At 43.6% G+C, this 128,009-nt stretch overlaps 1 protein-coding gene and 1 long non-coding RNA gene across 3 annotated transcripts; one reads left to right on the forward strand and one right to left on the reverse strand.

Annotated features, from left to right (window-relative positions):
* Positions 1-6,955: 6,955 nt before the first annotated feature.
* Positions 6,956-97,999, reverse strand: LOC143838215 (spermatogenesis-associated protein 7 homolog). Of its 2 annotated transcripts, XM_077339231.1 has the most exons (11): positions 97,895-97,999; positions 88,198-88,272; positions 73,710-73,802; positions 66,432-66,479; positions 43,476-43,597; positions 35,650-36,125; positions 35,455-35,515; positions 31,682-31,728; positions 28,710-28,787; positions 26,852-26,909; positions 6,956-7,909 (listed from the first exon to the last, which is right to left on the reverse strand). In XM_077339231.1, exons 2-11 carry the CDS (start codon positions 88,256-88,258, stop codon positions 7,781-7,783), a joined length of 1,173 nt encoding a protein of 390 aa, XP_077195346.1. In that variant the 5' UTR covers positions 88,259-88,272; positions 97,895-97,999; the 3' UTR covers positions 6,956-7,780. The 2 variants fall into 2 exon arrangements, with proteins under 2 accessions (XP_077195346.1, XP_077195355.1); XM_077339240.1 differs by lacking the exon at positions 73,710-73,802.
* On the forward strand, positions 85,344-91,584 carry LOC143838226 (uncharacterized). The gene is made up of 3 exons (XR_013231305.1): positions 85,344-85,444; positions 90,497-90,585; positions 91,460-91,584. It is a non-coding gene; the product is annotated as an uncharacterized LOC143838226 (long non-coding RNA).
* Positions 98,000-128,009: the final 30,010 nt, after the last annotated feature.

Consider the following 128,009-nt stretch of genomic DNA (forward strand, 5'->3'; position numbering starts at 1 on the left):
AAAATAAAATGTTCCTTATGTTCATTGTTGTGGCGTGTCTGTATCTTATTTTGAAGGGATGTTTAAACATTACCATAGTGATCAGAGAGCGTTGGGGCAGTGGTTGAGAGTAGAGGAGTAAACTATCCCCCCCCACCGGGCCTCAGTAAAAGGTGTTGAGTGGTCCCCGTTGATAAAAATGTTGGGGACCACTGATCTAGTCCAACCCCCTGCACAATACAGAACACTCACAACCTTATCGCTCATCCACTGTAACCTGCCACCCCCTTGAACCTTCACGGAATCAACCTCTCTGTCAGATGGCTATCCAGCCTCTGTTTAAAAATTCCCAAAGATGGAGAACCCACCACCTCCCAAGGAAGCCTGTTCCACTGAGAAACTGCTCTGACTGTCAAGAACGTCTTCCGGATGTTTAGATGGAATTTCTTTTGCATTAATTTAATCCCATTGGTTCTGGTCTGTCCTGTTACACACCACCACAACAGCTTTGGTCATTTGATCAAAGCCTTTGAACATGCCACCCTGCAAATCAATATGCTTGAGAGCTGCCAGTACCCATTAAATATTGACTGTAGCCTCCACCTTGTGGAGTGGTCTGTCTAAGGAAGTCAAGAAGTCTTCCGTGCTTATTTCACTATGTACTACTGTGTCTGCCTTCTGTTATACTTTTGTAGTCCTAGTCTTATTGCATTGTTCAGTAGATGTTTTATGAGAGCCAGTTTAGAGTAGAGGTTAACAGCAATGGTCTCTAATCTGGAGAAGTGGGTTTGATTCCCCGCTCTTCTTTTCCATGCAGCCAGCTGGGTGACCTTGGGCTAGTCACAGTCCCTCTCAGAACCTCCTCAGACCCACCTACCTCACAGAGTGTCTGTTGTGGGGAGAGGATGGGCAGGTGATTGTATGCTTTGAGACTCCTTCTGGTAGTGAAAGGGGGGGGGCGACAAAAAAACCCTCTTCTTCTGATGCTGTCTAATTGCATTATTTAAATTATGTGATCCACCTTAACCCTCAGAATGAAAGATGGTAATTAAATAAATATAATTTCTGGTCAGAGTCCAGAATTGTTTCTCCAAATATTGAATAATCTTTCCTATTCTCTTTCGAAAGTTTTGGGCGGAATTTGTATGATTGTCTTTTTTTTAATGTGCCTTTCCCAACTCCCTGTAATTGCTGCCTCGTGGAAGTATCATGTTATTGCCTACTTTTCTTGCCTAGAAATTTACAGGCAAATTAGAGGAAGAGGTTATGGATGAGGGAGGATATTTATTATCTTGTTAAATTCAATATAACATCAGTGTGTACGCATAAGCTCTGAGGTTAAGTGTTTGGTTTGTGTAAATGGAAACGAGAAGACGCCCAGGGAATAGATGCCCAAGTGGTGCTGTTTAAAAGGATGATAAGAACTTAGTCCCAAGAGGTAGGCTCTTGTAAGACAAATGTTGGTCTCCTTTGAGTTGTTAGGAATCAAGGAACTAAGTTGTACAAGGGCAAGACTAGTCAGTGCTTTAGAACAGTTTCATTTCATTTAATGGAACCATGCTGAGTTATCATTTCAATTAGGCAACAGTACTCTGAGATTTAAATAAATTTATAGCCCTTTTAAAAATAGATTTGAAATTAGCTTATTCCTCTTCTGCTTTCCCTGAATAGGCTGTGAATAGTAGAATATGCAAGATCTATTGTGCATATAAACAAAGAAGCGACTGGAAAATCCCGCAGGGGCATTAAAGGGGACAGCTAGCTAGAGTAGCAAGGTTAGAGATCTCACCTTATTTCAAATAGCTCTCCTTATTGTCTCTGATAGGCGCATTCAGTTTTTTCCCCTGTTCTGAGAACAGTTAGTTGTTCTCTTCCTCTCTCCAGCTAGAGCAGACAGACAGGCTTCTATTTCTCCTCTTTCGTATATAGTTTGTTATTCAATAAATCTGTTTTCTTAATCTGCCTATGATCAGCTTCTATGTATATTTAGACTCTGTCAACAGGGCCCTGTGAGAGCAAAAATAGACCAGCAAAAAAGATAGTTGATGCCGGCAGGAGAGATTTGGTTTCTGGGACAATGGGATAGGCTTTCTTGAAGAAGAAGGCCTACTAGCACCTGATGGACTGCACTTGTCGAAGCTGGGGAAGAATGTGTTTGGCAGGAACCTGGGGAGATTCATCAGGACTGAAGCCACAAGGGGAAGGAGACGATCAATATAGGGAGTGTAAGAAAGGAGACCGATCGAGGGCAGCTCAACCGGCAAGGCCAGCTCATCGACCATTTACGCACTGGAGGTTTCATGCCGGGCTGCAGACTGGAGATTTAGTCATGGCTGGTTGCTCCACCTCTTCCTGCACCCACACGGGGGACCACTTGGCCGGGTGCACCTCAGCTGCCTCCAATTTGTGTTCCTGCACGGGAGCTGGGGCACTGAAGTTCCCAGTGCATAAACCGTCATAGGGAACCAAAAGTAAAAGGATTCAGATGCCTTTATACTAACGCCCGAAGCATGGGCAATAAGAAGGAAGAGCTGGAACTTCTCATGCTGATGGAAAGGTATGATCGAGTAGGCATCACAGAAACTTGGTGGAATGATTCTCATGACTGGAATGTAATAGTGGATGGATATGAACTGTTCAGAAAAAAACAGAATAGATCGAAGAGGTGGAGGAGTGGCACTGTATGTGAGGAAAGGGCTTACCTGTCAAGAAATTCTAGTGAAGGAGAGCATATCTACAGTGGAAAGCATCTGGGTGAAAATAAGCGAGGGGAAAACAAACAGTGTGGTGGTTGGTGTCTGCTACCGACCGCCTGACCAACGAGAGGATGTGAATGCTGCATTTTGTGAGCAGCTTGAGAAAATATCCAAGCGGTAGTGCCTTGTCATCATGGGTGACTTCAATTTCCCAGATGTGTGCTGGGAAACAAACTCTGCGAAGCATCCTCAGTCATGCACCTTTCTTACCTGCCTGGCTGACAATTTCATTTATCAAATGGTAGATGAATCCACAAGAGGTTCAGTCATACTGGACTTAATACTGACCAACAGGCAAGAGTTGGTGGATGAGGTGAAGGAGGTGGGGACCCTAGGGGGAAGTGACCATGTCCTCATAGAATTCCTTTTGAGATGGGGAGGCAAGAAAGCTTGTAGCCAGATATAGATGTTGGATTTTCGTAGGGCAAACTTTAATAAACTCAGAGACATGATGAGTGTCATACCATGGACAAGAATGCTGGAAGAGAAGGGAGCATGTGAAGGGTGGGGGCTACTCAAACAAGAGCTATTGCATGCTCAATCGATGACTATCCCAGAAAGACGAAAACACTGCAGGAGCTCTAAGAAGCCTGTTTGGATGAACAGAGAACTTCAAGAGGAACTAAGAAAGAAAAGGAAAAAGTTCAGGAAATGGAGGGAAGGACAGAGCTCTAAAGAAGAGTACCTACAGGTTACTAGGCACTGTAGATCAATCATCAGAAGATGCAGAGAAATGGAACTCTAATGGAAGATGCAGAGAAAGCAGAAAGGCTTAGCACCTATTTTACATTGTTTTTTTCCCACAGGTCAAAGGGTTTAGGCAAATCTACAGATGGCAGTAGCCAAAGGATAGTGTCTGCGTGACAGGTTGACATGGATAGAGAGGTTGTCGAGAGGCATTTAGCTGCACTGGATAAGTTCAAATCCCCTTGGCCAGATGAAATGCACCCGAGAGTGCTCAAATAACTTTCCGGAGAACTTACAGAACCCTTGTCCATCATCTTTGGGACCTCTTTAAGGACTGGAGATGTCCCGGAGGACTGGAAGAGAGCAAATGTTATTCCAGTCTTCAAAAAAGGGAGGAAGGATGACCCGGAAAACTACAGACCAGTGAGTCTGACCTCTGTTGTGGGGAAGATAATGGAGCAGATATTAAAGGGAGCGACCTGCAAACATCTGGAGGACAATTTGGTGATCCAAGGAAGATAGCATGGTTTTGTCTCCAACAGGTCCTGTCAGATCAACCTGGTTTCCTTTTTTGACCAAGTAACAGGTTTGCTGGATTGTGGAAATGCAGTTGATGTTGTTTACTTGGATTTTATTATAGCTTTTGATAAGGTTCCCCATGATGTTCTGATGGACAAATTGAAGGACTGCAATCTGGATTTTCAGACAGTTAGGTGGATAGGGTATTGGTTAGAGACGGCACTCAAAGAGTTGTTGTCAATGGTGTTTCATCAGACTGGAGGGAGGTGAGTAGCGGCGTACCTCAGGGCTCGGTGCTCGGTCCGGTACTTTTTAACATATTTATATTTTAACATATTTATTAATGATCTAGATCAGTGGTCCCCAACCTGTGGTCGGCGGCCCAGTGCCGGGCCGCGAAGGCCAGGGCGCCGGGCCACGGTTTCCTCTCCCCGCCCCCCCGCAGTAAAAAACTTCCCAGGCCGCAAGCTTGCGGCCCGGGAAGCTTCTTACTGCGGGAGGGGGGGGAGAGGGAATAAGGGCCGCGCATGTGCACCCAAAATCGCGCGATGCGCAGGCATGGCCATCACCCTGCCGGTCCCCAGCCAAAAAAAGGTTGGGGACTACTCATCAAGTTTGCAGATGACAGCAAATTGGGAGGACTGGCAAATACTCCGGAAGATAGAGACAGAGTTCAACGAGATCTGAAAACAATGGAAAAATGGGCAAATGAGAACAAGATGCAATTTAATAAAGATAAGTTTAAAGTTCTGCATCTGGGTCAGAAAAATGAAAAGCATGCCTACTGGATGGGGGATACGCTTCTAGGTAACACTGTGTGTGAACGAGACCTTGGGGTACTTGTGGATTGTAAACTAAACATGAGCAGGCAGTGTGACGCAGCGGTAAAAAAGGCGAATGCCATTTTGGGCTGTATCAACAGGGGCATCACATCAAAATCACAAGATGTCATAGTCCCATTGTATACAGCACTGGTCAGACCACACCCGGAGTACTGTGTGCAGTTCTGGAGGCCTCACTTCAAGAAGGACGTAGATAAAATTGAAAGGGTACAGAGGAGAGCAACGAAGATGATCTGGGGCCAAGGGACCAAGCCCTATGAAGATAGGCTGAGGGACTTGGGAATGTTCAGCCTGGAGAAAAGGAGGTTGAGAGGGGACATGATAGCCCTCTTTAAGTATTTGAAAGGTTGTCACTTGGAGGAGGGCAGGATGCTATTTCCGTTGGCTGCAGAGGAGAGGACACGCAGTAGTGGGATTATTATTATCATTATTATTATTATTATTATTATTAGATTTATTTCCTGCCTCTCCCGACAGGCTCAAGGCGGGTCACAACAACTAACTCCATTAAAATTCCCATTAAAACATCAATCTACTAACATGACGGCTAAAAATCCCAACCCTCCCCCAATTATTCCTAGCTTGGGGCACGATGGTAAGTTGCACCCCTGCTAGGGTGGGTAGATGCGCTGCCTGTTCCTGCCCCCTTTCCCCCAGCCACAGGACCTCCATCTTGTAGGGGTTGAGTTTCAGGCAACTCTGCTCGAACCATTCAGACACTGCTTCCAAACATCTGACAAATGGTTACGGGGGGGAGTTCGGGTGGCTGTCCATTAGGAGATAGAGCTGGGTGTCATCAGCGTACTGATGGCAACCCAGCCCAAAGCTCCGTACCAGCTGGGCCAGAGGGCGCATAAAGATGTTAAACAATGTGGAGGAGAGGACAGCACCGTGAGGGACCCCGCAAGGGAGTTTATAGGGCCGCGAGAACTCTTCCCCCACAGCAAGCCTCTGGGACCGGTTCTGGAGGAAGGAGCATATCGAGCCCAAGGCTGTGCCCCGTATCCCCGTACTGGCCAGGCGATGGATCAACAGTTCGTGGTCCACAATGTCAAAAGCCGCTGATAGGTCTAAAAGGCCCAACACGGCTGACCCGCCTCTATCCAGCTGGCGATGGAGGTCATCCAGCAGGGCGACCAAAACCGTCTCCATCCCGTGGCCAGGGCGGAAGCCAGACTGACATGGATCGAGTCCTGAAATTTCCTCCAAGAATGCCAGGAGCTAGTCCGCAGCAGCCCTCTCTACCACTTTGCCCAGGAACGCTAAATGAGACACTGGGTGGTAGTTAGCAGGGTCCAGTGGGCCCAGCGATGATTTCTTCAGGACAGGGCGGACCACCGCCTCCTTGAGCCACTCAGGAAACTCTCCCGTACTCAGGGAGGAGTTGATGATGTCTCGGAGCTGGCCTCCTATCTTCTGGCTACCTCCCTTGAGGAGCCAAGAGGGGCAGGTGGTTGGCCTGACCGAACCTAGCAACTTGTCCACTTCAGAAGAAGAGAGCCGCCTGAAGCCATCAAACCTCACTACCAATGGCGGCCAACAGGTCTCCAGTTCATTCACTGTATTAATTGTGGCGGGAAGGTTGCGGCGGAGTGACAAGACTGTGTGGAAGAAACTGCTGAAGAATGCCTCCAATCGGCTAAAGCACAGCTGCTGCCTCGTGGTGGGGCCAAAAATATGGCAGTGGCACTGGCTGCCAGCAAACCCAGCAGAGGATTGTCTGGACTCCCCTCCCCCCATGTGCAAACTCTGAGCCCTGCAGGCTGATCCGAGAGGTGAGAGGCCTTGCCTTGGAACCTTGAGCTGGTATGAATGCTGCTACGGTGACTCCCAGCTTTAGGCTGCCACTGAAGTGAAGATTGTTCTACCATGTTGAAGCCAGAACCAAAATGGCTCCACCTACTCCTCCCACCCACCTCTAATAGGCTCCTGTTCCCTCCCTTACATCAGTTGCCTGTGGGAGGAAGGAGCATTCTGGATAGGTCTGTTCTGCCCCCCCCCTTATGTCCGACACCCGTTTAGACTGTTCAAAAGCTATTTCTTTGTTTCTCTACAAAAAAAGGATGGTTTGAAATGAATATAATAATAGAAGAAAGAACCTACCCTAGGCTATAATTAACAGTTGAACAATTTAACAATGAATCAAAATAAAAATACAGTTTATCTTATCTCTTCTTTAATGATAAACAAACAACAGAAATGGCCTCCAGATTTGTACCGTTTTCAATGCGGCATTTTCATCAGTGGTTGTTTCCTCCTATAACTATTTAATGAGCATAAAGTCATCAAATTATATTGTTCCTTTAGATATCTAACTGGTGTGTGCTGAGGATCTAGTCCTTCACTAATTCTATGATCTATTGTTCTTCACTTAAATTTTAACAAAATATATATTGGCCTTTAGCTCAAAGGTATGGAGAAACTTAGTCAAGGTCTGAAATCTTTCGCAGTTCATTTTGTTCACAAACTAAACATGTGGCTGTTATACAAGTTCCCACTGTGTTTTGGAAGGCATTACTTCTCTTGCATGGGTGGCACATTTCTCTGTTGCTTAAACAACGTTGTTGCTTAGTCGAGTGCATGATTCTTTATCACCTCTCCCCCAGCGACCTCTTCTATCACAATATTGTGATATTGTGAGTACTATTCCAATCAATTGTCTCAATGGTATGTGATATCCCTATGTCGGATGACATACCCATCCTCGTATGTTCTTTTAAATTTTTTTAAAAATCGGGCATGATCTTGTTACAAACAAAATGTACCACAGTGTCAGGTTCTACAGTGGAAAGGGGGAATCAGATAAAATGGTATACATCTTCTTCAGCTCATTGCTTGCACAAGCTTTTCCCAATGCAAATGTAAATATCAGGCATTATAAATAAGGTCTATTCTGCATTGAGGTGTCCCCTACCTGTATAGAAAATTTCATTCTGTACCTGTAAATTCTGACTGCTTCAGTCAGATGCTAAGATCTCCACAGAGGCTGGAGAATGGCTACATAGCTGGTGCAATAAGGTGACCACTCCTGCATTCCAAGCCAAGGTAACTGATAGAAGGATCTGGCAGATTAATGTGGTTGTTCAAATCTTTCTCCAGGGCACGAAAAATTCTTTGCATTTTTACCTGATTAAAAATGGGAGATAGGGTGGGGAAGAGAGAATGAGTAGTTTGTGACTATATATGTATTTTTGGAATTACACTGAGTGACAGAAGTTTTTAGGTAAAGTACACTAGGCATATCTCCTGCAGGAGTCTTATTGAATTGTATAGTTTTGATATTTCAAATGATACCTCAGGATGCCTGGGAATCTTATGTTCATCTTGACACATCACTTTCTGCCTCTTTGGAACTGAAGATGTCCAGTTTTGCTTTCTGCCTCTTTCTGCCTTTCTAGAGGCAGTCTGGAACATCTGATGGGCCATGGGTAAAAGCATCAAGCATGTGATTTATACATAGAGTATATCTGCACCTGTTAAATGTAGTTATATTTTGGCCCCTCCATATGAAGTCGCCAACACCCAGCATCTGGGCAGTAACTGGCTAGCTACATCCTCCATTTTAAAACGCTAGTTGGGGAATCGTATAAAGTGGATTCACCAACTTATTTAGTGCTAGCTACCGGAGAGCAACCAGCAGAGGGAAGGTATGGAGGCTCAAATGTGCTAAAGGCCCTGCCTCGTCCCACCCTCACACCCACCTCCCTCTCCCTTGTTCCCAGGGACGGAAATGGCTTTTTAAAAATGGCTAACATCCTAGAGCAATGAATAGATGGACAATACCAAAAATAATTTTTTTCCCAAAGTTGTAACACAAAGCATGCCTCTTGAAAGTTTCCAAGAACTGCCCCAACTGGCCCTGCTGCACCCCACTGCCAAGCAAGCCATCGAGGGAAGCCCATGCACCCCCTCTGTACTGGGGAGAATAGCCTGGAGCAACAAATAGGTGGACAAGTGTGCAGGCTATGCCAGAAATAAAAGATTTTTTTGAAGTTATAATACAAAGCATGCCTTTCTAAAGCCCCCCCCCCCCGCCCATCAAAAGACTCGTGATTCCATAAGGGGTGGTGTTCAAAAAGCGCTATGTGTCTATGATTAAATGCATAGGTGCTTAAACTGAGAAGTATGAATAAAAAAAAATAGCGGGCATTGCGGGAACTTTAAAGCATGGAGAAGGGGGATTGGTTGCCTAGATTGATTGACTAGGGACCAAGCCCTATGAAGACAGGTTGAGGGACTTGGGAATGTTCAGCTTGGAGAAAAGGAGGTTGAGTGGGGACATGAGAGCCCTCTTTAAGTATTTGAAAGGTTGTCATTTGGAGGAGGGCAGGATGCTGTTCCCATTGGCTGCAGAGGAAAGGACATGCAGTAATGGGTTTAAACTATAACGATATAGGCTAGATAGGAAAAAGTTTTTCACAGTCAGAGTAGTTCAGCAATGGAATAGGCTGCCTAAGGAGATGGTGAGCTCCCCCTCACTGGCAGTCTTCAAGCAAAGGTTGGATACACAATTTTCTTGGATGCTTTAGGATGCTTAGGGCTGATCCTGCGCTGAGCAGGGGGTTGGACTAGATGGCCTGTATGGCCCCTTCCAACTCTATGATTCTATGATTCTATGATTCTATGACTAGAAAGGGAGATTGCAGAAATGTAAGTTATTACAACTCTCAAAACAATGGCATACCCTGGACTCAACAAGGACATAGGTTTTTTATCTCGTTATGCATGCTAACCTCATTCAACTCATATATCCACATTCTTCACAATCCTCTCTTCTTTTTAATTTATTTTATTTGGGACAGTATGCCTGTAATGTAATGCTAGTAATATGTAATGTAATTTTGAATTTAGCTCTATGGTCTCAGGACAAGATAGTTGCCAACAGCTTCTCACTTGCAGGAATGTTTTCACACTTGGGTGGAGATGGTTGGGGCCAGCAACAAATGGTAAAGTGACAGCCATTAATCACTAACATAGTTTATTTCTGCATTGTTTTTGTGAACTATGACTGAATTCAAGGGGACTGACTGGCTGTTTCAGCAAAGAATTATCATATGGCTGAATTTGGATGACGTGACACAGTTTGCTAATCTTTAACTGCTCCTGGCGGAGCGGATAATATAATCCGTTAAGGGCACCTAAGGTGGGCCCTGTCCGTGATGGGGAAGGGTGCCCATAGGCCCCTTCCCCCGGAGTGACAATCGGAGGGCCCAATCAGCAGGTGTGAAGCACCTGCCGATTGGCCCCTACGATTGTCACTCCGCCGCCAAGGCCCCAATTGCGAGCCGTGCATAGCACAGCTTGCAATTGGCCCCTTCACGCAGGATTGCCTAATCAGAGGCGCAAAGCCCCTTCCTCCTCGCCCGCACCCGCATGCCCACTGCCATCACTCGCCTCCGGACCCAGCCGCCACCGCCTCGCCTCCTCGCCGCGCCACCGACCCAGCTTGCCAGCTCGCCGCGGGGGCCCACCGAGCCGCCATGCGCCCAGCCGCGGCCAAACACACTCACCGCTCCCTGACTCGGCCGCTCCCCAACTCCATGCAGCCCGCCCGACCCGCGCCGCGGCCCCATCGCCCTCGCAGACTCCTGCGCCCCAGGAGAGCCGCCCCACCCCATGCCTGCGCCGCCCCCCGCCTCCGAGGACCCGCTAGCGCCCGCTGCATTAAGACTGCAGCGGGCTTATTCACTAGGTTAACATAATTAGCTTTTGCCTTAAATTTCCACTGTTATGACGGTAGTTCATTAGTCTGAGGAAGAGTGCCTGCACTTGAAAGCTCACACCTTGAATGAGTCTTTGTTGGTCTTAAAAGTGCCCCTGGACTCCGATTTTGTTGTTCTTTCGGGAAATTTAGGAAATGTTGTCTTCCAGGGAAAGGCGAGTTCTAAAGGCTTGTTTTGCCTAAGCCCAATATAAAAATCGGTTTTAAAAAGTCATTTGACATAAACTGCACAAAACTATCCATAAAACAGAAGCAGAGCTGATAAAACAGATCAAATGAAGCTGAGAAGATAAAATCCCTAATGAAAACCCTGGGTAAAAGATGTATTTTGGCCAGGGGCTGGAAAGTAGGTGAGCTCCAAGGAGGAAGGGAGGTGCTACCATAGGAAATGCCCTGTCTCTAGTTGCTACCCCACTCACCCACATACCTCTGCAGGCAGGAAGGGCACAGAATGAAAGGCTTGAGAGGCAGACCTTAACAGGTGGGCTAGATAGTATGGGAGGATACGGTCCATTGCCGTTCAATGCAGCCAAACCTCATTTGCAGTCCTAAAAATACTTCAGTGGAATTAACTGTGGTATTTATTTCACTGCAAACAGGGATAGGCTTGGACTGCCGAAGCCTGTGGAATTAAGTGGACTTGGCTGAATCACAACCAAAGTGTTAAAGACCAGGCATGATAGAAGCAGTGCCATCCACTGTGCCAGGAACCTTAATTCTTTGATAAATCCTTCACCTTACTGGGCTAAACAACAAAACACTTCAGTTGGAAGTCTGTGGAGGTTTGCCAGCAGTCACTATTTATCACTATCCAAATACAATTGCTAGGTTCTCCAAGCTTTAGCCACCTTCTCATTGCTTAAGCTAGGCCAGGATGCTTCTACCTCACACATTTCCCGTTCCCTTACTTCTTATGTATTACTTTTTGTTGTTTAATAGCCTGCTCATTGTGCTTTTGAAGAATTAGAATGCAAATCGGTGTCCTTCCTTGCCCTTTGTATTCAGGCTTGGCACTTTAATCTCAACTGTGCCTCACAGGGCAATCTAAATTTTAGTCAAAGGCATTTTTAGAAAGAAAAGTTTATGTGGAAGAAATAAAAAGAAATACAATGCAAGAAATCCATCATGTGTCACAATTGGGGCTATTTCCTCATAGGCAGGGGTTTTCATTATTAACTTGTGGAGGCCTGAAATGTATTAGTGCCATAGCAACAACTGTTTAAAATTGAATGTTTTAGCGGCTTTCTTCACCACAAGGTGACACTGAATTTCCTGCACGGAATACATTTGTGATGACTGCCCGACAACACGGAATGACGTGAAGAGTCTGAGCTATTCCATACATTGTAGTGACTTTCATGAAAGAAGCCAGCTGCACAAGGAGTAGTCCAGAAACAAATTTTCATGCTAAATATTTATTATTATTTTTGTGGTCGTGGTGGTTAGCAGTCAGAAACTTCTTTGTAGGTTACAAAGCAGGAGATACCCCTTTATTTATCACCCCAATATTTTAAGTATGGAGGGTACTGCTTCAGCCACAGTGGACCAAAATGGGTGCCAGCCAGATAGAGGTCTGGGAATGAGTCAGGGCATGAGTCAGAGTGGCTGCCTGGCTACTACCCCCTCCTTGTCCTGGAGAGATGTATAACTCAGAACAATGGGTCACCTATACACTCAGGAATAATCCCTTCAGCATCCAAGCTTTACTTCCCCTTCACTCATTACCCTTGATTAAAAAGGTATCCCCTGTGCAAGCACCGGGTCACTATACACACCTTCTAATTCAGTGCCTCAGTGGGACTATCCCAGGGGGAGCCTGATGTTCTTGCTACTCAGTGAACGGCCCCCAATCTTCCTTGCCCTGGTCTCAACCAAAAACCTGGCAGAAGAGCTCCATTTTGTAGGCCCATTGCAACAGGGCCCACAGCTCTCCTTGGAGCTCATTCCATCAGGTAGAGACAAGGACCAAAAAGGCCCTGGCCCTGGTCGAGGCCAGGTGAACTTCCTTTGGGCCTGGAACCTCCAACAGATTCATACTCATAGAGCATAATGTCTTGCAAGGGACATAACTAGAAAGGTGGTCCTGCAGATATGAGGGGTCCAGACCACAGATGGCCTTGAAGGTTAACACCAAAACATTGAACCTGATCCGGGTGGCAACCGGTAACCAATGCAGCTGCCTCATCACTGGCTGGATATGGTTCTTCCAAGATGTTCCTGTGGGGAACCTAGCAACCACATTTTGTACCAGCTGCAATTTCCAGGTCAGGAACAAGAGAGGGCCCGCATAGAGTGAGTTACAGAAATCTAATCTGGAGGTGAACGTTGCATGGATAACTGTGGCCAAGCAGTCTGAGGATAGGTAGGGCACTAGTAGCTTTGCCTGGCACAGGTGAAAAAATGCTGTGCATGCTATTCCCATGACCTGGGCCTCCATAGAACGGGAGGAATCCAGGACCACTCCCAATTCCTGGCCAAGGCCTGCACCCTAGCCAAGATGGGAAAGTGTGTGATCGGTCACCTCCCTGCCCAGCCTCAGGACCTCTGTCTTAAAGAGATTGAGTTTCAGGCAACTCTGTTCCATCAACCATTTATAGCTTCCAAGCATCTTGTGAATGTATCGGGGGGGGGGGGAGGTGTCTGAGCAGCCATCAGGAGATAGAGCTGGGTGTCATTTGCATATTTGTGACAATCCAGCACATAATTCTGTACCAGCTGGGCCTGACGGCACATAAAGATGTTGAACTATGTAGGGGAGAGAATGTATGGGATGCGACAACTCTTCCTCCACTGCCACCTTCTATGTCTGGTTTCAGAGAAAGGAGTGCAGTCACTGTAAGGCTCTTCCCTGGGTCCCGGCCCCCGTGAGATGGCAGGCCAACAACTCATAGTCAACCACATCAAATGTGGCCAACAGATCTAACATCATGAGAATGGGTGAAATGCCCATATCCAGCTGGCGTCAGAGGTCATCCGTCAAAGTGACCAGCACTGTCTCCACCCCATGGCCAGGATGGAAGGCTGACTAATATGGGTCAAGTGTTAAAGTTTCCTCCAAGAAGGCCAGGAGTGGTCTGTGGTAGCACTTTCAACCACCTTACCCAGAAATGCAAGATACGAGATTGGGCAGTAGTCGGCCAGGTCCTGCAGATCCATTGATAGTTTCTTCATCAAAGGATGAACCACTGCCCTCTTCAGCACCTCTGGGAACTCCCCAATAGCCAGGGAGAGGTTGACAATCTCTCCCAGAGGGCCTCCTATCCACTGATCACTTGTCTTGAGCAGCCAAGACAGTCAGGCATCAAGAGGGCAAGTGGTCACTTTCCCTGAGGAACTTGTGTAGATCTTTACATTACCTAAATCAGGTAATCCAAGGTGGCCTGTATTCTGGACAAGGTTTTCTGAGATGCACAAACATGGACATCCTGGCTTAATAGTAGCTTGTACCCTATCAATACCCACACACACTCCCAGTTACAGAAACGATTAGTCAGAGTAAAGATAATGATACTAGGATTTGTCAAGGCAAACGAGGACTGAAGTCGATAGTTTTAAAAATGACATGGTTTTATGTTATAAATGTTATATATAAGGGAACTGAACATATAACTCAGGCAGAGACTCAGTTTAGACATAATGCTAAACCATGGTTAACTATGGCTAATTACTATGTTAACTATGGCAAATTTGTGAAACCAGGGCCCACTCCACACACGTTGGATAATGCACTTTCAATGTGCTTTTGTAGGTGGATTTTCTTGTGCAAAATGGGAATGTTGATTTCTAAAGTACATTGAAATAATATTATCCATTGTGCCTGGAATGGGCCCAGGATTCTATTCACAGATAACCAGTTAAACCCTTGTTTGCCTTTACAAGTGCCAGTTTCTCTGCAGCCTGAGAAAGTGTTGCCATAGAATAAGCCAGAATTAACATGCAAAACCATCATTAAGACTTTACAGCCTGGCTCCCAATCCTCGTTTGATTGACCTGATCTAAACATAGAGTGGAATGGCTTGCTATCGGGACCACTGCACTAACCAGAGTTAGTTTCATTAATCCATGGCTTCAACTAATGCCTAAACCAAGCTGTAGCATTTGAAACAAGTATTCAATCTTCACATTGCATATCTCTCACGTTTAGTATGTTTGGGGAGTGCTGAGATCAAAACCATTACTCTTGTGATTACTGGCCATGGAATGGAGCTATTTAAGACAGAGATGTCAGTAGGCATCCAGATAGCCTTGTACTAGGGAACAGCACTGGTGTTATTTTCAGAACAGAAATGCATTACATTTCTGACTCTCAATACTATGCATAATAATTCTGTGCTATTCATTGGCCTAGTTTTACACTTCACTAAGTTCTACTTCATCGTTTCCTGTCCAGACAAAGGATGTTATGTTATGCCTGGGTGTGCTGTCAAATATTTACAATGTTTTACAGATAATCGTTACGTAAATCTGACAGCCTCAGCTGCAACTATCATTGTTGACTCAGAAGTTACACTGTCTTCAGCTGAGCTAACCTTTTATTAAGCAGTAATAATAATTATTATATGACGAGAAAATGCATGGTGACAAAGTAGAGCTTGCTTATCACTATGGAAATATTATTCTTTTTTTAACACAAATGTTGGCTACTTTTATAAGCCCAAATTGTCTAATGGGAAAACAATGGGTTCACTTTGAGATTTAAATGGGCTCTTTGATCGAGTTGCTATGGAAAACTCTGTTTGGGGGCATCAATAGGTTCTTACACCTGGCTGCACTGAGTTCTCCTTCACATAATTCATAATTTATCTGCAGATGTTTGGAATGTTGTGAGGGTCACTGATATAGGGAGAGTATAAAATAGGATCAGCTAAAATACATGTGAAATAACTCTATAGGTGACTATAAAGGCCTAATACCCCACCCACATATTTTTTGTATTAACACAGCAGATCATTAGTTGATGTAGATGGCTTTTCCTATGTGGCATCATGTTGGCAGAACTCGAGTAAAAATCCAATCCACACTTTTTGAGTTTGCTTTCAGTGACTTTCATTGCAGCAGGATTTTACAAAAAGGCACTCTCTAACTGCAGACCATTAATACAATAGCAACATACAGCAGAGAGAAAACAAGAAGTAGGCTGAGGCGCTAGAACAGGCTTTCTCAGCCAGGCTTTCATGAGACCTGGGGTTCTTTGACGGCCCTGGAAGGATTTCCTCAATGGGTGGGAGTTAATTATAAAGATATTTTAATGTGTTAAACATTTATTGGGCGATATGACCATATATGGTCATGTTGACCCATTTTTCACCCTCCCAAAATGACCAATGATGGGCCTGGAGGGGGTGGGAATGGGAGGGGCATGTACACATCTATGCTTCCCAACCATATTCTGTATGCCATGCCACTTCTGGGGTTTTTCAAAACCTGAAGAATGTTTCAGGGGTTTCAGAAAGCCTGTGATAGACAAAGCATTCAATAAATTCTAAACACTAGAACGCACCACAATTCCCACTTGAATTCAAGTGGTCTAAGTGGATCTTTCAGCTAGGGATAGGCATGAACCACAAAAATGTGGTTCAGTTCATGGGCAAACAACAGACTAAACCATGAACCCAATCGATTTAAATATGAACCAAACTGGGTTCACGAGGTTTGTGCCTGAAACATGGGGGCAACCTGCTCCTGCGGCTCAGTTGTGTCAGGCTCTAAACAGCTGAGCCATGAAAGCAGGTTGCTCTTGTGACTCAGCGGTTTCCGAACTTAAACAACTGAGCCTGAGCTGTTTAGACCAGAAACAGCTGGGCCCTGGAGGCAGCCTGCTTTCATGGTTTGGCTACTTAAAGGGGCTCCATTTGGGGCTTTTTTGAGCCCCAAACAGCTGAGATGTGGGAGTAGACTATCCCCCATGGCTTAGCTGCTTCCAATCTTTTGGCATCTTCTTTCTCAGCAATGTTTTGATGGCTTTTGTGTGAAGGAGAAAGCAGTAACTGGAGCTATAGACAGAAAGGCACAGAAAGGCTGAAAGGCACAGAAAGGCTATAGACTTATTATTCAGTTCATTTCCATTTATTATTTCATACCATAATGAGATGTTTTTGCATTCTTTATTCTATTATTTGTTTCAGTCAGAAACACCATTGTCCTATCTAATTTTCATAAAACTCTCAGGGATTGTCCCTCTCCCCCAACCCCATATACAAGGAAGCCTCCTGACCACCTAATTTCCAGACAAAAAGTAAATATGTCCCCTTGCTTGCAGAACATGGACCAGAAGGTATGACATGTGAATTTTCCCTCCTTTCCTAATATTTTCAAATAGGGGGAGGTGGGCCTATTATTTTAAGAAAAATATATTATACATGTGAATAAGGGGATTTTCATTCCACTACACTCATTTAATTGTAGTGCTTTTCTCCCAGGCTGGCTATCTTCTGGAAGAAAAATGCTAAATCAATTACATCAGCAGTTCTCAACCCGAGGGGCCCGACCCCCAGCGGGGTCAATCCACCGTTTCAGGGGAGTCACCAAGGCTGCTGCTGCTGCCTTGGCAACCCAAAGGGGAAGGGATTGAGAACTGCTGGTGGCAGTGGTGATGACTCAAAGGGGGTCATAGGGTTGCATGCGTGCAGGTGGTCATGGAAGGCCGAAGTGGCCAGGGAGGGAAGGATGCTGGCACTGTGCGGGCACTGGCGCTGGCCACCTCTGCCTTCCATGATTGCCAGTATGCGCACAACCCTACAACCCTCTTTGGGTTGCTACTGCGGCCGCCACGACCCCTGCTGCTGTCACCACTGCAGGGGTCCCAGTTGCAGGAGGGTTGAGAACCACTGAATTAAATGATCACAATGAAGTAAAGCATGAGAAGGGGAAAAGTTTTGTTCCACTCAACCGATCATACAACCATTTTAATTTAACCCCCCCCCTTTTTACATATTTATGGGAAAATTTGTGCAAAAAAGGAGAAAAGAATTGTCCCATTTTGCTCTGAATTAAGAAAGGTTGCATCCCTCCTCCTCCAGTATTGTGTCTTGATGCAAATAGTGTATGCTCATAGCTTGTTTTAAATAAAACTGAAAATGTAGAGAAATTTCACTATGATTTTGGATCCCTGATCTCTCACACAGAGAGACCCAAGATCCTTCCTCAGATCTTTTGAATCTCATCTACTATGATACTAAGTCTCAATCAGTGCTATATGAAGATGGAATTTATGTTTGTTGCACTGATGTTTCTCTGCCTGCCTTCCAAAGAATACAAGCAAAATATATGCCTCTCTCATCCACATGGTGGATATGGGAATATAGTCCCTTCATGTCACTCCCCTGCCTGCTGTACTGCCTGCAGTCCAGAGGATACAAGCAAAATGTTTCCTTCAGTTCCCTGTAGGTACACATTCTATCACAAATAGGGAAGGGACGTCGCCTATGTTTCTCCTCTTTGAAAGCTGAAATGCTATGCATAGAAACGAGTATTGGAATGATTGTCTTAGGCGAGGAGATCTATTAATTTGTATGACTGGAAGATGACCTTGTGGATTACATTAGCTGCTGAATCACAGTCTCTGCTCATTGCTCTACCTTCATTTCCTTCACCTCATATACCTATGAAAACCAGATATGCAATGGTCACTTCCAAAGTTTTCCAGAGAACATGGATTACTAGAAATAATGGCAACTAGCACCACTGTATTAACTATATTTTAAAAAGAGGGATTCATTAGAATTTTCATTAGGATGAACAGCTGCCAATCTGTCACCATTTTATTCAGATACTAGCAAGAAAGCCCATTGCAACCAGGAATGCAATGGGCGCTAGGACCCAGGGGACACCAGGAGGTGTTTTTTTTTCTGCTGCGTGGAGCTGTGAAAGGCTCCGACAGGGTTTTTTTGTTTTCTGCTGCTTGGAGCTGGGAAAGGCTCCTACAGGGTTTTGTTTTCTGCTGCTTGGATCTGTGAAAGGCTCCTTCCGGGGTTTTTTTTCTGCTGCTTGGATCTGTGAAAGGCTCCTGCAGGGTTTTTTTTTTCTGCTAGCTCTCGTGGGCGTGCCGGCTTGGAGCTCCTACAGGGGTTTTTTTCCTGCTGCTTGGAGCTGGGAAAGGCTCCTTCAGGGTTTTGTTTTCTGCTGCTTGGATCTGCGAAAGGCTCCTACAGGGTTTTTTTTTTCTGCTGCTTGGATCTGTGAAAGGCTCCTGCAGGGTTTTTTTTTTCTGCTAGCTCTCGTGGGCGTGCCGGCTTGGAGCTCCTACAGGGAGCTGCTGCTTGGAGCTGGGAAAGGCTCCTTCAGGGTTTTGTTTTCTGCTGCTTGGATCTGTGAAAGGCTCCTGCAGGGTTTTTTTTTTCTGCTAGCTCTCGTGGGCGTGCCGGCTTGGAGCTCCTACAGGGGTTTTTTTTCCTGCTGCTTGGAGCTGGGAAAGGCTCCTTCAGGGTTTTGTTTTCTGCTGCTTGGATCTGTGAAAGGCTCCTACAGGGTTTTTTTTTCTGCTGCTTGGAGCTGTGAAAGGCTCCTTCCGGGGTTTTTTTTCTGCTGCTTGGAGCTGTGAAAGGCTCCTTCCGGGGTTTTTTTTCTGCTGCTTGGAGCTGTGAAAGGCTCCTGCAGGGTTTTTTTTTTCTGCTAGCTCTCGTCGGCGCGGCGGCTTGGAGCTCCTACAGGGGTTTTTTTTTCTGCTGCCTCTCGTCGGCGCGGCGGCTTGGAGCTCCTACAGGGGTTTTTTTTTCTGCTTTCTCTCGTCGGCGCGGCGGCTTGGAGCTCCTACAGGGGTTTTTTTTTCTGCTTTCTCTCGTCGGCGCGGCGGCTTGGAGCTCCTACAGGGGTTTTTTTTTCTGCTGCCTCTCGTCGCGCTAGCGGCGAAAGGCTCCTCCGGGGGTGTTTTTTTTTTTTCTGCAGCTTCTCGGCGGCTGGAGTCTTGTGTTGTGTTTGCGGCGGGGGCTTCCTTGGGGCCGGCCTGACGCGGTGAGAGACGCTTCGCGCCTCTCACCACGTCAGGCCGGGAGCAACTGCGAGCCGCGCTGAGCGCGGCTCGCAGTTGCTGGGGCTGGGAATCGGAGGGACCAATCGGCAGGCGCTTTGCGCCTGCCGTTTGGTCCCTCCGGTTGTCTGTCATGAGGAAGGGTCCAATCCGGACCCTTCCTCATCCCGGACACATCCCGCCCCAGAACCCCTTACTGTTTTATTTAGTCCGTGGCGCCCGCGGCGCCACGGGCGGTGTACAGATATCACATTTGCATCTGTTTTCCCACAGCAGGCCTGTATATAGGCTAAGAGACCATGTCCAAGGTCACATAGTGGTTGGATATGGATTTGAACCTGAGTCACACCACTATACATTAGGGATACTTGAATGCTTCTCATTTTGGCTTACAACCTGTTCACCAGTGGCAGTCAGGCAGCTGATCAATCAATGAGCAGTTCAGCTATTCACAATCTGTTAATATCCGGATTCCTGCAGCCATCTGAAACTAACTCCCAGTTGATGAGAGATCTCTTATTTGATCTTGGCTTCTGACCTCCTACTAGGAAAATTTTGCTCTGTGCTAAGCAAAATGCTTTTTTCTCCCCCCCCCCCTCCTTTTTTGGGTCATGGTGGAGAATCAGAAGCTGACTTTCAACTAATGTTCTTCTGACTTCCTAACTTGGAAACACTGTTGTAGCTCAGATTTTATAAAGTGTAGCACATGGAGGAAGAGGATCAGTAACCAGCGTAGTGTAGTGGCAGCCTCTAATCTGGAGAACTGCATTTAATTTCCCACTCTTCCACATGCAACCTGCTGGGTGACCTTGGCTGAGTCATAGTTCTCTCAGAGCTCTCTCAGCCACTTACTTCACAGGGTGTCTGTTGTGGGGAAAAGAAGGAAAGGCGAGTATCAGCCACTTTAAGATCCAGGAGACCTGCTGGGTGACCTTGTCCCAGCCATAGTTCAGTCAGAGCTCTCTCAGCCTCACTTACTTCACAGGGTGTCTGTTGTGAGGAGAGAAAGGGAAGGCAACTATCAGCCACTTTGACTTCTTTGGGTATTAAAACTTGGGGTACAAAAAAGCTTTTTTTTTCTCATTCTCTTCTCCACACTCAAATCTCTGAGCTTGAAAAAGGAAGAATTTGCCCCTAGTTTTTATGGTTAAGCTCTCCATTTGGAATGAGATGGAGTATAAACAGTCACTTCTTTTCTCTACATCCTAAGCAATTGACTTGGAAAAGAAAGAAAAGGAGTGGATTGCTTGGATTACAGAGAAAAGAGAAGAACTGATCTCTTCCTCCTCTTCCTTTTGCAATGGGAAATTCAGAAAGATTGCTTCTATCTCAGCTTTGAGGGGAGGGAAGAGAAACGGCTTCTCTCTTTTTTCCTTTTGTGGCAGGGAAATGTCTGATCTCCAACTATACTATGTAGTAGTGTGTGTTTTTTCTGGTGGAGAATCAGAAACCCATTCCCAGCCAATCTCCCATTAGTTGTGAGAGCTTATACTCCTCTAAGCTTTCCTGTGTCCAGCTCAACAAGGTTAGAATACAGTGAAATGCTGGGAGATCAGTCCCTTCAGCAGATTCCCTGATTGGCTGTGAGTCAGCTTCTGACCAATAGGCAGCTGCACATGTTTGGCAAGAGCATTCTAAAGGATTTTGTGCCTTTTGTGGCACATGCACCGAGTTAATTATAGTTGTCCCTCAGTATGTAGCCCCAAGAAGTTGCTAGAAAAACAGGTGCTTCTGACAGTAATCATATGTGGAGTACAACATGTGAAGCAGATTAGCTACCCAACTGGCTAAACAAAACCCTGTAATGTAAATCATCCACAGGGTTACTATGAACTGGGCCTGCTGGGGAGGGAAGTGCTTGCCATGCTTTTCTTCTACTCCCATCACAGCCTTACATGTACCTTTTCATGTGCTACATCAAGGGTGTCGGCAGGGTTTGGGTATGCAAGAGAGGAGCAATGCACCGGGCCACTTAAAGAAAAATAAACAACTTTTTATAGAAAGAGAGGAGAGAGAGATTGCTGTCTAACAGTTCTATTGTCTTTATTCAGACTGTTCATTCTGGGGGCAAGCAGGGGTACTCAAAAGAGTTGGAAGTTTGCAATGAAAACTTCCAGGAAGTTCTTAATCTAATTCTACTAAATACACATCTCCTCCCATGTCCCCTGTAGAACAAACAAGCGTGTCCAGAGGAGGGCAACAAAGATGGTGAGGGGTTTGGAAACTAAGACGTATGAGGAAAGGTTGGAGGAGCTTGGTCTGTTTAGCCTGGAGAGGAGACGACTGAGAGAGGATCTGATAGCCATCTTCAAGTATTTAAAAGCCTGCCAGATGGAGCAGAATTGTTCTCTCTTGCTCCAGAGGGACGGACCAGAACCAATGGGATCAAATTAATGCAAAAGAAATTCCATCTAAACATTCAGAAGTTCATGACAGAGCGGTTTCCTAGTGGAACAGGCTTCCTTGGGAGGTGGTTTAAAAAATCTTTGGAGATATTTAAACAGAGGCTGGATGCTATCTGGCAGAGAGGCTGATTGTGTGAAGGTTCAAGAGTGTGGCAGGTTACAGGGATGAGCGACAGGGTTGTGAGTGTCCTGCATAATACAGGGGGTTTGACTAGATGACCCTGGAGGTCCCTTCCAACTCTATGATTCTATGAATCGATGGAGATCCCTTCCAACTCTATGATTCTATGATTTGCTCTACATATGCTGTTTAGACATGCACACTACGGATCTTGCTTATTTCAGCAAAAGAAAAGGCATGCCTGTTGGCACAACTGAGTGAATGGTCTGTCGCAGACAAGGTTTTGTCTGCTGCTATGCAGCACCAGACCCTGGGCTGTCTCAACCACAGGAGTCTCCTTGTCCCAATCCCCCCCCTCCCAGGGGAGAATAAATGATGAGCTCTGGGATCAGGCTGTAAGAACTGTTGAGTAGCTAACATGTCCCCCACCCCCCAGTTGTATAAGACATAATTTCTGTAAACTACGGGGTAAGAAAGCATTTGTAAGATGCCGTATAGTTAAAGCTATTACACAAATGGCAGCAATACAATGCCACCCTCTTATTTAACTCCATAGCTTTCTCAGAAGAAAATTTATTTAGAAAGACTCTGTAGAAAACAAACCAGTTATTGGATTGCAGCTGCTATGCTTGCCATCCATTACCGAAAATAGGATATACTTGGAAATGCATCTTAGTGGTTAGTTCAGAAAAATACATTTTCTGCTCACCTAGTTTCTTGGCATTGATAGCCAAATGGGTTTGGCTATCAACATCACTCATTAAGGTAGGCTTGTTAAAGAATAGGTGTTTGGGGACACATTTGTCCAGGACAATAAAGTTTATACATTTGAAGCTAAAAACAACAATCTACAATTGGGCTCTGACTGTTCTTATCTATACTAGTCTGAACACGAAAGTTACCCAAACTATCTGTTATATCACAGTCGTGTCGCTTAGAATGACACAAAACCATTCTGTGAAGTTATTACTTCATAATTATCCAGATTACCTCTTAATCTTCCTTTATTGTGAACATGGCTAACTCCCACATAACCTCTTGCTTCAGAGAATGCTGTCAAACAACCCTATATTCGAATCTAAGAAGATGAAGCAGTCCTGTGGCTTCAGCATATGTGATCTTTTATTCCTGCATCAAACAGGTGATACCTGCTCCTATTATCATATTTAAGCCACCCAATTATGATAAATATAGTTAATTCATATGAGGTAAGCCTTATAGTCTAGCAAATATCTCACTTGTGTAATTAAAAAGCCTATTTACTGTTACCATGTTTTCCGTGTCTTGCCTATTTGTTCTATAGCAAGGTCATTGTCAAAGCATATATATAATGTAGCTAATCAATAAAGATATGGAACATCAGAAGTGTATGTTACTATTTTTGTTTGTTTGCTTTTTTCAATTAATTTTTTATTTAGAAAAGAGCGAAATACTACATATATTACATATAATGGGCTATTCTTGAGTTCTAGTATTTTGGAAGAGGGAGAGAAATTTCTTTGTCAACTCTTTCCACCCCATGCATAATTATATAGACGTTGATCATGTCCCCTTTTAGTCATCTCTTTTCTAAACTGAAAAGTCCCATACTCTTCAACTTTGCCTCAAAGGAAAGGTGCTCCAACACCCGTAATCATCTTGCTTGCAAGATCACTGTTAAAGCACATATATAATGCAGCTAAACAATAAAGATCTGGAATTCCAGCAGTGCAGAGCCAGTTTGGTGTAGTGGTTAGGAGCGCAGACTTCTAATATGCAAGCTGGGTTTGATTCTCCATTCCTCCACCAGCTGGGTGACCTTGGGCTCACCACAGCACTGATAAAGCTGTTCTGACTGAGCAGTGATATCAGGGCTCTCTCAGCCTCACCCACCTCACAGGGTGTCTGTTGTGGGAAGAGGAATGGGAAGGTGACTGTAAGCTGCTTTGAGACTCCTTCGGGTAGACAAAAAAGAAAATCAGCATATAAGAACCAACTCTTCTTCTGCTTCTATTAATAAGCACATTAACCCCTCAAAGACAGCAACAACAACTGACTCACTCCTCAAAGACAGCAATAACCATCCAAAATACTCCTGAAATGTTGACTTCTTCTGTCTATCTTGATAATTTCCAAGATGTCTGTGTGATAAGAAGTTTGAATGATGAGGTATGTTTTTGTCAGTAAGATACTGAATGAATCAACCAAAGAAAATGTGCCACATACTCATATAATTAGGCCATTCTTGTCCTCAAGGAAGAACAGCATTTTTCAATACTGCTTTCTTTCTATATTCAGAGCCAACTTAAATATTACAAGTTAACTAGGACTAACACTTTTTCTAAAGATGTGTTCTAAACATATGAAGACTGTCCTATGGGTAGAAGTGTATTTAGCATAGTTAGCTTAGGAACTTCCTGATGTTTTTCAAACAGTCTCCGCCTACATTGTGATAGGCTCTTTTGGAGACTTCCTGCTCCTTTGAGCACACTTCGTCTCTGCTTGCCTCCAGAACAGACACAATGAACAGAACAGGGCAGTTAGGCAGTTAGGGATCTCCCGCTCCTGTCTTTCTCTTCATAATAAAACTATTTTATTTTTTTAAACAGCCTGGTGCTAGTATATTTGTTGTCAATGGTGTTTCATCAGACTGGAGAGAGGCGAGTAGCGGGGTACCTCAGAGTTCAACGAGATCTGAACACAATGGAAAAATGGGCAAATGAGAAAAAGATGCAATTTAATAAAGATAAGTGTAAAGTTCTGCATCTGGGTCAGAAAAATGAAAAGCATGCCTACTGGCTGGGGGATACGCTTCTAGGCAACACTGTGGTCCATTCTGCATGACTTCAATGTTGCAAAAGGCTTGCAAATTGTACACGCTACTAATTTGCACGGGGGGGGGGGGGTTCCACTCGGGGGAGCGTGGTAACTATGAGTCGCCAGCTCACATGCCAGCTAGATGGGTCTCTACGTTAGGAGGAATCAAGGCATATTCGTTGCAACGTGTATTTTTCTTTTTTTCTTTTTAACTGTTCTTAAGGGGAAAGGGGCTTTATGGGATCATGATAATAGCTGCCCATTGGCTGTTCATTTGATTGATGGCTGGAAACCTGTGGGAAATGATTGAAATGCTACTGGATTCCACTACAAAGGCAGGTATGCATAACTCCGAGATTGCACCATTAAAAATAGCGTTTCCGCTTTCAGGAACCAATAGGCAACATTGGTCCTTGTGCGGAATGGGCCTGTGTGTGAATGAGACCTTGGGGTACTAAACATGAGCAGGCAGTGTGATGCAGCAGTAAAAAAGGTGAATGCCATTTTGGGCTGTATCAACAGGGGCATCACATCAAAATCACAAGATGTCATAGTCCCATTGTATACGGCACTGGTCAGACCACACCTGGAGTACTGTGTGCAGTTCTGGAGGCCTCACTTCAAGAAGGACGTAGATAAAATTGAAAGGGTACAGAGGAGAGCGATGAAGATGATCTGGGGCCAAGGGACCAAGCCCTATGAAGATAGGTTGAGGGACTTGGGAATGTTCAGCCTGGAGAAAAGGAGGTTGAGAGGGGACATGATAGCCCTCTTTAAGTATTTGAAAGGTTGTCACTTGGAGGAGGGCAGGATGCTGTTTCTGCTGGCTGCAGAGGAGAGGACACGCAGTAATGGGTTTAAACTTCAAGTACAACGATATAGGCTAGATATCAGGAAAAAGTTTTCACAGTCAGAGTAGTTCAGCAGTGGAATAGGCTTCCTAAGGGGTGGTGAGCCCCCCCCTCACTGTCAGTGTTCAAGCGAAGGTTGGATACACACTTTTCTTGGATGCTTTAGGATGCTTAGGGCTGATCCTGCGTTGAGCAGGGGGTTGGACTAGATGGCCTGTATGGCCCCTTCCAACTCTATGATTCTATGATTCTATATTCAGACTCCGCCAACATTATGGACATGTTTGTTGTTTCTGTGTATTCCCACATCTGACTCTGGAAGAACATGTGGGGTGAGATGAAAACATGATTAACTGCCTTACCTTGGGTTCAAAGGTCAGTACACAGAAGCATAAGACAGAAGGGGCTACTAGAAGCATCTGGCTGGCCACAGTTAGAATGAGAGTACTGGACACTGTTACTGTCTTTCGAACAAACCGACATAGGATTGGGCTGTAAATGGAGCTTAACACAGTCCACAATTTTGGAACTGGCTTTTAGCAGTCATAGTAAGTAGTTAACTTTTGAACTAGGTTTTCCTCTATAATGAACATCTCTATGTAGATTAAAATATCCTTATGGGTCATCAAATGCCCACCCAACACCCCCAATGTCTGTATTTTTATTAGCATCAAAGGCCACACATCAAGCTGATCAGCATTTTCCTGGCTCTGATCCACATGCACTTTACACCATCAAAACAGATTCCAAGCAAGGGTTTTTGAAGCCTGGAGGACTTCACAGTTGGTGGTCAGGGCTTTGTAGTTTATCACACCTATCCATTGACCCATTTCTAAAAGCAGAGAACTACAAATCCTACTTGGCATTACTTGCTGCTCCAAATGGCAAAAGCAGCAGAAAGGCAGAGTAGCAAACATTTTTCACAACAAGGGTCTTCTTTCACCTAAATCTGAATGCAGGTTGCTATGTACTTCATCAAAAGCTATTTTTATTTTTTAACTTAAGCATTGCTATGAGTGTATGGGGGAAAACATCTTTTTTGCCTGTTCCAAATATAACCCACCCTGTGGCTTTCATATCATGCAGGTACCTGTTTTTATTCCCCTTTTAATTAAAAAATGTAGCAGCCCAAGCTGTTGTCCTAGACAGATGTAGGACTATTCCACTGCTTGTGACAGCACGTTTAATAAAAGGTATTTTTTGCTCACCTCATCAAGGTCACACCTTCTGCTTCTAACGTGTCTCTGAAATACATCACCAAGTGCCCTAAGAAAGAAGAGGGAAAACATATATCAGCAGAGACTCAAAAAGAAAACCAAAAATACAGCAATAAAAATAGCAACAAGGAAATCAATACGATTTTTCAAAAGAGTAAAGATAGATTTTCAATACTCACCCTTGGATTTCCTTCACTTGTTTGGAGGAATTATTGCCTCCATAGGAAACAGGGCTATCTATCTTTATCCCACCATTCCTCTAAGGAGCTGGGGGAAGTGTACATGAGTATACATTACTTTAGTGCCATAGCAACTCATCCTGTGACTTCAGAGCAGAAAAATCTGAATCTAGGGTGCATTATGCATCACAGAAAAATCACAAAAAGCTGTCTTATTTCTTAATCCTTAACATGGCACCATTTTCGCAGCCTGAAACCCATTGTGTTACTTTAGTTTTTCATTGCAGACGTTGGCCGCAGTTCCAGCAGCGTTTTATCAGCAAAGCTTCTGAAACTAATTTTATGGTGACTTTTCTTGTGTTACAACACTGAGAACAGTCTTTTTTCATGCATAAATGTCAGCAAGTTTTTGGTCTTCCTACCTTTTCTGCTCACAGTCCCTCGTCTACCAATGGGAGCTCAAGCACCTGCTGCTGATACTCTGCCTTTGTTAGCGATCATGTGAACATGACAACCCAGCCAACTTTATTGCTATGTAAATTAGTAGAAATTACCCCGTGGTATGCATTTCCTCCACAGCATTCTGCTGTTCCTGAGACTACAAAACTCTACCTCTGATCAGTGACGGGGGGGGGGGGGGGGAGGCTCAAGGCACCTGCTACTGATTTCTGCTTCCTCAGTATCAGCAATCAGGTGAACATGCAATTTGATTCAGTCTCCCATTGCCCATAATAGCTTGAGGACACTCTGTGTGTTCCATGTGGCTTTTTCTTAGGAAGGAAGGGGCTTTGCCTTAACTCAGGGTGGCTCTCTAGTAGCCAGTTTAGAGCAATTTTCCCCAGAAATCTGTCCTTTGTAGATTTATTTCCTCAGACCAAGTCTCTCTGTCTTAAAGATACTGGCTGCAGTTGAAATGCTAATTGCAGACAACATTAATTGGAATGAGAATGACATTGCCTAGCAATGGAATTCCCTCTTCAAACTCTCAACCCCCTCCCAGAGTTGCCATAGGAACCTTTTGAGGTGCATAATTGCTGGGGGGGGGGGAACAATGCAGTATAACAGCTAGTACATTAATGGGAATGTTTTAAAAATGTTTTTTAAAAGGATGATTTAAAAGTGTTAGAGAACTGACTGCATTGAAAACTGATACATGCATAATAGGCCCAGGTCTCCCATGTACTAATCCAGTGCTTTAGCCCCTATACCAACAGTGGGTCTCCATTCTATCCACCTGGAAGGCCTGTTATGTTTCAGAGTGTATATATAAGAATGAATATAAACACTTGTTATGTTTCAGAGTGTATATCTAAGAATGAATATGAATACAACATATTCAAATATGGATATTATACCCAGCTACACTTAGTGGAAAGTAAGGACTGTTTGCAGTTCCTTGCCAAGTGCCTGGTCAGTAGGAAACTCAGGTCTGTGTTGGTGTGTGAAATGGTTCTAAAATGAACATGACCTTCATTTAAAATATAAGTTGGAATGCTGGTTGAAGTTAATGTTTCAGAATTCCATGCATGTTCCCTCCTTTGAGGTACTCTAGTAAATTGCAGTATGTGAAAAGACCCTAAGATGAATTCAGGAGTACACAGGTATATTCTGCATTGTATAGTTATTTCTTTTAATATAAGAATTAAATGGGAAGAAAATTGAGCACTCACTTGTTCTGGTAACAGCTTCTGATCAAAATGTCATTTGTAATTTCCTTAAGAAACTGAAGGTACTGCAACTCTTCTTCTCTTTGCCAACATAAAACAGGTCATTAGGAAAAACACGTTAAGAAATTATTGTTCCTTGGGCTTCTGTCCCCCTATCCCAAATACTGACATTCATGCCCCTCTCAGTTGCTTAGGTTAAAGGCAGCATATTTCTATGACTTTGTCCCGTGGGAATGATTCAGATGATTCGCTTTGAAGTGCCACTGATTTCAGTGGGAGAATTAAAAATGCCTGTTTAATTGGTATGTATGAAGCTGCCCTTTACTGATAAAGACTATTGGTCCCTTCAGACCTGTGGTTCTCTGTCATGGTGCATGTACCACCGATGGGATGCGGAACTAGTTTAGGCAGAATGCAGGGCTTTTATAGCAATTAATTAAGAATGCACTCTCCTTCAGTCTCTCCAGGCCTGACCTGGGTAAGCCAGGCTAGCTCTACTTTGTCAGATCTTGGAAGCTAAGAAGCGTTGGCCCTGGATGGGAAACCTCTGAGGAATACCAAGGTCATGATGCCATACCGCCTCTGAATGTCTCTTGCCCATAGGATCACCACAATTCAGTAGCAGAAAGAGATTCAGAGCATGATTTTGAATAAATAATTCAATTTCCTGTTTACTTCCAAGCTCTATGATAAACCATATTTGCCTTATTTATTGAACAGAGAGTCAACATCTAAAGGATTTACAGTAATGACAATATCGGTTATTTACCAGCAACAGTGCCCCACCCAACAGAGGCAGCACAGGAACCAGACATTGCAACAAGCCCAGCTCTGTCCCTGTTCAACTGAGGATCTGATAATATTAGCTATTGTGTTCCAGCAGGGGCTCATTTGCTTGCTCAACATTCTATGAGCTATATCCCAAATTCACCAAGCAGCCACCTCAGGAATTTGTTTCTTTAAAGTACCAGTTTGATGGCTCTACCACCACAACAGCTGTTCCTCAATTGCTTGGGTGGAGATGAGATTCCCTATCTTTCATTTGCTGAGGAATCCTTGTGAGAGTTCAAGGAAAACCACAGGGCATGCACTATCTGACAGGTCACCTTTAAAAACAGATTATGATGAGAAGTCCCCAGCTACGCACCTCAGGCTAGAAAAGGAAGCAGCAAGAACAGGAGGAACACAGTGGTAGAGACTGCTTATTCTCTTAATTCTGAGGCCAATGGGTAATGACCACAGGTGTATTTGGGAAATAGGTCACTGGAGTGGAGGGGCCTAGACACATCTCATTACTTGCCAACAATGCCCTGCTGTTTCTATATGGCGAAAATCTCCAAAATATATCTCCTGAGGGACAAGAATAAAATTAAAGGAGGAGCTGAAGGTATGCCAAAAGGAAAATGGAAATGGAAATTTCCCATGGGCTCCAACTCATAGAATCATAGAGTTGGAAGGGGCCATACAGGCCATCTAGTCCAACCCCCTGCTCAACGCAGGACTAGCCCTAAGCATCCTAAAGCATCCAAGAAAAGTGTGTATCCAACCTTTGCTTGAAGACTTCCAGTGAGGGGGAGCTCACCACCTCCTTAGGCAGCCTATTCCACTGCTGAACTACTCTGACTGTGAAAAACTTTTTCCTGATATCTAGCCTATATCGTTGTACTTGAAGTTTAAACCCATTACTGCGTGTCCTCTCCTCTGCAGCCAGCAGAAACAGCATCCTGCCCTCCTCCAAGTGACAACCTTTCAAATACTTAAAGAGGGCTATCATGTCCCCTCTCAACCTCCTTTTCTCCAGGCTGAACATTCCCAAGTCCCTCAACCTATCTTCATAGGGCTTGGTCCCTTGGCCCCAGATCATCTTCATCGCTCTCCTCTGTACCCTTTCAATTTTATCTATGTCCTTCTTGAAGTGAGGCCTCCAGAACTGCACACAGTACTCCAGGTGTGGTCTGACCAGTGCCGTATACAATGGGACTATGACATCTTGTGATTTTGATGTGATGCCCCTGTTGATACAGCCCAAAATGGCATTTGCCTTTTTTACCGCTGCATCACACTGCCTGCTCATGTTTAGTTTACAGTCCACAAGTACCCCAAGGTCTCGTTCACACACAGTGCTACCTAGAAGCGTATCCCCCATCCAGTAGGCATGCTTTTCATTTTTCTGACCCAGATGCAGAACTTTACACTTATCTTTATTAAATTGCATCTTGTTCTCATTTGCCCATTTTTCCATTGTGTTCAGATCTCGTTGAACTCTGTCTCTATCTTCCGGAGTATTTGCCAGTCCTCCCAATTTGGTGTCATCTGCAAACTTGATGAGTAGTCCCTCCACCCCCTCATCTAGATCATTAATAAATATGTTAAAAAGTACCGGGCCGAGCACCGAGCCCTGAGGTACCCCGCTACTCACCTCTCTCCAGTCTGATGAAACACCATTGCCAACCACTCTTTGAGTGCGGTTCTCTAACCAATTCCCTATCCACCTAACTATCTGAAAATCCAGAAAAACTCAGTGACAAATTGCACCAAAGAACTTTTCAGTCTTCCAGAACACCCTCTTGCTAAACTCAAACTCAAAAGTCTTCAACAAAGGAACTTACAAGGGAGACTTCAATGGGAAGGGGCTATCTTACTTCATCAATGGGTTTTATAGCATTAGTGAAGCGCAAAACAGATCTGATAATACAGGTGTTAGATTTCTTAACAAAAATCTAACCAATTATCACCAATTACAGCTGTTGTGAATAATCATTGTACTTCTCAATTGAAATATCACAAACTAGGCCATTTTACTCTTTGTTGTTTTTTCTTTCTTGCTGTTTGTCTGAGAATTCACTTTGTACATCTGAACTATTTGCTGAAGCCCACACAAGCTTATGCTATGATGAACATGCTAGTTTTTAAGGTACCCAACATTCTTCTTTGATATTCACTGTAACAGACTAACACGAGTCCTGTACACTTACTTTGCCTGAAGCAGTGCTTGCAGAGAAACCGAAGTCTCCTGGTGTTTCTATGTTTAAAAGCAGAGAAAAGAAACTAAGCAATTGCTTTATAGACTTGGAATGGCATAAATTATTTGTGTTATAATAGCTAGTTACCCAATGGACTCATTATGAAAGTAACCAATGCATCTTATGGCGCACAGTGAAGATATTCACATCACTATTCTAAACTGGATTCGTTGTTGGCCCAATTTCGAGTAAAGTGACACAGGGAAGAGGGCTTCATACAGTGAATTTCCTTCTTTTATCAGCTGGTTATCTCAAACAATACAGCTTTCCCCCTACCTGTTTTCATGGTGCAATCTTCCTTGGAGGGTTTTTTTTTAAACGTTCTAAGTTGAACGCTATAGCGCTACATCAACAATGGAGTCAAGATATCTCAATGGAGCTGCTATAGCACTGAAGTAATATATTGCTTTAGCACTATAGCATTCAACATAGAATTATAAAAAAAAAACTCCAAGCAAGACTGCACCGTGAAAAAAAAAACTGCACACCATAAGATTCAGAAGTTCAATGAAGGGGTAGAAACTGGAAGAAAGCAGTTCCCTCTCAAAAGTAGCCCAACCACACTTTGCTAACCCAATAGAAGTGGGTTTGTAACAACAGGTAAATAAATTCTGCTAGCAGCCAATTACTAAAGTGAGTCTGTTTGAAATGACAGGAAATAATCCATGAGCAACCAGTTACTAAAATGAAATTAAAAAGCAGTTTGAAAATGTCAACCTATATAAGGATATAATTGGTATTTCGTTATCAGTATGAAAATAATATCGTTTGAGAATTGCCTGTGACCCATCTCTTGCACAGGCTTGATTTTAGGAGCTGTTTTATAAGTTCTCTACATATTTTTGTCTGAATACCTGAGTACATAGACATGTACTCTGTATTATATATTATTTATACCCCAAAATGCTTGTGTAGTTTAAAGTAAAGGAGACCAAAAATACATGTATATGCCCTTCACGTTTTACAATCAATATGATCTTGAGTAGTCATACCCATGAGCAAACAAAAAACAAGCCAAAAGTATTTGTTCATGTTTATTATGGCTAAAGATTTACATTGACTTGGTCTATCTTCCGCTGTACATTCAGCTGCATGGACAGAAACAGATTTCCAGAGGAATCACTGGAGCCCTGGATCTCCCTGTCTCCTGCCTTCAGCCAGTTGGTGTTGCCTTTCTTCCCACTGGAGATCCAAAGCAGCTTCCAGGAGGAGGTAAAGGCTTCACAGGAGTGCTTTGCTATATTTATTGATGAAGGGTACCTGACGGCCATCCTAATAACAGAAGGAGGCTGATGGGCTATCTTGCCCAGTAGCAGTGCAAACACCCTGACCTGCGCAGTTGTCCCACCAATGTCTAGTTAGGGGTTGCAGGGAGGTTCGCAGGGAGGTTGCAGGGAGGTTGAACAAGGCTGGAGCCTTTTCAGGCCTGGCCCTGACCTTGTGAAATGAGCTCCCTGGAAAGCTGAGGACCCTGATGGAAATCTCTCAGTTCTGCAGGGCCCGTAAAATGGAACACCTCTGCCAGGTCTTTGGTTGAGGCTAGTCATTGGGCTACTCTTGTGGCTGTCCCCTGAGGTATATTTTTGGGAAACCTGTTGAGCTGGGGGAGGGATTTTATCTATCAATGCCAAAGGTGGGCTTTAACTGTTTTATTTGTTTTATGCAGGATTTTATTGTGGGGTATTGATGTTACTCGCCACAAGCCACTGTGTGGGAGTGGTGGGCTACAAATTGAATGAATGAATGAATGCTATTAAGGGATGGTGAGTGGTACCAGAGGAACAGTGGTAAGGTATGACCTAATATATTAATTTAGACCTTTGAAGCTGCTGCAACATCTTTTCACAGTAGTAGTAGATAGCAGACACTAGCATTGGCTGATAAGTTTAAAGAAATACAAAATTCAGTATACCACCCCATTCATTTTATTCCTTCAATGGCCCCTTCAGATTAATACATCATATTCTATACTGATAGTAGGAAAAGTGAACAATGCTCTTCTTGCAATAGCAACTCTTGAAGGCACAGGAGCCTTGATAGGGTCTAAACCTGCCAGCTTTATGTACCATTTGGCTCCTTAGCCTATAGGTCACTAGATGTTTTCTCAGAGTCACTCTCCACCACCTCTTTCTCATTATTAAATTATTCAACTGTTTTCTCTGTCTCTTTCATTCAGCTGCCATCCCTTTGGGGGTTCTATGTTCTTTAGATTCTTTACCTTCTGGGTCCAGTTTCCAATTATCCTCTCCAGTCTTAACTTGTGCACACAGCTCCTCCTTGCATATAGCCTGTGTGAGAGCTCATATTCAGCTAAACAGCCATCTACCCCTTCTCACTGGAATGTGAACATGTTATAGCTGGTGACTACGTTGCCTGCGCAGTTGGAATGTCCCAAGATGTATCAGTTTATCCCACTGGTCTCAGAGACTCCACTGCCACAAGCCCCATGCAACATACATTTTCCAAGGTACATTAAGATCAAATATCCATATTCCATTTGAATAGAGAAATAGCATCACAAAATAGTTTTACCTCATTATTTTCACATGAGGAAATGTTTCTTATAGATATTCCCTGTGAAGATAAATCTGCAAATAATCAGCCTTCAGGCTCCCTCTCATGGTAAATACCAATTAAATACTATTAAAATAATGTAATGATGACTCAAAATAGGCCCAGAAATAATTAGTGGAATAAAAGAAAGAGAGTATTCCATACTGACAGCCTAAGAAGACAAGACATTGAGAAATCGATGGTTTTAAAATCTGCAATTGTGTAAGCCCCTTCTTGGACTGGGCCTGCTGGGAAGTAAGAGGGTTAAATTTCACACAATTTTACTGGTTGAAACTGACCCTTCTAAACTGTTGTTAGACTCAAATGGTGAGGAAAATGATGGGCATTCATTCTTTGCCTTTCTTTTTCCCTACCAAGATTAATAGCAGCACATAGAAGAGATTGATTTATAGTTGTAAAACTGTGTGGATGGAAGAGTTAAACAAGCTGGTTCATGCCTTGCTCTTGCTATTGAAAAATGCTGGGAAAGTCAGATCACAGAGCTCCAACTACCTCCTAAGTTTTGTTTCTTCAGTCACAGGAACACATATTTGATTGTCCATAGCATACTGGTGCATTTCTGCTCCCTGTTATGAGACCCTTTTCAGTTTCTGTATACAATGACACGAAAAAAGCCAAGTAAAAGGGGAAAGTTTTGTTCAGAGACAGTGCTTATTGGTGACTGTGAAAGAAAAGCAGTCAAAGTTTATAGAGAAAAGTAGTTGATTTTGTATCTCTCCCACATGATAGCTGTCTACATTAGCTTAGTTAAACACTCACCTGCTGCTTTTAGAGTCTCTTCTTGGAAAGAGAACCCTCCAATAGTTCAGTTATTACTTTGGTACATTTTAAAACGTTGTTTGTGTTTTCAAGAGAGCTCTGTTATTTTAGATGTTTCTATTGGAATCACCCATTGTCATTACCTACCTTGAAACACTACAATTCCCTAAATCTGCTATTTTGAATTGCTTGAATAACCAGTTTGAGTTAATCATCACCAACAACAGTCATTGTAGGTATTTAACATTCTTTCAGCAATGTCTGATGCAATTCTGGTCATGGAATAAATAGGTTTTGTCTAAAGTTGTCTTATGCACAGTTCAGGAATTGCTTGTATTTATGAATATTACTGCCCGTATAATTTCACTCAATACCAAACAGGGTTCAACAACCTTGACTGGATGCTGCATGAAGTAATCTGCATAAGATCCTAGACATTCATTTTCCAGAGCCCTGAAAGTTGAAAAAGGAAATTTTCAGCAACATTTACAGCAGTTTAAAATTATTTGCCTGAAGCTGAGGACACCCGCACGTTTCTTTTTTTAATTTAGCTATTCATATGCAAACTGAGTTGTTGAGCGTTTTACCTAGGAAACTTTCCTGGGTTTTCGTGTAACTGTTTATCAGACAAGAAGGTCTTCTTTCTCTGTGGAGAATTGTAACACCTGTATTTTGAAAGGAATGATTTATTTGGTGTTTTTAAAACTTTTGGTGTAAAGGGCTTTTTTGTTTCGGTAAACCATTGTCTATGAACATCCAGTAGGTCTGCATTCAATGTCTTCTTATGACAGCGTTGAAATGCCATCTTTTTGCTTTGACTCAGAGGAGGGCTCAGTCTGCGAGATGGGCCAAGTGGCAGAGAATGCTGGTGAACTGTCTTTTTGCCATTGTAGCAAGCCTGAGATAAAGACCAGTAGACAATATCTTGGATGGTCTCCTCTGCCCTTAAAACCTGTGACCGAATTCTTGAATGTGGCTTCTTGAGATATTTGTGGAAGTACTTGTCTTTCTGTGTCAAGGATGGCATTCTTCTCCTTGTAGCCATATCCAGGCTGCTCTGTAACTAAATGTAAATAGGCAGATTGGAAAGGGCAGCACATTTTTCAATGAAGGGAATTTCATTTTCTTCATTACTTAGACAAGGTTTATATGGGAAAATACAACACAGCATTATTATCCATAGGGAATAACAGGAAAAGGAAGTGTTACTTCTGTAGTTTTGAAATTCAAATATACATTCCTGACTTATCTCCGATGAAGACTATGATAAGTGAATTCATCTTATTCTAGATTTCTTTTTTGTTCTGTTCTATAATGGTAAGCAGATTTCTATGAACAAGGTCTACTTGAATATTGACATCAACAAATAACATGGACAGCATTATTACATATTTTATATGTGCCCTCCCATCAAATTTGCATCAAATCTAGGTATGCACACAGAGAGAAAAATTCTATTTTTAAAAAAATCAGATTTTTGAATTGGTTTCCATACTGACACTCCAGGTTATTTGGGTCCCCAACACCATTTTGGGACTTGAATTTTAAAAAAAATTCTGAACATTTTCTGACCCATTATCTTTTATCAGATGACTCATTTCAGGGGGTTAGAGTGGCTATTTTTCTTCAAACAAATGTTACCATCATTTCTGGTAATTCAATCCACTAAAGACTTCCTCAAATTTCAAGCAAACTGGATAAAGGGGACTAATTTTATAGAATTACAGATGGCCCCCAGCCACTGTTTCCTATGGCGAAAAATAATGCCATGTTTTCTCCAGGAAAAGAAATCAAACACAGAAGAGAGAGTAAAGCAACCAATGCCCAAATGCCTCCCAATGCAAACAGAACCAGGATAGTCAACATAATTCAAATCAAACCTGAGAATCTCAGCAAAACTTCTCCACGTGGCAAGCCCAGCAGAACCAATGTCAAACCAGATAATAAATGCCAAACTAATCTAGCAAGCCAGTATCAAGGCAACCAACTAGACCTGGCAAGACACTGACACAGACACATGCTACTGTCACTTCCCCAAGAAAGACCTCAGGAAGCAAGAGGGAGGAGTTGCCTGGGATGATAAGTAAAGGGATTAAAAATAAGATAGCTAATACTATAATGACCTTTTCAGTTTAGGAAAGAGATGAGTAAGGGGCAGGACAAGTATTGGTGGTGCTTCCGTGGAAGATCTTCAGACAATGATGGTTATCAAGTATTGCAGTCTTTGCATGAAGCCTTTGCCATAGTGCAAATTCCCCACAGGGAAACAGCCCAAGAATAAGCAATTAAGAAGGAATGAGGCTATCTTAACCTGTGTGACCACATGACTATGTAAGTATATACACAAACATTTGGTATTCTGTTTCATGCTTCTTTTTAAACATAGTCCTTCATTTTGGGCTCAGCAAATGATGGGGTACAGAAATTCAAACAACCAATAAAGCCTGCACCACATAGCCCTCCTTTTGTAACGGCCTTTGGCTACATACAATAAATGTTATCGTACATAGCCCTCCAAGCACAGCAAAGCCCTACAAACAACTTCCTGTTTGTGCTGTTCATTTGAAATTATAAACACTAGATGACTGTTAAGTATATGACTGATCACAAGAGATAACTGGGAGGCTGGATTTAGCTAATCCTTAATTACATTAAATAACCTCACTAGCAAATACTGTCTTCCAATCACCATTTGGTCACAGTGCATCCTTCCCAATTCATTGTTGCTTCTATTTAACATTCCTCTGCTGCCCCCAGCTTCTGAACACACGAGGGATGCCTGACTTCCCACTATAGCAGGAGACCTCCCAAAGACAGCTATCAAACTCTGCCACCGCTTAGGAGGACAGTGAAGGGGGGATATTAGTTGACATAATGGTGTCATTTCTGCACTCACTTGGAAGTGATGTCACACCGTTGGAGTGATGGTGCCTCCCCATGTCCCGGCTCACCCTGTCATCAATTAGCTGCCAGCTGTGGGCTGGCAACTCTAAAACATGCACTAGAGCAGGGGTAGTCAACCTGTGGTCCTCCAGATATTCATGGACTACAATTCCCATGAGCCCCTGCCAGCGTTTGCTGACAGTGGCTCATGGGAATTGTAGTCCATGAACATCTGGAGGACCACAGGTTGACTACCCCTGCACTAGAGCACAGGTGGCGGCCAAACTGGCTGGTAATTGCAGTCCATAGGCTTCTAGAGATCTAAAGTTTGGCCACCCCTGCAGTAGAGAGACTCAGTTTTTGATTAGGAGCACAGCGTCACACAGCTCACTGGGTCAGTCAGTCACTCTTTCAGTCTAACCCACTTCATGGCATTAGTTGCTAACCACATAAGCTGCTCTTAGCTCCTTGGGGAAGCATAAGGTAAAAATGTTATCTATGATTGCATTGTAAATATTTGGTTATTTTCCTCTCAGCACGGCTGATCAGGTTCTTCAACTTCCCTGAGTTAAAAAAGTAAGTTGAAGATATATATGTTTAAAGACAGTTTCCCATGTGTGCAAATTAGGGCTCAGCAATGGCTATTAATAAATCCCTTTTAAACTTCTTCTAATTTCAGGTAACATTTTAAATGTCTTGTCATATAGAAATGCTTGCACATGTCAAGGTAACCTTTAGGTACAAAGCTACCCAGCACTTTTCTCCCTGATGTGCATATCCATGTTGGGCTTTTTACTTAAATTGAGGACTGTATTTAAAAATGTATTTTTGATATGCATACTAAGATGCAGTCCTTTCTAGTATTTTGCCATATACCCTGTCCAACTTCAAGTTGAACTTATTTAAGAAGGACAGGTATAAAACTCTACAAGAGCAGGATTAAGAATCTGCAAATAAATTGTCTCTTCAGAGGGGTGGCATATTTGTCACAATGGGTCCAAAATTCAGTGTACCGGTTAGGCAAGGATAACAGGATGAGGTGAGTGGGCGTGATGCAGAAAGTGAGCAGAAGGTAACACTGAGCTCAATAAAGTCATCATACCAATATTGATGTAAAAAAGCTCCGACTCAAGGGAGCATTTGAGATGATCACGTGGGATCCGTGCAGATTAATTTCAGTTGCCATATGATAAATAATCAGTTGCAGAGTGGGCGAAGCAAATGGTGTTGAGGAAAACAATTTAAATTAAATCCTGGTCATGTAATCTATGGCTTTATGCTCATCTAATAGTAATAAGAATTTTGATTAAAACAAAAACAAGACCAGTTGAGGAGGGGGGAGAACAATAGTGGGTGTGAGAGGAATGATTACTCTTTTTGAACAGGCATCTCCCCAGGGAGGACAGCTTGTTCCTCACAGAGGTCTACCTTGGAAAACAGAATGAGCCTGGGAGCCACATTTCATTTCCATATTCATTCCATTCATGAGAAGAAAATTGTTGCATAGAATAATTTACTCATTCTAAATGTATACCATGAAAATACTGAACATTGTTTCATGATTTTTGTGTAAATAATTTGACAGGAAGGTATTATACATAATCTATCCCTCCACACACCCAACTTCTAATATTTATGGAAAACAAAAAATAGGAAAAACAAATTTCCCCTTGTGAGTCCAACATTTCTGGAATTTTACATCTCTAATTAACCCCCCCCTAGAAACTGCATCTGTACCTCTAAAAAATATGCGCCATTATTGGGATTGGTAGTTAACTCCAATCAATATTACCAGCTTTCAAAACTTCTGTCAATAAAAGGCAGGAAGGAGGGTGAATATTTGGGTTAGGTATATTATTTAAAGCTAAACTTTGGAGACTTGTGTGATGGACAGGTTAGGTTCTGCCACTCCCTAAATGAGATGAATGAGAGCTAAAAGAATATGTGTGTGTGGACACTGGATGGTGGTATTAACCTTTAAATCCCTAAACAGTCTGGGACCAACATATCTGCAGGACCACCTCTTTCACCATGACTCCCCCCAACAGTGTTGTGGTCATCTGACCAAAACTTGTTAAGGATCCTAGCCGAAAAGAAGTAAGACTGGCCTCAACAAGGGCCAGGACATTTTTTTCTATGGTTCAGGGCTATGGTTCAGACCAGATAGAGCATCAAGAAGAACTGGACTAACTGCCAAAAACAGATGGAAGACTTGCTTCCCCAAGAAACAGCTGGAAGCCCCTCCCTAACTTTTACTGAAATAGACCTGGTGAGCTGGAGCTCGGAGGAAGACCCTGGAACACTTATTGGTCCCTAACATGGTGCAGCCCTGCCACAGCCTCACCAGGCCTTGGTGGAGCCTACCTGGGTCAGGGAGGAGTGAGAGAATGTCCCATCAGCACTTCCCCCTGCCCTGAGCCACCCCACTGCAGCCTTGCCAGGCCTTCACGGAGCCTGCCCAGGTCGGGGGTGGGGGTGGGGATAGAGACCATTGTATTATTTTTGCAATAGGCTTTTTTTGCTTGTACAATATAATAAAAGAAAACAGAAAAAGAAATGATACGAAAAGCTATTAATTGAATCAATAAAAACCTATTCATAATGGTATGAAAGAACAATGCTAGAAAACAAGTTTAAAAATTCAAGAAAAAATGAGAAAGAATGAATTAGGAAGTTTCACCAAGGGTCTGAAATGTATTGTAACCTCCTCTTTTAAAAATCCTGTGCATGGACCTAGTAACCCTGAGCCTGAGAGAGAGGTGTAGAGGGTAGTAGGCGCTATGTGTGAGTGGAGATGGGGTGTCACAATTTGTTACTTTGGAGGAAGATAAGGGGGTTCCCTTATTCCTCTAATGAATGGTACTCAAATTTCAAGAAAATCTTTGGAACTGAATAAATCTTTTTAAATGTAAAAAACATCACCCCCTGGAGTCACACAATGGATGTCCTGTAAACACCTCGTCTCTTGAGTCCTGTCCAAATGGATTTATCTAAAAGATGAAATAACCAGGAAGTGCTCTTACTGCTAACACTGGAATGCTAGTGCGATGGAAAAGTCAAGTTCCACTCCTCCCAAAGAGCAACCAGTGGGAAATTGCAAGATATTCGTGAGGGTGACCGTTGAAAATGGCTGATTGAAACTCTGGAAAAGAGTAGCTTAAAGGATCCCAAATGTTGGAACAAGGAAACAGTTTAAAAGATCACTTGAAAATTGAAGAAACTTTATAACTTCCATCTGAACTACTTCAATGTTATGTTCAAATCATAAATTACACTTAACTCTTTGTTTAAGCCTGTGGGCTGGGTGTCTCAGGGAAAGAAACACACAAACACACAACCACACACACAAACACGAGCGCGCACGCTTAGATCTCAGTCTATATACATTTTAGAATAAGAATAAATGGTAGTGACATGTGAATGAAACAGTATTTGAGTTTCCAGCCCCATAGATCTGTCTGAGTGAATGGCAATTGCTAAAGGGGCTGTGTTACTCTATCTGTTGGTGTCACTGTGAGTAAGAGAAAGGACCTGGTATGTGACGGTCATGGCTCTCCCTTTATCTTAAAAGAGGCAAGACAGGTAGTGATGTATGACTGCCTGACCTAACTGTAACTCTCAAGCTGTGTGAGCGGGTTTGTGGAAGGTGGTAGGCACTCTGTATGAGTTAGTGTAACCAGTACAACCATACCCCTGAATTGTTACCTGTGGTACCAGGCCTTGGATTGTAACCAGTGAAAAGCAGACCCTTTGGACTGTTTTCCATGGTGCCAGAAACCCTGGATTAACATCTATGACAACAGACATTGTGGGACAAGAATAGCACTCATGTGCTTCTTCAATCAAGGCTATTTCAATTAAGAGTCTGGACTTTGGACATTTGCTCTGGCCTAGACAAAAAGCAAAAGCCAGGCCAACCTTTCTCTGCAGAGCACCATTAAAGCTTGGCATGGGTGACTGACCTCTCATGAACTCAGCATCCCTGTTATCTGTGGAAAATAGACACACAGCGCTGGCAATTTCAAAGAGCATCCTGATTCCCCCCCAAACAGCATACATATCTTTGAAGTGTTTTCTTACCTCTGAAATCCCCTTCCTATCTATCCAACATAACACCAGCTTGCCAAAAGCTTTATTGCTCTATGTCAGGGGTAGTCAAAGTGCGGCCCTCCAGATGTCCATGGACCACAATTCCCATGAGCCCCTGCCAGCAAATGCTGGCAGAGGCTCTTGGGAATTATAGTCCATGGACATCTGGAGGGCCGCAGTTTGACTATCCCTGCTCTATGTAGTCACCTAGATCAAACCAGATCATTCTATTTGATCACTTTGATCCTAGACATCCTGAACCAAGCAACCTTTTGGGTCACCACATTAAAAGGAGGCATCTGCAACCTTTGTCCAAAGCCCACTTTTGCCTGTGTGAATTTTTACCACATATTTGGCTAAGGAAATGGTATAAAAGCTGTTCCTTGGAGCTACCTGTGTGCTTGATCCCCTCTGGTGACACCCAACTCAAGATTCTTCATTCATGCTGCTGACCCATCCAACTTCTCCATCTGTGCAAGACAGGCATGAACCTTGCTGTCCTCTTCCCCAAACTTAGCCATTTCCTATTTTATTTCTTTTTGCTGTGTGTGCTAGTGTAATTGCTTGGTGTTTGTGTCTTATTCTGTAAATAAAGCCACAGCAGTATTTGTTGTTTGCCTGGGATTCATGAAGGGTTTAATCTCCTTGTAAACTGTGCAAAACAAATCCTAGCTAATTAAAAACCTTTTACTTAGCCTTTCCCCAATTTTCTCAGAGCATTTTGTTTAACATTAGAATCATTGTCACAGCTAGATTTGAGTCCTGTAGCACCTGAGAGACCAATAAGATTCTATGGGATAAGCACTTAAGGGTATTTTTGGATATCTGATGAAGGGAGTTTGATTCTTGAAAGTTTATACTTTAACATTTTGCTTGTCCCTAAGGTGCTACTGGACTTGAACCCAGCTCTTCTACTGCGGACTAACATGGCCATCCTCTTATTCTAGAATTCTAAGCAATGAAATGACCTCACCAGCTAGGGCTTATTCACATAAACATTTAATGAATGTATAATGGTAAGCTTGCATGAGATGTCCCTCTACTTGCGGCAAAACAGTTATGGACATGACCTGCACATTCTAAACTAGGGTTGCCATGCACTGCTCCCCCCACCATGATCTTTACTGTACCAGATTTTTATGAGAATCTGACTTGAGAGACTCATGAAATATTAAAATAATAGATACCATAGTTCTTTTTCTAAGTCTTTCCCATAGGCAGCTGGTGTTTTCAAGGATTTCTGCACAGCCTTGGAAGTTCTTTATTTCTTTAAAAACAGAAACCCTGATAGCAGACATTTCTGCATTCTTAATAAGTCTTGGCCAAAGGCTGAACCAGCTTGCAATGTGGTCAGTTAAAAAATAACAAGTCAAAGATTAAGTCTTGTGCACTGCTCGACAAAGTAGATTGTTTATAGGTCATCAAGTAAATAGCTACTTACTTTATCACGATCACTGGAAATGCTCCTGGAATGAACTAGAGGGGCTGAAAGAATCTGTGCCATTTCTTTCTTGTATTTCTCAACTGCTTTGATAAGGGCCTCTCTTTTCTGTTGGTCTCTGTCTGTATTCAGGAAAATATGGAAGGGTTAATGACAAGAGCAACCAGAAATCTAATGACTCTTCAGCATTTTTTATAGTGCAGAGGAGAAACATTAAAAAGGTCGGGGTGGAAAAGCTGAAGGAAGAAACCCCCTAACATCATCATCGTCATCTATATTACTGGTGCAATCCTATGTGGAGTTTCACCCTTTTATGCAAATTGTTAGGGCTGCCAAGAGAGGACAGCCTAGTAGCTACTGATTACATCCACACAGGGGCAATAAAGAAACAAGTTGGAATTAGAAAGTGTGTGTGTGGTGGGGGGGGGGAGTGCATAGGCTAGGCTAGAGTGAAGGATTCTAAAGGCATGCTGTTTACTTTGGGCATCATATTGCTGTTGCGTTAAATATTAATAGTCTTTTTGGATTCTTGCCTCTTCCTCATCTTATCAAGTTACACATTTGTAAATACATACAATATACAATAGCCCTGTCATGTTTTAATAGCTTCCTGTGGAACTTTCTCCCACTTGGCAAAGTGGGGAGTTTGAAACAATTTCTTGGTTTCAGTGACAGACCTGTGACAGTGATTTCTGTACCTATTGGGTTAACTCTCTGCTCTCCTAATGCAACAATTTGTCATTGTTAAAACATGACTTATTTTTAACCAGACTGCAGGCTTTTGGGGAAAGCAGATACAATAAGGAAAGTCATCTTTTTCCTCCAGAGAGCTCAAGGGAACATACAAGATGATCCAGTTGGTGTAGTGGTTAGGAGTGCGGACTTCTAATCTGGCATGCCAGGTTCGATTCTGCGTTCCCCCACATGCAGCCAGCTGGGTGACCTTGGGCTCGCCACAACACTGATAAAGCTGTTCTGACCGGGCAGTGATATCAGGGCTCTCTCAGCCTCACCACCTCACAGGGTGTCTGTCGTTGGGAGAGGAATGGGAAGGCGACTGTAAGCCGCTTTGAGCCTCCTTCGGGTAGGGAAAAGCGGCATATAAGAACCAACTCCTCCTCCTCCTCCTTCTCCGGAGACCGGTACTGGGCCGTAGATCCTCCTCCTCCTCCCCGGCTGCCGCTTCGGGGGCTGCCCTGCCTCTCTGCCACTGGCTCACCTTTGGTGCTCTCCGGCGACAGCCATGGCTGGGGCTCCCCCTCGGCATGGCACTATGCAGCTGCTGCTAGCAATGCCCCCCAGGGGGCGGCGGGAAGTCAGGGGCGCCGGCGGGAAAGCAAGTGGAGCAGCAGCTCAAACGGCAGCGACGTCCCTCGACAAAAGACTACCTCCTGGGCCTCAGTGAAACTGGCAATCATTGACCGGTCCCCGGTGATAAAAAAAATTGGGGACCACTGACTTTGGGAGTTTGATGGCTGAGTGGGGATTTGAGCCCAGGTCTCATCCACCCTAGTTCTACACTATGGCCATTAGACAATGTAGACTCTCTGCATTGACTTACAGGTAAAATGTTTCTTCAGTGGGAGCCGGTTTGGTGTAACAATTAGGATCACCAACTTCTATACTGGTGAACTGGGTTTGATTCACCGCTCCTCCTCCACATGCAGCCAGCTGGATGACCTTAAGGTTGCCACAGCACTGATATTGCTGTTCTGGCTGAGCAGTAATATCAGGGCTCTCTCAGACTCACCTCCCTCACAGGGTGTGTGTTGCAGGGAGAGGAAAGGGAAAATTGCATGCTGCTTTGAGACTCCTTCGGATAGAGAATAGTGGCATATAAGAACCAACTCTTCTTCTTCTTCTAGTAGTATCTTGCAGACTCATCTAATGTAGCTGATTGTTTTGGTGGGAACTCTAGTAGTGAAAAATATTGGGATAATGTTGAACATGAGGAACCATAGAATCATAGAGTTGGAAGGAGCCATATAGTCCAACCCCCCTGCTCATTGCAGAATCAGCCCAAAGTATCTAGGATAAGTATCTTTACAGCTGCTGCTTAAAGATCCTAGTGAGGAGGAGCTCACCACCTCCTTAGGTAGCCGATTTCAGAGCTGAATGTCTCTGACTGAGTTTTTCCCCTCATATCTATCCAGTGCTGTTCAACACTTAAACTAATTACAGTGAGCCCTATCCTCTGCTGCCAGCAGGAATCATTCCCTTTCCACCTCCAAGTGACAACATTTCAAATATTTAAAGAGAGCAATCATGTCCCCTTTCAACCTCTTCTTCTCCAGGCTGAACATCCCCTTAGCCTTTCCTCATGGGAATTGGTCCCCAGAACCTAGACCATCTTTGTTACTCTCCTCTGGATCCTTTCAATTTTGTCCGTATCCTTTTTGAAGTGTGGCCTCCAGAGCTGTACACAATACTAAAGGTGCAGCCTGACCAATGAATTATACAGCATTCAGTATGTCCAACTTGTCTATCTGCCATGTGGATTACAGAGCCACATCAGCACGGCACTGTTGTCATCTCTACGGACCATATCTCTATGGACCATATTTTTTGACACGTCACGAGTCCATGGAGAGTGGTGGGATATAAATTGACTGACTGACTGACTGACTGAAAACTGGAGGGGAGTTTAAAATACAAATTTCATTTTATTGCTTTACTAGATTTAAAGCCCGTTGTACGTTTAAATACAACGGGCGCTAGAAAGTGTAGATGTGGGTTGGGAGGAGGCTGACACCCCGTTTCAGGGGGAGTGTAGTAGCTGGAAGAGTCCTGGAATCAGGAGTGTTGGGAGACTGGACAGTAGCTGGAGAGGATGGCAGGCATGTAGGGAGCTGTGGGATGGAGACAGAAGGGGGTAGAGGTGGGGTCTGGGCATAGGAAGCGGAGGTAGAGCATAAAAGAGGTAATGCATAGTGAGGACAGGGACTGGCAGGTAGCAGCACTCACCAACTGGTGGGTTGGGAGGATGCAGAGCCCCTGTTTCAGGGGGAGTGTAGTAGCTGGAAGAGTCCTGGGATCAGGAGTGTTGGGAGACTGGACAGTAGCAGGAGTGGCTGGCAGGCACCCAGGGAGCTGTGGGATGGAGACAGAAGGGGGATGCATGAGGTGGCGTGGGGGAGGAGAAGGAGGTAGAGGAGGAGGAGGAGGAGGAGGAGGAGAAGGAGGAGAAGAAGAAGAGTTGGTTCTTATATGCTGCTTTTCCCTACCCGAGGGAGGCTCAAAGCGGCTTACAGTCGCCTTCCCTTTCCTCTCCCCACAACAGACACTCTGTGGGGTGCGTGAGGTTGAGAGAGCCCTGATATCACTGCTCGGTCAGAACAGCTTTATCAGAGCCATGGCGAGCCCAAGGTCACCCAGCTGGCTGCATGTGGGGGAATGCAGAATCGAACCTGGAATGCCAGATTAGAAGTCCGCACTCCTAACTACTACACCAAACTGTGGGTGGCTGAGTATAGAGGAGGGAAGGCATAAGTGTGGAGGGTAGGTGGGTGAGGGGGTTACTGTAGGAATAGGGGAGGCAAGGATTGTAGGATTGGGATAGGGAGGGATTGAAACTCACCAAGGAGTGTGTCTGGAGGAGCTGCACAACACAATGCAGAGGGTTGAGGCAGCAGTTCACCAAAGAAGCCTCGGCCAGCCACCCCGCATGCTAAAAGCTTCAGCGGCGTGTTCTGAGTAGGCAGGCCTGCTCCAGGTGCAGCTGAAGGCTCGTTTGCCTCCCCCCCGCCCCCCTCACAAGAGAAACGCTCACGCCGCTGCCCCAGAAACCCGAGGCTGCGGCCACCACTAAAACCCCCACTGACAAACCCTTTCCCTCTCTCCACAGAAGGCTCTACCGACCGCCCCCCTTCCGTTCGAGGCCGTGGCTTCAACATACTGTATGGCAGATGTCCGGTGCTGGAGTTAGAGCAGCGGCAGCCGGTCTTGTCGCAGGGTCTCACAGCGACAACAGTCGGCAGTTAGGAGGGAGGTGGAAACTCTTCGAGTTTGGTCCCTTCGAGTTTTTATCCTGGACTCGCCCCGCCCTAACTCCTCCCACATTGCCCTTACTGCTTTATTCTTTACTGCTCCCGCAGAGCAGTTTACAGATTTTACTTCTCTTATATTCTGCTTTTATCCCCAATAGGTATCCAAAGTGGTTTACAACATTCTCTCTTCTCCATTTTGTTCCTTTCCTTTTATTAGACAAGAAGATTACAAGACGCCAGTCTGATGCAGTAGTTAATTATTAAGTTAAGAGCAGCAGACTCTAATCTGGAGAAGTGGTTTTGATTCCTCACTCCTCCACACACAGCCAGCTGGGTGACTTTAAGCTAGTCACAGCTCTCTTAGCGCTGTTCTCACAAAGCAGCCTGTTCTCTCGCTCCCCCCCCCCAACCTCACAGGGTGTCTGTTGTGGGGAGAGGAAGGGAAAGGTGTTTGTAAGCCACTTTGGGCCTCCTTTGGGTAGTGAAAAGCGGAGTATAAAAAACCCAGCTCTTCTTCTTTTCTTTTGTTGCAGTCATAAAACTCTCACTTTAGCATTATTGTCATCAGCATTTTGTTCTGGGCATGGTCATCAGTGGTGTACATTAGGATTTGGCATCTGAACATTTCAGGAGAAGTCGTGTCTGGCAACACTGTTTAAATGCATATGATTGCCCATCATCATCACTCTGTTTTCCCTTTTCCTACTGGCATGGGCATAAGTGACAGCTGTCTTCTCCGTTACCATTACGCTTCTGGGAATGTATCCGGAGCAGTCTGCAACCATTTTGTCCAACTGAGCACAAACAATATGATAAAACAATTTAGCCTCTGCACTAAAACTACAGAGACAGAAATTAACACCCAGACCCCTAGAGACATGCTAGCTCACTTTTATGGTTCAGCATTAATTCTGGCTTGCTATGTGGGAGCTAAAGGGCAGCATTTATTTCACAAGAGGGGTAAAGATGCCTCTCTTTGCCTTGCTTGCCTGACTACTTCGGAAGACAGTACAGTTCCCTTTGGGCCATTCATCAACCCAACACGGCTATCTTAAGCAGAGTTACATTCTTCTATGCCTGTTGGCTTCAGTGGATTTTGAGGGATGTAAGTCTGCTCAGGAAATGAACAGTACTGCATTCAAATGGCACAGTTCCCAAGTAGTTAGACAAACAGGTGGTTACTTACATTCAGTGAGGGTTCTGTGACATTACAGTGTGATCAAGAAGCAAATTCCAAATATATACCTAGGAAGCAACTTGATTCTCAATGGCTAGAGTCACTGCAGGTCACCAGAGGTAGGAAGCAGGTTGGTTGGTTTGTTTACAAAGTGGCTTGAAGAGGCTCACAGGCACTTTGTTACTCCACAGTTGACATTAGCTGTCTCTCGTGTTCCAGAGGCAAGAGCTGCCATTTTCTCCATTTGGAGTACGTGGTGTTCACAGAGTTTAAACATGCAACAGGGGAACAAAGCACCAGAATGCTCAAAAGAATAAAATGGTTTTATTAAGAAATAGAGGCAAAGCCCATTATATCCAGGAATAAAATGGGCGCTAGAGCTTGGCGGTGTGAAGAGGAAGGGGAGGAGTTGTGCAGTCTGTAAGGGCATGGGGTTGTCATGTGTGTTGTGTGGGAGGTTGTGGTGGCATGGTGACAAATGAGGGCATGGGTGTGGAGAGATGGGTGTCAAGAACCTGTGGTGTGGAATGTTCGTTGAGTATGGGAAAGGACTGACCTTTGGGAACAGTGGCATATTAATTACAGATAAGCTTTCCAGAGCCATGTCTTCAGATATGTGAAGGGAAAATCAGACTGGAGACTCTTCTTAGGGGAAGATTACATGGCAACCAATTCCCCTCAGTTCTGCGTCATTTCCTTTCTTGTGGGAATTAGGCCACAGACACTGAAATGTTCCCCTGCCCTAATACACATGGGGTAGTCACAGTACGCAGGTGTCCACCCTGTTCCTTCTGTCTCCATTTTTCTGTCTTCCTGCACTTTCCAGACTGACAGGACTGATGCTGGTCTGATGCTCCCCAGAATACAAACAGTTGCTTGTAAGGGCTGGCCATAGCCCATAGCCCAGGAGGGATATACCTGCACCAGTCCCTCCCAACTGCAGCCTGCAAGCCTCTTACTCTGCAAGTATCTAGATTGCTGCTCATCTCTAGATTATAATGATCAGCTCTGCAGGCAAAAATGGCTCCTTTGAAGGCTGGACTCTGACACATTGTATGATTTTGAAGTCCCACCTCCAAATCTCCAGGAATATTTGCAACCCAGGGGTAGCCAACCTCCAGGTGGGGCCTGGAGAGCTCCTGGAATTACAGCTCAAAAGGAAAGCACAAGTATGCCCACAGACTCCTCTGCATTGCTCTCGGAAACGCCTCCCTCCCCTCAGTCAGGGCCTGTCAGAGGCTCCTTCGCAGCAGGCCTGAAGGGAGGGGGGAGAGAGCACACTCACCAGCCACCTGCCAGCTCTGTCAGGGTTCTGAGGCAAAATGAGGGAAGTTACAGTTGGACATGACAGTTAGGACAGCCTTGGGGTGAAAAGGGCTGGTGCAGCCTGGCAGCCCTTCTGACCTCCTCTCCCTGGAATGGTCAGGGGCAGACTGGCAGCGATGTCTCCAGATTGCCCCAGGCAGCGCTGGGCTGGGCTGGGTGGGCAGGCTCTGTCAGAACTTTGGCCCAATGATTGAGCCAAAGTCCTGAGTGGGCGTGACCTGTCAGAGGCAGATTGGGCCCTGCCTCTGACAGGCTACGCCCTCTCTCCACCCACTTAGCCCTTAGCAAAATATTATATAACAGCTCCCACTGTTACAGATATGAAAACAAGCTTAATAATTGAAAATTGAGAGAGAAGAAACCTAACAGTCTGCCTAACCATTTGGTTCTGTTCATGAGGCAAGCAGGGAGGAAGTATGCTTAAAGAAGCAAGAAGTCTCTAATGAGCCAATCAGGTCACTAGAAGAGAGTATTTGAAAAATGGCAGGAAGTTTCACACACATCTCCAATGTCTTCTGCAGGATACTCTTTTTAATCATGTACACTGCAGGTCTTGCATATCCCAACACATTGTGTATCTGTGTATCTGCTAAGAAGTCATTGAAATCCCACCTGCTTTGCACTGGCCAATGCAATAATGCTGCCATAGGTGTGGGGCTTACTGCTTGAAATGGAATGGATATGTGCTCTTGATAGTTCTAGCCTCCCCAAGCCATAGTCCAGAGGCAATAATATTAGTCACAGAAAATTATGTTGTAAATGGATCAAGGTAAAGCAGAAAGTGCTTGCAAAACATGACAGAGCCTGTCCTGTGCCTGGAGGAGCAACCAGGTTTTCTAAGCTCGTTATTTCATTTGACTGATGCTATAGCAGGCTATGGTCTATAGATATTTACAACCATAAGAGCTATTTCCCCACTCTTCAACAAGGGACAAGTGGTGCTTGAGGAAATTAAATGTAGAGAATTTTGCAGTACATTTTGCAGTTTAAGAAGGACAGGGCTAAGTTTTGCCAGAAGCTGTTTCAACACATAAGGTTATTAAACTGTCGAAGTTTGCTATTGGGAAAACTTAAGGATTGCATCTCCCAATTGGCTATATAATATTTTCAGTATCCGAATAATGTTTAGTCACTGATACTACATGCTGCTGCTGTTGGGTGCACATCATCACCACCACCTCACTTGTACAAGCTTGTATTTCAGATCACTTAACCTAGAGAACAAATTTATTTCGGCTCATCTTGACAGTTGGAACTTTCCCCCTAATCTAGCTAGATCTGTGTGTGTATAAGGTGCTGTCAATGTTTAGCTGATTTACAATAATCCCATAGAGTTTTCAAGACAAGAGACATTCAGAGGCAGTTTGACATTGCCTTCCTCTGCATAGCCACCCTGGAATTCCTTGGTGGTCTCCCATCCAAATATCAACCATGGCTAACCCTGCTGCCCTTCCAAAACCTGACAAGATGAGTCTAACCTGGGCCATCCGGGTCAGGGAAGCCAAATTCTGAGCACCATGTTTTAAAATGCCCTACCAAGCAAGAGATGTCCCAATAGAATACTGAAGATTATGGAATCCAAATCTCTCCCAAATAGCTTTATATGGTTTTATTCATTTAGTTAAAATATTTATATGCCGCCTCTTCAGGATCTACTTCCTGCATTAATCATATGGAAGATTTTAATCCATCAAGAAGCACTCAAACACTTTCTCAGCATTTTTACAGTGATCATGAATCAAATCGCTGGACGCTCCACCACAGCCAACAACACGTCGCACGCCGGACCAGGCAGCCAGTGCTGGCTGCTGGAGGAAGCTTCAGGGCCCCCCGGCGCCGCCGCTGCCGCACTCCAACACGGGGCGCCAGCCACCCAGCTCCAGCGGCGCCGCACGCAGCCGCTCCCGCCTGCCGACCCACCGCCGGATGCTCCGCCGCCACGGCATGTTGCCAGACCGCCCAGCCAGCCAGCCAGCCACCGCCGGCCGAAACTCGCGGAGCCACTGTGAGCCGCCACAGCCCCTCGACTGCCTCCTGCCCTCCCGCTTGCCAATGCACCAGGTAGGCCGCGAGGCGCCAGGCCCACAGGATGACCCCGCCCTTGCCAAGCCAGGCCGCAGAGCCCCGCCTCCCTCATGGCGCGCCCCACTAGCGCCCGCTGCATTTTGAGTGCAGCGGGCTTATTTACTAGTATTCAAATAAAACTTGACAAGTTCTTTTGTGCCATCTTGTCTCCCTTCAAAGTTCAAGTGTCAATTCCTGAACCTGTTTTACATTGTAAGGTGATATCCCCTACACATTGTCAGAATTGCAGGTGTGCATGCTCAGGACACTGTTCTATAACTGGAGTTTGAACAGCTGCTTGACTCAAAATAAATTGTAATCCCCATTTAATAATGTGTTTCTGTATGTGACAGCATAACGGTTATTATGACAGCAGCGAGGAGAAGTATTGTTAAATCTAGCTATTGCATCCTTGGAGTCTTCTGGAGATCAAGGTGGTTATTTGATAAATTGAATTGCAGGTGAAGTCAAGTTAGGGCTGAATCTGTGCCAAAGTAACAAATGGTGGGGTAATCTGCTACAACATGCAGGATTATTGAGTTGTAGATACTCGTAATTACTAATAGGACTCATTTTATTAAAATTTGAAGATCTAAATGAAATCGAAATACCAAATTATACCATGGTCAATTTCCAACCATATAATTTCCCAAAGAAGGATTACTTCTAGGATTCTGGGAGAAAGGGGAGGAGGTAAGGATTCACTAAAAGGATTTGAAGGACCTCACTGCTACATTGAACGGTCACGTTAATACTCGAGACACTGCTTCTGCTGTTATTCACTGGAACATCGAGTGGTGATTGTCAAATAATACAGGTACTCTTTGTGAGTACCTTAGCTGCAAGGACAAAGACATTAAAATGAGGTTAAATAAGAATCAGAATCTCCCCTGTCAGAACACACAGGTTTTCTTATCCAAGGGGTTAGGTATTTCACCCAGAGGCATAAAGAAAACAACACATGCTCTGGATGACATAGAAGGCATTTAAAAGTTGTTTGGCTATAGGAGATGTGGAGAAAGGAGCAGTTGTTGAGATCAAAAATTCAGCCCCCTCTAAGACTCATCAGCAAAGAACTATAGCATGAAATGCAATAAGCATAGCTTTTGCTCAGTGCATGACCAAAGACAACCTGCAACAGCCTAGATTTCTATTCTCATACATGTTAAAAAGTATCCAATATTATTGAAGATCATCAACTTCTTCCTGTGCAGAATGTTTGTTCTACTAGAATCATAGAATCATAGAGTTGGAAGGGGCCATACAGGCCATCTAGTCCAACCCCCTGCTCAACGCAGGATCAGCCCTAAGCATCCTAAAGCATCCAAGAAAAGTGTGTATCCAACCTTTGCTTGAAGACTGCCAGTGAGGGGGAGCTCACCACCTCCTTAGGCAGCCTATTCCACTGCTGAACTACTCTGACTGTGAAATTTTTTTTCCTGATATCTAGCCTATATTGTTGTACTAGTAGTTTAAACTCATTACTGCGTGTCCTCTCCTCTGCAGCCAACAGAAACAGCATCCTGCCCTCCTCCAAGTGACAGCCTTTCAAATACTTAAAGAGGGCTATCATGTCTCCTCTCAACCTCCTTTTCTCCAGACTGAACACTCCCAAGTCCCTCAACCTATCTTCATAGGGCTTGGTCCCTTGGCCCCAGATCATCTTCGTTGCTCTCCTCTGTACCCTTTCAATTTTATCTACGTCCTTGAAGTGAGGCCTCCAGCACACAGTACTCCAGGTGTGGTCTGACCAGTAAGGTGTGGTCTGACCGTATATACAATGGGACTAGATGAATTATTTCTTAGTGTCTGGGATTGTCAAAATACAGCAACCATGGCAATTCATGTCTGGGATATTTGGGATGTCTGGAATATAGGCAAACAGTAGTATCTCCTTATTTATAGAAACTGGCCCAAGTAGATGTAGACATGATGTAGGATAACATTTAGTTCCATGTAATGGAGTTCGGCAGAGCAATCCTGGGCCTTGGCAAAACTATGGCGCCAGTCACCCCCACTAAGGGGATAGTTACCCAGTGCTGTAATGGGGAAAAGGTGCCTCAACAGTGTTGCCAGATGCCACCACAACGACATCCATGGCGATTCAGCTTCAGTGTCCCAGCATCACTGCGAGGCCATGATGGCATGATAGACAAGGCAGACAGGAGCAAGGGGAGCCATGAGATGAGAGGAAGCTAGGGGATTGAGAGGGGAAGCCTTGAGGACTGATACTTCTCTGCTTATGGACACCCCTCTTAAAGAGACCTGCTCCCATCTCAAATATCTGCCACCTGTCAGTTAGGAGGGGCATAATACCTGTCAGGCCTGCTGGCACCCCACAGTGGTGCTCTGTAGATAGAATACACAGAACAACAGAGGCTGATAACAGACAATAATATGCATGTCTTGGTGCCTCCCCTGCTCACCACTATTTGCTGCATCCAGATGTCTGCCTATGCCCATTGAGCAGGCATCCCTGTGGTCCTTCGCATACCATTTTCCACTGGAGGCCAAGCAGGAAGAAAGGCAGGAATGTCGAGGGGCCTCAGAGAGAGAAGTCGCTTAGAAGACTCAATGTGCTCCTGTCTCTTATCAGTGTCCCTCATAATGGCAAGAAGTCCCTCCAGGTGCCCAGCATCCCCTGGCCAGAAATAGGCAGATTCCAGGCACCTGCCCTCACAGCCTTGAGCCTCTGAGGTCTCCCCCCTGTCAGCCAATCTATTTTTTACAATGGTTTGATCCTCTCAACAGGGGGAGGGACAACAGTGACTGCAGAACTAGGAATTTCCATCAGGTGAGACTGCCATGCCATGCACAAGTTGCACCCCAGGTCAGAGGCTCAAGTGTAATTTTTGCAAACACCACGGAGGATGGAGGAGGTTCATATCTGTGAGGATGACCAATCTCTCCACGGTGCATGGATGCTCCTAGCACTGTGAGCACGGGACCCTCAGGTAGCTGGGGTCAGGGTTGTCAGACTTTCTGGTGGCACTGACTCTCACAATAGCCTTCAAGCAGCATAGGCCGACACAGACATCAGTTGCGATGCACTTTGTTTTGCCCTCAGCAGCTGAGGTTGCCTGATAGGTGCCATTGTGTGCCTTCTCAGCCTCTTAGTTACATATGCAAATACCCCAGGACAGCTGAGATCCATAGAGGAATGGCCTCTTAAATTGACTATCTCCACTCAGCTGTGCACAATGCTACTGGCCAAGCCTCCATGTGTTGACAGCCCTTACAGTCAGCAGCACTGTTAGAGCAGTGGTTCCTATACTGGCCATCAACCCACATTGGCCCTGTAGGCCCAGGGACTTCTGCCAGGACTGATCCATTAGCATGTGCCCATACCATTTAAGTCTGTGCTTGCTGATAGCCCAGTCTGTCTCTCCCAGGGATGCTCCTTCATTTTCTGGGTGTTTGGTCTGTAATTTTGTCAGAGGGAATGCTGACCTCTTGCACAGCCTTCCCTTTCCACCCATCTGTGTATGCTACTGTGGCAACATCATTGTCAGGCTGGGCCCCTCACTGAAGTTCAGTATGCAAGGATTATCTGGCTTGCACTGCATCCTCCATGCACTCCCACCTCCCATGGTCCATAGCACCTGGGACCTAAACAATGGATAAGCTTTACTGAAGGGAACACAAAATGACAGTGTGATAAGACTAGGATCATGGCGTAGACATCCAGACTCCCACTCAGGCCTGGTTCTAGGTACCACCCAATGAGTGTCAGTAGAGAAGGGCCAGGAGGCTGGATGTTTCCATGGGCTCCCAAGGCCCAGCTTCTGTTCTCGGGAGAGCATATGGTGGATTTCTGCTCCACTGATAGGGTGATGGTGCTTCTTGTGGAATCAGTACCTCTACAGGCATAAATCTACCTTACACCAGTATATCTATGAGTCATGCTGGTATATGGGTCAGTCAGCTCTGTATTCCAGTTCATCCCCTTCCCTTAAATCATCTTTAAGTTTTCCACTATGTCAATAACTACGTATTTTTGTTAGCAGAGTTTCTTTGCTGCTTACCACATCTAATTTCCCACCCAAATCAACTAGGTTTGATCAGAGTCAACGTTCTCTGCAGAACAAGGCAAGCAAGATTTAGTCCCCAACTGATAAATATGAAGTTTAAAAAATTCTGCACATTTTTTTTGTCTGAAAAGCTGTATGCTTGCCATATTGGTATATATCCCAGGAGTCATGCTAGGGGCACATGCTAAGGGACTGACCTATTGTAGTTAACAGAGAGTGATGAATTTATTTTTCATGGCTAGAAGGTCTGGTTCCTATAGCGATGAAGCATGGGGGCTTCTATGCTACTTTAATATTAAGTGGCTTTTTTCTGTGGGAAGTTTGCACTAAAAATAGTAAGAATTCTCAGTGAGGATATTCTTGTGTCATATAATAGCACATGCTATAGAACACATTTTCAAAATTGACAAGTTAGAGGAAGCTGGATGTTTACAGCTCTCCCAGACAGTCTCCAGACAAGGGGATGATTGCCATTTCAATGAAGGAGGAAGAAAGAAAGGTTCTCAAAATCAGACAAGGGCCTATTTAAAATGTATTTGAGATTAAAGCAAACACTAGAAGACTCTTTAGCGGTGATTGCTCTTTTACACTATTTAGTAACTAGCTATATACCTGTCTCCAAAATTGTATGGTATGAGTGGAAAGAGGCAAATGCCAGCACATGACCTAAATAGGACTCTTGACTCCTGATAGAATTCATCTTCCAGTTCTTCTAATGCAGTAGTTCTCAACCTGGGGGTCAGGACCTCTTTGGGGGTTAAATGATCCTTTCACAGGGTGGCAAGCCAAACTGCTTGGCCGGGGGGGGGGGCACCATCCACCCAACAGCTTTGTGGGGTAGATTGACACAGAACGTTCCTCTGTCTGGAGCAGCGGAAAGGGGCGAGATCAGCATGGTGGGACAAGAGGCAGAACTGAGAAAACCCAGGGAAAAAAAGAATTTATATACAATCATGAACAATGGATCTTCATGTAATTGGTCAGTTTTGGTTTAATGTCTGTGAAAGAACACTTGCATAATTTGCTGGTCGGGGGTCACCACAATATGAGGAACTGTATTGCTCTAATGCAATAAGTAGCAGCAAATTTGTGTTGGGGATGGAAGCCTTTTGCTTGGCTGTTCCAATACACCTACATGAATAACAATTCAGAGAGTTACCCATCTCCAGGGTTGCCTAGAGAGCTCTTGGAAGAAATGGATGCCTTAGAGTAGGGGTTCCCAAAGTGGGTGGTATGCCCCCCTAGGGGTGGTGGAAGAATTCAGAGGGGCAGTGAGGAATTTGGGGGCAGTAGGAGGGCAGCAGTCTGAATCTTCCTGCTGCAGTTGCATTTTCCTAGTGAGAAATGTTCCAAGGTGGCTTGCCTTTGCCTGCCTCTGAGTACTAGCAACTTTGTTGTATTTTGAAGAAGAGTTGGCCTTTATACCCCACTTTTTACTACCCAAAGGAATCTCAAAGTAGGTTACAATCACCTTTTCTTCCTCTCATGACAACACACACCCTGTGAGGTAGGTTGCAACGAATATGCCTTGATTCCTTGATTCCTCGCTTCCTCCTAATGTAGAGACCCATCTAGCTGACAGCTGGCGTGTGAGCTGCCGATTCATCGTTGCCACGCTCCCCCAAGTGAAAAAAAAATCCCCCCCCCCGTGCACAGGCGCGATTTTCGGCTGAAAATAAAGGGAACTTGCAAACGGGGCTGTGTTGTGCTTGGTGACTTGAGGGGAGCTTTAAAGCAGCTCTGTGGAGGGACTGTAGCCGGAGAAGCCTTGCTGGGTGAATGAAGGCTCGCTGGCTCGTTGCTCTCCGCTCGCTCCGAGAAAAAAAAAATGGCGATCGCTTTGCCGGAAGTTCAGAGAAGAGAGCCAGGGGGAGGGACTTTGCTGAAACTGCAACAATGGTAACGCATAGAACTTTTTCAAAACTGTTGCAGATTGTTTGCAAGAGTGTAGCGCTTTCCAGAGGGTGAATCCACTTTTGGGGATTTCCCTGGAAGAGCTACAACGAAGCGCTTTTCGCGGGTCTGTTTCAGGAGTGTGGCAGATTGTGTGCGACGTCGTGCATAACTGCAAATTAGTAGCGTTTACAATTTGCCACACTCCTGCTACATTTAACTTGTGCAGAATGGGCCTGGTATTTCTCCCAAAAAAACCTTCACAATACAACTATCATTGCCTGTTGGTCCATATATTCATTTTGAAACACCCTAATATGATCTCCAGATAACCAACTTTAAGATACCAGTTTTTAAAGATGCTGTGATAAATTGGACTCCAGACTGAGAACCTGAGGCAACAGAGACATTATTTGTATTTTTAAGGAAACTATGTTATTGTATCTGTTCATCCAGAATTGGAATTTACCTGGTGTAAGTCATCTGCTAATTTGATAGACTGGTCCCTGGGAGTATGTTTTTTATTACCTGGATGTACTTTTTTGCATCTGTGAGATTTAATACAAGCTATGTTTTGAAAGCATAGGACCATCTTTATGAGGGCCTTTGAATTAAGGATACAAATCTGTCTTTATTATACATTATGGGTTATTATATTATGGCATATCTTTATTGCAGTGCCTGCTGATCTTTATAACCTGCAAGGATTTTTAAACTGTATCTGTATTTATTCAGCAGTAACAATATTAATAAGAAATCTTCTCCCTTACTGTTTTAAAAATGAACAGAAGTGAATCTGCAGAGGCATAAGAGAAGCTGTGTGTCTCCAAATCATTGTGCTTGATAAAATATCCTTGCTTATGTATTTTGTAAATGCAAATGTTATTTTGGGTGATTTGCACATTAGGTACATTAACTGTGACTACAACTCCACTGAGCTAATGCCCCATTTACATTTTTAAAAGGGTAAACAAATGAATGCACCATGTTTCATGAGGGATTCCAAATTTAATTTCTCACTTGTGGCAATGAGGTGAACTTCTCTGATGTGTACTTTAAAGAAAATTAGGGAGCAGAAAGTAATTTGAGTGGCATAAGCAAACATTCATCCATTTGAGGGGATAGCGGGGGGAAAGCCAACATGTCCTAGAGAAACAAATATTTCCATAGGGTAAATGCTAATAATTTAATGAAAGAAGATCACACCTCCTTCCAGTATTATCATCTCATTTTAGCCTACATGACCCCTGACCCCCATGACCTCCTGATGTTCAGTGGTCCTGAGGTAGGTCTTATAAATATCAGGGGTAGAATCTGAAGTTTTGCAGATGAGGCATTAGTTCTGTTCCTTGAACTGCTCTCATACAAAGGAATGGCAGATATTTTTAGCCATGAGACAGATCTCCCAGGCCAGAATATTTTGACCCATGGAACCAGGTGATCCTGGACAGCCAATCCTATGCTGTGTGTTATGTAGCTTGAAAGTTTGCCATGTAAGTTCACTCTGGGCTACTTGTCCCTGAAAAGAGCAGCTTCCATATGCCTCCTGCCTTTGGCATTTGCTTCCTCTTTGGTGCAAGGCTGCCTAGTTTATTCAACAATTGGAAGATGTGGCTTTCCATAGTGGTGACTCACAGCTTGCATCCCCTTTCCTTCCTCCCCAGCCAGCACTAGGGTGCCTGCCTGTAGGCAGGGCCTAGAGACCTCCCGGTATTCCAGTTGATCTCTAGGTCAGTGGTCCCCAACTTTTTTTATCACCGGGGACCGGTCAACACTTGACAATTTTACTGAGGCCCGGGGGGGGGGCAGTCTTTTCCAAGGGATGTCGCCATCACCTGAGCCCCTGCTCCACTTGCTTTCCTGCCGGTGCCCCTGACTTTCCGCCTCCCACTGGGAGGCTCTGCCAGCAGCAGCTGCACAGTGTCATGCCGAGGGGGAGCCCCAGCCAAGGCAGCCATTGGAGAGCACCAAAGGTGAGCCACTGGCAGAGTGGCAGGGCAGCCTCCAAGGCAGCAGCCAGGGAGGAGGACGAGGAGGAGCCGCGGCCCGGTACAAAATGATCTACGGACCAGTCCCGATCCCCAGACCGGGGGTTGGGGACCACTGCTCTAGGTGACAGAGATCAGTTCCCTGGAGAAAATGGCTGCTTTGACAGGGGGACTCTACAGCATTATACCCTTCTGAGGTCCCTCCATTCCACAAATCTCATCCTCCTCAGGCTCCACTCCCAAAATCTCCAAATATTTCCCAACTCAGAGCTGGCAATGCTATTTGGTACCCTCATCTACCACTGGGGCTTGACTGTCCCAGCAGTATTCCTGTCAGCAGGCTAAAGACTACAAAGCAGTAATGTGCACAAAATAATCCCAAATGATACAAAGTAAAATTTGCACGTCTTTTCATGTTTGTTCTTATTGCTTTGGAAATGAAAGGCCTTTTATCTCTCACAACTCTTGTGTTAAAAATGTTCTAGACTGCAGTTGAAGATCTTCATGAGATAGGGAGCAATCGTTATTCCTTTCTGCCAAATTCCAGCTTCGTATTTGTTAAGACATTTTGTTTCTGCTTGTGCAACAATTGTTTTAATTTAAATAACTTCTGATGTGATTTGACATATACAAGATAATCATATTCTTTCCTAGCCTCCTTTTAGTGCTCCCTCTCTTTGGGCATGTATATTGGTGTGAAATCAATGCTCATTCATAGCTCATTCATTACTTACAGTCTGTACATCTTCCCTTAGGCTATTTCAGCTGTGGGAAATACCTCATATCCCCAACAGTACTTGGGGCAAACTGCACATTACACACAAATTTAAGTAAGGAAGCCTGACAGCCATTGCTTAACATGACAAGCAGCTTCAGGATGTGATTACTTTGAGAACAAAGGTAAGCTGAACTGCTTGGATTTTTGTGTATTTACAATCAGCTCCCATGCAGTTTCAAGCGCACATTCAGGAAGTACATAGTTGGGAGGGGGTAAACTAGGGATGCCAGCTTCCAGGTTAGACCTGGAGATCCCCTGGAATGACAGGTCATCTCCAGACTACAGAACTAAGTTCCCTTGGAGAAAATGCCAGCTTTGAATCATAGAATCATAGAGTTCGAAGGGAACTCCAGGGTCATCTAGTCCAATACCCTACACAATGCAGGAACTCACAACTATCTGCCCACCCACGGTGACCCCAATTTCATGCCCAAGTGATCCCTGCACTAAAAATCTCCAGAATCCAGCCTGGCCTGCAGGAAATTCACCTACCCACAGTGGCAATTAGCAATGCAAGGAATTAGTATGCAAGGAAGGGCCACAAGAGACAGACACTGACACATCCCTTCCTGCCCAATCACAATCTGCCTAAGTTCATAAAATCAGCATTTCTCTCAGATGATTATCTAGCCCATGCTTAAAAACATCCAAAGAAAGAGAACCAACCACCTCCCAAGTAAGTCTGTTGCACTGAGGAGCCACTCTGTTAGGAACTTATTCCAGATGTTTAGCCAAAAATTTTTTGAATTAATTTCAACCCATTGGTTGTCTCTCTGGGGCAACAGAAAACAACTTTGCTCCATCTTCTATATGACAGCTCTTCAAGTATTTGAAGATTGTTATCATATCACCTCTTAGCCATCTTCTTTCCAGCCTAAACAGACCATGCTCCCTCCACCTTTCCTTATTTTTTGTAAACCACCCTGAGCCTCACGGGAGGGCAGTATAGAAATATAACAAATATAAATACATAAATAAATAAAAATATGACTTGGTCTCCAAACCCCTCACCATCTTTGTAGCTCTCCTCTGGACACACTCCAGTTTCTCTACATCTTTCATCAGGTGTGGTGCCCAACACAGTACTCCAAGTGAGGTCTTACCAGAGTGGAATAAAGTGGTAACATCACCTAGCACGAGAAGACTGAGGAGAAGTAGGAATTGAGCAGTTCAGCCTTCTCCTTACCACCTGTTACAATTTCACATTCTGGTCCCTGTAATGGTCCTACCATGTCCCCATTCTTTTTCTTACTTTGAATATAACTAAAGAACCTTTTTTGTTTTTACTATTTCTTGCTAGCCTAAGTTCATACTGAGCTTTAGCTTTCTGAACACTCTTTGGAGGGTGGACTCTATGGCATTGCACTCCAATGATGTCCCTCTCTTCCTCAGCCTCTACCCCAAAAATCTTTAGTTTCCCAACTTGGATATAGTAACCCCACCCCTCTATTCCATGCAGGTGGCTGAGGGAGACAGACCTAGGATGAACAACTTCCTATCTATTCCTTCCCTCCAGACTCACATCCTCATTCCAAAGCTGCTTTTCATGATTAAAAAAATGAACACCAAGGCTTTGCTATTTGTTGGTGCATGTAACATATCATCCTGATGCTTTCCAGGGAGGGAGAAAGTTTCAGTCCATGAGAGAACTGCTGTACTATGATTTGTGGCTTAATGTGATTGACAAGCCAAGGAGCGGGGGATGGGGAGAAGTTCAGCTTGTTTTCTCTTGCAGCCCTTCGGGAGGCAGAAAGCCATGATGGGGCAGAGGGAAAACATGGAAGGGGTCTCCCCACGAGGAGGGCTGAAACGCAAGGTTTACCATCCCGTGTTTGCAAGCAGGAGGCCATGTGCCTTTTGGATCTCCGTGTGGAAATAATCTTGCTTTATCACTGGGGACATTTATATGCCACCTTCTCAAAGCAGTTTACAACTAAGAGAATAAATCAGAACAATGGATATCCAACCAATGAAAAAACCATTAAGCAAGCTGCCAATATTAAAACAAACCAATGCCATTCAAATGAGCACTGGCATAAAAACAGCCTAAAGTACATACCACACTTCCTAAAATGATAGGTCCGAAGCAGGCCATGTCATGTTGAAAAGATAAATCCCCTTAGTTAAGCTGCCTTGAGCCAGTGTCAGCCACAGCAGCCCAGCTCCATGGCCTACAAGGCAATCAGGGAAGAGGCGCAGGAGCAGGTAGAGGAAAGAGGAGGACAAAGAGGCAGGGGAGGTTCTTTTTCTGGGTGCAAAATACAATCCATGCCAGAGAAGAATTGAAACTGAAAGATGAATGTAATGAGCTTCTGAAAGCACCTTGCTAAAGTCCATTTCGCATCAATGATGCATGAATGCTGTCAGGAACTCCCCTTCGGAGTTCAGTGGCCATGTAGGGGGATGCATAAATCTCTGCAAGGCTTAAAGGCCCAGTCTTGGATATGTTGAAATTTGTTTAAAAGCAGCCCATTTGAAGAGTTGGTATTACTGTTTTCTTTTAACATGTTGTAATGACCCTAACCATGTGATCAATACCAGTTAGCTACACCTTTTGGGATGCAGAGATTAGTGCCTTTGCCATTCATACCTAGTGTATACGCCCAGTTATTTGTTTGGAGCAATGGTTGCCCATTATCTGAAACCTGTATGGTGCAAAAATACAGGTGCTCCATAGGAATGATTGCCTGTGGTGTGAAATATGAGGCAAGGCAGCAGTTATACACACACGCATCAGCCACCCTTTCCGAACAGCACCCCTCAGCACTCTTAGCCTTGAAAAGGGGCGTGGGAGTTTCACCACAGGCTAAAATGAGACTGGAACATATCCTGCCTAATGAGAGACTGAATCATGCATGCATTTTCAAGCATTTTAATTCTCACTCGAGAATCTTCCGTGCTACTGTGAACATGCCTCCATTCACCACGTTTAGTTTTCTCATTTCATAGGTCACTGCATGCCTTCCAGCTCATGCAGGGTAAGGCATTCCTGTACTTGCCACCCTAGCGGCTGGCTCCTATCACCCTGTCACTAAACTCTGGTGCCATTTTAAGAGGCGCAATCCTACCCTTCTGCAAAGCAGGGTGTGTTTTTCTTGGTAGTACCTTTCTATACATTTGAAATGTTTTAAAACTTAAGATTCTTATATTGGATTCTGTATATTTAAATTGCTATGCTTTTAATCGTTGCAACCTGCCTTCAGCCTTCAGGGAATGGTGTGCTAGAAGTATTAAATAGAAATAAATAACTGCTCACCTGGCTCTCTGCTCCCTTGAATTTTGTACCAGGTAAGTATTTTTGTTAATTTTTCCTTGATTGCAAGGTGATTATTTTGGAAAACTTTGCCTCCAGAATATTTTAGGGGCTTCTTTTTGGGGGAGGGGGAATTGACATGCCACAATGTTCTCTAGCAGAGCTGCCTGGTAAGGTAAAGGTAAAGGTAAAGGTATCCCCTGTGCAAGCACCGAGTCATGTCTGACCCTTGGGGTGACCCTTGGGGTGACGCTCTCTAGCGTTTTCATGGCAGACTCAATACGGGGTGGTTTGCCAGTGCCTTCCCCAGTCATTACCGTTTACCCCCCAGCAAGCTGGGTACTCATTTTACCGACCTCGGAAGGATGGAAGGCTGAGTCAACCTTGAGCCGGCTGCTGGGATTGAACTCCCAACCTCATGGGCAGACAGATTCAGACAGCAAGTCGCTGCCTTACCACTCTGCGCCACAAGAGGCTCTAGAGCTGCCTGGTAGGGGCCTTTTAAACAAACCTTAGAAGTATTGGGGATTGAGTTAGTGGAGGTAGCCAGAATGGCAGCCAGTCAGTTAATGAGTAGGTTTCTGGCTAGATGATTGCTAGCCAAGAAATGAAGAAGTATGTAGAACATTTTTCTCCTTTTGAAATACAAGGGAATCAGGGCAAAAAAGAACACCACATAGCACATATTTAATTTGATATGTTTCCTACCACATTGGCTAAATATATTTCCCATGTTCAGAGGCAACATGACACTGAAGACTGGCAGTTGGGGGACAACAGAGGGGGTGACTATGATCATAAGAATAGCCTCCCTATAGTCATGAGGCTGGCTGCTGTGAAAAACAAAAATCAGAAATGTTTGATCTAATCTGGCAGTAATGTTCTCATTTTCCGTAGAAAGTGTTCCTTTAGGGAGGGATGAGTATGAGCATATGCTGATGCCTGTGCCCAGGGAGAGAGCTGAAAAAAGGAACTATGACATCTTGGCCCATCTCTTCCTAGAAATCTTCACTCTTGAAAATGACATTCAGATGCTGAAGAGGAGGACTTTCCAACTGGCACATGAATTACTGCTGGTGAGGCTATGGACTATTTCTGCTGGGTTTCCCCCACCCCCTCCTCCTGGAGAAAGCTGGAATGAAACCTACCTTGGACCCCCTTACCCTAAATACAGGAGGGAGGACTTTGAATACATCTGTGGGTAATAAGAGGATCATATGGGCTGGGGGGAAGAAGCTCTGGGGAAGAACAGTCATGGGAGATGCTGCGGCTTGCTGTAGAAGAGTGGTGTGAAAGCAAGAGTAGCTATGTGCTACCCCCCACCCCATCTAAACCACTAAACCCCTCAACATCGGGTAGCCCCCTCTATAAGACGATTCATTAGATAATAGGAGATATTTTTAAAATTGCTTTTAATTTTTTGTTTATTTAATAGTTTATTGTGAACTGTATTGACAGATTGTTTTAAAGTGTTGTGAGCTGCCCAGCAACAGGCACAAAAGGTCGTCATATAAAGTATAAAGATAAAATAATAATAATAATTAGAGGAAGTCAGTGCTGCTGCTGCGTCTGCAATAGTGATTTATTCCTCCCCCTTTCCCCCCCCTCTCTCACCCTGTGCTGAAAAGAACTGGGTTCAGAGCTTCTTCCTCCTTCTGCTGTGTTTTCTCGCCTACCCACTTGTGTTATTCGTGGCCAAAAGGGCAGTTTTATACAGGGAAACAACAAATGGGGCTACATTCTTAAATTCTATGGATGGAGGGCTGCAATGCCTCTCAGAGAACCCTTCATAGTTGGACACACAAATTGCAGGAAGGAATAAATGCAATGTTATATCCAACTTCCCTGTACCATCATCAATTGTCCCCCCGCCTGGACACACACATTCAATTCTATATTCACACATATCCATTGCTAGTGAGGCAGAGGCTCAAAAGCATTAAAGAGGCATGTGTGAAATCAGTTTTATCCTCGGTGTAATCCTCAATTTTCCACACAGAAAGGTCAGCATATCAAAACAAATCTGTTTCAGCCTATAGGTGGCATTAGGATGCAAAGTTACACTCCTCTCCTTGGCTTACAATGGGCAGCAGGCAGCCTCCAGCTGAAAGTTGCTATCTGTTTGTCCTCTGGCAATCTGCATATTGCTGCCTGCTTATTGCCAAGACTGTAGGAGTCAGACCCAAAGTTGTGTGAAGAGAGTTTTAAACAATCAAGATACGAAAGTCCTGGCATCAGTAATTTAATGCTTCCACGGTAGACAGGACTGTGAAGGAGCAGAGAGGGCGCTTTCCCTTGTAGTATTATGTGGTATGCAGAAAATATGGCTGTTTTTCTAAATGGTATGGGTACCGCCAAAACGAGGAGGGAGAGTAAGAGAGAGATGATCCAAAGGAAATATTTACAGACCAAATAAAGTGAAGCCAAACATTTATTTGAAAGCAAAACAATCATACTTACATTTGATGCTCATGTTCAAACTCTTTGGAGCAGATGAATCAACAGCAGCTGAATTAGAAAAAAAAGGTCGGTATTTCTTAATACTGTATTTTCAAATTACAGAAAAAAGCAATGAATAGTCCACTCAGCCCAGATGGTCGATTAAGGCTACTGAAACTCTGGAATTAATTAAAACAGTGGTATCCTATTGACAGTACATTGATCTATGTTTTATATCATACAGCTGAAGACTATATATGCTGCTTCTTATAGTCAATGCTCAGATTCTTATTAGTGTTATATTTATTATTTATCAGATTTATGTGCTGCTCTTTCTCTCCAAAATGGGACTTGGGTAGGATAACAGCATGATAACACATGATACGAAAAACAAAACACACAAACTTTAAAAATACAAAACCATTAAAAATCTATCCCCATTAAAAACTATCCACTATCTAGTGGGATGTGCGTGTGTGCAATTCAAGTCATTAAGGCTGCTGAGCATGTTTCCATTTCCCTGAATAATAGATGAAATGTTGTATTTCAGTTCAAAATTAAGCAGCAAAGTTGAAACGTCAGTGAATTCTGAGCGATGGGGATAGTCCTCAGATACTAAGATCTTTTGGCCATTATCCCCTTAGTAATAACCATTCAACATCACAGTAATCCAGGACTATGCCACAACCACTGCTGCTGAAGAGGATGAAGTCGACCAGTTCTGTGAAGCCCTACAACACCTTCTAGAAGCAACCCCAAGAAATGATGTGCTTGTCATCATGGGGGATTGGAATGCTAAAGTAGGAAGCCAAAAGATAACCGGGATAACAGGCAAGTTTGGCCTTGGAGTACAAAATGAAGCAGGGCACAGGCTGGTAGAATTCTGTCAAGAGAATACAATGGTCATAGCAAACACTCTTTTCCAACAACCCAAGAGACGACTCTACACATGGACATCACCAGACAGTCAACACAGAAATCAGATTGACTATGTGCTCTGCAGCCAAAGATGGAGAAGTTCTATACAGTCAGTAAAAACAAGACCAGGAGCTGATTGTGGTTCAGATCATGAGCTTCTTGTTGCAAAATTTAGGCTTAAATTGAAGAAAGAAGGAGAAAGCACTAGGCCACTCAGGTATGAACTAAATCATATCCCCGATGAATATATAGTAGAGTTGACAAATAGATTTAAGGAAATAGATCTGAAGAGTGCCTGAAGAACTATGGACAGAGGTTTGCAACATTGTACAAGAGGTAGCAACTAAAACCATCCCAAAGAAAAAGAAATGCAGTCTGAGGAAGCTTTACAAATAGCTAAGGAGAGAAGGGAAGTGAAAGGCAAGGGAGAAAGACAAAGATACACCCAAATGAACGCAGAATTCCAGAGAAAAGCTAGAAGAGATAAGAATGCCTTCTTAAATAAACAGTGAAAACATATAAAAGAAAACAATAGAATAGGGAGGACCAGAGAGCTTTTCAAGAAAATTGGAGATATGAAGAGAACGTTTCTTGGAAAGATAGGTATGATAAGGGACCAAAATGGTAGGGACCTCACAGAAGCAGAAGAGATTTTAAAAAGGTGGCAAAATTATAAAGAGGAACTATACAAGAGCGAGCTTAACATCCCTGATAACCACGATGCGGTAGTTACTGAGCTGGAGCCAGACATGTGAAGAATGTGAAGTCAAATGGGTCTTAGGAATAAAGCTAGTGGTGGTGACAGTATTCCAGTTCAACTTAGGAATAAAGCTAGTGGTGGTGACAGCATTCCAGTTCAACTATTCAAAATCTTAAAAGATGATGCAGCAAAAGTGCTACACTCAATATGCCAGCAAATTTGGAAAACTCAACAAAAGCCACAGGATTGGAAAAGGTCAATTTACATTCCAATCCCAAAGAAGGGCAATGCCAAAGAATGTTCAAATTACCACACCATTGCACTCATTACTCATTCATGCTAGCAAAGTTATGCTCAAAATCCTACAAGCTAGGCTTCAGCAATATGTGGACCGAGAACTTCCAGAAGTACAGGCAGGATTTCGAAGAGGCAGAGGAACTAGAGATCAAATTGCCAACATACGCTGAATCATGGAGAAAGCTAGGGAGTTCCAGAAAAACATCTACTTCTGCTTCATTGACTATGCTAAAGCCTTTGATTGTGTGGAGCACAACAAATTGTGGCAAGTTCTTAAAGAGATGGGAATACCAGAGCATCTTATCTGTCTCTTGAGAAACCTATATGCAGGTCAAGAAGCAACAGTGAGAACCGGGCATGGAATCACTGATTGGTTCGAAATTGAGAAAGGAGTTCGGCAAGGCTGTATACTGTCGCCTTGCCTTTTTAACTTGTATGCGGAGCACATCATGAGAAAGGCAGGGTTAGATGAGTCACAAATTGGGATCAAGATTGCAGGGAGAAATATCAACAACCTCAGATATGCAGATGATACCACTCTAATGGTAGAAAGTGAAGAGGAACTAAAGAGCCTGTTGATGCGGGTGAAGGAGAAGAGTGCAAAAGTTGGCTTGAAACTCAACATCAAGAAAACAAAGATCATGGCATCCGGCCCTCTCAACTCCTGGCAAATAGATGGGGAAGAAATGGAGGTAGTGACAGATTTTATTTTCCTGGGCTCCAAGATCACTGCAGATGGGGACTGCAGCAAAGAAATTAAAAGACGCTTGCTCCTGGGGAGGAAAGCTATGGCAAATCTAGACAGCATCCTAAAAAGCAGAGACATCACCCTGCCAACAAAAGTGCGTTTAGTCAAGGCTATGGTCTTCCCAGTTGCAATGTATGGCTGTGAAAGTTGGATCATAAGGAAGGCCGAGTGTCGAAGAATTGAGGCTTTTGAACTCTGGTGCTGTAGAAGACTCTTGCGAGTCCCTTGGACTGCAAGGCGAACAAACCGGTCAGTCCTAGAGGAGATCAGCCCGGACTGCTCCTTAGAAGGCCAGATCCTGAAGATGAAGCTCAAATACTTTGGCCATCTCATGAGAAGGAAGATACTTTGGCCACCTCATGGAGAAGAGCCTAATGCTGGGAGCAATTGAGGGTAAAAGGAGAATGGGACGACAGAGAATGAGGTGGCTGGATGGAGTCACTGAAGCAGTAGGTGCAAACTTAAATGGACTCCGGGGAATGGAAGAGGACAGGAAGGCCTGGAGGATCATTGTCCATGGGGTCGCGATGGGTCGGACACGACTTTGCACCTAACAACAACAACAATAACCTGGCAGGTAGGAGAACCTACAGTCTGTGCTATGCAGCATTGCTCCAAAGTAATATTGCTTCAAGGCTGCATGCTTCCTGCCTGTGTAAACAAATCCAAGATGCAATTGTTAATATAGGAAAAACAATTCCTCCCAAATGAATATGTTTAGCAATAAGCTGACTATTATATGTTAGAATAAACTAGAATACATTGGAAAGGATCAAATCCCTTTTTATTTCAGAATAAAAAGTTTTCTGAAAGCAAACAATATCTCCCATGTATGTGAAAAAACACTTTGACTCCTGAACAAACAACTAATACTATGTCTGAACCTTAGTCAGCTCAAAGACTAGGTCAAGGTTTCATAGCTCCAGCCAAGTCTACAGTTGCCAGCTCTGGGTATAGAAATATCTGGAGACTTTGGGAGTGGAGCTGGGAGTGGGTGGGATTTGGAGTAGGGAGAAAGGGATCTCAGTGAAGTATAATGTTATGGTATCCACCCTCCAAAGCAGCCATTTTCTCCAGGGGAATTGATCTCTGTTGTAGAGGATCTCCAGATTCTACATGGGGACTGGTATCTCTAGAAAGTTACCAGTTAACTATTTAGCCTGCAATTGGACTGACATTCAAATCTGTCACTTGCATGTCTATTCCTCTTACCCTTTTACTTGTACATTAAAAGAAGCTGATGTATCGGACACAGTTGTAAATATGGGCAGAGGGAAGCACTTCTCTTTCATGTTTGACTAAACGTATCATCCTCCTTCAATTCAAGAGTTTCTTGAAGCTGCACAAACAGTAAGCAGCTGGTTTAGCACAGTTTGTGATAACTCAGAGCAGATGGTAAGGAGGCTTGAAGGCCACCAAGGCATCCTCCTCTCTGGCCCACACTCAACCTGCATTTCTACCATGTGGTGACTAAGCCAGCATGTCTGGCTGATTTTTGGGTGGAGGGAGGATATAAGGAAGGAAAGAAAGGCTTTGATGTTCTAAATACAGTTCACAGGTTTGTATTGCCTAGTCCCTGCCCAGAATGTTAGAAGGTCCTCTGCAAAATGGTTCTTATTCTTGCATTAGGAAGCACTTGTGAACAACCATCTCTGTAGATGAGAGGTAAAACCCCACAACACTGGTGCAAAACCTTCAAAACACAAGTGCACCTAAGAAGATGTCCTCTAACAGTGTTGTACTATAGATTTCTCAGAACCATGTCGGTATATGGCCCATGGTGTCTCCTCCATATAGTTGGGGAAAAGACGTACTGGGACTTGAGTTTGAAACAGAAAGGGTTGTGCTACAGCCACAAGCCTCTTTTATATAGTAGAGAAGTTTCCCCAGCTTTGGGGATAATGCCACTTTTCAGGTGTTTTCTCACATGATTTTGTAAACTTAAGGAGATTATGGGCAGGTAGGGTTGTGCCAGTGCTTGGCTGTTGTGGGCCTTTCTTGCAAGCCCAGGGATCACCACATTGAAGTTGGGAGGCAAATTTCCTCCAGGCGAGAGTGGCCAGGGATTCTGGTTTTCTTGCAGGGGGAGGGAGGATCATCTGGGCACTGTGTGTGGGCAGTGAATTTCCTGCATTCTGAAAAGGGTTGGACTAGATGACCCTGGAGGTACCCTCCAACTATGATTCTATGAGATGGCATTCTGACAACTCCCTGGCATAAAAGAGACTTCCAAAAGGCTTGCAGAAATTATATAACCAAGGCTTTAGTACACATGTACTGAGTCAAAAAATATACATGTTGGTCATTTCAGGCCAAATAGTGATTATGTGTAGTGTGTTCTTCCCATATATGTGAAACATAACAACTGAAAGAAGCTCTTCACATGTATTATTATTGCATCTAGGATTTTACACGTGACTCTGACTGCATAGAGTTTAAATGCTTGAAAATGAATCCTGAAAAGTATTTTCTTCACTGAGCTTGGATTGAACACTTGAATCTTTTTGGTCAGATACCACAATGGTTTGCAGCTTATAGTTAAGGATGAACTTGCTGGATTTTGCTACAGTGATCGGTATCATTGCATGAATAAAAGAAACCTGAAAATTGGGTTTGAGTGAGATATCATGCTTGAGCGCCAAGTGTGCCAAGAATTTGTCCCTCTAAATTTGGGCTTAGGCTCGAAGGAATGCAGTGGTCTCAAACCATCCTCTGAAGGTTACAGAATGCCCTTGAATTTGTTTCCTCATGTTCAGTTTGGCTCTTTTTGCAAGACATGGCAAAAAAGAGCAAAAAGAAAGAGACAAAGTTCTGCTTAGCAGAGGCTGTATCAGGTGTGAATTATGGATGCCTCCCTCCTCATTACCCTCAGGTTGTCCAGATGCTGCTGCACGTTTATGAGCATAACATTCCCACTTTGGAGAGACTGACTTATTTTCCTTCTTCTGTAATCCTTTGTTATGTGACTTTAAAGCATTGGGCCAAAGGTGGAAAGAAGTCACCTCAGACAAGTGTTAGAATTATGACATGTAAAAAAAAGGAAGGAAGGAAGGAAGGAATCTGGGAGGTTTACCCAAAGGGAACCAGTACTCTCCAGCTTAGGTATACACTGTTCTTGTTTTTTTTTCAAAGAGTTGACCTTTTTTATGCTGTTGCCTTTTGGCTCTCACAGAAAGGCCCATTGAACTGCAATCAGTAAGAGAGGGGCCAGGAGAAAGTGTGGCACATCTGAATAAGTAAGCTATGCACTGTGGCCTGTTTGGAGCAAGGTAGGCGGAAAAGTAGATACTGTCTTGAGAGAGCAGGAACAAAGAAGGCCATGAACAAGGCTACACTGCAGGCCCAGGGTTTATTAAGAAGAGGTCTTATGGAGTATAAAAGACATACAACAAAACATTTTGGAATAAAAACAGGCCACAGCTTTTATTGATTACAGACCAAGGAGCACTGACAAAGCATGGGAGCAGATACCTAAAAATTGAGCAACCCACCTGCCACTTCATAACCATCCCACAGCTAACCTGCTGGGGAGAATCCAGGAGTGCCAAATATGAGAGGGTGGCTCACAAGGGTGGCTGCTGCGTGGTGGTACCATTTAACACATGGGGTGAGACTGAATACAGCCCCTGAGCTGGGCATACTGTGTGGTGGCTCAAACACTGAAGACACCATACAGGAATCCCTCAAAAGGGGGGAGACAGACATGCAGGCCCATCCTCCCCAAAAGGATTTGCCCAAATGCACAAAACCACCCAAATGTGACATATATTCAAATAGTTGGCTGTGACTTGACGGGTAGGTGGGGATCCACAAATAAAACCTGCACTTGTGAAGTCTCCAATCAGCATGGTTTAAATGGGCTGGGCAGGCTCTACATCAATGGTAGATCCCATCCATGAAACTTCCTGCTTCTCCTTTGGTTGACTCCTGGGATGACATGGAGCCTGTCAGTGCAGTCAGCCGAAGCTTCCGCCCTTGCCTTCCTTTTGCAAAGGGTGGGAAACCTCCTCCTTCAGCCTATGCTGCAATTCTGGCCCATGCATGGCAAATCTCAGCCATGTTTTTATCTCCAGGCTAATAATAGGCACCTTTAGTGCAGGCAATCACACTTCTCTTTGCAATGTTCTTATGTTGCTCTTATTCATTTTAGTAGCACTTTGACAGGAACATTTCCCGGGGGATTATGCCTAAAGTTATTCTGATGGCTACTTGGCTTTCCAGACAAATGGCTGGATCCAGCAGCAAATTTATGTGCATACTGGAGTCCTTGCACAATCAAAAACATTCTAAGAAATCCATACTGGCAGCTTGCATTAAGGTAAACATCGTACCCCAACTTGCACTTCTATTTGTATGAGACATTGTGCTAGTAATTCCCAATTATTGGTCTCTCTTGCATTATATCTATAGAGGTATAGCTTGCACAAGTGGCACTGTGCTAAGTGAGCTTGCATTTCCATTCACACATTACTGGATCCAACCCACAATTTAGCAATGCACTTATACTGGAAATATAACACTCCACTGCAAAATACGTCGACAATACATTATGTATTGGAGTTTCAAAAATAGTGTCTAAGCTAGTCAGCTAACGAATCACCCAGTCTCCAATCAAGCAAGAGACCCTTTTAAATACCTTTGGCAGATAGCAATTTTTTGTAATGGGCTGCCATGTGGTCTTCAGTAATGCACTGACTTGCGAGCTTGCAGGAAGAACTTGGAGAAAAGGCTAAGGAGAAAGCACGTATTTTAGTCAACATGGTCTTAAAAAGTATCTTCTTTGTATAATCCCCACATTAGGGCTCCTTTTCTTGCATTTTCTTATTAGAAACCTGCTGCAAAATAAAAGGGATAATTTAAGGGGGCCTCTTTCTCCTTGATTACTCTGTCATTATAGTTGGCAATAAATAATGTATGAGCCCAGCCTGTGTATTGTCATTACACTGCCATTTCTTCATATATTGTGTGCCATTATATTCTCTTGGGAAAATATTACAATTAATCTCAAATAAACTCTTTATTGGAAAGATTTAAATTAATGAACCAAAATAAAAAAGCAGAAAGAAATATGCATACATCCATTTCACTGCAAATATAAATTGAGATTAAAGCTCAGCACAGATAGCACAAATGTTTAAAAGCAACATGAATAAATAGGCCAATGGGATCACTTGCTTGTCCTGTATTTGGGTATATACACGTGTCACAGTGCTGGCACACAGCCTACACATATACAAATGGTATACAATTCAGAAAACAAAGCATCAGAGACTATTACTTGGATGAGAGACCATCAAGGAAGTCCAGTGTCGCTATGCAGAGAAGGGCAGTGGCAAGCCACCACTGTTAGTTTCTTGGCTTGAAAGCTGTTTGGTGTGTCTTGATGGCACTTTCTAGGGATGGGCAGAATATGGGAAAATTTGGTTTGGTTCATGGCTGAACCACAAACTGAACTCCAAACCAAATTGGGACAGTATATGAACAAAACTAGTTTGTGCTGTTCATGGCCTCGCAAATCACCACCACCCCCAACAGTTGGCCCACTCAGCTGTTTTGGGCTGTCTTGTGCAGTCTCTTTAAGGGACTGCAAAACAGTGAAAAAACAGCTGTGTGATGGGGAGGCACTCTCCATTATGCAGCTGTTTCAGATTATCTTCTGCAGCCCCTTCAAACTTTAAAAGGACTGTAGAATACAACCTGAAAGCAACAGCCGACAGAAGGGGGGGGGGATCCACCAGAAGGGACTTTACCCCCTTCCATTTAAACTCTCCTTTCTGCTCTCCGCAGTTTTTGACAGACAGCAAAAATCAAGGCCATTTAAACCCCTGTGTTCTGTTCCAAAGTAGTTTGCCTTGGTTCTTCAGTTCACAAACTTTGGTTTGCAAAACCCAAACAAGCCAAAATGTGTACTGAACTTCAGCTGCTTTATACCCATCCCTATTATACACACAAGTATAGTGATGGCATCCAGTATAATTTTATTTTATTCTGGAATTACAAATCTGCCCAACCCACTGGGCCTCAGTATGAGTTTGTTAATGTTCTCTAGTATTCTACCATTCCACAATGCTGTTTACTGTTATCACTACACTGTTGTTATTGTTTTTACCACATTATTACAAACTGAGTTATCGGTATTCTGTTTCATGTAAACCACCCTGAGCCTTTGGAGAGGGTGGTATATAAATTAGACTAAAAAAATATAAATAAATGTAAGATCGTTGGGCCAGAGCCCTATATATTTTATTATTATTATCGAACAATTAATTAACTATCTGATAGAACCTCAATAAACCTGAGCTCCGTTCACAGACCCCCCTCCCCCATCTCATCTCCACCTCAGAGGAAACTTGCTTCTCCCAACTTGTGGAAACATAAATTAGACTAAATAAAAAATAAATAAATGTAAGATCCTTGGGCCAGAGCCCTATATATTTTATTATTATTGTATTATTGTATATTAGTTAACTAAAATACGTATTGATATTTTGGGGAACAGGACAAATATTAGACTGCCCGATTTATAACACTGATATAGTTTCCTCAAATTCCAAAGTACTTCTATTAGAGACACCAAAGCTGCGTCTCTTAAATTTCTCTGGTAGCTATGCTTTGCTGGGCAGAACAGTATGCCCACCCCCACTCCTACTTGGGTGGCTGTTACTCATATCGTAACGTGCCTGGAACAAGGCTAAACTAAATTGTTATATGGGCATTCCCCTCACCAGTGTTTCCACAAGTTGGGACAAGCAAGTTTCCTTTGAGGTGGAGATGAGATGGGGGAGGGGGGTCTGTGAACGGAGCTCAGGTTTATTGAGGTTCTATCAGATAGTTAATTAATTGTTCGATTAATTGGCTAAATGAGCAGGGCTAATTAACTTCAAGAAGACTTCATGGCTGAAAGGTTTAATAAGAACAGTCACTATAGTATTTATTATTCAAAGCCAGGCAAAGAGAATACGGGTTAACCTTTGAGATTGTGGCAAAGATCTAGCAGAGCATTTCCATGGCAGAGGCATTTCCAGTGCAGAGCATGGCTTTGTATCCCCCTTTCCACCCCTTCCCGGCCAACATTGTAGTAAAAATGCCTCCTGAAATTGTATTAATTTATTTATTTATTTCAGTTTATATGCCACCCCTCACTATGATGTCTCGGAGCAGTAAAATGCTGTCCCAAATAAACAATTGGGGGTGGGGGGGTGGGGATTGGATTTGTGGTTGCAGTGGGAACAGGGAATATGAAAGTCATGTTTTATAGAAACTCTTCAGCTTCTGGAAATGCTCTACTGGATCCAAGCCTTTGGTTAAACCTTAACAAAGCATAGGATGTATCACAAGAATCCAACAGGAGCAACCCTTGCATACCATTGTAATTGGCAGGCGACCCTTTTGATACATGGATTTTTTTTTTTTTTTGCAGAATACAGATCTTGTAAGTGCCAATAAAGACCTTATATAAATAGTCAAATTAAAGTTTTGCACGTGATAGAAATAGTGCTAACTATTTGAGTCGGACTATAAATTGTGACTTTACAGTGCAAACATATATAACTAGGGGCAAAGCCCAGTGTATCCAAGAATACAATGGGCGCTAGAGCTTGGCAGTGGGAAGAGGAAGGGGAGGAGTTGTCCAGTCTGTAAGGGCATGGGGTTGAATGTGTGTGTTGTGTGGGAGGTTGTGATGGTGTAGTGGCAAATGAGGGCGTGGATATGGAGATATGGGTGTCAAGAACCTGTGGTGTGGAATGTTCATTGAGTATGGGAGAGGACTGACCTTTGGGAATTTTGGCATAGTGGTTACAGATGAGCTTTCCAGAGCCATGTCTTCAGATATGTGAAGGGAAAATCAGACTGGAGACTCTTCTTAGGGGAAGATTATATGGCAACCAATTCCTCCCAGTTCTGCATCATTCCCCTTCTTGTATGAATTAGGCCACAGACACCGAAATGTCCCTCTGCCCTAATACACATGGGGTAGTCACAGTACACAGGTGGTCACCCTGTTCCTTCTTTTCCATTTTTTCACCGTTGATAAAATGTTATGTGCCCACATGCTTCTTTCATGGTTGCTCCTTAGAAGAACGGATTTTTGTACCCTGTTGTTTACTACCCAAAGGAGTCTCAAGGCGGTTTACAAACACCTTTTCCGTTCTTCTCCCCACAACAGTCAACCTGTGAGTTATGTGGGGCTGTGAGAGGTCTGAGAGTACTGGGAATGGGACGCAGTGACCCAGCAGGCCTCAGGTGTCTCAAAGCATTTTCCAATTGTCTTCCCTTCCTCTCCCCATAGCAGACTCCCGATGAGGGAGGTGGGGTAGCGAGCCTCACAAGGAAGCTGGCAACCCTAAGAGGAAGACTCTCTGTGCACAGCAGTCTTGACATTAGTAAGGTTTTTTTATACTGATTTTTTATTTGCAAGGCCAAGATTGGAAAAAGTTATTCCAGTTCCCATGTGTCTCCAGCCATTTACTTGTTCGTTATTTACAATTTATTTTATTTATTTTATTTATCATACTTATATACCGCCCTCCCCGGAGGCTCAGGGCGGTTTACATCATAACAAAGAACAATACATAAAACAGTTTCAGGCCGTAAATATTTATTTAGATCTTCCTGCATTTTCCAGACTCACAGGACTGATGCTGGTCTGCCTGTCTGCACCGCAGAATACAAACAGTTGCTGATAAGGGCTGGCCATAACCCATAGCCCAGGAGGGACACTCCTGCACCACTCCCTCCCAATTGCAGGCAAAAATGGCTTCTTTGAAGGCTGGACTCTGAGGCATTGTACAATTTTGAAGTTCCACCTCCAAACCTCCAGGAATATTTCCAACCCAGGGGTAGCCAACCTCCAGGTGGGGCCTGGAGAGCTCCTGGAATTACAGCCCACCTGCAGAGTATAAAGATCAGCTCCTCAGGCAGAAAAGGCTACTTTGGATGGGGTTATGGTAGAGAAAAAACATTTAAGGCTTCCCACAAAGGTTGTTGTTGAATTGAAAGACTTGAGGCCTGCTGCACAGAGTTGTTGTGCAGATGAAACAGGAGACAAAAGAACCAGTTTCATCTGCTGAATAACGCTGTGCAGTGGCCTCAAATCTGCAGACAGTTGCAAAGAAGAAAGACACATGGCTTGGCTGTGTCCAACCTCCGGCCAGAGGAGTATTTTAAGTCAGAAGGGGCTTTTCTGTGGCTTCCCTGTCTGCCAAATGTTTGGCAGAAGGGGAAAGTTCCCCCCCCCCCCTCAAAAGGAATGCCCTCAGGCTCCCCTGTGGTTGCTCTTGGAAAGGCCTCCCTCTGCTCAGCCAGGGGCTGTAAAAGGCTCCTTCGCAGCAGGCCTGAAGTGGGGAGGGGGAGGGAGTGCACTGACAAGCCTCCTGCCAGCTGTGTCAGGGTTCTGAGGCAGTTTACAGTTGGACATGACAGTTAAGACAGCCTTGGGGTGAAAAAGGTTGGTGCTGCCTGTCCAAGCCTCTGTTCTCATCCCCCTTGGCAGCCCTGCTGACCTCCTCTCCCTGCGGTGGTCAGGAACAGACTGGCAGCCATGTCTCCTGATTGCCCTGGAACTCTAGTCTGTCCTGGTGAGGGCCCAATCGGGAGGCGCTTCTCGCCTTCCGATTGGCCCCTACGCTTGTCAGTCCGGGGCCAAGGGGCCAATCCGGGAGTTTTGATCATGGACACAGCCCACCCCAACACCTCTTACTGTTTTATTAAGAGGGAACAGATATTACTAGAGATAAAACCCATTGTATCCAAGGTAACAACAGGCACTAGGATGCACCCCTGAACTGTGGCCTTCCTGGGGGCTGGCAACTTGGCAAAAGCGTAAATCATGGGAGGGAGAAGGAAGGAAGGAAGAACGCCAAGGCCAAGCTGGGTCCAATGGGGCTGGCGGGCAGTCTTTACTCTTTCTTCTGACCCCCAGACTCTTAAGACCCCACCTCCTAACCTCACAGGGTCACCAATCTCTAGGTGTGGTCTGGAACTGGAAGTCACTTCCTAGAACTGGAGGTCATCTGCAGACTATAGAGATCAGCTCCCCAGGGAAAAATACCTGATTAGGAGGGGGACTCTGTAATAACAACTCATCTCTAGGCTCCTGGAGATGACAGGGCTTGCTTGGGTGGGAGAACTCTGTGGCACTGTGCCCTAGAGAGGTTGTGGGATGCGAACCTCAAGTTGGGGATTTGCTGGAATTGCAGGTCATTTCCAGGCAACAGAGATCAGTCCCCCTGGAGAAAAGGGCTACTTGGGAGACATGGGGAAACTCTCTGGCTTTTGGATTCCATGGAGGTGCAGAGATGCCAGGCTCCAGGTGGGAAACAAAGAGAAATGCTGTATGGCAGTAATCCCTAATAACAATAAACAGAAAAATAATACATAAACTTGTCATCACCATTTCTTCCTTCAATGAAAATATTTACTTGATAGCAAAATTTGTTGAAGGATTACGATGTCTCTACACTAATGGGCAGAGCATGGGAAACAAACAGGAAGAACTATAAGTCCTAATAAAGGAAGGAGACGATGATATCATAGGCATTACAGAAACCTGTTGGGATAACTCTCACAACTGGAACAATATGATTGAGAGGTACAACTTATTTAAAAGGGACAGACAAATAAAGAAAGGGGAAGAGTAGCACTATACACACATACACAGACATATATTATACACATGTGAATAAATATGTATGTCTGAGCATGAGAGTCCAGCTAAGAATTCTTGGGTAAAAATAAAAGGAGTAGGAAATAGTAGGGATATTATATTATGGTGGAGATCCACTAAGGTCAGGCAGAGGACTTGGATGAGATGCTCCTAGACCAGATTACAAAGTTCTCAGAGAGACAGGACCTAGTGATCACAGGAGATCTCAATTACCCAGATATCTGTTGGAAAACCAGCTCTGCTAAAAATGAAAAGTCCAATTAATTCTTGACTTGTCTTGCTGGCAACTTCATTTCCCAGAATGTGGAAGAAGCAACCAGGGGTCTGCTATTTTATACTTGATTCTTACCAATAGGGAAGAACTGGTTGATAAGGTAAAAGTTTTGGGTGCGCTTGGTATTAGTGACCATGTGATTTTGGAGTTCATGATCTCGGGGAACAGAAAAGCTGTATGTAGTTACAAATATAGGCTGGACTTCAGGAGAGCAAATTTTAACAAACTTATGTTGGGTAGAATCCCGTGGTCAAAAAAACTTGAGATGGAAGTCCAAGAAAGTTGAGAGTTTCTCAAAAGTAAAATACTGAAGGCACAATTGTAGACAAATCCTTTAAGAAGGAAAGGAACCTAAAGAAACCAGGATAGCTCCACAAACAGCTTTCAAAAGAATCTGTCCCTCTTTAATAAAACAGTAAGGAGGGTTGGGTTGGGCTGAGTCCGTGATCAAATCTGGAGACATCGCTGCCAGTCCTGACCACCGCAGAGAGAGGAAGTCAGTAAGGTTGCCAAGTGGGATGAAAATGGAGGCTTGGACAGGATGCGCCAGCCCTTTTCGCCCCAAAGCTGTCCTAACTGTCATGTCCAACTGTAACTTTGCCTCAGAACCCTGACAGAGCTGGCAGGAGGCTGGTGAATGCACTCTCTCACCCTCCCCCCCTTCAGGCCTGCTGCGAAGGAGCCTCTGACAGGCCCTGACTGAGTGGAGGGAGGCATTGTCCTTCAGAGAGCAATGCATGGGAGCCTGAAGGCATTCCTTTTGAGGGTGGGGAACTTTCCCCTTCTGCCAAACAGTTGGCTGACAGGGAGGCCACAGAAAAGCCCCTTCTCACTTAAAATATTGTTCTGGCTTAGACACAGCCAAGCCATCTGTCTTTCTTCTTTGCAACCCTCTGCCGATTAGACACAGCCAAGCCATGAGTCTTTCTTCTTTGCAACTCTCTGCACAGTTGAGGCCACTGCACAGCATTATTCTGCAGACGAAACTGGATGCTGTTGCAGAGGTTCTTTTGTCTCTTGTTTCATCTGCACAACAACCCTGTGCAGTAGGCATCAAGTCTTTGAATTCAACAACAACCTGTGTGGGAGGCCTTAAATGTTTCTTCTCTAACACAAACCTGTCCAAAGTAGGCCTTTCTGCCTGGGGAGCTGATCTTTATACACTGCAGGTGAACTGTAATTCCAGGAGCTCTCCAGGCTCCATCTGGAGGTTGGCTACCCCTGGGTTGCAATTTTTTCTGGAGGTTTGGAGGTGGGACTTCAAAATCGTACAATGCCTCAGAGTCTAGCCTTCAAAGGAGCCATTTTTACCTGCAGTTGGGAGGGAGTGGTGCAGGTGTGTGTCCCTCCTGGGCTATGGGCTATGGCCAACCCTTACCAGCAACTGTTTGTATTCTGGGGTGCAGACAGGAAGACCAGTATCAGTCCTGTGAGTCTGGAAAGTGCAGGAAGATCTAAATAAATATTTACAGCTTGAAACTGTAAATAGTGAACAAATAAATGGCTGGAGAGACATGGGAACTAAATGACTTTTTCAACCTTGGGCTGGCAAAAAAAACCCAGGATAAAAAACCTTACTAAGGTCGAGATTGCTGTGTACAGAGAGTCTTCCTCTTAGGGTTGCCAGCTTCCATGTGAGGCTCTCTACCCCACCTCCCTCATGGGGAGTCTGCTATGGGGAGAGAAAGGGAAGACGATTGGAAACTGTTTTGAGGCACCTGAGGCCTGCTGGGTCACTGTGTCCCATTTCCAGTTCTCTCAGACCTCTCAAAGCCCGACATCCTTCACAGGGTAACTATTGTGGGGAGAAGAACGGAAAAGGTGTTTGTAAACCGCCTTGAGACTCCTTTGGGTAGTAAACAACAGGGTACAAAAATCTGTTCTTCTAAGGAGCAACCATGAAAGAAGCATGTGGGCACATAACATTTTATCAACGGTGAAAAAATGGAAAAGAAGGAACAGGGTGACCACCTGTGTACTGTGACTACTCCATGTGTATTAAGGCAGAGGGGCATTTCGGTGTCTGTGGCCTAATTCACACAAGAAGGGGAATGACGCAGAACTGGGAGGAATTGGTTGCCATGTAATCTTCCCCTAAGAAGAGTCTCCAGTCTGATTTTCCCTTCACATATCTGAAGACATGGCTCTGGAAAGCTCATCTGTAACCACTATGCCACAATTCCCAAAGGTCAGTCCTCTCCCACACTCAACAAACATTCCAAACCACAGGTTCTTGACACCCATATCTCCACACCCATGCCATCATTTGCCACCACGCCACCACAACCTCCCACACAACACACACATTCAACCCCATGCCCTTACAGACTGGACAACTCCTCCCCTTCCTCTTACCACTGCCAAGCTCTAGCGCCCATTGTATTATGGATACAATGGGCTTTGCCCCTAGTTGAATAATAAAAAAGACTCATTTATGAAATGGAAGGAGGACCTTATAGCCAAGGCGGAATATAAACAAATAAACAACCAACGCTTCTAGGGAGAATGTTAGAAAAGCTAAAACTCGATATCAGCTTAGGCTAGCAAGAAATGCTAAAAACAACAAGAAAGGGTTCTTTAGTTATATTCAAAGTAAGAAAAATAATAGGGACATGGTAGGACCACTGCGGGGAACAGAAAGTGACATTGTAACAGGGGTTGAAGAGAGGGCTGAATTGCTCAATTCCTACTTCTCTTAAGTGTTCTCTTGCAAGAGGAATTGTGCTCAAGATGGCCAAATCATTTCATGTGCTGAGGGGTGGAAGTTGTGGCCTAGGATCACTGTAGGGTTAGTACATAAACACCTAGTTTCTTTAAATGAAACCAAATCTTCTGAGCCAGATGAATTGCATCCAAGGGTACTCAAAGAACTTGCAGGTGTAATTGTTGAGCCTCTGCCTATTATTTTTGATAATTCTTAGAGAACAGGTGAAGTGCCAAAAGATTGGAGGTGGGCAAATGTTGTTCCAATCTTAGCCAATTATCCCTTTGTATCACAGTGGCCAAGAATTTGGCTACTAGGTCTATTATTTCATAACTTATAATGGTTAAAATTGATATAGGGACAGAAATAAACTGCATTCTCACCACTGGCTACAGAAAATCAAAAGAATGGAAAGTCTTTGTCACATCTTATTGACAGCACTGAGCATGAAAATTTCCAGTAACATCTTTGTTTTAACTTCTTTTTTTATGTATACACAAATTAACCAGAAATCTAATGTGTGGCCTCTTTAAGAGAAATACTTACGACTTCTAGATAATTGATTCATTAACTGTGACTGTGCAGGAGGAGTCTGGAAACCTTGTCTGTCTCAAATTAGACATTTTAATAATGTTATTCAGCTGATCTTTTTGGCCCAGTGGGAGTCTTCACTCCTTTAAGCAGAGCACAATACACCTTATAAAGACCTAGTCCCAGTGGTCCATTTGAGTAATTTATTGTTGAGCTGGACACACAATGGTTTTCTAGAGTTTGAGTTTGTACCTGAGAAGCTGCATGGGCCCTTCTCTACCTGCCTCCTGGTAGGAGGAATTAGTATGCATTTTAGTCATCAGATTATGTCCCCCTTTGTTAAAAAAAAACAAAACTGAACTGAACATTTAAAAGTAGCTTTAGCGAGTGCAAAGAGTGATAAATTGGCAGCAGTAAAAAATATCAAGTCATCTCTGTGAGGATACTTTTCATATCCCCAAACTAATATATTGTGCTGTTAAAGCTCTAGTTTTATAATTACTAATTTACCCGGTATCTGCAGAACAAACTGGAATAAATTCCTTTGGCACGTTACGCCTTGAATAAATCACATCTGAAGCTATCAATTTCCTGTCATAAATCTGAAAGAAGCAATAATAGCATTTGATGAATGGACGAGGACAGCAGTAAAGCATCCATCTTCTGTTTGGCTGATGAGCCAAAATGTATGCGTTGAAAAGCAGCAAACAGGGAGCATCCTTTGTTCTCTGCCATGCTGCCTCTAGCTATTAACAGGCTGCCATTCCTCAGCATAAATAGGTTGCTTTCAGTTCTCTCCCTCAGCAAGTTACTAGATGGAGTCCATTTCAGAGAACCTGATGAGAAAGTTACACTTTCTGAGATTTAGCTCTGGGTTCCATTGGGATCACCCTAGTAGAATGTGAAAGAACTAAGGCACAACGGCTTCTTCCGGATCTGTCCTTATGGCAGCTTCTTGTAAATTAGATTCAGGACTTTAGTGATACACCCAAAGGGGAAAAGAAATAGAATTAGAAAAATTGTTTCTGAATAAATTGCAGCAATGCAGTTCTACACATCTCAAAGTCATCCTATTCTACAATTAGAGTAGCCAACAAACCCTACTGGCACATGCAGTAACTTTGAGTTCTGATGGGTAACCAGTATTGGAACATGAAAAACCAATCCACATGCTGCTAAACTCTGTCTAATTACATGTCAGGTTTTATGTTTTTACTCCCAACCTAGAAGGAAGCTTAACTGCTCCTTCTCTGTTATCATTCCAGGCAGCTTGCAAGACTGCTTTGTTTCAGATGGCATTTGACTTACAGTTGATTAGATAATTGGCATTTCTTGGTTTGGTGTTCTCCCATGTAATTTTATGGTGATTTAAAAATGTCTTCACTGTAATATTAACTGTGATGTAATGGAAACCATTTTGGATCTTTGAGAGAAGGTACATTTTTTTTTGTGTATATATAAAATTGTAATAAGTAAATGCACTCTTATGGTGTACATTTATCACTTTAGAAATATTTCTTGTTGCTGTCAAGTCCCAGTTGACTTATGCCAACCTTGTGCGATTTCAAGGCAAGAGACATGCAGAGGCAATTTGCCAAATGCCTGTCTCCATATCACAACCACAGAAATCCTTGGTGGTTTTTCATCCAAGTACTAACCCTGCTTACCTTCTGAGATTTGATGAGATCAGGTTAGCCTAGCTAATTCAGAACAGGACTTAAAAATATTACTGTAAATTTATTATTCCATTGCTTTAAGCATGGTCCCACCCTAGAGATAAGTGTGATAGATTAGATAAATAAGCTTTCCTAGCTCCAACTCCCCCCCCCCCAATCAAGGGCATGCTACCTGTGCACTTCCATGACCTTCCATTCAAGGCCTGACTGGAAGAGGTTCTACAATCTTGGTCCTCCTTTTTTCCTTGTTCTCTGCTCCACAAGTGGGAAAGGAATACCTCACCCTCCCTTCCCTGCTGCAGACCCTCCTTAAAGAGACCACCCTCCAAACTCCTCACCTAGCTTATTCCTCCTGTCTATCCCTTCACCATACCAGAAGGATTCTGAAGCCATGTCTCACCTGCAGTGCCTTCTGGGTTGTTCACACTCCTTAGGTGGGGCTTGATATTACAATGAGCTCCACCTGGCTGCCAAACTCTATTACTGAACCAAGAATCTGCAGTCTCTTATCTCAACTAAGGTGAGTAGTGTTGCAAGTTTGAGGTAGTTCCTGACATTGGACAAATGTTAAATAAGGACTAGGAGAATAAAAAAAACCCCTGAAGATTGAAAATAATGTAAGATACTGGTGAGATATTTTTCTTTTCATTAAAAAATAATAGATTATGGAATTTTCAGCTATATTTTTGCAGCTGTTAACATCATTAACTATAGACACCTATACAATTTATTCTAGAGAGGTAAGGCTTAAACATTGCATTTCCTTCTGGACTTCTTACGCTTCTCTGTCAGCTTCCCACCATTTCTGGAAGCTTCCTGCTTGTACTCATCCCACATGTTCCTGATACAGACATACTAGCTTCTGAATAGCTTCGGTTCTGCTCTGCTTTTCTGGGCTATTCTCTCCCTTGCTCTGCCTTGCCAGAACTCAGCCTACAGCCAATCAGGAAACCTTAAGAATATTTCTTTGTACAGCCTTTTGTCACACATAGATGCCATGCTTACTTAAATGTCCCCACGAGATCTTAAATGTCAAAAGATGGGTTAGAGTCATCATGGTCATCCTCAATTAAACATAGGAGCAACAGAAATTATGTTCAGAATCTAGATCCCCTCTGCTTGTCTTTCAGAAAGTTCAGAATATCATTTGCTGTCCTGAAAGCATTATTATTTATAGCATTATTATAAAACTAGAAGTACAGCCCATTTATTACAATGGGCAGAGCAGGGCCGGCGACCCGGCCCGTGTCTGCATAGACCCGCACAGCCTTCTCACAGCTCGTACTCACCGGGGGGCGTTTCGTGCAGCTTGCCGGCCGTTCAGTCCATTCGCGGCCAGCGCTGCAGATAGGCCTTCGGGGCCGCATGGTCGGTGGGGCGACGGCGAGTGTAACCACACATGCACGGAACTCTGGACATGTGTGGTTTAGTCCTGCGTCATGGTGGCTGTGCGGGCCACATGGCCTGGGCACAGCGCTGGGCGTGACCGGAGTGAGCAGCCAGCAAAGTGGGCGAAGGCGAGAATGGTAAGTAGGGGCAGGGAGAAGGCTGCTGGGCCCCCAAAGGGACGTGCGGGGTCAGGGTGGGAAGCGCGTGGGTGGCGGCGGGCGGAGAGGCTGGCTGTGGCCGTGGGTGTGACATGGCAGGGTGAGCGGACGCGAAAGAGGTAGGGAGGCATGGCGGGGGTAGCGGGCAGTTCCCTCCCTGGGCAAGGGCTGTCACTGGGTGGAGGGAAAGCAGCAGGGGCACCGCATCTTTGACATGGCAGCCCTGCTGCTTTCCCTGGGAGCAGTGGCGTGGGGCGACCCTCCTCCCCGGTGGTCGTCCCTGTCCAAAGTCTGTCGATGATGCAACGTTCCTGCTCTTTTCCCACTGAAGATGACTCACCATCTGGAGGGTGCAGCAGCGAGGATGGCCACCTGGGAGAACTGGCAAGTCAGTGGCGCACTGTCCTTAGGATGGGCCAAGTAGCCAATGGGGAGCCGCGCTTTGAGCGGCTCCCCATTGGCCATTTGGCCCTGGAGTGCCACTCGGAGGAGCGAATCAGGAGCTGCTTTGCGGCTCCTGATTCGCTCCTCCGAGTTTTTATCACAGACAGCGCCCGCTCCCTCTCCTCCCACTTAGCCCTTAGCCTTTTTTTATACCGCTCCACTGGAGCGGTGTAAAGATACGAAAAATGTTAAAATCATATTTTATTTTAAAACAGTTCAAAGTCTAATCCATCTGCCAAATTAATTATTAAATGTTAAGGAGGGTATTCTTATTTTGGTGATGTATTTTGCCTTTTTGTTCTAATAGCTTCTCCTCAAGGGAGGCCAGCCAATTCAATGTTGCAGAGTTATATTCTTGGCCTCAGCCATAGGGCTGGCAGAATAGCTCTGCCTTGGAGGCCCTGTGGAACTGAGAAAGGCTGACTGTCTGGGAGGCAAAGCATTCCCATATCTCACCAAGGGTTAACAACTCCATCCATTGTGGTAACAACTCCATCCATTGTGCTAGTTTAGTATTTCTTATTTTCTAAGCTGCTTGCCTTTAGAGACCTAGGTTGGCTGATAAACTGATATTCTACAATTTATCCTAATAAACTTTACACATAATTTTGCAAAGTCTGTTCTCTTGTGCATACCAGCCCTGGGGACCCGTGGAGTTTAGGTTAGAAACTCTTGACACTGGCCCTAAGTCACCTAGTGAGCTTCATAGCAAGGTAAGGATTTGGAACTCATAGATCCTAATCTGATGCACTAAACACTCCAGCATACTGGCTCTTACGTTCTTTCAAAGTTACATGCTCAGAGACTGTAATAAATAGATTGTATACATTACATTGAAATATGAGGTAATTACTCCTTGAGTGTAGATTTTTAATGAAGCAATTGCTCTAGACTAGTCATTTCAGCATGCCCTCTATATACTCCAAGTTCTATTTTAAAGCTTTCCCTAAGCTTGCCCTGCCCATTCGCACACTTTCCCCAAGCTTTCAGTTATGTAATAAATAACACCTCTGGAAGGCTATAGCAATTACACACCAGATCTTAGCTAGAAAACGGTTTTAAAGCTGCTTCAAGCAAAAGTACTTAAACTGAGATATTGCCAGTTGATAAGATCTTTGGGGCTGAAGATCATAATTATCCATAGCTACGATAAACATCCCAGGTATGCTTGGCAAATAGTAAGACCGCTTCCATAGACAATTTTGTGCACATTTGACCTGTATGCTTCTAACTTTAAATAGAATGCACAGTGCTTCTTCCACTGAATTTTTAAAATACCTACGACTACTTTTGATGCTCATGTGTCCTCTGAAAGGCCCCATCAATGAATACTTGGGGATCATGGCTATCTGGGCCCCTGGAAGAAAAAAAAAGGCAGATGAACAGGAAATGTTATTGTATCATCATCATTATGATTATTGCATTGATTACCTGCCCTTTCTCTTCGGACCCAGGGTCAGGTACATCATAATAAAAACATACAGAATAAAAAAATAAATATCGATAAATGCAATATACAATAACTAATTAAAAGTTTAAAACATCTAAAAACAATTCTATCCTTAACTGCCTATTCTAAATTCCAGTGGTAAGGAAGGAGAGGGGGCAGAAGAATCTTACTGGTTCTAAATGATATGAAATTGGAGCTTTGATAGGGAGGCCTGTTATAGGCCTCAACCATAGGCCTGGTGGAGTAGCACTGTTTTACAAGCCCGGTGGAATTGTTCAGGGTAGACCGTTCCACCAGGCTGCTCTTCCAAAGCCCGCTCTTCCATCATTTTGTTAAGATAATATACAAGATCCATGATAACAGCACAGACCAATGAAATGTGTATGCATAACCAGAGAAGTCATAAATATTCATAAATAACTTCCTAGTCAGCTCTGCTGGCATCTGTTGTGAGTTAAGAAATAACGACACATTAAGCCTCAATTAAAGGAACAAGACATTATCTCCAGGCCTGTTGGCAACTGGAATTGTGAAGTGGGACCTGGAAGCTAGCAAATGCTGGCAGGGGGTCATGGGAATTGTAGTCCATGAACATCTGGAGGACCACAGGTTGCACTAAGGGACAGAAACTACCAGCAACTTCAGGTAGCTTCCTTGAAGCGTTCTGATAAATGACACACGTGCTACCTGTACTACCTACAAAAAGGATTTCTGTTTCTGGCAGATAAGGTTATCAAATAATCAGAAGGGAAAATTTACCTAGATTGTTCTTGTGACATTTCACATTGTGGAAACAAGCAATATCATTGGGTAATGTTTACTGATTAAAATAACGTTAACTGCACAGGATCTGGTAAAACATCTCGAAACCTTAACAGCATACCTGGAATTAATTGGGAGACATGCAGACTTGCCTGCAGTACAAAAACTCTTTCCTGCTTCTCCTGTGCAGGATGATAGTTTACTTTGGGCTCAAAAAGTTAGAAAAAAGCTTCATGGGAGCTGCATATGTCAATAACTTCCAAAAGAATGGCACTATTCTTGACTTCTCACAAGAGAAAAAGTCAGTTGACCTTTAAATAATTTTGGCATACTTCATGATGAATCTGGACATGAAAAGTCACATCTGGAGCAATTTTATCCCACATCTTCATCTTCAATGGCAAACATTTTATACTTTCATTAAAGTACACTAATTTGTTCAACCATGTTGAATCAAGGACCTGACCAGTTGTGTCTTATAATACCCTTTCTATAGCTGATGCATTTGGCCAAAGCTCAGTTGTGGTGAAAAAGCTGGATTTCTATACCTAATCCTTCAGGACAGTTGTTGAATAGCCAGGCTGCCTAGAGTCCTTGTAAGAGTGTCAGAAACCCCCATATATTTCTGCCATGATTATATCTCTGCTATGATTTAGTGTCTATCTAGGCTGACCTGTATGTCCTGATGTAACCCAGATGCTTTTGTTTGACACCCCAAGGTTGATTCCCTGCTCTATGTATACCAACCTCCCCAAACATTCCTCACCTCCTCTTCCTTATTGCCCTTCATTTTCCTTCCAATTTTGGCCCTTAGTTCCCACATTTTCCTATTCCTTGATGCTTGTATAGTTATCTCCATATTATGACTTCTTTGAACTGTGCCTGGTTCGAGTTCCCAAGGGAGGGGGAGCCCCCTCGAGCCCCTATATTCCCTACCCTATGCCTTGTGTGTCAGTTCTAACTATGACTTCAACGTAGATGTTTGCATTTCTAATAAAGAAACTTTAATTCAAAGAGTTTGCTTATTTAGAATTCGAAGTCTCTCACAAAGAGCAAAAACTCTAACCAGAGCTGCAGGCCTCCTCTATGGCATTCTACCATGAACAGTCCTGGGTTTAAGGACTTTGTCATGCCCTTACTAAATCTGCAAAGTACTCCATAATCTTCATCTTGCTCTCTCTTCTGTCTGCCTGAGTAATTATTATATTTTATACCACTTTTGGCATGTTAAAATATACACTCTTAACAGCTCCGCCTGCAGCGCAGAAGACTCAGGCAGTGCTGTACACACCAGGGAGTCCATTCATCAGTGTTTGACCTCCACATGGTGGCAGGACCAGAGAAACTGATTGCTTTCTGTCATTGTCAGAGCACCTCTCCAACAAGCATCCCTGCTGTGGCCTCATTACAGACTGTGCAGAAAAGCAGAATTAAACACCTATTTCAATGATGACAAAAGTAAGTTTTTAGACCTAAAAAGAAGGTAGAGCGCTGTTCAAGCAGAACACTTCAGACTGTATTTCTTATTAGAAAAAAATATATATGATCTTTGCCTCTCATGCGAATGAGACCAGGGAGAAAGTATGACCTGGCATAACCAATGGTCACCATTCAGTCCCTACAAGACAAGTAATGCCCTGCATGTGGATATATTTTTGCAATGATAGCCTAGATTTTACCAAACTATAATCCCTGGCCCCAATAAACCACATTTGGTCTCAACCAGGAATGCGCTCCGAGAAGAGGTCTGGCCTGTCAGAGCTAACACAGTTCTGCAAAATGGAACTCTTCTGCCAAGCATTTATTTGGTTGAGGCCAATGAACTGACAACATCTATTAGCCACCAGAACCTCTTCCTAGCAGATATGCCCACTAGACACATCATGGGGTAATCCTGATCTGAGCAACCTGCAGGGTTATGCAGTGAACAATTAAATATTCAATGTTGCTGATGTTGTTACCATTAATAGCGATGCAGTTAATGAATTTATGTTATCTGTCATATTGTATTTCATGTTCCCTGTAAACTGCCCAGAGTTGCAAGGGAGGGCGGTATAAAATGTAAGGAATAAAATGTTTACTCAGGAGTAAGTCTAATTTTATTAAATGATGCTTAGTCCCAGGTAAATGCTCTTAAGACTGCGGTCTATAACTAGTAAAAGTGTCATTATTATGAAAAATGTATTTGTGAAGAGGGCGGTACTAACAGCAGATATAGCCACAAGAACTATTCCTGTTATGAAAGGTCAGATCAAACTGAATGGTTACAGAAGGCAGCTTTTATATTTAATGCAATCCTCTTTCAAATACAATGTCTTACTTTTCTCTCTAGGACTGAATAGCAGACCAGCTATGGAATCCCTTCTGTCATATCCATCCTCCTGTTTGGGACGGGAGAGTTGAGCTAGACGTTTATTGAGTACTACCCCCACCTCTGACAGAATTCCTGACATTTATTTGAACCTTCCCCTGCCCCCTTGGCCAGGTTTTATGGCTTGAAGAGGCCTTTTCTCCCCTGCTGTGAGAACTCCCTCTTATCTACCAGTGTCCTTGGTCTGTCTGAGAGATGCTGGAAATTTACTGCTAGAAACAACAGGCAGGGCAGGGCAGGGCAGAAGTCTCCAGCTATTCGCACTTTTTTAGATTGATAGCCTTTTCCTACATAAACCCCTCTTCCCGCCTAAACTGCCCCCCTATATATAGCACTACGGGGGCTACCCATCCTCATCTTTGTCAATGCATCCTGCACTTGCCACGCTTGTCCTGTTTTAACCTTATGGAAGCTTTCAATAAAGCCTGACTTCTTAGCACCATATGTGTCTGGAGCAGCTTTGTATGAGGTGGGGGGGGGTCTCTTCTAGTTGAGCGGACCTGCCCACAGTTCATGACACCTTCCTAGTCATGTTCACTGGGAGCCATCCCTTAAGTCAGCCTTTCTCACCTTTTTTAGCATTTAAAAACCTCTAATACATTCTTCAGGCTTCAAGAAACCCCAGAAGCTGCATGACCATGCATAATATGGTTGGGAAGCATAGTTGTGTACATGCCGATCCAGCACTTCTCCCCTTCCTACCGCCTCCAGGCCCATCATTGGCCATTTTGGAGGTGAAAGTTGACATGACCATATAGGGTCATATCACCCAATAAATATTTAACAAATTAAAATATATATATTTAAATTAATTCCTACCCATTCAGGAACCCCTTCCAGGGCCATCAAGAAAGCCTGCCTTAAGGACATCAGACAATAAAATCTAATGTGAAGGTCATCTTTTTTTAAGGAGGGGGAAAGAGAAGATATTGACTTTCCTGCCTCATTAGCACTCCTCTGCTGTAGACCTTTCTGGTCTACATAATGCTTCATCCCATTGCCCCTTTCTGGTGCTCAAACGGAAATGAATCTGTAGGCAAGGAGTAAGGGGAAAGCAGGATGCCTTCCATGGGCAGTTGCTATTTTTAGTTTGTAAGTCATATTAGCAACTGTTTTTTTTTAAATCAGAAAATCAAGGTAGCAAGAACTAGACAAACAGATAAACGAATATGGGAGACTGCAAAAGATAAATTGAGGGCAATATTAAGGGTTAATATTGCACATTGGATAACTGACCTTAGCCATTCCGAAGCAGCCCTTTCATCTGCATATCTGCTTCTTGAGAGTTCATTGTCTTGGTCACACTCAGGTGTGGCAATGCTACAATTTTTACAAAAGATTTGATACAGATGGCCCTGGAAGGGTTTCCCAAATGGATAGGAGTTAATTAATTTTTAATATAATTTAAAAAGTTTGTGGGTGATAAGACCATATATGGTCATGTTGACCTGTTTTTCCCCCTTCCAAAATGGCCAATGATGGGCCTGGAGGGATGGGGAGGGGAGGGGCATGTACACAGCTATGCTTCCCAGCCATATGCTGCATGATTGTACCACTTCTGGTATGTCTCAAAGCCTGAAGAAGGTCTTAAGGATTTCTCAATGGTAAAAAAATTGAGAAAGGCTATGATAGAGGAACCTAAAGAACAAAGATCTCAGATACCAAGTTTCTGAAGCAGTTCTCAAAATTTGCCAAATATATCAAGAGTTTCAATGCTTTTCAGGTCTTATTTATTTAGCAAATGCAACACAATTACTTGTACGTTCTATGATTCTAAATTTTACTTGCCAGACATTACTACTGTTACTTGACCTTTCTGGAAAGTAGCGGCCTGTAGTTTCCTTTAAGTTATCTGTTCCCTTTCCTAACAATGTTCCCATATATTCTCAATCAGATCTCATGTTGTGATTCAAGGTTTACTGGTTCATAGATGTATGTGCTGTTTAAAGAGCTACAAGCACTTATTGGTTAATTGAGGTGATTAACCGATCAATGGCTTGATTGCAGTTTAAAAATAGAGCAGCAATTCATCAGTGCCAAGTAACTGTCTTGGTACCATTAGCAGCGTACAGATTCAGTGGAGTTAAGGTAAAAGGATGACAACTTAAAACACTAAGAAGCACATACTAGCTGGATTTTCCTTCTAAATTTGTAATGGTTCCTCATATGGTACTGGGCAATAAAGGAATATTCTCAATTTTTTAGAATTTCCTAATTGTAGTCCCTAACATTTCCCCCCAAGGAGATCATGGTGTTCATTTATCAGTTGTTGTACTATGTTGTATTTTTATGTACAAGGTACTCGCCCAAGAGATATTATATAATCACTAGCAATACACGTGCATATATTTTTCCTTTGGTCTTTTTTTTCTTTCATATGGCCTATTGAGGATCTCCGTCCTCTTTCTGGGCGGTGCAAAAGTCTCACCCATTTCAGAATAGAGACCAGGTAGGCAGTGGATCGGCTGATGGTACCTGTCAGTGAGTTTGGGGCTTGCCAGCTGCCGATATCTGCTCTAAGTCAGCGAAGAAACAAGTAAAGATTTGGTTTATGGATCAGCAGTATTCCCTTCACTGTTTGTTCTATTTTTAACACCTATGGTTTCCCCTAATTATTCTCTTTTTTTCAATTTAAACACACAGTGAGAATTTTAATCACAGTATGGCATTCCAATAGTGTGTTAATGAGATCTGAGCTCATAGCATCAGCAATAAACAATGTTTATTGAACAGTTACAGAGCACTCTCATTTTATTAAGCAGCGTGGAAAGGCATATTGCCCTATGGACTGGCATTCAATAAAATGTCTGGATTGCAAAGCCCAATGCAAGAGGCCTGCCCACAGGATTTTCAAGGAGATAGGTCTATCTGCTGTAGGCATCAGATTCCAACCACTCATGAAGGCAATAGTGAACTAATTGTGCAGGAGCCGAAATTGAAATGGGAGTTATAACAACATAGCTGCAAGGCAGAGCACAAGTAGCTCTTCCTTGTGGCGATAACTCAGTAAGCAGACAACATAGTACCACCATCCAGTTTGGTGTCGTGGTTAGGAGTGCGAACTTCTAATCTGGCAAGCCGGGTTCGATTCTGCACATGCAGCAAGCTGGGTGACCTTGGGCTTGCCATGGCGCTGATAAAGCTGTTCTGACCAAACAGTGATATCAGGGCTCTGTCAGCCTCACCCACCTCACAGGGTGTCTGTTGTGGAGAGACTGTAAGCCACTTTGAGACTCCTTCAGGTACAGAAAAGCGGCATATAAGAACCAACTCTTCTTCTGTTTTGGGGGTCATTGATTCTTCTCAGTGTTTTTGCCTGCTATTAAGTTACATTATTTGGGTTATCTAGCACGTTTCTTCATCACCACCCCCCACCTAATTATGCCACAACTAATATAAGCACTCTGAGTCCAACCAGTTTTTATCAACAGGCATCCCAATGACATTGAAGTGGCATGTGGTCACTCAGATACAATGGTGCTTTGAAACAGAACAAGTCAATTATATTAGTCTGTTTGTAAACTGTAATCCCATTAGAAAAGGCTGCTCCTAACAATCAGAAGCAGTAGAGCTGTGCTGATGTAAGCAGCTCAAAGTGGATGATTACAATGTTGGCTCCACGGAACCATGTTGGTGAATTAGCCATAGCTGTGTATCCTTCTTCCCCCAATTGTAGGTATTGCAAAGATAACAGAACAACTTTGTAGCAGAGCCTCTTTCAAACATTCAGGTGAATACATAGAGGGGGATGAGTACATGATCACATCTCTTTCCCTACTCTTAACCTCCCTGTATTCAGTCAGGCATCTGAACAGAACCTAAATACATGTAGTGGTAAAGGTGTAGGGATCTTTCCATTTTGTCAGTGAACTTGAAAGCAAAATTCCTGATTGCATGGAGAGTGTTTATGCCCATACACTTCTATGCACATAATTTCTCTTCTGATCTTTCTGGGGAAGAGTAGGGATAGTGGATGCAATCCTTTCCCACCCTTTCATGTGCTATTGATTACATTAATTATGACAGTTTCAGGTGGGGAGCGCTTGAACACAATCTGAGTTCAGCAGTACTTTTAAGACCAACAAAGGTTAATTCTGGGTCTAAGCTTTTGTATGCCTACACACTTCATTTGGAGAAGTATCTGAAAGACACATGCATGCACACAAAAGTTTATACCCAGAATTAAACTTTGATGGTTTTAAAGGTGCCATTGGACTCAGACATTGTTCTAGCAATTATGTCAGTTACAACAAATATATACCGTATTTGCCGGCGTATAAGACGACTGGGCGTATAAGACGACCCCCCAACATTTCCACTCAAAATATAGAGTTTGTTACATTACATTACAGTACTATGGGCCACTATGGGCAACTATGTCTATCCCAACTGAAGTGCACCCGGTGTATAGGACGACCCCCCCCACTTGGAGGCATGTTTTTCAGGGGGGAAAAGTAGTCTTATATGCCAGCAAATACTGTATTTTATGCCCATTCATTTCTATGAACTTAAAATCAGATCTTTCTGGTGGAGAGTGGAGACAGAGGGTGTAATCCCTCCTCTGACTTCTATGCATTATTGATTACATTAATTATGATAGCTACAAACAATATACAAATTTCTCATCTTTCATCCAGAAAATCTGAAGCTGCTTCAGTCTATGCTTGAGAAATAGAAGAAGAAGAAGAGTTGGTTCTTATATGCCGCTTTTCCCTACCCGAAGGAGGCTCAAAGCGGCTTACAGTCGCCTTCCCATTCCTCTCCCCACAACAGACACCCTGTGGGGTGGGTGAGGCTGAGAGAGCCCTGATATCTCTGCTCAGTCAGAACAGTTTTATCAGTGCCATGGCGAGCCCAAGGTCACCCAGCTGGCTGCATGTGGGGGAGCGCAGAATCGAACCCGGCATGCCAGATTAGAAGTCTGCACTCCTAACCACTACGCCAAACTGGCTCTCAGAAATAGGTTGAGAAATAGGTTACTCAGATTGAGGAGCCATATCAGAGTCACAATCTAGGTGGAACTTGATTGGTCCCATGTCATGTGATCCCTGAGTGAGTACAAGTACAGGCCATGTACTGACCATTCACCTTTATGTTGCTGAAGAGTGGCAGATCAGCAGCTTCCTTCTTGAGGGAAACCATAAGGCCAAGGCAACGATCAAGCACCTGTGACTTCCTGTTTCAAGACCCATGTTATCTTATACAAGAATCCGCTATTCATCAACATTTCTATATCATTCTAGTACTGTCAGACCCACATTCCCTGCCATTCTCTGTTGTGCCTTGACATTATGCACTGCTAATGTAGTATATATTACAATAGCAGCTGCTGGAGCAGAACAGTGCTTGTGCATACTACATGGCTATAATATCCTGGGTGATTAATATCCCCACACTGGTATTCATGTGTCATGATGTTCAGTCATAGTATATTGAACTTTAGGAGGATAATCAGTGTATATTTCTGAAATTCAAATCCTTTCTGTATGCCCTTTCAAACGTATCACTGCTTGTTGTGTCCACTGGGTAAGAGAATCATCAGAAACCTTGCCATGAGGTATTGTCTTAAGATGGGGCTAAGTAAAAAAATAAAATAAAATAAATTTCTGAGCATTAAGTAAGCCTATCCTTGTGACCATTTCCAGATGAAAATGAAGTGCTCATTTCCCAAAGATGAATGAATAACCCATCCCACAAAGATGAATGAATAACCCATTATGCATGTTGCTGAAACTTCTTTGCCTGCTCCTGTTGTACTCATTGACTCTGCAATAGATTGCCCAGCATTGCTTTCCTGAGCAAGGTGTGTTGTTAACTAGCATAATGATTTTTTCTTACGTTTAGGGATGTTTAATAGAACATGAGATCTGTCTGTGCATCCAGCAGTGCTTGTAGCTGTGACTGAACAACACAACTCGGTTGAGAAATACTGAAATCTCCGGATACTTGTGGGCCCGTGCGGTTCTCAGAAAAGAAGAGATCTACTGGTAATTTGAACCCATAGGCATACATTGACAGGCATACATGGTTAAGTCAAAATGTGTTCAGGAACACCCTCTAAGATTTAACTTCTAGTACAGGGTCAGTTAGAGCGGGGGGGGGGGGCTAACTGTGGCCCTCCAGATGTCCATGGACTACAATTCCCATGAGCCCCTACCAGCATTCCATGAGATTAAGAAAAAAATGTGCCTGACTGCCTGGTATCCTTATGTCTCTGTTTCTTTTACTAACGCTTTGCAATAATATAAACCAAGCAAAGGGACTAAATACCTAGCGAAAAAAGGAACACTAGAACTCTTAAGTTAACACAAGATTCCTTCCTCATTCCCTGAACAAACAGACTCTTAGAGAAGGGGGTGGGAGAGGAAAGCGGAAAACATTCAGATTTTTTCTTACCCTCTGCAGCTGCCGAAACTGCTAACGTGGTCCAGTCTCAGACCCTAGGGAAGACAGGCTGGTTTCTCAGTGTTTTCTCAGGAAGTCTGCAAAGGCTATAGGAAGGTGTTAGTGAGCGGTGTGATTATTCCCATAACAACAGGAACCACAAACCTGTCACCTTGGGAGCAATGAAGAGTTCAGGGCAAATAGAACCTTGCTTGGAAACCACACTGCACGGGTCAGCTTGGGCCAGGATCCCTGCCATTTCCCTTCAAGTTTCCCTTTACATCCACATAAGAATTTTTAAGAAACTTAAAAAATAACATTGGTAAATTTATAATAAAATTGTATGATTTAGCATTAATTTCAATCTCTATACCCAAAGACTGGGAAATAAACAATGCCTTGTTGATTTTTTTTTAAAAAATAGGTTCTAGGGGGAACACAGTAAATGATAGATCAGTTAACTAAATGACTGTCCCGGTTAAATTGGTAGAAAATGTTATTGAAGAAAGAACTGTTAAAAACATTCACACAGGGATATTTACACAGCTTAGACCTTTCTAAGACCATTGATTCCAGTCTCATGTTTGCACAGTGAGTGACAACAATCATGTAGATGGAAGTGAACCAGCAGGCACTGTATACCTGCACTTCCAAAACACATGGGATAATGGGATTTGGGCTGGGCTGGGCTGCCACCATCTGTTCTCTCTTAATAAAACAGTAATTGGTGTCTAGGATGGGGGGGGCAACAATTGGCCCCTTGGCCCCGGACTGACAAGCGGAGGGGCCAATTAGAAGGTGCTTCGCACCAGCCCGTCAAGTACAGAATTCCATCCTGTCAGCCAAGCCAGGGGCAATCTGGAGACATGGCTGCCATGGCAGTTTTGGAATGAACAAGAGCCAAGAAGCTAAATCTCAATCATAGAATCTAGTTCAACCCGCTGCAGAATGCAGGAAATTCATACCTACTACCCACCCACAGTGTTCCCAATTCCATGACCTGATGATGCCCTCACCCAAAAAACAAAATCCCTGAACAGTGTGGGCAGGAATAAATTCGCTTCGCAATTCCAAAATGCCAACTGGCATGCAAGAAAGGGCTACAAGAACCAAGCACTGACACAGTCCCTTCTGCCCACCCACTCATAAATGTCCTAAGTTCACAGAATCAGCATTTCTGTCTGATTGCCTATCTAGCCTCTGCTCAAAAACTTCCAAAGGAGAATTCACCACTTCCCAAGGAAGCCTGTTCCTCTGAGGAGCTGCTCCAACTATCAGCAACATCTTCCGAATCTTTAGTCAAAAGTTCTTTTGAATTTATTTCATCCCTTTGGTTCTGGTTTGATCCTTTGGGGCAACAGAAGACAACTCTGTTCCATCCTCTATGTCAGTGGTCCCCAACCTTTTTATCACCGGGGACCACTCAATGCCGGGGACCACTCAACACCTTTTACTGAGGCCCTGTGGGGTGGGGAGTTTACTCTACTCTCAACCACTGCCCTAGCGCTCTCTGATCACTATGGTAATGTTTAAACATCCCTTCAAAATGAGATACAGACACGCCACAACAATGAAGTGTGTTGTAAAGGGCTGGGGGGGATGAAGTAAAGGGCCCGGGGGGGGGAGAAGGTGTCCTTCGGGGCCCACCTCCAATTAGTCAAAGGACCACATGTGGTCCGTGGCCCACAGGTTGAGGATCGCTACTCTATGTGACAGCTCTTCAAGTACTTAAAGATGGCTATCATATCATCTTAGTCGTCTTCTCTCCAGGCTAATCCCAGGCTAAACATCCTAGCAAATGTAGGTGCTACTGGTAGGCAGAAGATCTGACCCAAGAAATGGGTTATCTCCCATTTGGAATAGAGTTGGACTCTCCTTAAAAGAGCAAGTGGATTAATGGGACTATTTCTGTAGTTATGATTTGCCAGCGCATTCTCACGACATTGAATTCTGAGTGTGGAGCCTGAATTTGTGCCTGGCAGTCTGCCTTTGTGATTTTCTCTGTCACCCGTCAGGGCTCCATTTGCAGAATGTGTTTTGCCCCTGTCTGTCATAAAAAGAGGTGGTTCCTCCTCCCATCCTGCCTCCCCCCCTTTTATGGATTGAGCATGTAAAATATTGCAATCGCATCCTAACACAATCAAAATAAAGAAAATACCTCCCCCTTCACCCCCTACTTCAAGGAGAGTTGCCAGGAAGGGGGGGGGGCTAAAACATGGAAGCTGCAAATATCTGCCCATCCGAGTGAGTGTGCCAAGGGCCAGAATGTGGCTCCTACTGGCTTGTTCTCGTGTCTCCTCCTGGACGCCGCTGATACCTCCACTGCTGCAGGTGGAAAGGTCAAGCAGGTGCTTGTGGCTCAGGCAAGGATGGAGAAGGGTGGCAGAGTTCAGTGGCGTTCCTTGTCCCTCAGCATGGCTCTTCAGCTGCAGCCCATCGCTGGGGCCATGCAATCAGGGAAGTAAAGTGAGCATGGCAGCGATAATGAGCTTGTGCTGTAACAATTGAAATAAAGACAATTTTAAAAATGCACACAAGCCCATCCTTGACTCCCATGGCACTCAAATCACCCAAGCAAAGGGGGGGGGTCTTGCATTGATGTGCACTCAGTCACCATGCACACAGGAAGACAAAACACATTGGCTGCCATTACACAAATGTTCTCCTGCATGAAATTTACAAAGTGCCCTGTTGCACCTTAAATCATAAGGTGCATTTAGATGCTGCAAAGGATGATGGGGGAGGGAGGGGTGCATGGAGCTGACCTTGTAGAGTGTCCCCAGAAAGCTGGTGCTTATGCTGCTGCTACAGATTCCCTCCCAGGGGAGGGGGAGGGGGAAAATCTGTTTTTAATAGCATTTGCAAACCGTGTGGCAAACGGAGTGCATTTAGATATGCCCCTCAGTAGTGAGATTTCAATGTAAACTGCTTGTGATACTGCGGAACATTAAGGCAGGCATGGAAACAGTTTATGTGACAGTGGTGGCCAGGGGGACATTCAGCTGCTGGGTGACCTTGGGTTCGCCACGGCACTGATAAAACTGCTCTGACCGGGCAGTGATATCAGGGCTCTCTCAGCCTCACCCACCCCACAGGGTGTCTGTTGTGGGGAGAGGAAAGGGAAGGCGACTGTAAGCTGCTTTGAGCCTCCTTCGGGCAGAGAAAAGCAGCATATAAGAACCAATTTCTTTTTATTATTATTGGTGGAAAGGTGGCATAAAAATGTTAAAATAAATAATATAATAATAAATGAGCAGCTTTTCACAATGGAGGGAGTGACACCCCAGGGATCTGTTCTGGGACCAGTGCTATTTATTTATAAATCACTCAGAACTGGGGCTGAATAGTGAGGTAGTAAAGTTGAGAATCTGGAAGAATCTATGATCAGAGTCAACATTGGAGATCATAACATCAGTAATCTCTGCTATGCAGATGATACAACACTCCTTGCTGAATCGGAGCATGATCTAAAGAGCCTGATAAAGAGACTAAAAGAAGAAAGTGAAAAGATGGGACTATACCTAAATATCAAAAAGACCAAGGTCATGACAACTACTGGCAGTAGTACCAAAGTCACGATTGACAACGAGAATATTGAATGTATTGATGATTTCATTTTTCTTGGCTCTATGATCACTCAAATGGTGGATGCAGCCATTAAATCAAACGGCGAATAACATTGGGCCAGAATACAATGTTAAGCATGAACCGAATATCAAAAAATAAAGATATCTGCCTTAATACAAAGTGCCAGCTAGTCAACGCCATTGTCTTCCCCATTACAAGCTATGGTTGCGAAAACTGGACCCTGAAGAACGAAGACAAGAGGAAAATAGAGGCTTTTGAATCATGGTGTTGGAGACGAATTTTGCGAATACCATGGACAGCCAAAGTTACCAATAAGATAGTTTTAGAGAGGAGCAAGCCAACTATATCATTAGAAGGGAAGATATTATGGCTAAAGCTAACTTACTTTGGACACATCATGTGATCAAACTTGCTAGAAAAATCATTAATGCTCAGCATGGTCAGTGGTAAAAGGAAACGTGGTCGCCAAAAGATCCGCTGGCTCGACACAATCAAAGCCGATACAGGGATGACCATGAACCAACTAAAAGAAGCAGTCATTGACAGAACGTATGTCAAAAACTTTCCTATAGAATCGCCAAGGGTCGGACATGACTGAACGGATAACATTATCACATCAAAGTTGAGAGGACAGTCAAATTCTTGAGGACAGTATAGCTCCAAAAGTATCTCCCCAAACTGAATTAATCATAGAATCACAGAATCATAGAATCATAGAGTTGGAAGGGGCCATACAGGCCATCTAGTCCAACCCCCTGCTCAATGCAGGATCAGCCCAAAGCATCCTAAAGCATCCAAGAAAAGTGTGTATCCAACCTTTGCTTGAAGACTGCCAGTGAGGGGGAGCTCACCACCTCCTTAGGCAGCCTATTCCACTGCTGAACTACTCTGACTGTGAAAATTTTTTTCCTGATATCTAGCCTATATCGTTGTACTTGAAGTTTAAACCCATTACTGCGTGTCCTCTCCTCTGCAGCCAACAGAAACAGCATCCTGCCCTCCTCCAAGTGACAACCTTTCAAATACTTAAAGAGGGCTATCATGTCCCCTCGCAGCCTCCTTTTCTCCAGGCTGAACATTCCCAAGTCCCTCAACCTATCTTCATAGGGCTTGGTCCCTTGGCCCCAGATCATCCTCATCACTCTCCTCTATACCCTTTCAATTTTATCTACGTCCTTCTTGAAGTGAGGCCTCCAGAACTGTACACAGTACTCCAGGTGTGGGAGCTCACCACCTCCTTAGGCAGCCTATTCCACTGCTGAACTACTCTGACTGTGAAATTTTCTTTCCTGATATCTAGCCTATATCGTTGTACTTGTAGTTTAAACGCATTACTGCGCGTCCTCTCCTCTGCAGCCTGTGGGAACAGCATCCTGTCCTCCTCCAGAATGAGCAACATGATGAAAAAACAAAAAGAGAATATGTCTTATTGTGAGATACTGAAAAACTGTGGGATCCCTGTTGCATCTGACTGGCCACTGTTGGAAACAAGTTGCTGGTGTATTAGTCCAATCCAGCAGGGCTACTCTTGTATTCTTATGGTTTTATGAGCCTTCTGTGATGGTCAAGATGTTGCAGATGAATGTTAGTGTATGTAGAAGTAAAGGTGAGCAAGGAGATTATGTTTTTTGAGGAGACAGTAACGCAGGATGTCCTTTGGATTAGTGATCCCCAACCTGTGGTCCTTCGACTAATTGGAGGTGGGCCCCGAAGGACGCCTTCTCTCCCCCCCCCAGCCCTTTACTTCACCCCCCCCAACCCTTTACAACACACTTCATTGTTGTGGCGTGTCTGTATCTTATTTTGAAGGGATGTTTAAACATTACCATAGCGATCAGAGAGCGTTAGGGCAGTGGTTGAGAGTAGAGGAGTAAACTACCCCCCCCCACCGGGCCTCAGTAAAAGGCGTTGAGTGGTCCCCGGTGATAAAAAGGTTTGGGACCACTGCTTTGGATAGCTTCCGGTTTAACCCCTTTCCCCCCAAAGCTGTCAATGAAAAGAGACTTGATATGGGATAGGATTATCTGTTCCTGTGCCTTTAGCTATTCCTTATCTTGTCTGATTCTATGCTGGACAATAGTGCTATCCTTGGCCATCTTTGTGCCAGAAGTAGAAAATCAAAATGACATTTACCCCGCACAGTATTTTAATGCTATACAAAGATGAAGGCAAGAACATGATACCCCCTCATGAATTTGCTGCCAAAATTGGTTGTTTTGTGGGAATTGTAGTCCATTAGCCAAAACAAGTCCACCCTCCTAGGCAGGGACTAACCATATTCTTTGATGTATTTTATAGTTGTTGTTGTTAGTTGCGAAGTTGTGTTCGACCCATCGCAACCCCATGGACAATGATCCTCCAGGCCTTCCTGTCCTCTACCATTCCCCGGAGTCCATTTAAGTTTGCACCTACTGCTTCAGTGACTCCATCCAGTCACCTCATTCTCTGTCATCCCCTTCTTCGTTTGCCCTCAATCGCTCCCAGCATTAGGCTCTTCTCCAGGGAGTCCTTCCTTTTCATGAGGTGGCCTTTTCATGAGGTATTTATATTTTATATACATTTTTAATGTATTTCCTCAGCATTTTATGAATGTGGATTTTATATGCCCATACTATGGAGTTATGCACATCCGTGGCCAGGATTTCTTTTTCTAGAGCTTCTTGAAATTTCCCTTGCCTTTTGTCAGGGCTCCCACTGCAGTTGTATTTGTCATTTACGAGTTTCCATGCGACACAGGTGTCAGGCAAGAACGCAGCACTGCAACATCATTGAAAAGCGCTTGCTGAGCGGGTTATTTGCATCAATAAAATTTCCAGCCAGCCCCGAGCTTCTGCAATATCATTTCAGCATTACAGGAAGCACATCTGTACAATATCTGCTCTAGTTTAGGAGACATTTTCTTCCCCTTAAGTGATTTTGTAATCCTACTGAGCTCCTCATAAATAATGCATTTTTATTTCAAAGTAGTCATGTTTATCTGGGAATTTTAAAAGCTACTTTAATTAGGTCTATTTATAGAAACTCTTTTTTATTTTTAGTCCTTAGTCTCAGATTCTTACAACAAAGGCTAGGAAAGCATGCCCAGTTGCAGCAGGTTAGGAAGAAATCAATCTTCCTTTATATAGCTCTTCACGTCTGAGAGAAAACTCAAAGGACTTTCAGTATGTGATTAGCAAGCCTTGCATGATTACCCCCCCCCACAAAACCTTTTCAGTATCTTTTCCCCATGATTAAAACTCTACATTACAAGAATTTTAAAACTCTGAATGGAAAATATAAGTTAGAACTAACGGCAATTTACATTAAGTAGAAAGTATTGGGTAGAGCAGCCTTTTCCAACTTTTTTGCTGTTAAGAAACCACTGAAGCATTCTTCTGGCTTCTAGAAACTCTAGAAATGGTGCGATTGTGCCAAATATGGTTGGGAAGCATAGCTGTGTATACGCCTACCTGTAACCCCCTCCCCTTCCCACCCCCTCCAGACCCATCATTGACCATTTTGGGAGGGAGGGTTGACATGACCATATATGATCATATCACCTGATAAATGCTTAACAAATTTAAAAAATATATACAATATTGACTCCCACCCTTTCAGGAAACGCTTATGGGGCCATCAAGAAAGCCTGTGGTTTCATGAAATCATGGCTGAGAAAGCCCGGGGTAGAGAAAGAGAAAACACACTTTCCTTCTGCCCTTGTCTTTCATCCATCCAATGACTCATCTTCTGGGGGTCTCAGGGGGATATTAAGGGTTGTCTGTAGTAAGAGACTTGACACAATTGCTAGGCCAGTAGGAAGGATTTTTTTACAGGCTGTAGAGCTGGCTTGGTTCCAAAGGCTACAGCAAGCCTTGGGAGTCTGCCATCAGTAAAGACCTTCAGCTTGCCTGAGGCAACCCAGTAAGAATAAGGTTATTAAGGGGCACTACAAGAAAATAATGGAAGTACAAGAAGTATTACATATTTAGAATCAGAAGACAAGCAGAATGATTAGCAGCCACGGAGTCTTAATAATTCTTCTTTTCTGGGAATAATATCTTAGCATGTTTTTATTTCATCAGTACTCTCATGTAAAAAATCAGATCAAGTCTCGCAAATAAATATACATTATTGAACATTAGAACTTAGAAGAGCCATACACATGGCTGCTCTGTTTGGTCATATTGTACCCATACCCATCCATCCCGAGTTATAAATATTTGGTGGAGAGAATCTTTATGAAAATCCCCATAAGCAATAGTGCTCATGTCTGGGCTATTTTTTTAAAGTCACAACTGGTTACATCAGGCAGAGACTACCGGCTTTTTCCACAAAGGTTACCCAAAGCAGGTAAAACACGTTCCTTTAAAGAGGACTCTTTTAAGAAGTTTTGGGGAATTGTTGGACCTTTACCATTCTTAAAATGGGAGAATTTAAAAATACATAAATGCTGACTTCATCAAATTACTTGCTGGTTGCATTTCCAACACAGGGCCAGATTAAGATATGCTAAAACTTTACTCTGTCAAGATTCAAATGCCCCATGGCATTACTAATATTCCCAGTATCCCAGGATATTTTTCTTTTTGTATTTAGAGCCTTGCTCAGATTATGAGGCCCTAAACTGTAGTTTCCTTAGCTTGTGTGTAAATCTAACCCTGACCTCAATAATGTATACCAGATTTCCCTATTTCCCTACAGCAAGCACAAAAGTCTCACTCTGAGCATCAGCAGAACTAGGATGAACAACTCACATTGGCCCATTATGCATGGCCGCCGAAACGGCGATTTCGGGTCACATCTGCAAATTTAATAAGTATCCCCTCTAATCCCTCATCCAATTCATTTATAAATATGTTGAACAACACAGGCCCCAGGACAGATCCTTGGGGTATTCCACTTGTCACTCTTTTCCAAGAAGATACTGAACCATTAACAAGTACCCTCTGGGTATGATTTGTCAACCAGTTATTGATCCACCTGACAGAATTAGGATCCATACTGCATTTTACCAACTTGTGAACAAGAATATCACGTGGAACCTTATCAAAAGCTTTACTGAAATCCAGATAAACTATGTTCATGGCATTCCCCTGATCCATCAAGGTCTTTCTCGAAACTTTCTCGAAAAAAGAGATAAGGTTGGTCTGACATGACTTGTTCTTGTGAAACCCATGCTGAGTCTTAGAAATCACAGCTCTCAGTTCCAGCTGCTCAAGGACCAAGTGTTTGATTATTTGTTCAAAAATTTTGCCAGCTACAGATGTCAAGCTGACAGATCGATAATTACTCGGATCCTCCTTTTTCCCTTTCTTGAAGATGGGGACAACATTTGCCCGCCTCCAATCGTCTGGCACCACACCTGTTCTCCAAGAAGTGTCAAAAATAATGGACAGAGGTTCAGAGATGACATCTGCAAGTTCTTTTAGTATCCTTTGATGCAGTTCATCTGGCCCAAAAGATTTTGTTTCATTTAAAGAAACTAGGGCCTAGTCTGCACACAATGGATAATGCACTTTCAATGCACTTTAGAAGTAGGTTATCTTGTTCCGCACAGGAAAATCCAGCTGCCAAAGCACAATGAAAGTGCATTATATGTGTGCGGAATGGGCCTAGGTGTTTGTGGACTGTTCCAACAGTGATCCTAGGCCACCATTCCTGTCCCCCGTGTTGTGTTACATTTTTGCCACATTGAGCACTATTTCCCTCCCAAGAGAAGACCGAGGAGAATAGGAGTTAAGCAGTTCAGCCCTCTCTTCATCATCTGTTATAATTTCACTTTCTTTTCCTTGCAGTGGTCCTATGGTGTCCCTATTCTTTTTCTTGCTTGAAATATAACTAAAGAAGCCTTTTTTGTTATGTTTAATATTTCTTGCTAGCCTCAGCTCATATTGAGCTTTAGCTTTTCTAACACTCCCCCTACAATTATTGGTTATTTTTTTATTCTCATCCTTGGTAATAAGGCCTTCCTTCCATTTCCTAAATGAGTTTTTTATTCCTCAAATCTTTTGACAACTGCTTATGGAGCCAACTTGGCTTCCTTAGGCTCCTTAGGCTCCTTCTTCTCCATATTATTTGGTGGGCTGTGCTAATCTCCATGCTGCTGCCAGCTCTTGGGATATTTGTCCAGCATCATCCCTTGGTGTTGTTGGGTTTGGGTCCCAGCTGGTCTTTCCTTTTATCAGAGCCCTGCACCATTGATCATCCTGAGGTTGCCCACCAAAATGGGTCCCCTTGTGGTCTCCCACTGCTCAGGGACAGTAAGTGCAGTGGAGGGGAAACTACCCCTAGGCAATCTAAAAAAATAAAGATGTGAAAGATTCCTGTATTTGCAATAATTCCATCAGCATTCTTGTAGTTACTTTGCATTTCATTTCTAGACTGGAACTGTACTCTGAGGTAGCGATCCCCAACCTGTGGGCTGCGGACCATATGTGGTCCTTCGATTAATTGGTGGTGGGCCCCGAAGGACACCTTCTCTCCCTTAACTTCATCCCCCCCCCCGGCCCTTTACAACACACTTTGGGTGTCATTGTCTCCCATCACTCCCAGATGGGACTATCTCGCTGCAGAGAAACAAGCTCAGGGTTCCCATTGATTTGTCATTGTCATGAGTTAAAATTTCCATGAAAATAAAATGTTCCTTATGTTCATTGTTGTGGCATGTCTGTATCTTATTTTGAAGGGATGTTTAAACATTACCTTATTGATCAGAGAGCGTTAGGGCAGTGGTTGAGAGTAGAGGAGTAAACTATCCCCCCCACTGGGCCTCAGTAAAAGGCGTTGAGTGGTCCCTGGTGAGTGGTCCCCAGCGTTGAGTGGTCTCCGGTGATAAAAAGGTTGGGGACCACTGCTCTGGGGCACAGGATACTTGACCTCTGAGGTACCTCCTGCTCAGCTGTCAGCACATAGGAGACTATGGAGACTTCAGTAATAGGCCTCTTTATTGCATCCACCTGGAAGACAGCACTTACTGATGGCGAGCACTAAGCGCCACACACTGGAGGTCTGCAACCAGCACAAATGGAACAAGGCCTAAGCTAAGGTGACCAGATTTTAACATTGGTAAAGCAAGACACCATTGACCGGGGGGGGGGGGGATGTTCTAGATTGCCAGGTACCCCCAGATACCCCTCCAAAAGTGGGACAATCTAATCACCTTACCTAAGCAAGGCCTCTCCCATACAATCCCTGAGACGGGAAACAGTTGCTTGAGGTCTCAATTACCTCCAGGTGAGGTCTGCCGATCTCCTGGAATCACAACTTATCCCCAGACGATAGAGATCCTTTCCCCTGGAGAAAATATTATATCTAAATGGCGGACTCGATGGTGTTTCATTCCACTGAAGTACTTCTTCTCTAGTAGGCATCACAGAAACTTGGTGGAATGATTCTCATGACTGGAATGTAATGGTGGATGGATATGAGCTGTTCAGAAAAAACAGAATAGATCGAAGAGGTGGAGGAGTGGCACTGTATGTTAGGAAAGGGCTTACCTGTCAGGAAAAGGGCTTACCTGTCAGGAAAGTCAGGAAAGGGCTTATCTGTCAGGAGAGCGTATCTACAGTGGAAAGCATCTGGGTGAAAATAAGCGAGGGGAAAACAAACAGTGTGGTGGTTGGTGTCTGTTACCGACCACCTGACCAATGAGAGGATGTGGATGCTGCACTTTGTGAGCAGCTTGAGAAAATATCCAAGTGGCAGGACCTTGTCATCATGGATGACTTCAATTTCCCAGATGTGTGCTGGGAAACAAACTCTGCGAAGCGTCCTCAGTCATGCAACTTTCTGACCTGCCTGGCTGACAATTTCATTTATCAAATGGTAGATGAACCCACAAGAGGTTCAGCCATACTGGACTTAATACTGACCAAGAGGTAAGAGTTGGTGGATGAGGTGAAAGAGGTGGGGACCCTAGGGGGAAGTGACCATGTCCTCATAGAATTCCTTTTGAGATGGGAAGGCAAGAAAGCTTGTAGCCAGATATAGATGTTGGATTTTCGTAGGGCAAACTTTAATAAACTCAGAGACATGATGAGTGTCATACCATGGACGAGAATGCTGGAAGGGAAGGGAGCATGTGAAGGGTGGGCGCTACTCAAACAGGAGCTATTGCATGCTCAATCAATTGCTATCCCAGAAAGACGAAAACACTGCAGGAGCTCTAAGAAGCCTATTTGGATGAACAGAGAACTTCAAGAGGAACTAAGAAAGAAAAGGAAAATGTTCAGGAAATGGAGGGAAGGACAGAGCTCTAAAGAAGAGTACCTACAGGTTACTAGGCACTGTAGATCAATCATCAGAAAGGCCAAAGCTGAGTGAGCTAAGATTGGCCAGGGAAGCCCATTGTAACAAGAAAAGATTTTTCAGTTATGTGAGGAGCAAACGTAAAGTAAAGGAGGCAATAGGCCCACTGTTGGGTGCGGATGTACAAACTCTAACGGAAGATGCAGAGAAAGCAGAAAGGCTTAGTGCCTATTTTACATCTGTTTTTTCCCACAGGTCAGAGGGTTTAGGCACATCTAGAGATGGCCATAGCCAAAGGATAGTGTCTGGGTGGCAGGTTAACATGGATAGAGAGGTTGTCGAGAGGCATTTAGCTGCACTGGATGAGTTCAAATCCCCTAGTCCAGATGAAATGCACCCGAGAGTGCTCAAAGAACTTTCCAGAGAACTTGCACAGCCCTTGTCATCTTCAGAACCCCTTTAAGGACTGGAGATGTCCCGGAGGACTGGAAGAGAGCAAACGTTATTCCGATCTTCAATTTGGTGATCCAAGGAAGTCAGCATGGATTTGTCTCCAACAGGTCCTGCCAGCCCAACCTGGTTTCCTTTTTTGACCAAGTAACAGGTTTGCTGGATCGGGGAAATTCATGTGATATCATTTACTTGGATTTTAATAAAGCTTTTTACAAGGTTCCCCATGATGTTCTGATGGATAAGTTGAAGGACTGCAATCTGGATTTTCAGATAGTTGTGGATAGGGAATTGGTTAGAGAACCGCACTCAAAGAGTTGTTGTCAATGGTGTTTCATCGGACTGGAGAGAGGTGAGTAGCGGGATACCTCAGGGCTCGGTGCTCGGCCCGGTACTTTTTAACATATTTATTAATGACCTAGATGAGGGGGTAGAGGGACTACTCATCAAGTTTGGAGATGACACCAAATTGGGAGGACTGGCAAATACTCCGGAAGATAGAGACAGAGTTCAACGAGATATGAACACAATGGGAAAATGGGCAAATGAGATGCAATTTAATAAAGATAAGTGTAAAGTTCTGCATCTGGGTCAGAAAAATGAAAAGCATGCCTACTGGATGGGGGATACGCTTCTAGGTAACACTGTGTGTGAACGAGACCTTGGGGTACTTGTGGATTGTAAACTAAACATGAGCAGGCAGTGTGATGCAGCGGTAAAAAAGGCGAATGCCATTTTGGGCTGTATCAACAGGGGCATCACATCATAGTCCCATTGTATACGGCACTGGTCTGACCACACCTGGAGTACTGTGTGCAGTTCTGGAGGCCTCACTTCAAGAAGGACGTAGATAAAATTGAAAGGGTACAGAGGAGAGCGACGAAGATGATCTGGGGCCAAGGGACCAAGCCCTATGATGATAGGTTGAGGGACCTGGGAATGTTCAGCCTGGAGAAAAGCAGGTTGAGAGGGGACATGATAGCCCTCTTTAAGTATTTGAAAGGTTGTCACTTGGAGGAGGGCAGGATGCTGTTTCCATTGGCTGCAGAGGAAAGGATGCGCAGTAATGGGTTTAAACTTCAAGCACAACGATATAGGCTAGATATCAGGAAAAAAATTTCACAGTCAGAGTAGTTCAGCAGTGGAATAGGCTGCCTAAGGAGGTAGTGAGCTCCCCCTCACTGGCAGTCTTCAAGCAAAGGTTGGATACACACTTCTCTTGGATGCTTTAGGATGCTTAGGGCTGATCCTGCGTTGAGCAGGGGGTTGGGCTAGATGGCTTGTATGGCCCCTTCCAACCCTATGATTCTATGATTCTATGATTCTCCCTAACTCCATCCCACACTCCAGGAATTTCCCAACCCAAAGTTGGCCACCATAGCAAGGCATCAGCCTTTTCTTTACAAAATAAATTGTCTTAAGATTAATAAAAATTCTTTAAAAGAGGTTATTTTAAGAGTATATAATTACAAGCATTGCTCTTCTGAATAATTAAAATGGCATTTCAGCTCTGCATATTGCTCTTCATTCTCATACAGCTCAGTCAGCAAAAAGGTTTTACGCTCTGCCTTGTTTTGTAACAAAGGAAAGGACTGAGGCTACAGGGACAGGTAGTCCCTGCTCTCTCCCCAAGCTGTGATTCATTAATGCATCCCTGTGATTACCCACTCCTACTTTCTCACCTAGAAGCAATGGAGAAACCAGGGCCTGCAACAGAGGGACCCAGCAAGTGCCTTGCTTTGGGCTCCCCACAGGCCTGCCTCCTAGGCAACCACCTTCCCCAACTACTCAGCAAATGATCCAGCCCTCTCCATTAAACCTGGGAATATTCTCCTTGTCATTCTGGTCAGGTGATAAGAGAGAATGATAAAACAGTTGATAAGAATTAAGCTTTTCATCAGGCACACCCCCTTCAAATTCATCTTTGTGGTACACCCTGCTAAGTGCCAGGACCATACAAACATGGCTGAACTGCAGGACATCGGCTAATGCAAGTTCTTCATGGAGTGACTCACGAATGAAAACAAACCCCAAAGTAAATATGAATCAATTTTTGTTCTTGTTTCCCCCTTATTGTAAATGCACATATAGGATCAGCACTGAGGAATGTTTTCTAGAAGAACAGCAGAGCAGAGTTTGAACCCAGCGTACCCCTTTAACTTTGTTTTGTTTTGGTGTTTGTTATGCTGTGCTGTGATGACGGCACATTCATGAGAATTCTCACAAGTAGGCCTCTCGCCGCGTCAGGCCGCCAGGCAGGGAACCCCCAGCAGCCGCGCTTCGCACGACTGCCGGGGGCTCCCTGGGGCGGCGGCCTGACGTGGCGAGAGGCGCGGAGCGCCTCTCGCCGCGTCAGGCCGGGGGGAACTGCGAGCTGCGCTTCGCGCGGCTCGCAGTTGCTGGAGCTGGGAATCGGAGGGACCAATCGGCAGGCGCTTCGCGTGAGGAAGGGTCCAATCTGGACCCTTCCTCATCACGGACAAAGCCCACCTCAAGGGGGCTTAACGAATTATATAGTCCGTGGCGCCCGTGGCGCCACGGCGGTTTAAAGATGAGCAATCAGTTTGGCTGGCATTTGATTTGAAATATTTCCCTTTCTATCTATCATATAGCAAATATAAATAGGACAACATGGTTCTTGAAATCCTTTAATTTCTTCATGCAACAAATTGTTAAAAAATTAGTGTCTTTAGCCAGTAAACTTAATTTGTTAATATTTTAAATCACCAATTTAAAGTAATGACCCAGAAGCCTGGACCAGCAGGAAGGATGTAGACAATGAGAAAAGCCTTAAATAACTTGTTGACAAAGTGCATTTTTAATGCAAATTTCAGCTACAAGGTCCATCAGCAAATTGTACAATTTGTCCTGGACTGTGTGATCCTGTATCCCTTGGGATAGTTCCTGGCTTCATTTCATGGCTCCATTTGCTACCCCTTCCTCTGTGGAAATGAGGTGTTAACCCATGAACTATAAAATCTTTAATCAGACAACATGAAGGGAGTCAGCATAGAGAGTATCGTTCTCCTGTGGCAATATAAGAAGATTTAATATCTTTTCTAATCCAGTACTTTGGAGGGCAGCAGGACCTTCCAAATACACATCCAGACCCCAAATTATGATCTGTTAAAACCAAACCACAGTGTGCCATAAGTAGAAAATTGATGCATGGTTCTGTAACCCATTAGTTCTACTGTAAGGAAGGGCTATGGGATAATGGTCCCTTGATAAGGAGGGGGGAAAGGCTCCAAATCAGTGCTCAGGGTACCCAGTGCCACTAGTTTCCATGTCTTTTAACCAGGGAATGTAGTAAATGAAGAGTCATCATTAAAAGTTGCACTATCTCATTCATTCCATCCAGAGACCCAGAGGTTGAAGATATGAATCGGCCAGGATCAAAGGAAAGCAAACAAATGGAAAGAACCCCAGTGTTGTTTGTTGTAAGCATAATAATTTTATTAGTTGTGCTCTAACACTGTAATCTGAAGAATACTTTCCTGATAATATGCTAGGGTTCCTCACCAGGTCATGCCTGGAAACTATTCGGAGCTTCAGAGATAGGGGCATGGAGTGTGTGGCAGCATCTGCACCATATCAATACTAGAAAAACCCAGAAATGACACTGGATAGCTCTAAGAATCACTCAAAACTCTATGATTAAACTATAGGGTTTCTGGCTATTCCTATAGCTACCTAATGCTACTTCTGAGAGCCAGTTTGGTGCACACTTCTGATCTGGCAGGTTCGATTCTGCACTCCTCCATATGCAGCCAGCTGGGTGAACTTGGGTTCTGATAAAACGGCACTGATAAAACTGTTCTGACCGAGCAGTGATATCAAGGCTCTGTCAGCCTCACCCACCTCACAGGGTGTCTGTTTTGGGGAGAGGAAAGGTAAGGCAACTGTAAGCCGCTTTGAGACTCCTTCAAGTAGAGAAAAGCGGCATATAAGAACCAACTCTTCTTCTTCTTCTTCTTCTTCTTCTTCTTCTTCTTCTTCTTCTTCTTCTTCTTCTTCTTCTTCTTCTTCTTCTTCTTCTTCTTCTTCTTCTTCTTCTTCTTCTTCTTCTTCTTCTTCTTCTTCTTCTTCTTCTTCTTCTTCTTCTTCTTCTTCTTCTTCTTGGAAGTGATGTTCCAGCACAGATTGCACTGACATTAATTCCCCATCACCACCACTTGGAACCATGGTGGGCAACAAAGAGGAACTCTCCCACTATAGTGGAAGGCCTAGCAACCCTAATATGAGACTCACTGAACAGACCTGATTAGGATTCTGAATAGATATGTTTAAGATTGCTGTATAAATTTGTAATCTGACTTGAGCCTCAATGAGAAAGGAGGTTTATAAATGAGGTAAGCAAAGAATATTTTCCCACTGCCGTGATTTCGGAATCCATATATCTTACACATCTTGCTTATCAATTACATGTTTGTGTATTCCATGCATACACACACACACACACACACACACAGTATATAATGTGGAATCCATCTCAGCTATGAATGGGGTATTCATCTTATATTACCGCAGCAAATATTATATACAACTACACTAAACATCCCTGATGAATCATAAACAGACACTCCCATTCATGATTCATTTCTAATCTGTGCAGATCAGATTACTATTCCTGTTATAAACTGCTCACAAAAGAATGTCGGCTCAAAATAGGTTTGGGTAAGAGGAGAATAGTTTTGACAGAGTCTTCCAGATACAGCTAGTTTCAGGAGGGTTGCTGTACTGGTGGGCGGCAGAAGAGTTAAATTTCAGACCAGCAGCACCTAGAGACCAACAAGATTTTCAGGGTGCAAGTTTTGAGAGTCAAAGATCTCTCATTAATCTAGCTCTTCTAATTGCAACTGAATCCTGGTTCATGTGATATGTGTATTCACTTCCCATATTGTTTTACTTTGTCATTTAATTTAAAAAAAATGCCCCATGAGAAAGTTTTGTTAGACTCACTGGAACATGTAAACATGCAAAGATTCTGTCTGCACAAAGTGCAGTCCCAAAGATAAAAACCTTATGGTCTTTCCAACATCATGCCAAGTCTCTGATTGGCCCTCACTGGGGACATCCAATAGGATGATGGCACTCCCACACTGAGGGCCAACCAGAGGCACTTCAGTGTCCCCTTCTCCTTCTCCTCCTCCTCTGTGTCGCTTCCTGGCCCTTGCTATGAGGATGAAGAGTCAACATAAGGAAACTGGGGATAGCTGTCCAGTCATGTCCCACCACAGCCATGCGGCACTTCCTGGCTGCCTGGAGAGCTGGACAGGGCCATCCAGCCATGCTCTGCCTCACTGGTAGGCCTGCCTTTGACTGCAGGAGCCCTTCTGCCCTCCCTCTGCCTTTCTACAGCATGTTTTCAAAATGGGCTTTCCTCCTAGTTTACTAGAATATTTATATCCCACATTTGTATTTAAAAATAAATAAACAAGGTGACATAGCATTAAAGTGCACATGTAATAGTTAAAATAAGTAGCCACCATTTAAAACATACAAATTTAACTAAAAAGGGCCTTCTGGAATAAAAAAGGGTTTTTCAATAGATGCTTCTAAAGAAGGAATTGCTTGCAGTGCTGGGGGTAGAAAGTTCCAGGAAGCAGGAACAGCTGCTGAGAAATCCCTCATGTGAGTTTCTGACTGTATTTTTTTTCAACATGGGGCTCCTGCCATAAGAATACTTCTTCCAGCCTGTGAGCTGGGAACACACCAGAGACAGAGGTTCCAGGCAACATTGGCTCAAGCTACTAAGGATATTACAAGTCATACACTAGCACTTTGCATTGCACCTGGAAGCTTGCTGCCTATCAGTATAATTGGCACAAAATGGGAGGTATGTGCTTGTTCCAGCCAGTCCCTTTTCACCACATTATGAATATCTTTTCACTAACCAAAGAAATCTCAGAGCGGCTTACAATTGCCTACTCTTCCTCCCCACAACAGACAGCCCATGAGGTACGTGAGACTGAGAGAGCTCTGAGAGAGGGTCACCTGGCTGGTTGCATATGGAAGTGTAGGGAATCAAACCTGGTTCTCCAGATTAGGGGCTGCCACTCTTAACCAGTACAGAAAGATGGCTCTCAACAAATTGCCCTCCTTCCATTTTCCACTTGTAAAACCTCAGTCATGAAGCAAAATAAAAAACTGAAAAAAGTAAGTATCCTCAATGTCTCCATGTATACAGAGGCTTTTTGTTCTCTGCATATACAGCTCCCTTCTCAATTTGGATAGTAGGAATTTCCAGGAGTCCTACGTATACTCAGGTTCCTGTATGTACTAACACAGACTTTAAATATTTAAATATGTCTGTTGCTACAGAGCCACTCACTCCACTAGAATTTGTCACTAAAAGGTATTTGTGGTGGTAGCTGCAGTGCAGTCTCAATGCTGCTGAGTTATGTATATGATTAAAAAATAAATTAAATTTGAAGTTTAGATAATCATATGCCGTGTCTTTATATTTCACTTTCTAAAGCTGAGGGATGTAGACTCCAGGGATATGAATTCCCCATTTGCAGCATCACTTATAAAGATGATGGTGGCTTTTGCCACTGTCACATTAGCTCATGAAGAGCACATTAGCTCATGAAGAGATTGTATTTTTGTTCTGGTGAGTGGGTCTTCTCCAGCTGCCCCTGGAGAAAGTGTTACTGGTCAGGTGATAGAAGCCATGAGCGGATGCTAATGATTAAAACAGGAGACATTTCAGGGGCAGGGTTAGGAAGGGCCTTCTGCACTCCCATGTTTCTGCCTAGACTCTGATGGCAGCCTGGGTGGAAGAGCTACCAGAATCTCAGCTTTTCCAGGTCTCTTTGGTGTGGATTCATATGAAGACTTCCATGCAGTTACCTTAAACTAAGGAATCTTCTCCTAAACTTCATTGTGCCCCATTGATGTAAGCCAGGCAGGAAGAGACATTGTTTGGCTGACTCTCAAGTGGGTAGCTGAGCAAATGGGAGGGCTTTCAAAAGACTGATGCGGGGGGGGGGGAGCAGAAAAGGATGGGATTTCTCCCCTATGTGTCCCCTGCTTCTGTGTGTATGCATTCAGAATTACTAACACCCTCCATTCTCATGCTATTAGAAATCTGGAAGATCTGGCATAATTGAGGCTTAGGCAAGAGGCACTTAAATTAGTTACTGATTTTACAGTTGCTGCAGATCATCTGTAAAGACCTACATTTCCTTGAATGTGGAGTAGATTTAAAAATGGCTACCTTCCACTTTTGATCGCCCATTAGCAATATTCATAGGGCAATTTCGCTGTACTTGGATGCATTCCAGAGTACAAGTTGATCTTCATATCACTTGGGAAAATACCTTGCAAGAAAATTACCTTCTGCTAGAATTTAAACCATCCCTTGTCAATTGTTATCCATCGTATTGGACAGTCCATGTATACCATGAAAGCAAGATTATATGTTGCATCCACAGTACATAACAAAAACTCATATTCTTGTTTCTATATGAATAACGAATGCAGTGAATTATCCACACTTACAATACAGAGATGCCTTGAAAAGTTAAGAATGATGTTGATTATGAGTTTAATGAGTCAGTCAAAGGAAAGAAAAAAGTAATAGTACAGTGCCACTAACGTTAACTAGTATAATGTCGCAAAGATTACAGGACCATGAGGCAAGCATATTGAAGTGGTAATTGCATGTTGGAAGGGGATTAGTTGGAAGTTCAGACATGGAAGTAATGGTGGGAGGAATCTATGTGGTCAGGAAGCAAGACAGCAGTAGGCAAAAGTGGTTGGGGAAACTAATGACCAGAGGCTAAAGGGTCTATTTAGAGCCAGTTTGGTGTAGTGGTTAGGAGTGTGGACTTCTAATCTGGCATGTCAGGTTCGATTCTGTGCTCCCCCACATGCAACCAGCTGGGTGACCTCGGGCTCTCCACAGCACTGATAAAACTGTTCTGACCGAGCAGTGATATCAGGGCTCTCTCAGCCTCACCCACCCCACAGGGTGTCTGTTGTGGGGAGAGGAAAGGGAAGGCGACTGTAAGCTGCTTTGAGCCTCCTTCGGGTAGGGAAAAGCGGCATATAAGAACCAACTCTTCTTCTTCTTCTTCTATTTATATGGGGACAATGACAAAATAAGCCTCTAAAATGAGACTTTGAGGAGATAGAGCTGGACTGCACAAGAATGTGAAATGGAGAAAGTGAGGACAGGTGAGGAAGGGGTAATACTAATTAGAATGTGGAAGAGAGTTAGGAAAGAAGAAGAATCAGCTATGTCCAATACATTTTTAAATTGCTTTGAATTCTGGAAGGAATTGGAACAATTGCCTGAAGATGATCATGGCATTTTCGAACAGAATTCACAACCAGTCACATTTCCTGTTTGCATTGTAGGGGTCAGGTGTAAGGCAAGACTTGTTTTCATGCAGACTGAGCAGTAAATGCCAATACTGACACAAAGGCATCAAGATCAAGGGATTGTGTCAGCATGGTCATTAAAGTATAAACCAGGAGTTTTAAAAAGGCAGTTGGACCAATGGTGTGATGTCACTTCCAGGTAAAACACAGAAGTGACATCTTTTCTCTCTAGGAATTGCTAGAAACTCAGTAGTTTTATCATAGAATTTCTGCAAATTCCTTGAGAAGTGCAACATCTTGACTGGGTTTTTCCTGGAAGTGATGTGATGTCGTTTGCTTGATACCCCTTCCCCAATGTCCCTGAACCTCCTGCCTCCATAGACTGAACTCAGCATCTTGATCTGTTGGGTCACATTTTGTGTTGGTGCTCACTGCCTCCCCATATAGCTAGAATTATGGTGTCTAGAGCTGTATTGGCTGTAGGACAAATCAACATAAAACAATGCTGTCTTGTGTAAAACAGGCTACCCAGGGGTTTTTAAAGATTCAGGAGTGTTCTTGTTTTGAAAAACAATGATGGTGCCAATAATAATCTTTGGAGATAACACTGCATTACTACATGATAATTACGTGTAAGAGCAAACACTAGGGGAAATGTGACAATTATTATTTAGAATTTATCACTTAGTTTTCTTAATCTTAGTCTCACAACTCCATAAAATCTAAAGTGAGACACAATGATTTCCCTAAAATTGTTGATACAGTTCATAATCCAACACATATTCTTTAGCTACTGCACCATGCTGAATCATATAATGAACAACCCAACATACTGACATGATTCAAAACCTTTTGGAGATGATTTCATTCTTGTTGGTAAAAGTTACTGGATAACAAAGAAGAACTGGCTTTTATACTTTGCTTTTCACTGCCTGAAGGAGTTACAAAGTGACTTACAGTTGCCTTCCCTTCCTCTCCCCACAGCAGATACCCTATGATGTAGGTTGGACTAAGAATGCTCTGTGAAGAACTGTGACTAGATCAATGTCACCCAGCTGGCTGCATGTGGAGGAGTGAGGAATCAAACCTGGTTCACCAGATTAGAAACTAACACTCTTAACCACTACACCAAATGGTGCAATCACAGAGGTCAACTAATATTGCAAAAAACACTTATGAAAAATCCTAATTTATTTTTATCTCCCTTCAGTGGGATTTACAGCCTGGTTTACTGGCAGAGCCCAATACATACCCTTTATCTGAACAGCTAGAGGCTGATTGACTCTAGACAGCTCTTGCCAGTTCAAATAGCAGGTTGTCCATCTTTCCACTTTCTGCATTTCATTTGCTGCACTGGCTCTCACAGCCAGGGGCATACCAGCATGGGAGCATGATCAAAGCAAGCAATCATCAAATCAACAGCAGGAAACTGGCTGCCTTGCAGAACCCAAAACAACTTTATGGGAAAGATGAGGATTTGCTCAGCAAGTGTCATGCTTTTTCAAAGCAGGTGGGTTTTTGTTTTTGTTTTTGCCTGGCTTCCTTGCAGGAAGAGAACTGTGGTCTCATTCCTGTAATTCCCCAACTGGCCAGTTCTGTGAAGTAACAATAATAATAAAAGAACTTGGACATGTACATAGTCAAACCCTTCCAGATTATGAAGCTGCCAACTAACAGGTAAGGTCACAGTGGACCAAACTGTGATTCAGACTGTGGACAAATGCTTTGGCTTTTACAAATACATCTGTGTTGTTCCCATGAATTTTGTCCTTATCTGCCTTTCTCCTTCAATTTCTGCTATTATCTTTCTCTCTACTCCTGTGTTTAGACAACCACACTACTCAGCCATGTAGGTGTGTGTGTGACATGAACCTCCTTTGATCCAAAATGAGCTACTGGTGCCCTATGCTGCATGTTTGTGTTAACAGAAATGATGTTCAGGGTATGTAGGACCCTTTTCAGTCATGGCCACCAGACAGTGGAATGCCCTCCCCTAGGGGGCTTGGACATGCTCCATATCTTTTGATTTTCCAGAATCTTGGGAAATAATTTTATTCTGGAGGTTAGTAGAGGTTTTGCTCTCTGAAATAGTAGAATCTATTGCCATCCACTGATCTTAGGAATGATATCCAATACGATTTTTTAACCCGATGTTTTATCACTGTTTTATGGTGGTTTTTATTCTAATGTTGGCTGTTGGGGGACCTTTTATGAATTTTAAATGTTTTTATTTAGTATTGCAAGCTGCCTTTTAAAATATTTATATGAGAGAAAAGTAGGATAGAAATCTTCTGCCTAGTTTCACTAAACAGAAGAAAGAACCTACCCTAGGCTATAATAAACATTTAAACAATTTAATAATAAATAGAAATAGAAATGTCTTATCTCTTCTTTTAATTGTCAGAACAACCAAAACGGCCTCCAGATTTAAGCCATTTCCAAAGGTATTTTCATCAGTGGCTGTTTTTCCTAAATATAAAAGCATACAATTAGTACATGCTTGTCAACCATTATTTCCTAAGAACAGAAGAGAACATATTTATCTTAACAAAGTATTTATTCCAGTCTCAAACAATACATACCTCCTATAATTGCTATAAACATACAGTCAACAAATGGTATTGTTTCTTTAAGTATCCTCCATATTCAAATATAAATATAAATCAAAACCAAGCTTTTTGGCTATTATAATAAAAATTATACTAAAGAGCCAAGTCTTACCAACTTAGTATTTGCTGGTGAAGTCCTTCACTAGGATCTAAAATAAAATGACAAGATTTTAAAACGTATAAATCTATAGCCATTTGAAAATATTAATCCTTAGTAATAACTTCTTACCTATTTTTCTTCACCGAATTTAAACAATATATATATTGGCCTTTGGCTCACAGGTATGGGGAAATTTTAGTCCAAAGACTGTTCCCACTGGGTTGTGAACTGCCTGTGGTAATTATACTCTAGCGGAGAAACTTGCTCCATGCCACACCTATACCAATTAAAGCTGCAGTCTCACCCAAAACAGAAGAGTTCCAAATGTATGTAAAAAACCTCTAGGGCTCTAAATTTTCACAATTGGCCATGAAGCCTCATCTATCAGTACCAGAGATATCAGGAATATTTTTTTTTACAGTCAGAATAGTTCAGCAGTGGAATCAACTGCCTAAGGAAGTAATGAGCTCCCCCTCACTGGCAGTTATCAAGCATCACATGGACAGCTACCTAGCCTGGATGCTGATCTTGTATTGAGCAGGGGGTTGGACTAGATGGCCTTTATGGCACCTTCTAACTCTGATTCTATAAAGTGATGTAGTACCTCACAGTCTCCAAGCATACTGCTTTAAATAGGTGAGTGTTGGGAGTAGTTTGCTCCATGGGACTATGCTGTTTTAACAGGCTTTCTTGGGCAGTCAGCCCCTGGAGCTTGCTGCCCAAGAAAACCCATTTAAAGAGCTGGACAGGCCTAATCCATCCATGATGTCACAGTGCTACTATACTAGAAGCTGCACCATTGCACTAGACTCAATATTAGCCACGGGGCCTCAGCAGCATCCCAGTGAAGCATATGCCCAACGGATTGTAACTTCTTGATTCTTCACCTACCCATCTATAAGTTGCCTTCTATGCTCTTTGAGATACTTATAGCTGTTCACTGGACTTCTTCCAACCTGGCAGCAAACTTCTTGAACTGTCTGGAGTGAAACTTAATCTCTTAATCTCTTCAGGCTAAGACTTTACTGTGGTAAACATACTGGAACTATGACTAAGCCAGAAGTGCTGGAAATTATGTTCCAAATAACTTGGTGGAATGTTGGTGCAAAAGAAGGGAACTTGGAAGATGGAGGTTGTCATGCAACAGCAAGAAACACTGCACCTGCTGAATGGTCTTGCTACGTTGCTATTAGACCTACAGCCTGTCTTCCTTTGCATCTGGTCATCCTGTATTTGGCAAGTAATCATGACCATAAATTAGTAAGCTGCCTTGAATCCTCAGCCTGCATCTCTAAGTCACCCTTAAGCCATCAAACATAAAGCAATAACAAAATTGTCGCTTACTAACTTAAAAACAACCCTAGCATGATGCACTGAGCTGTCATGAGTCTCTTCCTATTATTACAAATTTTTCTTTTGCCCTTTGGTACAAAAATAAAACAATATGCTTGACTTAAGTACATTATTATAGGTTACTAACAGACCAAGGATATTGAATTTGATAGTCTCAGGGAGCAAATGACAAATGAATAAAAAAGACATGATTTGATGCAATTACTATGCTCTGAGATTCTAGAGAAAATAATTATCTGTATCATTTCCTTCTTAGAAAGGCCTAACCAGGCAAATAAGGGAAAAAATACTCAGAAATGGAGGCAAAGAGAGGGGAAGTCACTGTGATTGGTTTAAATATCCCCTGTGGGAGATGGGAAGAGGGACAGAAGTAGTGGGATGTGGGGGTGGAGTGAGGCTAAAGGTCAACAGTCTTTGATGTTTGGGAGCCTAGAAGGATCCTGACAAGAAAACAGCTTGTGAATCAGAGAAAGGCTGTTCCTCAGGACTCTCTTTACTGGCAGATCTCTGAGGAAATTCCAAGCATACTAAGGCCTGTGGGCTATCTTATGTCCAATCATGGGAGGAGTATTACCTTAAGATAATTTAGAGTTCATATTCTAGGGTCCCCCAGGTGTACTCCACAATATATGGCAGGACGGTTTTATTTCCTTAAAGTATTTAAAAGCAAGAGAATGAAGACTCCAGTAAAATACCATACTCCTGTCTCAGAGCTTGTGATACTCAGGACAGAATTTTAAAGTAGCAATTTCTTAAAGGACTATATAATTTTTCTCTGCTGAGGATTAGCTGCTTTTAAGATGCCAGTTCTTTTAATGAAAAAGCAACTGATAAACAGTTTAATGCAGGCTCACTATTCACCTTTCTTAGTGGAGAATGGCATCGTCTACCAAACATTAAACTCAGGAATGGATTTTTCTACATCTTTACAGCTACATATATACTTAGGGCCATTCCGCACAACTTAAATGTAGCTGAAGTCTTACCTTTTGTAAACGCTATTAATTTAATGTTCCCCATGACGTCGTAAACAAACTGAAAAACTCCCACCAAACTCCAGCAACAATCGGAATTTTATAGTGCTTAGGGGTAAATCCAGAAAAGTGGACCCCCCCAAAAAAAACCCTTAGTATATCAGCCGTATCTCTTGAACAAATCATAGGGGGGAAAATAAAATCAAGAAGTAGGCTGACAAAGAAAAATCCCAAAAATATATGAAGCAACTCAACGCAGCTTCTTCTTCTTTTAAAGGAGCTTTCTTCCACCTTCATTTAGCCTAGAAGATGGACCCGTATCTTGATCATACCCTGTAGATTCAGGCCATAGTGACTTCAAAACTAGATTATTTTAATGTAGTCTATATAGGTCTGTTCTTGAAGTTAGTTTAGCAACTCCAGTTGGTACAAAACACCACAATTCAGTTACAATCAGGAGCAAGGCAAAACACATTCATAATTAAATTTTAGATCCTCATTTATAGGGGAATATATTTATTTCAGTGCTCTGAGGCATAGTTGGCATTTTCAAATAAAAGCAGAGCTAATAACACATAATTTATTTCCGTGATTCAAACCATTAGTTTTCACTAACATTTTGGAACCCAAGCCATGGTCTGAACCTCCAAATGAAAAGGCAATTGCTTAATTAGAGCTCCCATTTTTCATCTATTCAACATAACTTTTTCTGGAAGAGCAACGATCTGTTCCTTTATTATTAAGCTGATAGGACCAAAGGTCTAGAGCAAAGAACAAACTTCATAATTTAGTAAAAAACAAGCATTACAAAACATGGCATAACAGGCAAAAAGCAAAATACAGAAAAATAAAATACCTGTACCTCAAAGAAATCTAAAACACACTAGGGGCCATTCTGCAAGGTGGTGGCTGTGACGTGCTGCCACCTGTGTGTTGTGGCAGAGTAGTATGCTCCACCACTTTTTGTGTCCCCATGGGGGATACATTTTAGAACTGGTTTGCTGTTGAAATGCAGGGGATGCAGCTGCAGCGAAAAGGTTCTGCCATGTGGGGGCAGGTGTTTTTCTTCTTTCAGAAAGGTTGGGGTTGTGTGAGAATGCAATCCCACCTTTCTGCCCCCCCCCCAAAAAAGCCCCATTCAGCCCTGAGGTGCTACAAAGTGCCACGGAGCTGAATAGGCCATGGATGAGAAAGCCCTGGCTCTGGTTCAGGCCAGACATATTGCTTTAGAGCCTCAGTTGATTAGTGTTACTTGATTGTAATGTTCTCCAGGGAACATATTCAGAAAGGTAGTCCCTCAGATATGCAGAGCCTGGACCACATAAAGTCTTAAAGGTGAACCAGATCCATAATTCTACTGTAAGTAAATGCAGGTACTGCAGGACTGGCTCGTTATAGTGTTCAGGTGAGCAGCCACATTTTGCACCAGCTGTAATTTCCATAGCAGGGTCAAGGGTAGGCCCACATGGAGTAAGTTACAGAAATCAAGTCTGGAGTTGACCATTGTGTGGATCACATGGGCCAAATGTTCCAGAGCCAGATAGGGCACTAGTAGCCTTGCTTGGTGCAGATGGAGAAATACCAATTGAGCTACCTTCATGACCTGAATCTCCATTGTTAAGCAGGCATCAAAGTTCACTATCAGGTTTCTGGTCAACTGTGTAACTGTAAGCTGCACCCTGTTCAGCCTGGGAAGGTGTGCTTCCTAGCCTGGTTGCTTCCTCCCCAGTCATATCTCCACTTTGAAGGGTTCAGTTTAAGGCAGCTGGCTTTGAGCCATTTCATCATCACCTCCAGATACTGTACCAATGCACTTGGAGGGGCGTCCGTCCATCAGGAGATAGAGCTGAATGTCATCCGTGTACTGGTGGCACCCAAGCCCAAAGCTCTAGACTAGATGGGCGAGAGGGCACATGAAGATATTAAATAATGATGGGGAGAGGATTTCACCTTGCAGAACTTCACAAGAGAGTTGGCAATGGTGAGATTAGTTCTCCCCGATTGCAACCCTCTGACATTGACTATGGAGAAAGGAGGTAACCACAGCTCTGCCTTGCCATCCTAAGCAAAACCATCCTAAGCAAAGCAATGCCATCCTAAGTTGGTTGACTTTTGAGGGCTTAGGAGGGTGTAATTCTGTGAAGGATTGCACTGCTAGTCATTCATGCACCTCAAAATTGGCTGTTGTCCTTCCATATCTCTTGACCATAGCCTGACAACAGACTTTAGAGAGGCCTCTGAGACGAATAACTTACTTTGACATTAAATTCAGAATATAAAGGTAAAGGTAAAGGTATTCCCTGTGCAAGCACCAGGTCATGTCTGATCCTTGGGGTGACGCCCTCTAGCATTTTCATGGCAGACTCAATATGGGGTTTTTTGCCAGTGCCTTCTCCTCCAGTCATTACCTTTTAGAAGAAGAAGAAGAAGAAGAAGAAGAAGAAGAAGAAGAAGAAGAAGAAGAAGAAGAAGAAGAAGAAGAAGAGTTGGTTCTTATATGCCGCTTTTCCCTACCCGAAGGAGGCTCAAAGTGGCTTACAGTCGCCTTCCCATTCCTCTCCCCACAACAGACACCCTGTGGGGTGGGTGAGGCTGATATCACTGCTCGGTCAGAACAGTTTTATCAGTGCCGTGGCGAGCCCAAGGTCACCCAGCTGGTTGCATGTGGGGGAGCGCAGAATCAAACCTGGCATGCCAGATTAGAAGTCCACACTCCTAACCACTACACCAAACTGGCTCTCTACCACCCAGCAAGCTGGGTACTCATTTTACCGACCTCGGAAGGATGGAAGGCTGAGTCAACCTTGAGCCGGCTGCTGGGATTGAATTCCCAGCCTCATGGGCAGAGCTTTCAGACTGCATGTCTGCTGCCTTACCACTCTGTGCCACAAGAGGCTCTAAATTCAGAATATAATGGATATCAAATTTAGAAGGCTATTCTTGTTTCCATCCTGTGATATTAAATTGTACATGTTATTAGTGCGATAATTCCATTTTGAGTATCATTTGAAGCTCATAAAAAAATCAATGGAAAGGCATGAAGCACTTTAGAATACAGTAGTTAGATACTTAAGCAGACACTGTAAAGGCAAGCAAGTAAACAATTGTTTAAAGCAGCAACAAACAGTGCCTTGAGAGAAAGAGCTTAATCCATTGCCGGGGTTCTTTTCAGTTTTATTGGAAGTGCAGTAGAATTATCCTCTCCAAACAACACCTATAGGGATCATAGCTATTCCAGGGAAAGCATTAGTTAAGTACAACTGTCCAGTTGTCCAATACTGTATGGTGTCATTACTTCTTAGTTTGCTACCATGAAAATTTTAGAATCAAAGAGTTGGAAGGCGCCATATAGGTTATCAAACCTGATTCTTAATATTAGTGACCCAATATCAGACCACAGATTGGGGAAGTTCACAGGTATGAATCTTTCTCCAAGCAAAAGCTTCCTTGCACACAGAAAATGACTTGTAGGGGTTCTAGCCTAGCCTTTTTCCTGACTTCAAGAAATAATTTGTTTATGTAGAGTATTTAATCATTGTGTGCATGTATCTCTTGTTTGGAACAGTACAGCCAAGTTCTCAGTGAGAAATAGGTCTTAAATACTTTAACATTACTGCCATGTGGGGTGCAGGGAATTAAGCACAATATTCTGTTGTAATCTTGTAGGTTGTTGCTATACTGATGGCAGTTTGCACATAGTAAATGAGCTAATTACCCTTTCTTAGTTAATGCCACATTCCCATACTCAAACTGCATTGCAACAGTTTAAATGCCAGGGATATAGAAAAGTATAATGTCAGCCATTTGACTTTTAATACCGACCAATAAAGCAGATAGAATGGTTCTAAAATGTGCCCATCAATATCTTGAGAACTGCAAACAGACCTTATGGTTAAGGTTATGCCTTCACTTGTACAGGAAATTATTCATAGGTAGCATTCAGTCATTGTCAATGTGGTACATTATGTTCTTGGATATGAATTAAATACTTCATCATACATCTTTTTTAGGGAAGGTGAACATCATGGATCAGGGCAAGGGTATGCAGTGTTCAACTACTAGTGTGTATGTGTATGCATAAAATGTAATACATTACTTAGTGATACATACCTCCTGGCTGGGATGAAAGGAAGGAAGCAAATCCTTCTTGGATTATCTCAAGCCACTATCAGTGTTAGGTGAGCTATTTGGAACCTGATTAAGGTTGTTCCCATTTTAGCATTCCTTGTCACATTTTTTTTCTATTTTGCCACTCAAAGAAAGCCCAAAGAAGAAATGCATTACAAAACAATAAGAAAATCTTGTGTGCTAGCAAAGGACTAGTACTTTATGAGAACATACCTGCCTTGAATACACTGAATTAAATTAAAGTTTCTACTTGCAGAGTCGAGATTTGCAGTTCTTAGCTACGAAAACATTATAGTCTATTAATAAGGAACAATTACTTGAAATAAGGAACAGGTGGCAAGAGTAATCTGCTCTTCAGTATCCCTTTG

Source organism: Paroedura picta, chromosome 1, assembly GCF_049243985.1.
Source record: "Paroedura picta isolate Pp20150507F chromosome 1, Ppicta_v3.0, whole genome shotgun sequence".
NCBI lineage: Eukaryota > Metazoa > Chordata > Lepidosauria > Squamata > Gekkonidae > Paroedura > Paroedura picta.

Bases quoted from the DNA above. Each gene is read 5' to 3' on its own strand.
- LOC143838215 (XM_077339231.1), bottom strand. From the start codon at position 88,258: ATGATCCCCAAGTATTCATTGATGGGGCCTTTCAGAGGACACATGAGC. The intron at 73,803-88,197 runs GTAGGTATTTTA...CTTTCTCCTTAG, and splicing joins CATGAGCATCAAAAGTAGTC to CCTTTTCTCCAAGTTCTTCC. The intron at 31,729-35,454 runs GTTGTTGAACCC...TTTTAAACATAG, and splicing joins TCATGCAGCATCCAGTCAAG to AAACACCAGGAGACTTCGGT.